Here is a 134,767-nt window from a genome sequence, read left to right as displayed (position 1 = left end):
ATCTATCTATATCTGATTTTTTATTATTAGAGTTATCTAATAATGCTCAAACATTGCTAATTTGGCGCTATATGCCCCATGTAGGGTCTACATTGGTATAAATAGCGATATTTTATGCTGCATATGTATATGTCCGAAAATCCTTATTAAAATTTCTTAAAAACTTTTTTTTGTAAAAATCTAATATTTAAATTGAATTTATTTCTAAAACAGGAAATACCAGCATCTTATCCCCGGTATAATGCATACCGTAGTAATTTAACTTCTAAACAAAATTCTATAACATTTCAATAAACCTCACCCCCACATTTTCCTTTCCCTTGTGTACATTAGCTCCGCGAGCTTTATGTACCTGTGAGCTGGCGAGCTTTTAATACCTGCGGATCGGACGGCGGGCCGCGAGATGATTAGTTGGGTTGCGACTACCCAACATTATTTTCTTCAACGGATTGTTATTAATGGCCCTTGCTGACAACTCACGCCGAGTACCCTGGAATTGAAGTGCGGAAAATGTTCATGAAATATAGAACTCCTATCTATTGTGGAAATTGAGTTCTTATGTTTCCTTTCAGAACTTTTATTAAAAATTTGAAATATGTGACGGAAAAGGAACTGAAATTACTTCGTTAGAACTATTTGATGTTAGAGAAGTTACACTTGATTTAGTATGAATGATGAAAGTGCATAAGTTGATAATTTTTAAATTAACTTTGCATATGTTGCTTAATGAAATAAATATAATTCATTGCATGCTATTCACATTAAATATCATGTATCAAAAACATGATGTTCAAATTCCAGGGTATTTTATTAAATTTAACAATATGAACGATATATTAGCCCAATATTTTGGGATTAGTATTTAAAGCTTAGACATTGAACTTCATGAGTTTTTCGGTAGAATATTTGAATAAAAAGCAACTTCACTAATATATATTTTTATTAAATAATGATAAATATAAAATTATTAGTAATTTTAGTTACATTTATTCTTTAAATAGTTTATATAGAATATTTCAATATTTTTATAAATTGACATATGTCTTTACAAGTATAAAGGTACTACTTTTATAATGGACTTTTTTAACTTCCCGTAGGGCAAGTTATAGTAATCGCAAAAAAATCGAAAATGAAAATTTTTATAGATCTTTACGTTTCAAAACCTTCTGAACATTTTGGCATACCTTAGAAAAAAATGGATGTATGTGTGTGTGTATGTATGTTTGTTCGGATACAAATTTTTGTCGACGATTTCGGGAACACGGATCAACCGATTTGAATAATTCAAAAAACATTTGATTCGTATTGATAAGGAGACGTGCTGATTAGTTTTTGGCAAAGGCAGGTCTAGTCAAAGACACGGGGCAAAACGTGCCGAAAAAGACAGAATTCCACTTACAGCTAGTTTGAAAGTTGGATATTATAACAATACTACGATAGTAAGAATGATAATAAGCTACAAAAAATTGTCATGTAAAAAGGTAGTCATCAATTGTATGTCGAGACACGGCAAATTAAAATTAAAATTCTTATGAATATGGTGTCATCACGTATATATTCTCAGGTACACGGATAATAAATACTTACTGCAATCTAAATGAGTTATTCTAAATGCAAATTGTTTTTCCATCACAATTCACAGGTTTGATTTTATAAATTTGAATGGAATAAATACACCTGTTCACAAAATAAATTTTACAAATCGTCTCAGTAATTATTTTTTACGGGAACTCTAAATTAAAATTTAGTTTTCTCACTCCAAACTACGCTCATTTCCAATCAGTCTGCATAAATTCTGATGATCAAAATAGTTATTTATGAACGCAATCTGGATCTGGTATCGCTATAAAAGCAATTTTATAATCGCGCTATTCCAGAGAATACAAATGGTGAAAAATCCCAATAAATGTATTTTGCCGCATTTCAGCTTCCCGAACAATGAATTATTTATACATTCAAAAGTTGCGCTCGATAATCGCAAATGTCAGAAGTATTTTTATAAATTGCATTGTGGTGTATAATGCGCAGATAACGTTTTAATTATTAGTATTCGAATTTATTACCGTTACGTGGTTAACTGCTTTTCAAAATCACGCGAATTGCGATCTAGATAAGAGACCAAAGTTTCTTGGTATTTGTTATAAATTATCGAAATAGAATTATCTTGTTAAAGATCTGCCCAGTTACTAATAGCGAAGTCAATAGTTTCAACTAAGTAAGCAAGGCACTAGTTTCTAATAACTTAATGACCAGGGATAATATTGGAGAACAAAGTCTGGGAGTTTTATTTTTTATTCTTATTTACTACTAAATAATTGATGCAATTGGTACATAACTGTTTCAAGAATAGTCGTACGAAAAAACTTCCAAGAATATTATATATTGAAGTAAACAAAACTAATTTTATATCAGGATTACATAAAAGTTATCAGCGGTGCTCTAAGCTCCTTCCATTTTTAGGAAAATTCATGAATGAATTTATTCACTTATAAAGGTGTTTATAAACTTTTCTAATCGTAGATGATATTCATGATGTGGCTCTTATGGAAATGTAACTTCCATAGAATCATGATGTAGAAGAATAAGTTATTTATAGTAATTGACTTCGATAAGCTCTAAATATGGCTTTGAACAAAATTATATTTCTTATATTTTTGATATGTACCATATGATGTATTTTGGAAAATTATATTTATCTATATGATATATCGACGTATTATCTTTAGCTAAGCAGTTTCCATATAATCTTTGGAAAATCATCCACGGTTTAGTGACTACGACCATAAATGCTATAATCGATATAATCTCGTACTTAATGATATAAACTTCGTTATAATCACGTACAACTTTAATGTTTGATATTTACTTATAACGTAATATCATACAGAGCTGCTTTATTAACGTGTTGATTTTAGATTTCACCTTGTTCTACCGACGAACTTCTATATCAGTATTGTTTCAGCATTATTCGGTATTATACTGGGATTAGTGCTTAACTATCCGACAGAGCTTCTTGTATGATGTGGACATAAGCCGCATTGTCAGGTAGGCATCAGATCTTCATCACGCTTTCACAAAAGATCCGGAGATATTAATTAAAAGATTTCCCGGGCTACGAAAAATTACAGATTTCCTCAAGTTAATGAAGCATAAAATATGGTAGCAATAAAGGAAAATTATTCAAACTCTATTTTGTAACTTAGAGTACATAGGGTAGGTCGAGGCATAAAGGTCAAATTTCACTTTTAGCAATTATATTGTGAAAATCAAACCAACAATATTACAAAAAATAACACGTATCAAACAACTATCTGACTATGCTCAGTAGAACTCCCAGTTAATTGTAGTCATTGCAAATATGTGTTTTTTTTTCTCTTCTTCAAAAATTTGTTATCTGGTCTTTTTTGCCCAATAGGCAGAGTTTAAATATAAATTTCATAGCCACATTTTTCCCAGAGATGACACTGTATATAACCTTGATCTGGCATTTTGTTAGAAATATTTATCAGCAGAGTTTGAGTAACTAACATCTTTTGTGCATTAAAATAGTATCATTATAATTAATTATACTATGCCTTTTTCTGAGATAATGAAATGATGGTGGTTCTGAGATCTGAGATGATGGTGGATCTTTTTACTTTCTCTCTACCTTATGTATATAATATGATCCCTTTTCTCATATTTGTTTTTTTTTAGATTTATACTCTGTCAACCATGGCTCGTTTTATATTACGTAGCATAAAATAAATTCCATTTCAGAACATATACTCATCACTTTAAACATCATACAGTTCATTTATCATATTACGCCCGTCCGATTCCCAGCGCGTCTGTTCAACGTCGTTTATATTTATTAAATTAGTCTAACCCCCCGATATACAATATTGTTTCAATGCGATGTAAGTCTTCATTCTCATCCAGTTGTTCCAAAAACAATAATATATCGTTGATATTGTTAAATTCCGTAAAATTTGAAGTGGAATTTGAATTCTGGCTTCTTCTGAAAAAATATTTCGATTATTTTATTTTAATATATATATTCTTCATATTTGACAAAATTCTCAGTAGACAATATTTGACAACGTTAGCATTACCACACTTTTGGAGAAATGAACAGAATTGATGAATCACTCATTGGAGTCTAATCACTCATTGGAGTCTAAACTATTAGATATATTAAAATTTTGCAAAAAAAAAAAATCATACTTGTATTTATAAGTGTGAGTGTATGTCGGTAGGTGAATGCATTAAGCCAAGTAGCTCATAGAATATTATATACTAATTGCTGTTAAAAATAAAAAAAATGACAAAGCAGTTTTAAAACTACTAGTGTTTAGTCGTTTCGTTTTAAAAATACGATCATTTTGTGTGAGATTTATAAAAAATGGTTGCTTATTTTACATTATTTTGTTTACATTTTTTTAATTAATATTTTCTATTCTGACAAAAATTTCATATAATTTTTTTATGTTTTCAGGATAACATGATGCTTATTATGACAGAACCTCACGAAGCTAATTAGGGAGGCGATTATTGCTTGCCTTCTTCATACAAGGTAAATTTATTAATTTACTCACTATTTATTACTAATATTACTAATATTAATTTACTTACCCAAATAATTTGCTAAAGAAAATTTATATTACTGCTTTCTACGAGTATAGAGCTCATATTTAAGAAATATCAATGATTTAATAAAATTTTTCTTTTATTGTCTTCACAACTATTTAATTGGTAGTCTTTCGTAGACTTTGTTACTTGGTTTCCCTTAATTTGTCAATTATATAATTAATATATATATATATATATATATATATATATAATGTATATATATAAATAATATATATATATATATATTTATATATATATAGATAAAAAATCTCTCTATCCCGTTCTCTCATCTAATGACGATAAAGTTTCCACAATTTTCCGCAAACACGTACACACACATTTTACATGTTACACAAACTCCAAGCTGACGACATGTTCGTTTGGAATAAGCTTTTTTATAATAAGATATATTATTTATTTTTACTTTTATTTTAATTCTACAATTATTTAAAATTTATCATATCTCGACGTTTTATCAAATTGTGGTTTCATAATTTTCTCGTGCAATTTCGTGTGTTTTTTTGTTTTTTTTTTTTCAAATTTATTTGTATGGTGAGTTTCTTTACATTTGTTTATTCTATGTGTGTTTTTCATTTTTATATACTTTCACAATATATATTAGTTATAAAACAAATTTATCAAATTGGTTAGATTTATGCTTTTTTTACAAGTTTTTATTTATATTTTTCTGTAATTATGTATTTTTTATATTGTCTTTAAATTGTAACTCTGAAATATTTAATTGTAGCATTGAAGATGGGTCAAATCAAGACCCGAAACGTATGTTTTCTTAATAAAAACATTTTCTTTCAATAAAACTGTTTTTAATTACTGGACGGATGCCCAAGAATAATTTTATCATATTTATATATATATATATATATATATATATATATATATTTCATAGTTTTTCATTTATTTTGTATCGATAAAATTATAAAAATATGAAATTATATAGACAACACACGCCCGGTTAACAGGTTAAACACCTATGTTCTAATGGATAAGTAAAACTGTAGGATTGAAAAAAAAACCAAAAATGATATCTAAACATCATTTAAATTCTAAATGATGCTATATCGTTCTAAATAATACTATATTTGAATTACATGGTTAGTATCATGCTAAAAAGCGATTTAAAAATTGAGGAATCTAAGATAATATTCGTACTACCCTTTGTTTGAGAACCTCGCTACATCTCTTCTGATTCATACCAATCTTAATATAAACATTTGAAGTTTATTAAAAAGAAACGGAAACAGTCAATAACGATTCGAGCGACCATCAACCCTAAATAGGTGCACGCTGTGACCGTTTCATGAGATTCAGCCGGTGGTCGCCCAGTGAGCAGCTCGCCATGGTAATTTATCTGAATTATCCGAGGATATACGGGTTGCTCGCGTTAGATATACGGTTGGCATTCCCGCTTTGAGTAATGTACAAAACTGGCTTTGTCCGCCGAGTGGTTCGCGTAAATCATCTTATTAAGGAGGCAAAGATTTTTTTTAATTAACAAAAGTAATCAGTCCGAGGCTAATTAACATAAGTCTTCATGTTAGAATCTGATTTATACGAGAGAGTAACGGTTGAGCGTGCGGTTTTCGACTTTCTGAAGTGAGTTGTATTGCGAGCGCGAATTGTACGAGTGCTTTTGCGGAATATGGGGTTAGTAGCAAGTTTGTTCTGATTTAAATATTAATGAATTATGATGCATTTTGCCGAATTAAATATTATTGTTATTGAATAAGGAAACATGTAACTTTTCTAAATTGATGAGACCTAGATCAGAGGTCCCGGGTTCGATACCCACTTCGAGCAGTCCGTTGTCAGGCAGCAGTGAGAACGATTTTCACTTGGGAATATAGATAGTAATATGTTTCCAAGTGAAAATAGCCCTTAACCGGCATTGCTGCACCAATAAAAATACTCGCCCTATTACAGAAATTGTAATAATAATATATCATATCGAGATGTGACAACTGATTGGGTTGCCATATGTCAAACAGACTAGTATTAAGTCAAATCAGCACAACAGCTTATAGGACTATTGGGTTCTGATTGCTGTTCAAAAATAATTAAAAAAAAATTTTCTTGTATGAAATGAGAGTGCACAATTATTTTGTGCGTTTGAATACGTTATCAAATTGTAATATTTCCCATATTGGTAAAATTGGAATTCTTGTTTGATGAAAAGTGCCTGGAAAACTGCGTCCATATCTTTTGTTAATTACTTAATATACGAGGCCATTTAGTTTTATTTTAGTATTTTATCGTAGGGGTCAACTTCTAATTTTTGTGCAGCAATGCCCACGAGATGTAATTTTCACTAATATTTGAGGTTTATAACCACAAGCAGAACTTTGATATCATACATGTTGATACCAATCCTGCTAAACAAGAGATCTAACTAGCGTATCAAGGATTGCTAGCCCCACATTCTTAACCTCTACTTTACGACGGGCTCTATTGACGTCTATAAATTAAAGAAAATTTTCTCGTCGATAAGCACCAATTTTGAATTGCATTGAAAGACCAAATATTTTCCAGCCCTGATTTGGAGAAATCATTACAAATGTTGATAGAGCCCGAAAATGTTCTCCAAATTCTCTATGTAGGTATAGTATATCGGTGATTAAAACTCTGAAATCGACATCTGAATAACATAAAATGATAATTATTTATTAAAATAATGATGATATTATTGAAAATTTAATTAACTTAGCAGTGTTTCGGAATAAAAATTTATATATTTTTACTATCAGCAAGGAAGTACTATTTAATTAAAATTTTCCCTGGATGTTTTCATTAAAATGGTGTTTTATGAGTAATAATATTATCAATACTCGTGGTTAATTGTGCTTTATATATTGATAAATATATGAATTAATTTTGTCTTATAATCAGAGTTATGTTTATTAATATATACAAATTGTATTTCACGTGTTATCAATTTTCAAAGTAAAAATATTTCTAGACTAAATACATATTTTTTACAAAATGATATCCCAAGTATCGGAATATAAATAGTTACAGCTAAACAATGAAAACAAATTTACATAATAGCGTTCGCGTTTTGAATTACATTTTTATCACTTTCAATATCTCCAGTAGGTATATTTTTTGTGGAAAAACACATTATGAGATTGAATAACTTATATGTTTGTGATACAGACTGGATTTTATTCCTAGTATAAGTGATTTTAAATGCAGAGAGGGGAAGGAATGGAGTGATATATTTGTATGTGGTTATTAACGTAAAGACAATTCTGGTCATATCATAGCCTCATCTACTACCGCACAATTTGTTTACTTATAATTGAAAAAAATATCAGCTTAGAAGACGAATGCAATACGTTTGAAATACTTAAAGCTTTTTAGTAAATTGTTGGTTTTTATGACACCCAAGTATTTTAAATATTTACGATTAGACATATGATTTTTTTTAACTTTTTTTACATTTTCAATAAATAATGAGTAGCACTGCCTTAGGGCAAGTTCATGGACTGAGTCGAACTCGAGATTTTCCATTGTTATTTCACACCGCAGTGTCCAAAATGGGCGGTATTTATATGTATATTTCCAAGTGAAAATCACTTCTGCACGATGCCAGGTTGTCTTCAATGATGCTCTAAAGCCGAATGGATTTCTTAAAAACTTGTTGCCTAATTCACCGTTCGATAAACCATTTATATAATGAAACTGAATAGCAGCTGTGTTCCACCAATTACATTTTCTTGCCATGTTTATCCTAACACCATTTATATATATATATATATATATATATATATATATATATATATAAATATATATACGTATATACCGCCTACCTTTTGCCGCATTCTTTTACTCTTATGTATTATTAAAACATCTTTTGCTGCCATTCGGTCCTTTTCTCCTACGGTTTTATAACAAAATCGCCCGGATTTCTGCTATTGATAATACTATAAATAACATCGGAGTTGGCCGTGCGAATAGGGCAGAAACATAGAAAACGAGCGACATGGATCCCATCAACAATATAAACTGTACTATTCGGTAAATTGAAGTCGAATGCTTCGAACAAAAGTTTTCTGTTGATTCAGAAACACGACTGCTTATGATATTACAATATTTACTAACTATAAGCGTTTCCGGGTGGTAAGTAGAAATTACTTTTATTTGCCTTGGATTAGGCCCTCGTAGTAATTTTGGAAGCTCAGATTAATATACATAGAAGGAGTTAGTGTTAGTGAATTTGCAAATCAAATGATTTAAATCCAACATTTTAGAAACCTTGTAAATAACAATATGTTATAGAGTAGTCCGGGGCTAAAAGCCTTGCAGGTAAAAAGATCTCAATAGCACGTAAAGTTAAGAACTTTCTAACAACAATTTTTTGAATTAGAGGGAAATAGATGTATAACCAGCCATCACCTTGATTCTAATAAAATAAATAGCTATTTGAACTTGGCTGATGAGTATTTCTGACGAAATACCAAATCAAGGCTATATACTATGTTATCTCTCTAAAAGTGTAACCATGAAATTTGTATTATTCAATAATTTGTAGTTTTACTGAACATAGTCAAACAGTTGTTTGTTTGATATGTGTTATTTGTTGTGATATAATTTATTTGTTTTTCGCAATATAATTGCTCAAAGTCAAATTGGACCTTTGTGTCTCGCTTTACCCTATTTGATTATTAACTTAGTTTCACTCATTTTTTCCAATGAAAATAAAAATTATTTTTTGGTTTAATTAAATTTTAATCAATGATCACAGTTTTGTGTTATAAATATGCGTTTTTACCATACTCTGAGCTATATTTTTATCTCTATTGAATCTATATTTTCTGCAAAATATACCCGAACCATATTTGTGGCGTGTGTACCGCGGTCAATCTTCGTGATTTATGAACACAATTATAGAAAATTACTGCCGAACAAATAACAATTCTTAAAGTATAGCATTCTTTTACAAAAGTTCAAGCGTCTAATCGGCGCCACGTCATACGCGTAACGAATTCGTACGTGAGGTACGAATACGGTTTTTCTCCATATATATTTATATGTCGATTAAATATTTACCCTCGAAGTGAGATTTAATACGCGCTCAGTGGCTGTAGGGCTGAAAAAACGACCAATAAGAAATATCGATCATGGTTGGTTACCAAGTGAATATTTCTGACATAAGTATATTTGGTGTTAAAAGATTTTGCAAAGGAACTGGTGATCTTGATCTCTTCTGCACGTTTAAAGAAAAAGGCGAAACTATTTCATGTAAATGAGAAATACTGCTCTACTTGGTTACAAATATTTTTAATTTTTGTGCAAATAAAATATTAGAAGAACAAAATGTTAATGAAATAGAAAGATTCAGATGTCAATCAATGATGAGTTTCCATCTATCATGAAAAATTGCAATGATATTGGTATATGATAATACAAAGTATTACGAGAGCAAAAAATTTGAACTGATTGTGAGTAAAATACACTAGCAGATCTCATGTTATTTTTAGTTTTATATTTTTTTACTCGAAAATATTCAATAATGGAATGTACAAGTATTTTACCATTTTACAATCCTGATTAAATGCGCCAATTTTTGATGAAATTTACCAATACGCTCTAGTACGTTATTTTCAAAATAAGGCTTCTCAAAGTTAACCGATTTAAAATTTTTAAATTAATAGTTGAACAAAAAGACTTGATGCAATTGTGGTATATTTTGACTGTGGTCCTAGAGATGTTATGGAGTGCTACTATTCGAAAGCTTAAATGAACAAAATTAATGAAATTTAACCACAATAACCGAAAACAGGTCATAATTTTATCAAAGCTCTAGGTTGCACTTAAAAGCTTATAATGTATCAAACAATATAAGATATTTCTCTTTCTAATTTTTTTCTGGACATTTAAGGACAATACTATTACTCCATTTCGGCTGGACATCTTGATTAAAAAGCTTATATGATATGAAAATAAGTAAGATAGGTAACTATAGTTTGCAAGAATTGGTATCGAGACCAAAAATGAATTTAACGAATATTTTTTTCAAATTTGCAATTTTAATTAAATTTTTGAATTTATTATTTCGATATTTTCTTTACACTCCTAGTCGTTGCTGTGTTTCGCGGCACAATTTTATTTATTGTGACTTTGCCGGCTTGACATTGATATCGACTCGCGGAGGATTTAATCATTTGTAGGGCGATTTATAACGCATTTATTATAACCCCCTGCTGTCCTGTCGTTTTGTAATATGTGGCCGCGGAAGTGATATATTTTGAACCCGGCACGGAAAACGGTTTGATTTATGCGGGGTTTCGAGAAAAATGATGTAAATTTTACCGTAAGGTGATGGTTAGGTTAAGGACTTTTAATGCAATTATTTTTGACATTGCTCAATTATATAAGTATTGTTCAAATATGTGTCAAGTTGATGTTCGAAGAAAATTCGATTCAGGAGTGAGGTTGATTCGCTTATCTTTCAAACGGCTTAATATACGAAATAGCGATATATATATAATAAAAACTAAAATTTGGTAATTAAAATTTTTATATTGATAAAATATTGAAAAAATCTATTTTCTTCATTAACAATATAGTTCTATTGTTATCTATCTATTCAAGAGTAGATATTTTAAATAAATAAACGAGTTCTTTTACATTGATAATGCTACTTAATAGAGAACTCACAATTAACTTAATAGAGAATTCACAATTAAAAGTGCTACCAGATTTTTTATGTCAAATTTAGAAGAATTTTGATATTTCAAACGCCGAAGCTTTCTGAGTTGCAATATGTATTTAATTCTGTTTGTTGTTTGCAATTGTATGAAAATTCAAATAGTATAATAAATATAACTCTCTCTGCTGAAGTATCTTTTGATAAATCTCGAGAGAGCATTTTTAAATTCAGATTTTTTTCAGAATTGTAGACATAAATGTTACAATTCAAAATTACAATTTTTGTTGAAGTATGTGCATCTTAGACATAAAGTGCGAGCAGACAATAACAGTTTAAAAATAGTTCCTCATGAGTTGGGAACTTCAAAATATTAAGCTACTTTGATTAGAAACAGATTGCACCAGTCTCTACAGCATTTTTACAGCATATTTATTTATATTAATTTAAGCAAGCCCTAAAACTCACTGAACTATCGAGACCTATTAATATTAAACACCGTACGCGTACGTATTGAGCTAGGTATATTTTTCAAAATTTTAATTTCTATAATTGAACCACTTCTCATAGCCTATGGCATTTTAAGGGCTATCAACTATCATCACGTGAAGTTTCATCAAAATCCCACATCCCAAAAATTTGACTATCAACTCTATTATCACGAGAAGTTTCATCCAAATTTTTTGTAAGTTAAATAAAACTACAAACTGTAATATACGATTACAAGAAATAAGTTTTGCTATATTTCCATAAACCGGCAGGTTATTGTAAAATTTTTATAGACGATGTTTTGAGTTTTTAAGGATGAAGATATTGAAGTTCACCTTCAAATTTATCAGAGATGTTTTAAGATTCAAATAACAAACATTATTCACTCGACACATTAGCGTGGTTTTCAGATTTTTTGACGTAAATTTTAGTCTGTTACCAAAAAATCGCAAAAATTTATCTTTCATCTCTAATTTATTTGTGTTAAAACAAAAATCTTAATGCTAAACATCTTGCGGTTTATGTACGCTCCTACCTCGAACGAGTATACCGTCGTCTGTAAGAAGTATAGGAAGTCAAAAAGAAAGCCGGGAAAGTCTTATATGAAGGGGTGTATATAAGGTGAGCGTCACCCGGGATGTGGCTGGGTGTTTTGTATTCTCATTTTCACCGAACAAGTCTCAGCGGCACCACGGGGAGGCACATAAACGGATGTCGGAACGGAGCGCTAGCATGAAAACAATATCCCGTCCCCGATTCGCGAAAAACTAGACGTACGACGTGTTTTTGTGTCACTGAAAATTTAATAATGTTTTATCATCGAAGTTCTGCATGAAACCCCTGTTATTCAATTATAACCGCTATATGGAAAATAATATTTGATACGGATCTAGGAATTTATTGAAGAAATATCTATTGCTTTGTCGAATAGAATAAATTGTGAATCTTATTAACTGCTTATATTTTACCTATTAATTAGGTAACCTATGTTAGAAAAGTATAAATTGTGAATATGTTAGAAAATTATAGAACTGTATTAAAATCTGATCGTTTTATAAATTTCAAAATAAAAATAAATTATTTTTGTTTTCTGTCTCTAACGCCAACTCCGAACAATTGGCAAAATGGTGTTACCACTTAAGCATTAACAAGATGTAGTAGAGAATAGATTAAGAAGATTAGTGAAAAGTCGTATTTATCATTTAGGACATTCGATTCAAACGAAGCAAAGTTTTATTACATTAAGCTACAGTCTGAATAGTACTTGTTTTTGTATTTTCACAACTTAAAATTAAGATATCATAAAATGAGCATATATTACAAAAATACTAAAAAATAGTTAAGCTAACAATATTGGTTTATTATACACTTTAAATGTAATCTGTAACTAGTGGGGTGTATGGCATCGTGCCTTAAGGCAAATTGCTGGAACTTCCAGTACCGTAACGAAATGTTCGAGGAATTTTGAATGTTTTCAAATAGATTATTATAAATTAATATTGTAACATTGTCTAATTTTTATAAGAATTATATAAACCGAATTGCAAAGTTGAAATTATTTGTTTAAAGTATATTAGAACTATAGTCAGAATTAAAAATAAAATCTGAATTATTTTCGATATACAAAAAAAATTTTTTCTGAACAGAAAAAGTTGATACAAAAAATTTTTTTTTTCCAAAATCAATTATTTTTGTTAAGACAAGCAAAAAGTTCTTTGAATCATTTAAATCGGACGCTTAGTTTTCTCGAAAACTGCCATTTTTTTACACATTTAGCTCCGTATCTTTGAAATGGCTGGACCTGCCTTTTCCAAAAACTAATAAGCACTTCTCCAAAGATTACTAATTGAATGTTTTTTATATCATTCAAATCGGATGCTCCATTCTCTCAAAAACTCGATTTCTATTTTCTGCATATTTTGCTCTTTATCTCCGTAACTGCTGGACCTGCCTTTGCCAAAAACTAATCAGCACATCTCCCTATCAATAGGAATCGAATGTTTTTTGAACCATTCAAATTGGTTGATTCGTGCGCCCGAAAACGTGACTGGAAATTTGTATCCATACATACACACACACACATTCATTTTTATGAGGTATGCCATAATGTTCAGAAACCTTCAAAACGTCGACAAATGTAAAAAAATTCAATTTCGATTTCGGCCCATTGCAATAACTTACCCTACAAGATGTTAATAATTACAAATGTAATCTGTTATAGAGTTAGACGGGGCACAAATATGCAATTTGAATGTTAGTAGTTACTACTACCTAAATATAAAGAAGTACATGACAACCCGTGACAAGTATGAAATAAACAACTATGTTCAGTAACATTCCCAAATCCTAATTATAGACATATGTTTTATTACTGCTTTTCTAAAATTTGCCATCTATCCCTTTCTGCCCCATGAGTCGGGTAAGAAGGGACAGCCAAAGAGCAATTTAAAATTGATTGTATAATGTTTATCCATGCTAAGTTCATGCGAATAAACTAATGTTATGTGATATAACAATGTGAACAGTAATTTTATGGCTATAACTGCTTATTATATTTGCACGGCAAGTAAACTTTCTAGGATCGATTTCTGAGGTTACATAGCGAAATGTGACATCCCACTAAGGGCTTTGTTCGAAATGGGTGCGGTGTGTGCTTACGAAAAACGGGCGGAAAATACAGAGGTAAAGAGATCGCAAAACCTTATCAACATGCGATATGTTGGATATGTAACATGTTGTGAGCTTTTGAAGCCAAGGCCAACCGTTTCGTCACTAGTGAACACGATTCATATATCATAAACTATTCTAGATCGTTAACAAAAAAAAAAGGCAAAAAAGATCTACAGAAACGCCGCAATTGCTATTTGATTAAGTGTACGGGGAGTAGAGATTTTAATTTGCGTAACACGGTGTCTATTGTTTTAAAAAGTTCGCACACGAAGGGCATTTCAGACGGAATGCCGAGCAAAACTTTTTGCTTTATCTTGTATCGCGGAGCGAGTGAACAAATGAGAATTCTTTAGAAAATAAAGAATTAGGAACGAGCTTTTAAATATACCGGGTTTAAACCGGACATTTTTCATTATGTTGATCGCGCAAAAAACGAGAGAGAACAAAACATGTACAGATTACTGCGAAGTTATCACAAATTATCGTCAAGGACGCTAATTTACAACAAACTTTAACGCACATCCCATTAAAGTCGTTTAAGCTCGTTTCGATTGCGCGCCTGTGCATTCCTATTCCGCACTTCTAATGAAAACTGCCAAGCGTTAACGAAATGTATATATCACTGTTAAATAACATAAGCTTTTTTAAAACAACCCTCTGAACAATTTCTACGGTTTTTGCACAAACTTTTGAAGCAACAAAAATAAAAGAGCAGCGATGCAACATAATAGAATGCTCGGAGAAATAGTTAGTGAATATAAACTGGGAAAAAGCTTATTGGTTACCTAAAAACAGTACACGTGTAAAGCTCCAGCTGCTCGTGTGCGTTGTTGCCGCGTGCCGCATTTAGCAGCAATCTCATATAAATCACACAAACGTGATAAACTAATAGACGACGAGCTGATGATAGATTAAATAAAAGAAAATGTATTATTACAAGCCTTTATTAGGTTAGGTTATACACTATTATTATCGTACAAAAATAACAGGTTTTTCGTGCGTTTATTGAATTTTTTCATATGTAAACAATGATTATATACATTTTAAGAATAACAGTATTAAGTACTATCTTACTTTAATGCGAAGCAATAATATCAGAAAAATAAACAAATTCAAAACTAGACTCAAAATTGTACAATTGTTACTATCATCTGTATGGCTACTCACTTTTGTTCGTGAATAATAGAAGTGTAAAATATCAGTTAAATTGCTTCGAAATCAAAAATTTATAGAGTAATTCATGAACTAAACATAACATCTAAAACTATTTACTCTATTGTAATCACCTACATTTTTAGTAGTAATTTTAATTGTACCTACCACTTATGAATTGAATATTGATTGAAATTTTTTATCTGAAATTCTTAGAAATAATGTGCACTATGCATTTTGTAAATCTACGTTATGAAATTGCTTATAATTTTTCTTTGGTTGAAAAAAAAATGTAATTCATTACACAAAAACATTATATATAATTAATAATTACAAATCTTGTGAAATGTATGGTATTGACTAAATCTTATATAATAAAGTGAAAATCTTACTAAATCTTATATAACTATTTCTTTATCTTCACTTGTATTCCAATTAAAGATTCGAACTCGAATCAATGGAAATATATTGTTTAATTCATTTACTCTGTAAAATTGATTATTTTGTGAAGAATGAGTAGAAATTGTTAACGATATATGAGAAAAAACGATAACATTATGATCTTATATTGACAGATAAGCCCTGCTAGGAGTATAATATAAAAAAAAGAACAATATAAAAGTCTCTAAATGAGATCAGTGGGAAGGGCTGGCTTTCCTAGCACTTGGCTAAAAAAATAGTAAAAATATTTTGTATAATATATTTTCTAAAACTTTCCATTGAATCAATAATTTCAATCCTTTCAACTAATTTTCCCCAATTTCCTTTGAATAAGATGTATATGAACTTGTTCTCTATTAACTACGAGACAAGCATAGCGTTCGCACCATGAGGAGCTTTTCGCTAATCCGATGTGCGGGGACTGCCACTGCTACCGGCTGTTTTATTAGAGACGGCAAAAGCGAAAACAAATAATCAGAGGTGATCCGCGAGAATCGAGATAAAAACAACATGTTTGTCTTGTTAATTTTGTGAAATACTAAAGAAAAATAGGAATGTTGAAGTTATGCGGTGGATGAACTATAACAAAGAGTCATTACGCTCTGTAGTTGATTTCACGTACCTGAATTTAAAATGATCATTCTATAAATCAAGTAAATTTAAGAACTCACTACAATATTTTATATCTAATAATGATGATGAAACATTTAGTATAAGGTAGAGCTGAGCTTAAAGGTCCGCGGATAAAATGGTCCACCATAATTGCCTCAAGAACAAGTGAATTATAGAAGTTTTTAATAATACTATTCTAAACTAGAAGAAAATAGATGTGTACCCAGCCATCAACTTAGTTCTTACAACGTCTATATCATTATTCATACGAAAACTTTTTTTCGTTAGTAGTCTATGTAAGTTTCTGAGTTTGGGCTCTTGCATTTAGGTCATGATTTCTGAATATAATTTTTAGGCATATAATACCTTTATGAGACGAATTGTTATTATTCAACTATTTTTATATAACCTCTATAAAGCTTACATATGGGTCGGTAAATAGAACCAACTAAACCTTCGCTTTGGCAAAGGTGTAAATAATAGAAAATAGTAAATGCACTTAAATAAAAGCAATTTTACATGAAAATTTAATTAATAGTTTTTCTATAATAAATAATAATAAATAATTAATTTCTTTTGAAATACAAGATCAAGGTTTATACATAACAACATTAAAATCTTTGTAAAAAAATATTCTCCAAAATTTGTTGTTCACGTTAGTTAAATAATGTAGCTATTATTTTGTAAAATCTCTTTAAAATTAAAAAATGATAGAGAATATTAGAGATTACCATTTTGTAGCGCTTTTGGCGATATTTATTATATACTCGTAACTATACAGTGCGTATATATGTTTGTGTGTTACATTTATTTGTTTCATTATCATAGATTAACAAACTATACATAACAACATTAAAATCTTGGTAAAAAAATATTCTCTAAAAATTTGTTGTTCACGTTAGTTAAATAATGTAGCTATTATTTTGTAAAATCCCTTTAAAATTAAAAATTTAAAGATTAGATTACTATTTTGTAGGGCTTTTGACAATATTTATTATATACTCGTAACTATACAGTTCGTATATATGTTTGCGTGTTACATTTATTTGTTTCATTATCATAGATTAGCAAACTAATTACCACATGACTTGTTTTGTCATCAAAAAGGCTTAAAGTGCGAAAACGTACTTACTATGCTGTAACTTTATCCTTTCGCTTATGCAAATAGCCCTCAGGCTATTATTTCTAACTCAACCCGACGAGGTGGTAATAATACCTAAATGCATTATGCTATTTCGGAATACCAGAGTTAACTCGAAATGCCACGTTCAGTTACATAGAAACAATAAAAACGATTTTCGTTGAACTGAATGTTGGTGTGCGGTTTAAGATTTCAGAACGAACGTATATCTCGAATGTACTTTTAAATTTAAAGAGAAATAATAGAAATGAACTAGAAAAATCCCTCAACGTGTTAAAGGAATCTGGAGATATCTCTGCTGGGATCAAGATGAAATAAAGTATAAATGCAATACTGGCATCAAACCATGCAGCTCACATGCTTTCGCATCCGATGCAATATAGATTATTCTATCTATCTAACCATGTCTGAAAAGCATCGGCTCAAATCGATATGTGATATACCGTAATGTCGCAGATTTAAAGCGCCAAGATATTTCGCTCGGTAATATCGCAGCTTCGAATTTTTTATTTATTAAAGCTTATTTACTTTCTGAGCCACACTATTTCTTATTGCTGTTTTAAAAACTACTTTTTTTGTTAATAACAAAGTTAATTTTGTATTCTATAATAGTTCGACCTGTATTCTACTGAACGAGCATTCCAGTGTCCATGTTTCACTTCACAGTACCGAAAATAATGAACATAGTTTCCTCGTAAAGCTCATTTGCTGAAATTTACTCGCGTTGTTTAAGTTGAGTTATGTTAATATATTTCACGGATCTTTTGTATCATTCCACTACCATTCACAATCTATATAATATACGTGAAACCGTTCTGCTATAAGTGTGAATAATGTTCCGAATCAAACTTGCCCCTGGAATTTATTTCTGCTGAACATATTTTCCGTCCGACCATTTTGCTCGTTCACCAAGAGAAAATCTAAAATCTCGCCTCTGGTGTTCGCGTTAGCGTATTACTCTTCGCCTGCTTAATGTGATTATAATTTGTAATGATAACCATCCAGCATCCATCCAGTTTCGTATTATGTACAATATTCTGCTTGTGTAATGGTGTTTGCTTGTTCATTGTTAATTTCGATAAGGTTCGTCAATGAATGCTGACACATTAGTCGGGACGAGAGGATTTGATCGCTGTGACATACTTAAAATGTTAATAATTAAAAACTGTTTCTTTCTATATGTTTTGAAACGTTTTTGAACTATATCCTTATGACCTATGCAGTATGTAGCTTATGTATAAAATATAACAATATATTACAAAACATATTTTTTTTTAACAAAGTTTACAAGAATTCTTTGTAAAATCTTTCTTGTATTATTATTTTTAGTTAAGTTAGATTTTTATCTCTTCAATCTTTACCCAAAAAGGGCAAGAAATACATGTCACAACCGTACCCAAAAAATTTGTCACAACTTTACCCAAAGCACACTTCTTAAAACAAATCATCATTATGACCGAGATAAATTATCAAGGCAAAAACTAACTACTGGTAAATAACTACTAAGGTCCAACTTACAGCATAATAACAGACAAAGCGATATATCTGTGTATACAATTAACAGTTATTATTAAAAGAATTCGAACATGAAAACTTACTTTTAACTCTTTGAAAACAATGCAGTCTCCAGATTATGTTAATGTAAGGCACTGACTAAAAGTAATAATGGAAACTTGTTTAAACAATGAAACTTTATCTCTTTCCCAAACTTGTTTGTGCCGTGGACCTCTTGCAATGATTTTTGTTTTGTTATGGACCCCTATATCAAAGTGGCCACGCGTATCGCTTTTTTAAAATCAATTTTTGATCATCAAATCAAAACGAATTTTTTAGTACGATTTGTACTTTGCCACAAAATTCATCTATCATCTCATCATTTGGTGAAAGTTTCTTCACAGAAAGCATTCTTTTGAGATCTGGGATCGGTATATGGTCGCTGAGGAGCAGATCTAGAGAATGTGGTAAAAGGGGAAGCAATTCGAAGCCCAATTCATATTTTTCTTCTTTTTACTTTTTTGTGACCAAAATTTGGAGTTAGTCATTCAATAGTTTTTCATATATGCGAGGTTGATGGTTGGCTGGATCCGCTCTCAATACTGGTATTGAAACAGATTGTATGTTTTCATAAATGCATAATTCGATTTTGATGAAACTTGACACACATTGTTACTACACTTTACTAAACATTTGACAAAAATTTAAAGTTGGAAAATTCAATAGTTTCTAAGATATGCGAGGTTGATGTGTGGCTGGCTCCGCTCTCAATACTGGTATTGAGACAGATTGTACGTTTTCAAAAATGCGTAATTCGATTTTGATGAAACTTGGCATAATACATTGTTATTATACTTTACCTAGATTGTGACCAAAGTTTAAAGTTGGAAAATTCAATAGTTTCTGATATATGCGAGGTTGATGAGTGGCTGGCTCCGCGCTCAATACTAACATTTAAAGTTTAAATCATTTCTAAATATACCATGGACCCCCAAATTTTGTTTTCCCTGCCGTGGACCCCTGGGGAACCATGTGGACCACTTTGAAAATTACTGCTTTAAATCCTATATCAAAATCCGCATAGTTTAGCTGTTATGACGACTGTCACTACCGTACCTAGTCTCTTCTACTGCCATAGACGTAGCATTTTTGAAATAACATTAACATGACTATTTATTTGAGTAACTTCTTCATATTATTTAAAGAAAAAATATAGCACAATTATTTCACGTTTCAATTATTCCGAAAACTTATGAAAATTTTTAGGTTTTCAATTATTGTGAAGGATTTTATTTTGCGACGCGTCGCGGTTGAAATCGTCCCATTCGCTTGCCTTACGAGTATCTGTGCCTCCGTCCAACTTGAATCGTTCTGATAGCGTTTTGATTCGATTTTGATGACTTGATTCATCGCGACGCCTTAGCACATACAAAATCTTACCGAAGTATTTGATGACGGGCGACGGGGTGAATTTTCATGAAACGGCGACGGTTGTAAAAACAACGCGCTGTCTCAAGTGCTTGGCTGTCATCATACAAGATTCAGCAGCAGGCAGCTAGGCGACGTCATGTTAGAGATTATAACTTCGCATTTTTACTTCAAGTGGATAATTTTGCGGTGGAAACAGTCGTAGCTTTAAGTTTGCGGTGCGGGATTAAATGAGGTGAGTTTATCATTCATGCAAAACCGCATTCATTCGATTTATTTTCATGTTCTTACTATAAAATTTTAATAATGCATTTCGATTGATCTAGTAAATTATGATAATAAAGTACCTAAGACCTAAAATTTTCATGATCTGATGTTTTTTGATATTAACCCTTGCGGTCGGACTAAATTTGGAGATGACATCGCACTACTTGCAATTAATTTCCGCCAAAAGATTTAAAAACTGTTTGTCAACATTTATTCAATACACTTATAGTTACTGTATGCCGTATAGTTTTTTGCTGTAGCGGCTGAGAGCAGACATACGACCGCAAAGGGTTAACATTATATAATCAACATTGCTTATACAAATTTTCATTTATTGTCATATAAACAGGATTGTGTAGGGTAAGGCGGGGCTAGTTGAGCATAGTGGCAAGTTGAGCAATCGAAATATCTCGAAAACTATTCACCTTCCGTTTACGCGTTATATGACGGAAAGATAGAGGTTTGGGAGAAATAAACATCCCGCGATCGCTTGTGACCGCTGGGCAAATGAGTGAGGCTCACGGGCGTTTTGTTTATTTTGAGACCAAAAAGTAAAAAAGTAATTCATCATGAGTTTTCGTCTGGTTTAGTCAAATGTTATTTATTTTTAATCAGGTAAATGTTATTCTTCCATATAATTATAATATTTTTAATATGCACATAGATTCTGGGTATAATTCTCACGGTTTTTTTATAAACTCACTTTTATTTTGAAATTCCGAGTTGAGGCTAGTTGAGCATAGTTGCCAAACTTGTTCTGTCAAGACAATTACCATTAACTTCCAGAAATTATTATTTTTAAGATTTAAGCTAAGTCTATGAGTAATAATATAAAGAAATAATTATTTTAAACAAAAATACTGAATATAATGGTAAAATAATTCCTAAGATACGATATTGTTTTGTTGATTCTACTTTTGGTTAATTATTCAAAGAAAATTACTATAAGTTTTGTTTTCGCTGTCAATAAAGACTATAAATATAGAACTGGTTATTAAAAACTTATTTTATTTCATTACTAATCGACATTAAACCTATGATTTCATTATACTTTCTTAGTGCTCAACTTGCTCCACCTATGAGTTACATTGAGCATACTTGACTTTTTGCATTTAAACAGCTGTAGCTTTTAAATTTTACTTATTACCAAAAAATGGTATTAACACTTTTGTTAAGCGATAAACAACAAATCCATTAAGACATATAGCAATTTATTGAGACTTTTTATTTGATTACTTATTAAGTAAAAATTTGTTCAACGAACCCCGCCCTACCCTAATTTAGATGTGAAAAAATATCTACGCACAATTTGATTGGTAAAAGTATATGACTTACTTTTATCAACATGTCCACGCTTTAGTGCTAATTATGTCCACTATTTTATATATTATCTCCGGTTTACAATGAAAGTTTACAAGTCGATATAAACTTGTATTGCGCTTTTAATGAACTAGACAATATCTGCAGTTGTAAACAATGTAAATGGCAGGTTAGGTTCGGTAATACTCCAAAATATGGTTTTTCATGATATATGAGAATATATTATACCCACAAGGATAGTTGCTTTATTATTTAATAATCTGAAAAATATTGATGATGCAATGCATCATGATATTTATTACATTTTTACAACGTTTCTCTCTAGCGTATTACAAGTATGGTTTGACTAAATATTACATTTTAGCTTTAGAAAAAATTCATGATTTTTCTGGAATAACACATCAACGTAAAAGAATTGTTTCTGCTTGTATAGTACTGTGTTAGCGGTTTTGCTGCTACAACTCGATTCGCAAACATCGCTTGTTCATCTGTTTTCATTCTGCCATGAAGTTCTGGCCATTATCCGATGATAAAGCCATTCCGTTTTGGCTTCAGCTAGGGATGAGAATTATTGCTCAAATATAGATAGCTGTGAAGATTTAAAGCAAGTGACCGTAAATAGTACTCAGTTGATAAATTGACGATAAATAAGTTAAATTGCACTTATAGTTTACGAAATAATTGAGGTATTTGTATAGTCAAACGTTATTCTTAAAACTATAGAGTGATGCACAGTCACAGTCTTTCTCTAGAAGATCGAGAAACATCTCAAACAACATCATATCACTGTTGATGATATTATGATTTTTTTTAAAAAATCATTTGTGCTGAAAACAAACCATTAAGGATTAATTTTTCATAATAATTTAAGAAAAAATCAAAACGGCAAAAGAATATATTAAGCATAACCATGTCAATATTTGTATTAATACTATAATTGCTATGATTTAGCAAATATAGTGAGTTTCTAATTAGTAATAATTTGATTTTTTCAAGAATATATATTATAATTAACACTGAATGCATAAAATATCGATAATTTAATAACATCAGTGAATTTGTTCCATCCCTATGTTTGTGGAATGCCGCTGCCAATGCTGGAGTAAAGATGAAGAGCAAAAAAATCTCTTGAAAAACCGAACCGAACCTAGAGCGTTAATGAAACAATGGAATTGTCAGGCGGGTATAGAATCGCCTTCATTTTTTGTTCGCATTTACCAATGACATCGCCAATAAAAAAAGTGTGTTAATAAGAAAGCCTTTTAATTGATCACCGAGGCCTACAGAAATCGATACCTTTTATCTTCCGTTGCAAAAGGGTCGTTTGATTTGTATGGTATTAATATATTATAGATACTTTATATTGTATTTTAATAAGTTTTTCGTACTTGCTTCAGATCTAATATTAACTAATAACTAAAAAAGTAAGTTTATAACTGTTATCAGAGTTCATTACAATAACAAATTATTTACTTATTTTATACTCACATAGTAAGCTTTCTTCTCTTGTCGTTATTAATCTGCTTAACAATTGTTTGGTCGCTATGAGATATCATTTACAAAGCAATTGTCCGAAACACACTTGTCTAAGATTCTTCTTTTTCCCTCGGTTTTAGGAAACGTTTACTCACTCGTCGTTACCTTTACGACTGAAACTCAATCCTCGGGGCTAGGCTTAAGTCACCCACACCGCACAGCGTGCGTTCTCCCCGGGCAATCGGCTTCGTTCGCTGACACTTTCCTTGCGGTAAGGGAAGGAACCACCTCTGCCTTACACGAGATCATAGACAATGGGGTTCCTAGTGAATTTTTCATTTTTTTCTTGTATATATATATATATATATATATATATATGTATGTGTGCGTGTGTGAGTAGTATCTTTAAGGGCGATGCATCAAACAAAGAAAAAACAAAGATTTATAAAATAATCTAATTTCAAAAGTTTCGACATACAATTTGATGTAGTCATCAGTGCATCTTACATCTAAAGATGTGTGCACAGCACAAAAGTTTGCTCTAACATTAATACATCTGACTAGTCAATAATACAAAAATATTTAATATCTTTGGATCTAACTGCGCCTCCAACATCATATAAAGAGATTTTGTAGTAGAGAGTAAAAGAAAAATTATGTTGTTTATTTCAATCGATTCGAGTTGGGGAAAAGGTATGTAAATTTTATGTTAACAATAGACTGCTTTTATTATTAAAAAATTGCAAAAACAATTTTTTTTTCAATTAACTGAAAGTTGAATCCAAAATGAGTACAATAAAAAAAATCATACTGATCTGTTCACCACAACTGGAGATACTAAGATCAATGCAGAGGAAGGTCATCAAAATTGAGCAAATTATCCAAATTTCAATCGTAAATATTTTCTTTAACACATTTTTTAAATTAAAGTCCTGAAATACGTGTCAAATGATTTTATGAATGGTATTTGTAAACAAATTTTCAGACAATTCTAAAATGTCAAGGTTAATTGGTGTTCAATTTGTAAAAGAATTACCCATATGTGTATATATGTATAGGGTAGGGCGGAGCACAAATTTGACTTTTATAAATATGTTATGAAAACCAAACAATTATATTACAACAAATAACATATATCATACAAACAACTATGTGACTATATTCAGTAAAACTCCCAACTAATTCACTATTGTAGAAATGTATTTTTTGCTGTTTTTCAAAAATTTGTCACCTGGTTACCCTATAGGCGGAGTAAAATGGTACAGCCAGAGGACAAATATATCCAATTTACCTTTATTTTTAAGAGATTTCACGAATAAATAGCAACATTATTCATTCAATGCAAAATATAAATTTAATTGGAATATTTTTTGCAAAGATAACACTGTATATAACCTAGATTTGGTATTTTGCAGGGTAGAAATAACTATTAATTTTATTTATCTATTATGAAAATTAACGTAATTTTTATTAACTTAATTTTCTTTTTATTTACTATTTTTTATTATTCACATCTTTGCCAGGGTAAAGGTTCAATAGGTCTTTTTTACCCCCAAACTGTTAAATCTATCTAATAAATAATAAAACATCTTTTAAAACCATTAAATAACATATACTTAAGTAATATATTAAGGTGTTGTGAACTAAACAATAGTGCTCACAACAAAAAAATCATCAACGAAAAAAATACTTTTGTTATGGATTTTCAAACATTGTCGTTTATCTCCTGATAACGACGTTGTAAGAATCAAGGTGATGGCTGGTTATACATCCTTTGCTCTCTACTTACAAGTATTGTTGTTAAAAAATTTCTAACTCTACTTGTTTTTGAGATATTGGTGGTAGATCTTTTTACCCAGCCGACTTTAAAACCTCGCTCTACTCAACTACATAAACCTTACGACGTAAACATATGTCTATATGTTAAACAATTCTAAGCTATAATCCGTTAAATCTGACAATAGCGTATTGATATGATTGTTTAGTAGGGTAAAGTGTGTCGAAATTGTGCACCCATACATTTGTCCCTAATAATTTACCTAATACGTTTGTATAATATATATTGAACAGCTTAAGGGGTTAGGGGTACTTGCAGACGCTAAAAAATGAGTGTTTTCAGTATTTTTTTTTGTTATTAAACGATGTTTTTCTACAAAATATTAATACAGCATTAATATACAATGTTTTGACTTGATGTAACAAAAATATCAGAAAAAAAAATCAATATTCCCAAAGTTATAGCCGTTTTTGTTGACCCTGTTTCGAAACACGGTCCTGGCGGTGACCATCATAACTCCTTAGAGATTCATCTAAAATTAATCAAATTAAAAAAATAGTTTTATGAATAGTTAATCCCGGGCCGGATCGAAGGTTTCTTTTTTTTGCAAAAATTAACAAAATGGCACCATCAGAAAGAAAAAATCTAGATTTTTGGGTAAAAAATCAACAGTTAATTGGTCTTAAAAAATTCAAATTTTTGAAAAAATAAAAATCCTTCGATCAGGCACGAGTTTATTATGTATTCTAAAAGCTGTATGAATTTCATTAAAATTTACTAAGTGGTTTTCGAGTTACAGTGGTCACCGTTTCAAAAAACATAGTTTTGAGAAAAACGCGTTTAAAGTTTCACATTGGATTTACGTACAGAAATTCGAATTATTGAATTACTTAAACCGAGTCATCTATATCTGGGCCATATAATAGTTTATCAGTCATTGTGCAAGTTTCCAAAATTTCCATTTGCTGTTGCCTACGAAGCATTCTGGCCTCCTGAGTGTTCTCGTTGGCGCGCTGATCTGCCACTTTCACACGTGCAGCATCCAATTTTTCAGCATACCAATGGGAATTATACCCACAATTAGGTTCTAGGGTATCCATAATCAATAATAATAATTATGTATTTGCATTCAGCAATTTGTACGATAGTAAAACTTGTATTCACGGTTTCTAGGTATATTTTTTACACTAGTTGGTTGAAGCTTTTAATTTTTTCTGATTATGGATTTAATCTTGAACTACACATCTTGAAAGTAAATTATCATTGCTGAGATCGTCATAAATCGGTTTAAAAGCTTTTAAAACATCAGGAGGTGAGGGAGAATAATCTTGAGTATAAGTATCGAACTCTCCACTTGCATCAACGCGCTGGTAAGAGTCCAATAACTCAAAAATTTATCATCGGATCAACTTGAAATTTTCAGAGAATATTTTCAAGATGTTACCCTTAATGAAAATGCAAAAAAATAAAAATCGATTTTTCAAAAATCCCAAGTACCCCTAACCCCTTAACTATCTGAACAGCTTATTAACATATATATTGCAAATTAATATTTGTTAAAAAACAACTGTTCTGTTATAAAACTTTTTTATAATGCAAAATAATATTTTATGCTTTATAAGTCACTATTGAATTTGACTTTTTGCTTTATTTTTCATTTGGTATAGAATGAAAATTATTTTCTTTGGTTTCAAGTGTATACATTCATGTGTAAATAGTGTGTAATAGCTGGAATTTTAAAACAAAAATAGTATCGTCAAATATTTTTTATAATACCTTCCTCCTCCTACAGAAAAGAGTACATTTTAATTCTCTATATTGTTCTATGTAAATTCTATACCCCATACGACTTCTAATATGAATAAGTTAATTTTACGGGTATTACATTTCACGCTGGAAATTATTTTCCACAAGTTCTGTTCGCATTGTTTGAGTAGAAAATTACAGTTGGAGAATCTAATAGAATACTATTTCAAAAGCGGATCATAATGTTGCATTCTATACAATAAACTCGCTTCGTTGTAATGAAATAATAAATTTTAATCAGCAAATAAATAACTAACAATAAAAATCATTAAAACGATCTACATAACGATTAATCATATAGCTTGAGAAAAAATGTCTTTTATTTAGTCAGGAAGATGAGGCTTGAAGATCTTAATAGAAAATAATGTTTATAATGTCAGCATAATTTCCAATAAACCCAGGATTTAAATTCTAATTAAATCCATATATTTTAAAATTAAAACGTTTTTGTCAAGTTGTTAAACGTCACAATACTAGATACTAAGAAACAACAAAAAAAAAATTCATTGTTTTTCAAGTGATCTTCGATAAAAGTTTAAGAATACTACTTTTGAGTTTAGAAGGTTTATGATACATATAACAAACTAGTGGGTGTATGGCATCGTGCCTTAAGGCAAATTGCTGGAACTTCCCGTACCGTAACAAAATGTTCGAGGAATACTGAATGTTTTCAAATAGATTATTATTAATATTGTAACATTGTCTAATATTTATAAGAATTATATAAACTAAATTGCAAAGTTGAAATTATTTGTTTGAAGTATGTATGAACTATAGTCAGAATTAAAAATAAAATCTGAATTATTTTCGATATACAAAAAAAATTTTTTTGAAAAAAAAAATGAAAAAAAAAAAAGTTGAAACAAAAAAATTTTTTTGAAAAAAAAATGAAAAAAAAGTTGAAACAAAAAAATTTTTTTCTCTAAAATCAATTATTTTTTTAAGACAAGCAGAAAGTTCTTTCAATCATTTAAATCGGTTCTCTCAAAAACTACCATTTTTTGCACATTTAGCTTTGTATCTTCGAAATGGTTGGTCCTGCTTTTGCCAAAAACTAATGAACACTTCTCCCAATCATTTCTAATTAAATATTTTTTAGATCATTCAAATCGGATACTCCGTTCTCTCAAAAACTCGATTTCTATTTTCTGCACTCTTTGCTCCGTATCTCCGTAACGGCTGGATCTGCTTTTGCTAAAAACTAATCAGCTCTTTTCCCTATCAATAGGAATCGAATGTTTTTTGAACCATTCAAATCGGTTGATCCGTGCGCCCGAAACGTGACTGGAAATTTGTATCCATACATACATACACACACACACATACACACCCATCCATTTTTTATGAGGTATGCCAAAATGTACAGAAACCTTCAAAACGTCGAGAAATGTAAAAATTTTCAATTTCGATTTTTGGCTCATTACAATAACTTACCCTACGGGAAGTTAATTAATAAGCTTTTAACAAATTTATTCGAGCATAATTTAAATTATCTTGATTAAACTATATCAGATATTGTATTAAGTTTAATACTAACATCATAAACAAATCTGTGTTGAACTTAAAGTTTTTTTCGAGAAAATCTTATTGTGTTACTAAAGAAATTTTAAAGTGATACAAAACACTGAGAGAAAATAACACCAAACAGTGAAATTATTATTAAATAAATTTGAGGAAGAAAATTAAGCTAATAGAATATTTTGAGGTCTTGAATGTACTGACAAACATGTTTTATACTCTTATTAATTGTTTTTATAATTAGGAGTCAAGACTGATGCTTACTATTTTCCTCATAAAATATCTCGAAGTCTTGATTTGTTGAGTATTAGAAACTTTGGTTCTATGCTATTATTATATCATTCTCATTTTTTCTATGATTATTTCTCGGAAGTTCTATATCAACAATATTACGATAATGAATTTATTTTAACGAGAGACGATTCAAATCGATCCAATACTGTAGTCCCCAATCAGTGACGTGTTAATAATGACCACACAGCATCCAATTAACTGATAAATGCCAGGTTACTCATTAAAATAATTGGCAGCATCAAACAAACGCGATGTACCATAGTTTTGTAGTATTGCATAAAATGATTTAAATAAGGCAACATAACAGTTGATTGCATTAATAGATTATTTATTTCTGTTGACCAATTAAAAACTTTCGGAAAAGAAATTTTGGTCAAAATGTGTATTATTTTATTTTTTATTATTTGAAAAACCACACATTATGAGCTTGGAGAATCAGCTAGGAGGTCCACTGAACATAGTCATATAGTTGTTTCTTTCGTTCATGTTTTCTAGCAAATCGACCGATATTATACCACAATTTTCATGATTCAAAAATCATTCTTCACCTTTCAAGCCAGCATATAAAACAAAAGTTTACGAAAACAAAACTAATTTTCTTTTTAATCTTTTCGTTAATCCGGCAGCTATGTATAAGAAATCTTAACGATTTTGAAGTAAGGCAAGAAGTAATTATTTTGTGTGTATATGCCCGGCTGTATTGTCTTCATGAATATATACAATCTTAAGCGGCATGACCGAAGTTACGCCACGGATATTAATTCGTTTTTAAATCATCGCTTAATTGAGATTTTAGTAGAGCAAACATCTATCCAACGTCTTAATTATTTTTCCGGAAATATGATACTGTAATTAAAATTTTGCAAGGGTTGTGTGAGCTTTATTTTAATGAGATATTTATACAGGTATTTTTAGAGAGAGATTGTACTGATTGTTTTGAATGATAGGAATAATGTCTATTTCAATGTTTCATAAATGGTTTTTTGCTTGTTTTTGAAGGGCGAGTTTGTTTAATTGAGTGGTTCTTAAGGTCTTACCATTCTAAATTGCTTAACTCTACTTCAAATTGAATATGAAAGCTCTTGTTTTTTACTTAATTTATGCATTACACTAATTTTTATATTAAACTACATGTTTCTGTAATAGGTAGCGTATTTTATCTATTACCACTTTTCATCTAATTAGTTGAAAGCATGTCATATGGCTTTTTTGATCTTTCACATGAAATATTTCAATTTTTTTCGGTGAATGTTTGATTGCTGACCATTATGACCATATATGGCCATATGTATATTATTTCTAGCATTTAATTTAATTAAATTTCTAGCATTTTTAATTGGCTACTATAATAATAATGTCTCTAAATTATTGAACGGATACGACACAATGCAAAAGATATAAAATCAACCAGTAAAAATATACATACTAAATAAAATTAGGAAATCTGACCATTATGACTATTTACTAAACATTTTGCCAATATGATCTTTTATGAGTTCATATTCATTTCACTTAATTACACAAATTAATTTAAGTATAGAATAAAGTCAATACCAAATATTACTCATGTAGATCTTCATCGAAAATTCGAGCAATTGAAATTAACTGTATTATGTAACTAGTTTGATATATTTATTTCATGTACTATTTTCCCTGTATCAAAATTCAAATTATCTTATCCAACGGCAGTTGTAATTCAATTGTCTCTGCTGTTTTTCTCCAGTTCAAAAATACAACAGTTACAGTGTCGCGCAAAACCGCAACACCAAACAATTGAAAATTATACATCATCGCTATTTTGCAATTTAATGCAATTTTCGTGCAATTCATAACGAATCAAAAACACTGCGTTATGGTTTTGGTAACAGAAAAAAATGCAACAATGCAGTCGTCGTCTCTGTGACGTTTTTGCAAAGCGCGCGCGACATGCGGCAATTTCATTTCGCGGTTTCAGGTGCGCACTGTCAACTGTGACTTTGTGGCAGATCGCAAAATGCAAAGTTTTATCTTTTGGATTTGCATTATTTCACGATTTCTTGTTTTCCATCAGAAGTAAAGTGATGTGTCATAACTGTGGTGAGTTTAAGTTTTTTTTTGTCATTTTAGAGGTATGTAAATTATTTTGCATAATATTTATAAGATGAAAACAATTCTTGATTAATACATCATTTCATTACTTATAATAATACTTTTTGGTTTACTCGATACATTGGTTTACTCGAAACATTGTATTGGTGTTCGTTAGAACTGCCGAAATAGCTCATTTGGGAGATCGTTAGACTAAAGATCTAAAGGTCTCTAGTTCGACTACTGGTTTTTGCATTCATTGTTTTAACTATGTATAATGACACTTTTTTCAACTCGAAACGCTGTTTAGTAACTTGTAAACTATATATGCGCCGAATTAGCATAGTTTTTCTTTATTATTTGAACAGCGATCTGATCTTATGGGTCCTATGAGCTGTTGTGATGAATTTCTTACAAACTACGTTTGTTTATTATTATAGATGGCAACCCAAACAGTTGTCTAATCTCTATGTGAAGAATTTTGTTATTACAATTATTGTAATAGTGATGACTTTTTATTGGTGCAGCAATGACGTATCAGGGCTGTTTTCACTTATTATTAGAAACATATTGCTATCTATATTTCTAAGTGAAAACCATTGTCACTACTGCTAATTAGCATAGTTAGAAGAGCGTTCGACTGAAGATTTAAATGTTCCTGGTTCCATCACTGTTTTTACTGTTTATAATGATACTATTTTCTTAACTCAAAAACGCGAAAAAGAGAACGCAACTGACGCGTTAATAGAGTCTCGACTTGCGGAAGAAAATAATAACAAAAACTATGTGGAAAGATTTGAAATGTGGAGCCTTAGACGAATGGAGAAGATGAATTGGACAGACATGGTAAAAATTGAAGAAGTCCTGAGAAGAGTAAGTGAAGAAAGGACTCTACTGAGCTCGATCCTGAAAACTGGATCGTTAGTAGTAATGCAAGAAAGTCCTCCTCAAGGATTCTTTTTGAATAGATGATGTCATATCTTAGCTTGTATTTCCACCTTTAGACAGTTTTTGCAGATAACATCAAATCTACATCCAATGCTAATTTTTAATTTCTTCATCACCTTTAGCATCATGCTCAAGAGAAAGCTTACTCAACTTTATATCTACTTCATCCATTTCATCATCCTCTTCAGATAATTTACTTGCTTCAATTGCAAGAGTCTCAATCTGCGAAAATAATGCCTCCAACACGACGTTGTCGAAAGTAAAATAGAAGGAATGGGTAGAAGAAGAATGCAGATGGTTGATTAGAAAAGAGAAAATACATATTCTTCTGATTCAGGCATTTTTCATTAAATCAAGATTTGTACTATGATATAACTTCAAAATCTTTATTTATCTATGCCGATTTCCTTGTTGATATTGGTACGCATACAACGTTGATACCGATACGCATACAACGACACATCTCTATTCACATACACGACGACTAATCACCATCGACCCGTATAGAAATGATATCATCGAGAGCGAATGACGAAGGGTGTATCGGACTTCCGTTGCATTTGTACGGATTTACACCATAGCCGCGCCTAAAGAAGTTTTACTTCAAAAATGAGGAACAGTGATGATACGAATGATAGACAAGGAATGGAAAGGGAATCATTGATTTGTGGTGGCTTTTACTTCATGAATCAGCTGACCTTCCTTCGGGCAGACTACAATTTATTCATATTTTTGTTATTTGATTTCTAATATCATAAATAGGTTCAAAGTAGTGCAACAAAATGAATGAACTCAGCTATATTTTTTCAATAACAACTTATGAAAAATCGTTTTTCGGAATGTTTTCGGGACATTGACGTCTGCACATTATATTCGCTACCCGTTGCTAGTATTTTCCTTCAAGAACACTCAACGGGCGCGCTATAATGTGCGCGACGACAATGGGGCTTGTTAGCTTGTTTATGTAATATTCCAGAATGGCTAATGCAACGGATGAGTTTTGGATGTACTAAAGTACTCATGTTCATGTCCCAAAACCTAAATATAACCCGGGTGAGATTAACGACTGGCAAAATTGAACTTTGTTTAAATTTGGAACTAGATGCTTGCGCATACAAAGGATCGCGAGTGAACGCAAATTCTCTTTGGTACTTTGTGAAGTATTTTAGAAGGGTTGTATTTGTATTGTATTTGGAACCACGGGAATGGTATAAGGATAAACTGATAACTTAGATACTTAGATACAAATAAAAGTTGATCATTAGCAAAAAAATATAAATGCTTTGGAAATATTTCTTTCATGTTTCCCCACCGAATATGCTAAAAATTAGCAATTCTTTTATTATATTTATCCAACATTGTGATCGAAGAAACATCTAAAAGTTGTTATTTTTAACATAGCTCTATTCAATTTAATAAATGTAGTTTACCATAAATCATTTATAATTTATCTGTCAGAGTCTGATACAATTTGTCACATTTTGAAAATTCGAATTATCATCCGCTTCTATGCAATAATTAATATCTTGCCGCGTTTCTCGTTTGCTATGCCGAAGTTATAATCACTTTATACAAATATTTATGTATTTTCGCTTGGGTTTCTTGTACACAGTTAACCGCTCTACCTTCCAGCATCGTATTTATTTAATTTATAATTTTGTTATTTCTCACAATAAACTTGACTCTGCAGAACTACGGCTTAGCGCATAATCCGTGGTATTACAGGGATATTATGAATATTCGCAATGAACAAACTTTTAATTTTGAATTGTGAACGATATAAGACATCAGATGGACGTCGGTTCAGATTGCAATAATTTGAACGTAAATATAATAAGCATTTATGCTTAATATATTATTATATATATATATATATATATATATATATATATATATATCAGCAGATGCCATCGATGACCTCGAACAAAACAATATCCTGAATCTTTTTAAGAATGGAATTTGTTCAATTTTCAAATCACATATGTTGGCCAGATTTTTGATTCTAGAATAATTCAATTGTTATACTTATAAACTTTTTCTCAATTGTTCTACCTTAAAATAATGTAATCTGGAAATTTGAAATGGCTGTGAATGGCTTTGTTAGTATCATACTTCAAAATGTTATTAGTATCCACTATTCAGTTCTTGATGCAATTTAACACTTTGATAACCGTAAGGAATTCTTGCATCATATGCCGCACAAGAACTAATTGAAACTGTAAATGTATATCTCCAATTTCTTGCACTTCATAAATCAATTGAAAATATATAACAAGTTGTAAATCATTGATTTAATTTATAAATCGCTACCACGAAAGCACCGACATCAGTTTTGACATTTTTGACACAATATGGTTACCATTGATGTGGTTAGACTTACATATGATGGATAATTTCATATAGATTTGATGTGAGTTTTTGTTTTGGATATTAATAATTAATCTGCAATCAATCATAATATTGTAATATTATTTTGAATAATTTAAAGTAAAAAGTTAATAATTGAAAATGACATCATATTTGTTTATAATATATTTATTCCGATTTTCAAATATTTTATATTTGAAATAGTTATTGTGTTAATTCTCAATACAGTAAAGAAGATTTGACGTTGATACACCTTTTGAACTTGAATGTTTTTGTTTTTGAAACTTGAATGGTAAGAATCATCTGTGCCATACATTAAAATAATAATAATTTACAGATTATTATGATTTTAAAGAAAGTTCACAATGATGAAGAATTAGAAATACTGAACAGGATTTTGTGAACTAAGGATAAATTGTCCTTATGTATAAATATTACATTCGAATACCCAAAAATGATATCAAACCAAAATATTGAATTCAAAAAATGTGAACTAAATCCTTTACAATGTAATCAAGTGTGCATTCATAAGCAAATGGAGAATAAAATTAAACCGTTCTCTAAATAAAAGCACGTAGGAAACAGCTTTGAAAATAAAACGCTTGTTTTGGGAGTTGGGGGTTGAAGCATCCAACTCACATTTCAGAACTTACAAAGAACATAAAAAATGTAGTAAAAATCTGCCTAACCAAGGAAAATAAATACCCGAGAGAAAACATGAAGTAATGCGAAGATGGAAAACCTTGATAAGTAGGGGCCCAGAAGAGCGTTTATTTTGGTGCGGGAATGTTAATAATGATAATGTGCAATCAACTGTAAATAAAACCGATGTTTTAATTCTAATTTAAGATAAAATAATTTTTTTTAATGAAAACAAAATGAAAATCAGTATTAGATCTATGACACTTCAAAGGTAAATTAAAATAAATTAGTGAATAATCAAATTCTTCTATATTTTGGGCGATATATGAAATAATCGTACTATTTTTTTCATAATTTAGACGAGATCAATTATAGTTTGCGTTTTATGGATAGACGATTTTAATTTATTAGTTGCGTCATCATTCATAACTTGCCTCATTAATATATCTGATTGACAACTAGTAGAACGAAAGACAAAAATATAGAAATTATTTCAAGAAACAATTGCAGATTGAATTGCAGTCGATACGTTTCTCAAAACATGAAGCATGTGAGTCGTTGTTGGCTCCGTATAAATGAAATTTCGACCATTCATTGACGAGAAAACTAACTGCACTTTAGTAGGAAAAGTCAAATCTCTAAAAAGAACTTAATATTTTGTGGTACATAAGTCAAGCCACCCTGTATGCATACTGCACAACATTATCTTAAATATAAAAAGATATATTTAGTAGTAAAATAAATACGAGTATACAAATATCACATTCAGAACTATTTGCTATGTTCATGTTTTTGTTGCTGATTATATAGAAATTTAGTGCTCACCCGCAGGTAAGCGGTTAAGAGCGACGGTACTTGTTTCAGAGGTCCCGAGTTCGATACCCACTTCGAGCAGCCTGTAAAAATAGAAAAAAAAATAGAAATTTGAGTAAAGTTTTTTTAATTTTGGCATAGCTTTGGCCAAATAAATACGCTTACGTCGATACGTTTCTCGTTATTTTATATATTTCAATTCATCTCTAAAGGGTATAAAAATTTTACGTATTTCCTCAGATCTGATTGATAGGATGTTTGGCACTCTAGTAGATGGATGCCTGTGTATTTTTGTATTTCAGTCACCTATCGCCGTCTCCGATAACCTTTCGACTTTTTTTCCATTTGCGAAACACGATCCGTTCTCTGTGCATATCTGTGAAACGCCATCACAAGGAGTACCTGAACATTCCGAATTCGCTACAATCATTTTCATATTCTTACGCTTCGTTCTCTCTACGTGTGCTACGCTATTTTGTAGAACCACTTTATAATCAAAGAGCTGGAAAATTGATATAAACATCATAAAATTGTGATTACTAATCTCCTTCTTATTAGTTTATTTGAATCTTTTAGAACACTTTATATTCAATATCAATAGGTTATCTTAGTACATGGTAAAAATTATTCAGTATCAACATTAACGGGAACGTGATAATGAACTAGTTTAAAAACAGCATTTGCAGAAAATAATTCATTGAAGGAATAACATAATTTTCTGAATAGTAGGTATTAATAACATAAAATTCTCTAAGTTTGTAAGATAGTAATTTTTTTCGATTTACTATTAATTGTACTAAAAATCTATATAATGAATAATTTTAGTTAGGTTCTAACTTTTGTTTTTTTCTCCGTTCTTCACATCAAGATTTAAAAGCGAATATTTGTTTTGTATACCAAAAGAAAATTTTGTTTGAAAAATAGTTTTTATAGTTAGCTTAATAGCTGTTCGTATTTTCTTAGTATGTGTGAATAAAAATACTGTTTTATTTATCTACAATAATTAAATATTTAATTATTTTTATAATGTCTACTGCCCTAGAGCAGTTTCGTGAGCTGAGTTAAACTCCGATTCGATTCAGGGAAGAATAGTGTCAGAGATTTCCTATTGCCATTTAACACTGCAGTGCCCGAAATAGACTATTTTCAATTAGAAATATATTTACCATATATAGTTTCAAGTGAAAATAAACATCGCTACTGCACGATGTCAGGTTGTCCAGGGCGCGGTTCGAACTCACGACCCCATCGACACGAGTTCGTGAAACATCATAGTATATAACTATTCAATCATGTAAAGTACATAATCAATTATTTATCTTTCGTTTTGAAATCACATACGTTCCATTCTCAGGTTTTTCTGTCAAAAATAATTTTTAATGAAATAATAATATTATTGATGATGATTACAGAATATTAAATAACTAATGATGGAATGGATTAAGTGCCTTTTCTCTAAAAAGAAAAAATATGTGCAAATATAAGAAATTGTAATACAAAACTTATATATAACTTATACAGTATATTCTATACCACTAACTATATACTATATATTATAGATCATTATTTTAAAACCTTGTAATTAACCATTTACAGAAATTTATTATTTTTAACTTCCCGTAGGGTAAGTTATTGTAATGGGCCGAAAATCGAAATTCTCGACGTTTTGAAGGTTTCTGAACATTTTGACATACCTCAGAAAAAATGGATGTGTGTGTGTATGTATGTATATATGGATAAAAATTTCCAGTCACGATTTCGGGCGCACGGACCAACCGATTTGAATGATTCAAAAACCATGCAATTCCTATGGATAGGAAGATGTGCTGATTAGTTTTTGGCAAAGGCAGGTCTAGCAGTTACGGAGATAAAGAGCAAAGAGTGCAGAAAATAGAAATCGAGTTTTTGAGAGAACGGAGCATCCGATTTAAATGATCTAAAAAACATTCAATTAGTAATGATTGGGAGAAGTGTTTATTAGTTTTTGGCAAAGGCAGGCCCAGCCATTTCGAAGATATGAGCTAAATGTCTAAAAATGGCAGTTTTTGAGATAACTAAGCGTCCGATTTAAATGATTCAAAAAGCTTTCTGCTTGTCTAACAAAATAAATGATTTTGGAAAAAAAATTTCTGTTTCAACTTTTTTTTTTCAAAAAAAATTTTTTTTGTATATCGAAAATAATTTAATTTAATTCTGGCTATAGTTCTAATATACTTTAAACAAATAATTTCAACTTTGCAATTCAGTTTATATAATTCTTATAAGTATTACGTTACAATATTAATAATAATCTATTTAAAACATTCAATATTCGTCGAACATTTCGTTACGGTACGGGAAGTTCCAGCAATTTGCCAAGGCACGATGCCATACACCCCACTAGTTCATTTTTAGGATTATGTTTGAAAATAACACAAATCAATTTATTGATGTAACAAATCATGTAAATATTAAAAAAATATACCTACCATTGAAACGAAATGAATTATTTGAATTACTAATATTTATTTTGGAATGTTGTATTTAGAATTATTAAACTCATTATAATAATTTCGTGTACGAAATTCTCAATATACTGAAAAATCATAATGATTATTATATTGTGCATTGGTCTATTATATGCATATATTGCATAGAATGCAAGCACTTCACAAAACTGACATCAATGGCAACCCAAACAATACACTTTAAAGTAGTAGAGCAATAAACTACCCATAAATTCACGTGAGTAATTAATGAATGAAATTTCAGTTCATATCAAGAAATTTTTGTGTATCTGTCTCGATAGATTCTTATGAAACGTGTGTGTCTACGTTCGCTCTCCGGCTAACTCGTCACACGCTAGCTCGGCGCCCGCGCTCACACCCCTTCGACGAGGGCTACGTGAACTGCTACGACGCACCCCGCGATTGAATAAATAATACACGGCACGAACGGTGGTTGTACAGTGTAGGTACCGGTGGCATATGATGGCAGGTAGACGTACGGATATACTGCAATAGTTGAATATGTTCTCGGAGAAATATCAAAATTCATATCGATAGTTGATTTTTACAAAGTGGATTGATGTAGGAGATTTTTAGTATGTTTTCTATTTGGCGCAATAAATTGCGTGAACTCATAGTAAATGGAAAAACTATATGTGTAAAAGATCTTATATTTCTTGAGAAATTAGGAATACTTTGCTGATTTTAGAATTCATAATTATTCGTGATTAATATGTTTTTGTTGTAAAATAAGTTATAATCGAACTAGTATAAAATGTGAAATAAATGTCGTCATTATTTTTTATGAACAATAACATTTTTGGGCTTCCCCGTAGGTAAGGGGTTAAGATCGATGGGACCTGAATCAGAGGTCCCGGGTTCGATACCCACTTCGAGCAGCTTGTTGTCAGGCAGTCAGGCAGCAGTGATAATTTTCACTTGGAAATATAGATAGTAATATGTTTCCAAGTGAAAACTGCCCTCACCCGGCATTGCTCAGGCAGCAGTGACAATTTTCACTTGGAAATATAGATAGTAATATGTTTCCAAGTGAAAATTGCCCTCACCCGGCATTGCTGCACCAATTAAAATACTCGCCCTATTATAGAAATTGTAATAATAATATATCATATATAGAGATGTGACAACTGATTGGGTTGCCATCTGTCAAACAGACTAGTATTAAGTCAAATCAGCACAACAGCTTATAGGACTATTGGATTCTGATCGCTGTTCAAAAATAATAATAAAAAAAACATTTTTATTGATATTATAGGTTTATATATTATTAAAAATATTTGTATCTTGCCTCATAGGACATAGGATATAATTAGATTTTGGTTTCAATTATTGGCTGTGTCATTTTTCTTATTAAAGTTTAAACTCATTTACTCATTAGTGTTACGATTTTAATTTTATCCTGGTTTGTATTGTTAACACCATGTTAACCCATAAGTATCTTTTTGCTTATTAGGCTTAATGTCTTTTATTTTAGATTTTGGCTTTAATTATTGCTTGTGGTATTTTTCGTGGTATTAGTGGTTGTTAAGGTATTAAAATTGTCCTGGTTTGATTTGTTAAATGATGAAACACATCAAGTTTTGAAACGTATATTAAATCAAGTTTTTTTTTTTATTTTTTTAACTATGTTTCGACGTCGAAGAAAATCAAGATGTATACACGTATCCCAAACGCGGTGATAGTATCGAAATTAACCGTCCTGAAAAAAATTAGCAAAAAAATTATCTCTCACGTTCTTTGGAAATTATGAGCTTTTAGATGCAACCTAGAGTTTTGGTGAAATTAGGACCATTTTTCAGTTATTGCAGTTAACTTTTATAAATTTTGTTCATTTAAACTTAGGAACCGAAACAATGTATAACATTTTTAGGACCACAGTAAAAGAAATAATTCAATAGCCCCAAATTTTGAAGAATCAAAACTTTTTGTTGAACTATGAATTAATTATTGTTTATCTTGACTTTAAGAGTCCCACCTATAAAAAAATGTACTGAAGTATGTTGGCATTTTTTATCAAAAGTACTTGATAACTTCACTTTTAAAAAATTTGGAGTAAAAAAAGTTTATACTTACGTGCAATCTTGCCATTAGCAATGAGCAAAATGCCATTATTGTTATTTTTAAATTCCCACCTATAAAAAAGTCCCACCTTTAAAAAAATGTACTGAAGTGTGTTGGCAATTTTTATCAAAAGTACTTGATAATTTCACTTTTGAAAAATTTTGAGTAAAAAAATAAAAACCTAGAAATCACATGATTTTAGCTAGTGCGTTTTACTAACAATTAGTTCAAATGTTTATTATCCGTGCAAACTTCAATGTGCGAGAAAGAATCATTTCGACTGAGTATGAGCAAAATGCGTTAGCCATTATAGTGTTATTTTTAGGTTTTTATTTTGAATGAAAACTGTGATAAATATATGTAGCTTTACTCTATATTATCACAAAATTAAAATTTAATATATCAAAATTGAAAAGGCTTACTACTGGGTAACCTTTTAGATCTAATGTTAAATATTTCATATATCATCAAAATTACTGAATATCTTCCTTTTTGTAAAGACAGATTGTAATTCAATAAAGAGAATAGAAAAAATATATGTAGCTAGTTGTTAATATTGCATAATTATTTTTGCAAGTTGGTAAACAATTTTTCAAATTATTAAAATTTTTAAGTGAAATATAAATAATGTATTTAATTTTTATTTAGGCAGATGAATTTGAATTTGTTTCGGATTTCTTTGTGATATAGCTTATTTTCAGAAATAGAACTTGTTCTTACAGGTATATAGGCGGGTATATAACAATGAATGACGTAATAAGATACATAAGAAATTTCTTATTTTATTTTTTCAATTTTGCAATATTAAAAACTAAAATCGGACGCTCCGGTGATCGTCTAAAAATAAAATCCGTTCCGGCGGCGTAGAAGCGAAGGTTCGGCGTTGTATCGCGCGAATCGCGTCAACCTGACGCACTCACTGCTGTGTGCGTTCGGCTCGAGTCACCCCTCAATAATGAGAGCGGGGCGAAAACGTATCGCGCGCTTGCGTTCTGCGACCGTCAACGTACAACCACATATATACTGGGAACGAACCAACGAACGAACGAACGTCCGAACGGCCAAAATGCGCCCGAACAACTGACGCGCCCTTAGTCAAGATCCGGCAGGCGAATCGAAGACACATTTTCCCGTCTTTCGTTCCCGTTTTTGTACAGTACTCGCATAACCTCACAGTTTTCTAGCAACCCCCCCTCCGACACTCAGTTGACAGCTTTTTCTTCTTTTGGAAAATTTAACTACCGGTTCGCGGTTTCATGACACGGCTGTCAATGTGCTAAATATTTAACTGTGTGTCAAAAATTTTTATAAAATAGTATATTCACCACGCCCTTGAAGAAAACGAAATTGTGATTGCTACAAGTGCCGTTATTAAATGTTGGTGCACAGGTGCGTTATTAACCAAAGTTTTGTGTCAAGTGTCATTTGTGTATTGTTACCAACAATCTGATTAAAAAATTTCTTATGTGAATTATTCATATTACGTGACCTTAATGCGGTCCCAAAAATTTGACCCAGTGGCCTTACTCACTGACACGTCCAGCGTCTCTCAAACTTTAGGGTGAGCAAGGCGGGGCACGGCACGCGGAACTGCTACTGAATCGATATACACTAGAAGAGTGCGAGAGGGCTTACGGTTTGTTCATACGTTTGACTCGTGCGAAATTGCTTCAGACGACAGCTTTGTGAATTTATTGCTACTTTGCAAGTTCATGTTACAATGAAACACGGAATATAAATTTAAAGTTTTTAGAAAAATAAAAAAAAAAATTTAGGTTTTAACTCTAAATGCATGTAAGCTTTATTGAACTTTGATCTTTATATCGCAAATATTTAACCTCTATGGTATAACTTGTGTACTCACTGATATTGGAATAATTCTGAACTTTGAACTTTAGATCGGTTATGCGAGCAATACTCATTCTATAGTTTGATTAAAAACTAAAGTTTTTTTTATTTAATTTATTTTGCAATCTGTTTTACATATTCATTAACATTAAGCAGAGATTGCTACAATAATATCATAATATATATACAAGAAGATAGTAGCAACACTCAGCGGCGTATCTACTAGGTATATAACAAACAAGTTGAATATTCAAATGTATCTTTTATTATTATTTTTATCCTCTTTATATTTTAAGGCACATAAATCTTTCAAGAATATTATTAAGTTCACAAAATAATCTCCGTGATATCTCCATCTTAGCATTTCTATTCTGACTTTGTTAGCCCTGGTATTATGTAACCCATTGTCAAAAGCAAATCGCGACTTGACGTCGGTTAATATACACATTGCATATTTAAAATCCAGCATTAATCTGCCCCTATGAAATCATTCTTCATGGGCTAATATGCTAATTATATTGTTGCGTTTAGATGGAAACGACTTTTATTTAAAATCATTTATTATCAGAATTTGTTTTGGCCAGAATTCGTTTTACTAAACTAAATTAATTGCACATGATTATACATTTTTTTACTGTAATAATGTTTGCTATCATTATAACATAAATATCTTGAATAAAACTAATTGTAAGTTATATATAAAAATAAAATGAAGCAACTAAATATATTACATATTTAAACAATGAATCCAACGAATCTCAAAAGGTTTTTTATACATGAATGAATTTTATGATCATTCGCACTTTGTTTTTACTTAAAAATTTTGAACTATTTGTGAAAAAAATAGTTATATTTGAGTTTCACCTAACCTCATATACATACGTTTTTAGTATATTTGAACTTCCATTAGGTTCGTCGTATTCTTTAATTTATATTCCTAATATTGAAATTTTATTTAGATATTATTCAAGAAAAGTCAATAATTGATCTCTTCGAATAAATATTTTATTTAATTTGGTAATTTTTGGATATCGATGCGCAGTCAGTAGAATAGAATTCTGACATATTGTGGAGAACGATTATATGATTTTTTCATACTCACAAAACCATTTTCAATATTTATCATATTTATACCAGCAATATTAAACACTTCCTTAACATTTAGAGTTATTCTAAGTATTCTTTTAAATTGATTTGTTGACGTAAACGTATATATTTTATTTTACATACTTGTAGTGATTCAAACTCTTAGCGCATCTCTATTTGATGCACTGTATATGTTTACATTTCAAATAGTTCAACAAAACTCACAACTGTTGTGATATAATGTAAGTTTAATTGGGATATGCACTAAATTTTATACATCCAAGTCTGTGATTGTTACTAGGAATTTTATACATTCAAGTCTGTTCGCATAAACTTCAAGTAGAAACTTATAATATATTAACTCGTATATTTCCAGTAAACTGGGAAATTAGAACGTTTAACTCTATACTTCGGAAGCGCAAGGAAACCGCCCGTCTATTTCTGTTAAATAACCAAATTATTATCTAAAGTTATTTGTAATCGAATTGAACACAATCTTGGTAGTTTAACTGTCATTTAAATTTTAGCCTTGAATGTTTATGTTACTTATTATAATAACGAAATATCTTTGAAGCTATGGAGTACCAAAGCAATAGGCAATAAAATAGAATTTTTCTTATACAGTTTCTATGGGATATAATTCCTTTTTTTTTTTAAATACATTTTTAATATTTTAAAGAATTGCAAAACGATTAGGAAAATTATAACAATATTGAGTCAAATTGAGACTCAATAATAACAATATTGAGTATAAAAATAAATCAGATGTTATATCTAAGTTTTTCGCTAAAAAAGAATTTGCGTAAAAATGTAATTGGGTGTTAATATTGGGAACAAATAATGGTATATATAATATGTTATTACGCGACTATCGAAATATTCTTATAAAAATATTTATATGATTCCTGAAAATGACCGGGTTTGAAAAATTTTGGAATATTTTTTTTGTTTTTAAATATATATCCTGCATAAGAAGATTTTATTCCATAAACCGTATTATAGTACAATGTGTTTTATATGTTGAAAGTTTTTAAAGATTTTTGAAAACAAACATTAATATATTTTTGATGCTTAGCATTTGATGTATTTAGCATAATTGTTTTGCATTATATTCGAAATATAAAATTGAAAAAACTCGTTTCACTGTGGAACATGTTATTAATTTTTTTACTTTGTTAATATTTGCACTTAATAGTAAAATATAGACGAAACGTTGAATTAGATATAATTTATACTCTTACATTATTTATTTTCAATTTCTATACAATTTCATATTAGTGAAATAATTTGTTTCTCTCCTATTATAGTCAATTGATTTTGGCAATATTTAAACTCCAAGATTAAATTATCATTTAAATTTACTGTTTTTTATAATTGTACCATACCTAGTTTTGATAACCTTTTTTGAAATTGCCACAGTATACTAAATATAGAGAACCATTTCTAATAATTGTCAAATTAAAACAATACTTGAAAACAATTCACTTAATATTTATTAAAACACAAATTTTGTCATGGCAATTAAATTATTGGATAGTTAATAGATAAATCATGTAAATTTTGCTGTAAGCTTTGATTTTATGGGGTTCACAATATTCACATTATGAAATATAATGCTAGGAAATTCTAAATATTAGTGAGTTAGGTTTAAAAACCTAATAGAACTAAAATCGTATTACAATTAATTAATTTTGAAAGGTCCGCTCTAATAATCTAGTCTTCAAACTGAAAGTATTTGCATCAGATATGATTGGTTGTATTTTTTCCTAGCTCTTATTTGTTAAATTTTATTGTTTTATTTTTATATTTGTATTTTGATTCACTTGTTTAACTTAACGATATGTTTCAAAATAATGTTTTTGTTAATTTTGTACAGCATCAGAGTTCTATAAGCTGTTGTGTTGTGACTTAACACTAGTTCTAATTTTTTTTTATTGAAAATATAAATTTTATACATCTCAGACAGACGTAATATATATGTATATAAAATGATCATTACAAACATTTTATATCATTTATTCTATACATACATCCCAAACAGGTGTATTTCTGTATGATGAGTTTTAATTACATCACACAGCAAAAAATATTATTACAATTTCTATAGTTTGGCGAATATTCATTGATGCTGTATCAGAGCTATTTTACTTGAAGATCTCAGATTCAGTCGTTCTAGCTTAGCTTTTTTATATATTATAGCCATTTTGCGAACGAAACTTTAAAAATAACACTTATTAAAATCACTAGTTCTGATGCTTAATTGTCATTTGATACATTTTTATATTTCTCCCCAATATTGTTAATGCCTTTTATTTAATTTTGCACTAAATTCTCTCTCATATACTTCAAACTGTCAATAACTTCTAGTACATAAATGTAGGTTCCACAACCCTCGCAACATGGAAATTAGGATATGAAATTCATATGTTTTTTATCATACTCTTCGTGCATGGGCATCGGTTTATGATCGATGAAATATCGTTTTTGTACTGAATTACCTCGGTGGCGTTTTGAAACGGGGTCGAACGTTTTAATATCAATATGCATGCATCGCGAATTGCCGCAAACTCGTACTATTTCAGATCAATAAGTTTGCCTTACAACAAACGTGCTGCCTGTATGAATAAATTATTTCAAGGTCTCCATTTGCTATTTTAGTACATTAGAAATCATGCAGGACCTGCCCGGAATGTTACTTATTTTATGTTGTTGTGTTCAATCATATCGAACATATGCTAATATTTATTTGGCTTATTCATTACAAAGCGAATGGTTTTTCATTTAACTTTGAAGTTTAATTTAAATTATGAGAACATCTAGTAGGTGCAAAATGATCAAAGAATGTTAGTTTTGAGAACATTGCTACAAGGTTGTTTCTGACGATACAATTTTAAGATTTGTAGTTATAAACTCATAAAATATTGCTCTGAAAATATCGGATCAAAGATAGCACAATTTATGAATATAAATTGCTCACATCGATAAATTAATATCACTTTTATAATAGTGAATATTAAGTAGGGGAGACTGGGAATGGTTGTGCCAGGGTACGTTAGTGACAGTCATCATAACAACTAAAATCTACTGATTTTGAGATAGGGTCTATAGGGAGAAAGATGAAGTATGTTTGTTAGAACAAGTTTACATCATTGTATTGAGTCAGCGCCCTACATGATATGCATACCGCATTGCCAAAATTAAGTTTTTTTGTTCGATTTCGTTCGACTTTTATAAATGTTGTTATAAACCATGGATTGTTTTTTTTTGTTTTTGATATTAGATAAGCAAATTGTATGTTCTTTCTATTTTACTTCTCGTTTTACTTTAGAAAATGAGTACTTTACAAATTTGTACTATTCAAAAAGAATTTTATATTCTTATTGGCTTTGCAAATATCCTATACTTACACTATAGATTATAAATTATTCAATGCAGTTCTCCAGCATTTTGGATTTTTTTAATATTATTTTATCAAGAATGTTAGTTTCGACAAAAGTAAAACATAAAACTTGAGTGTAAATTAAAAATTCTCTTCAAAACTATAATATTACTGAAGTTTACATTATTCTCATCACGAGAATTTCAGAATCTTTATTAAAGAAATAATTAACAATTTCTGCAGAATAAGTAAAGTGTAAGTTAGTAAAAAGTGAGTCATGAAAAGTTTTTTCTCTGTTAGTTGGAGTGTAAATTTTTGAAGTGTGCGGATTAATTAGAACTTTTTAAAAGTTTTTATGCCGTTTCATGACATTTGTATAATGAAATATTATACTCTCTTAAAAAACTTATGATAAAAAACTTGTGAAAATATTTTGTCAGTATCGAATTATAGAGTGCAATGCAACAAATTGTATTTTTGATCTATTAGGCTTACATTTACAACGCAAATATATTAGGCAAATTCAAAATGATTAGAGTAAAATCCGGACTGGCTAGATAATTATGAATAGAAAATAATTGTTATCGCAAAAAACTTTTGAGTTTGATATTAATCATATGTGCACATTCAAAGTTTCTATTAATCCCATTTTTATTGTTCTTGAGTCCTTATTGTCGAGTTCAATCCTGTATAAAAAAGAGTTTGCAATTATAAAACTTTCTTAAAAGAACGATCTTTAAAAGAATAATACGTGCAATTCCTTTTTGATTTTGAATGTTGGTTCGAATTTAGAAAATAACTAAATGATTATATATATATATATATATATATATATATAAACATATATATATATATATATATAAATATATATATATATATATATAAATATATATATATATATATATATATATCATAACATGCTGTAATTATATCCAGTCCGCACTATTTTTAATTAGTAATGCGATCCTATTTATTTTTTGTTTGATATGTATATGTACATGTGTGTTATAGATATACATGTTCATACAATTCAAATTCGTGTAATGATAGGAATATGGTTGTATTTCGATGCGGATATGATTCTCACACCTAAAATTTTAATGAAAATTTGTAAAAATAATGAGCTTGGGCTGTATGAGGAGAGCATCTAATTAATTTTGTGTGTCATATAGGGTATTAAAAATATTAATATTATTTTGACACAAATGCTCTCTCATATTTAATAAATGGAATCAGGGTGGTAAATGAAAATATAACTAGTGGGGTGGGTGGCATCGTGCCTTAAGGCAAATTGCTGGAACTTCCCGTACCGTAACGAAATGTTCGAGGAATACTGAATGTTTTCAAATAGATTATTATAAATATTGTAAAATTGTCTAATATTTATAAGAATTATATAAACTGAATTGCAGAGTTGAAATTATTTGTTTAAAGTGTATTAGAACTATAGTCAGAATTAAAAATAAAATCTGAATTATTTTCGGTATACAAAATTAAAAAAAAAAAAAAAAAAAAAAGGGAAAAAAATTTTTTTTTTCCGAAATCAATTATTTTGTTAAGACAAGCAGAAAGTTCTTTGAATCATTCAAATCGGACGCTTAGTTCTCTCAAAAACTGCTATTTTTTACATATTTAGCTCCGTATCTTCGAAATGGCTGGGCCTGTCTTTGCCAAAAACTAACAAACACTTCTCCCAATCATTACTAATAGAATGTTTTTTAGATCATTCAAATCGGATACTCCGTTCTCTCAAAAATTCGATTTCTATTTTCTGCACTCTTTGCTCCGTATCTCCGAACGGCTGGACCTGCCTTTGCCAAAACTAATCAGCTCTTTCCCTATCAATAGGAATCGAATGCTTTTTGAACCATTCAAATCGGTTGATCCGTGCGCCCTAAAACGTGACTGGAAATTTGTATCCATACATACATACACACACACACACATACACACACACATACACACACACATACACACACACACATCCATTTTTTCTGAGGTATGCCAAAACGTTCAGAAACCTTCAAAACGTCGAGAAATGTTAAAATTTTCAATTCCGATTTTCGGCCCATTACAATAACTTACCCTACGGGAAGTTAATAATCTCTTAAGGATATGTTTTTTTCGATACAGTTCAATTTTCCAATACAATTTCATTTGTGCAACAATAATATTATAATTTTTGGCGTCACTTGATGAAATTTTTAACAACAAAATGAATTTATTTTTCGAAAACCTCATATTTTGCTATTAATGTTTTTATCGATCGTAGTGATTTGTAGAGTAATTTCTCATTCAATCGTCTATATATGAACACGAATATATTGTCCATCTACCTTCCGGTCCGCTTTCGATTTCCTTCGTTACTTTGCTCAAAATAAATCCCAGATTTCTCAGATTATCTTCGTATATTCCGCCGAATCCGGAGCGGTTGACATACGGCGCGGCGGCGGCTAAGAAATCCGCGACTTCCCGGCGACAAAGCAAACAAAATTAATGCAAAAAGCGTCGCATTGTGATGGGTGGCGAGAGCGTCCTCCACACGGGGCCAAATGCAAACACTTCACAATGCGAAGGAATCCGGAATATGTAAATAGATATAAAAAATCATAAGGATTTTGACAACGACGGAACACCCAAGTGGTGGTGACGACGTGTCCACGGATATAAGAATAGCTATTCGCGATAGCTCTAATACTATATAATATAATATATTTGATAATATTATTAGATCTTAGGTATGTTTTTTAATATTATCTAACTACGCCTAAACGAAACCTTGTTTCTGGTCCTGTTAATCTAATAGGCAGTTTTCAATTTTGTACATTCGAAGTATGTAATTTTGCCAGATTTTTTTGGATTAAAATAGTGGTATAAATACCAATATTATGTCATACTCTGATAGATATGTTATTATCATCCAAGAAAAACATTATATATTTGTATTGATTCGCAATTACATACCTGCATCTAATTTGATCTTGGCATTTTACATGGTATTTTTCTCATGAAACGAACCTTAAATATTTAATTCATACCTGGATATCGATCTACGGGCATTCTGCTTCCTGCAGGATACCTTTCTCTATCCAAAGGATACCTATCACCTGAATAATAGGCAGGATAACTTCCCTTGTCTCTGTCTAGCGGGTATCTGTCACTGCCTAAAGGATACCTGTCTCTGTCTAAAGGATACTTTTCTCTGTCTAAAGGATACCTGTCTCTGTATAAAGGATACTTGTCTCTGTCTATAGGATACCTGTTCTTGTCTATAGGATATCTGTCTCTGTTTCAAATTAGATTAGATTTAGCAATATTTATGGGGGCTCGCCCGTAGGAAAGCGGTTAAGAACGACGGGACTTGATTCAGAGGTCCCGGGTTCGATACTCACTTCGAGCACCATGTTGTCAGGCAGCAAGGACAACGATTTTTACTTGGAAATATTGATAGCAATGTTTTTCCAAGTGTTAGTAGCCCTCACCCGGCATTTCTGCACCAATAAAAATATTCTTTCTATTACAGAAATTGTAATAATAATATATCAAACAGAGAACAAATGTTTGGGTTGCCATCTGTCAAACAGAGTAGTATTAAGTCAAAATCAGAACAACAGTTTATAGGACTATTAGGTTCTGATTGCTGTTCAAAAAAAAACAAAAAAAAAATTAGTGTATAAACGGAAACCAGAACCTTACTAATTTTTTTATACTTTTGTCAGCCACCGATTACAGATACTACTATTGAATACTAAAGCTGTCAACAAATAGTGTATACACTAAAAATATGTAAACTTACAAACAGTTACATTATTAGCATCATAGATAGATGAAACGTCAATGGCCTTTAGATTTAGTCTTAGATTAGCTTCAATATAACATTATCTTTTCAATTGTTAAAATAAGAAGATCTCACTGTTAAGTTCTTCTTAGACATCGCTCTCAAATTTTGTCAATTTAGCTTATAAGAATCCTTATGTATTTCTGATTGTTGAATGAAAAAGAGTTAAAAAAAAATTGATAGATCTCTATGCTATGAAAACGTTGGCAAAATTATTAGTAACGAAAATTTAGGTAACAATGAATTAGCACACAATTGCAAAATATGATATTTCAATATTATTTGTATTGGGACATGCATATATCAATGATAATTTAGCAAAGCAATCTAAATTATTATTTTGAAGAAGTAAAATGCAGAAGATAAAATAGTGAAAATATAAATATTTTATGGATTTTAAACAAATAATTTAGGGGTTAAGCAGTGTACCTTAATGGTGATAATTATGATTAAATTTAATTTGGTTAAAATTTAAATATAATTCCCAGATGTAAATATATTGTAATGTAAAGTATATTAGAATTGAAGGGTTAGTAGCCTTCCTGATGTACGAGATATATGTATGACCCATGCCCATGGGTACATATCTTGTGGGGTTAATGTACGTCTAAGTATTATTATTGAAGTCAGTTTTGTTATTGGTGCAAAACGTGGAGTACGTTGAAAATTTTTGACGTTGGTGTGTAAGAAATACAGTCTGAGTTTTATGAACGCCAGAATATAACATCATTTCGACTTCAAAAGTGACAGGAAATTAGTGCACTTTGATAACATATACGTGAAGTCGAACTAATGATATATTTGACAATGTTACATTTTGAGGTTATGTTTCAGAGGTTAATATTATGTGTATCTATCGAAAGATTTTTTGAAGGTTTGTAACTACCGACTCATGCGGTTCCTCAACCGATACCATAACATAGCAAATTTGTCTATCCCACATAATACGCTTTCTCTCATACGGCGTGTTTTTGATCCGATTCCTGAAAAAACGTGTTAGCGGAATTTTAGTGTATGTAATATATTTCCATTATGAGCAAAATGTCATAAATAATGTATCTTTTCCAGGTGACCGACCTGTGCCATGCGGAAGCGCTGATGTCGGTGACTATGGGAGCAGAGGATGGGCGAGCTCGCGGGCCAACTGGTCGCATGCAGCAGTAGCAGAAGCAGAAGCAGAAGTAGAACTGGAGCAGAAGTTAACAGGACGCCGAAGTTCTGTGAACCGAAGCAAACCTATTGTTACTCTAAAAGTTTCATTAAAGAAAGATCGACAGATCACAAAGAGCAGCTGACAAGCAGGAAGACGCTTTCCACTTTCTTTTGCAGCGCCGTGTTTTTCGCGGCGTTATTCACAGCGGTTTCAGCAAACGAACGTGAGTAAAATAAATTGTTAATAAATTTTGATTATTATTGTATTAAATGTGAAATTTTGACTTCCTGTATTGCTCGAATAAAATAACAGCAATAAGCTTTTAGCCAATACATGATATTGTAAGTTACTCAAACAACTATATTGATATAATTAAACTAAAAGCATCGAAACGAAGCTTTAGAAACGTCGTACATATATTTTTCATATATTTCATATATTTTTTTAAATATATGATAGATTTTCTGTACACTTAAAGATTACATTATTATGTCAAGTCTTTAAAATCAATAGATTTTGTGTCGTAAATTAAAATAATTATAACATTTTTTATTATGCTAGTTATGAATCATATCATAAAATATAAAGTACGTCAAATTGATTTCTCAAATTTAATTTTATAAATTTTTTTAGCCTATTGTCCCTTATTTATTTATTGGCATATAAATGGATTTAAAATAAATCCGTGACTCTTCCATTTTCTCACAACATCTATCACTTGGAAAAATCCTTGATAGAATCGTATATTGAAAGGTTATTGATAACCTTTTCTTTTGAGCTTATGGTGGTCCTTCATGTTGGCCCAAAATCCTTTATCAAATGAAAACTCAAGATCATCTTTTATTATCAACCCACGCTTGAGAGTTTTACGTACACTTGAGTAAAATTGATTGTGATGGAGATTGTTTATGAAATGAATAAAAATGGTTAGATAACTGGCATTTTTTGGAAGTAAAAATAGTTAATAATTTTTCATGAATTTAAATAACTTACTTTATAATTTAAGAGGCACAACTAGTGTGAAATTTTCAAAAAATCTAATTTTCAATTTTTCCATATTTCGATAGGTTATACCTTTAAAAATAATATACCAAAATTTTAATTCGATAATTTAAATAGTTTTTGAGTTACAGCCATTTAAAGAGTATATATATATACATAGTATATAGTATAGCGATCATTTAATCTTTAAACGCGTTTTTCTCGAATCAGCATTTTCCGAATTTGCTGCAGCGATTACTCAAAAACAAATGATCCGATCACTATCAAATTTTTTTTACATCTTCTGTATATAGTTCTCCGTAAAATGAACTATCGATTTTTTGATCGGATCAAAAATCGAATTTTGGCAGTCCAAAAACGACCAAAATTTTGGGTAAAATTCGACTTTTTTGAAAAAACGCCGTCATTTTGTCAATTTTTGATTATTTTTGTTTATCGTAGTTCATTTTACAGACAATATTATCTAGTTTAACTAGATTTTTTTTTTAATTTCATCCACGTAGAAGGCCGGAATTTTTATATAAATTCCCAAAAATCACCTTTTTTTTAGGCGGTTACACTAGTTGTGCCCTTTAACATAAAATAAAATAATAAATTAAAATCTACTGTCATCGTATAACATATTCAAATGCAATTTAATAGTGGGTACGTATATTAAAAATCCCATTTTTTCCCATCCAATTTTATTTGTTTCTTTTTTTGGAACAACAATTTGAGCTTAAGGGTCCTAAAAGCTGTTTGGGCCAATTTGATCCAATACTACTAACTACTAATATACGTCGGGTTTTCAAGTTTATTATTACAATTTCTGTAAAAAGGTAAATATTTTATTGATGCATACCGCATGAGGGTTATTTTCACTTGAAAATATTGCTATCTATACTTCCAAGTAATGCCACTACTGCTTGACATCAGGCTTCTCGAAGCGGGATCGAACCTGGTACCACTGATTCAGGTCCAGTCGCTCTAGGCACATACCGACGAGTGAGACTAACTTGTTTTCTTAAATAGAAAATCAGAATTTACAAGTTAAATCTTAAGATGTATTAGGAAACTATTTTGTTACTATCGACCAACCCTTTGACTACAATTCGTGGATTTCTAAACGTCCATAAATCCTGTCAAATACCATTACATAATTTCTAGTCCAGGGTTGATATCCAGAACGTTGACTAAACCCCGTGTCATTACATTAACGTTGTACATGCCTGCGATGCAAATTAATCCGCCGGGCTCGGTCTGTTATCGCTTCGATTTCATCAATGCGGACAAATCCCGTCTTTGATCCGGCACGACCTTGCGTAAGGATCTCCAATTGCTAGGGACTCCTGAGAGTTGTTTCTGTAATTGTTTGGAAATATATGAAATGGACATGTTGAATATTATCGAGGAGAGATGATATAGTAGTATAACGTCTTAATATTGTATCGTTTTTAACACTTTGCATGTACGAGCTGCTGATCTTCAACTTTATTGTATAATGTTTTACCTTATTTTTGAAGGAGAGTTTATGTTTTTGCCAGAAAATTTGACTTATGTTCCCTTGACGTTTCTTTTTTTTGTTTATTTTTCATAGCAAACTATACACAGTACATTCAGCTATATATTATTATAGGTATATATTATTTGACTGCGTGAGAAGGATCGCTATCCTACGTTTCATTTGACGGCAAAGTCTTTCTGAATCGTTTAAAACCCAAATTCGTTAAAATTTTGATGTATGTATTTTACAATATTGGCCAAAATTTAACCTTATGTTGATGATTTCTCATAAACGGCTGCACCGATTCAAAAAAATCAAAAGGCATTTCGCGACGCATAATTTTTTAGAAAATTGCAGTAAGCAATACACCCATAATTAGTTGTTTTATCCAAAAATTATGAATCCATAGTTAAGAATTCTGCTGATTAGTTTATGGTAAAGATCGTAGAATCTCTCTAATCCGACAGAATTAAAAATCAGGGGGTGTCGGTTGATTGGAATCTCTATATTGCTGGAATATAGTGAAACAATCATAACTTTTATTATATGACATTGGAAATTTCGTTAACATTTCCCAAAAATTTCAAAAATTGTTCAGCACTTCGGTCGCGAGGGTGTCGGATTACTGGATGTCTAAGTGTTGGTTTAGTGAGATTTTACTATATTATAATATTTGAGCTTATTTGAACGGAAATTCATGAAAAACCAACTTAATGATAAATTTAACGATAACTATTATCGCATAAGCGTTAGTTAGTATTTACTGTCAAAATCAATGGTTTAATTTATAGATATATTGATTTATATATTTTTGAGATTTTCTAATAATAGTAATTCAGCTTTTTTTATGCATTTTTTCATGAACTCATTTCTATATTTGTATTTTTATCTTTGTGAAATCTATCGAACATGAAAATGGTTTTATAGAGCATTTCATTTTTAAGTAATTAGCATGAATCAACTTGTAGCTTTAAAAAATACATGTTCGCAATGCATTAACAATTTTGTATTATCGAAAAATATTTGTCAATAATTTTATTAATCCAGAAGAAATATCTTACACAAGATTATATTATAATTAAAAATAATGAACACAAGAAAACCTCCCTTTTTCCAAGAGATATCGTTCAAGACCATCGTAGTAAGTGCTCCTTTGTGAATCGTTGTGAGCGTCGATAGAACTCTAATTAATTACGAATTTTACTTACTTTGATATTTCTCCTTTTCAATATTTATGATTTTATATTTACATATTCAAGATGTTCCTCTTTTATTTCTGAAGTTTTATATTACGACGGTTTTTATGATTGAGCGGCTCTTCAAGAAAATGTCTTATAGAAAAAAGTTCGAGTTATTGCCTCGGCGGTAAAGTACCATTTTATTATTTATAGATGCATCTGCATTAATTAAAGTTTTGTTTTCGAGTTGTTATGCAGGGTAATAAATTGATAAATTTGTTAATTCAGTATAGTTTATTGTAAAATAAAGATAATAATCGATAATGGTATTTCTTCAGGAATTGGTTCAACAATTTGCATAAAGGTTTTGTTCATGTTTTTGTTTAAATTTATGTTATTGTATAACAATATTACTAGATGTTAATTATTTAACAGTTGTAATAATTATTGAAATTAAAAAAAAAATGTTTTTGTGAAAATATTTTATTTAGAGCATATTTTATACAACGTATAAAACATTTTATTTATTGAAGTTTTTTTTTTCAAATACATTTTTCAAGTTTCTTCATAAAAGTGAAATTATGATCGAACTAAATTACTTATGATATGAATTTCTTCAAATTCTTGGGCAAAAGCGTCCTGAGCCAAAGTGGTTTTGATATGCTAAATGTTGTTTTTAGACATAAATTTTTATTGCGTAGTTTTATATGAATTTTTTGAATTAATATTGATAAATAAGATTTTTTAGAATTTCAAAATATGACGTTTTAAAAGAATACAGATTACAGAACAGACACGAATTGATTTTTGAGCATTCACATCTTGCCAAATTGCTGTTATTGTTGAATGATTGATAAATGTTATTATGATACCATTCATATTGGTTTATTTGCAAATTATATTTGACCCAATATATATTAGAGTGATATTAACCATGTGAAATTAGTTTCATTTAATATTAACATTCAGGAGCGAGCTGGTTAAATTGAAGTATTTTAAGCCCTTTAGTAATTCATGTAATCGTAACATATTCGGCCAAATCGGTAACTGAATATTGAAAGCATACTACAAACTTTATCGTTAACTATCCTGTTCCTATATTTCGATGTATAAATTGAATTTCATACATATATATTTCTCTAAGGAGCGAATTGTGTACATTGTTTGTTTGTTTTCTATTCGACTGCAACTACACAATTGTCTTTAGTTTTGAACTGCGTACGATAGCAGGCTGCTTTGTATCGTGGTACATTATTGCAATTTGTTCATTAAATATTGTTCAACTTTTGTGATGCAAAATTTTATAAATGAGTTTGTTATAAAAGCATTTACATTTTAAACTCTCTTTTGTCTCGCTATATATAAATTTTTAATGTAAAGCTTATTACTTTGTAGATAAATGGTTATGAATATTTGTGTAACTAACTTATAATAACTTTATAAATTTAGACTTTGTAAATAAAAGGTGAAATCTAACTAAAATTGATTTATTGTTGTTGAGTGAGATGCTGACGTATCAGTAAGTTGTTGGTCGAATCTCAACAAACGAAAACTCGAGATTACAAGAATAATTAGAGTTATTTCTTTTCTCATTATTAAGAATATAGAGATATTCGAAAAATACTTATCTTAGATAATATTACTTCAATCTATTACAAGCTAAGGAATTTGAATAAAAATATTACTATTAATTAATTAATTAAATTAATTAATTATTTAAATATTATTATTAATTATTTTAAAATATGATCTATTATAATTTTATTATATCAATAAGCTTTCCAAATATCACCCTTTCCAAAATATTTATATTATTACAAGAAGTTTTGATGAAAACCATTTTAACATATTACCTATACATGTAACATAATTACATGTCATAGAGATAATGCCGTAGATAATAACATAAACCATAGTTATTTGTTGAATATTTCACAATAATTTCATATATATTAATTTTGTGTTTGAAGTATTAAAGTCAAGTGAAAGCAATACACATATCAAAATCATTGTTGCCGCAGAAAAATATAAAGTTCTCGACAAATATCACGTATTCGCCACGTTTTATTTTATTGCTGCATTATGGCAGAGATGGAGGGTGTGCATTGCTTCTGATATGTTTTCCACTTGATCGAACACCACGCCAAGTGTGAAAACGGAAAATATTGCACATTCTGCATCTGAATCTATAAACCAAAACTTTTAAAGGTTATTATATATATGGAATATATAGAAATGTGTAGGTAGACCGATCTGTAGGTGTTCGAATGTGAAAACGTTCAATTCACTTCAAAACTTTCAGATATATTAAAGCTTTGCCTAAATAACCGTGACTAAGAAATATTGAACGATGCGCGGCATGAATTTTTCATATGAAAATATTTTAGGAGATATACAACCGGAATAACGATTGCTGGGAAATGTATATTTCTAAACACACACATTCCCTTATATATAAGTACATATATATGTAATATATATATATATATATATATATATATATATATATATTAGGGTGGTCCTTAATATGGACATTTTCGAATTTCTTTGCTCCCAAGGGCTCAAATGGTTTCAAATTGATAAAGTTTTAGCTCTTAATATTGTCTTTTAGATAGAGCGCAATTCAATCAAAGTTTTGTATGGAAATAGCATAAAAAAAATTTCAAAAATTTTGCACAGCGTCGAATTTTCAATAAAAAATGACACGTGTTTTCACTTTTAACACAATTGTCACTAAGTTATACCTAAAAATTTTTTTTTTAATTTTCAACTTTTTTTCCATGCTATTTCCATACGAAGTTTGATTGAATTGCGCTCTATCTAAAAGTTAATATTAAGAGCTAAAACTTTCAGAGAAATGTTTTTTATCAATTTAGAACCAGTTGAGCTCTTGGAGGCAAGGAAATTTGAAAATGTCCATATTAAGGACCACTCTAATTTATATGTATATATGGAGGGTGTTCCGCCTGACGATCTTGACGTCAAGCCGAAACGGGGTGACAGTATTGACCTTAACTGCAAGATTTTTTTTTTTAAGTTGTCTCACGAAAATAAGCTTTTAAATACAACCTAAATATGAGTTTTAAGTACAACCTAGAGCTATAATTATTAAAATTGGCGGTTGAATTGTTCAAATTCATTTAGCACATATAACACTCATTTGAAGCGATGTATAATAGTAACACGAGCACACAAAGCATTGATGAAATATTAAACAAAAGTGTAAATACAGAATATATCTCACTCAGCGTATTCGCTAACTGATGAATTTCGACGTTCATTATTCATGCGGAATCATATTTTTTAACATTTTTTGTTTACGCTCGGATCGAAATCATGAACCATATGCGAACAAGTAAAACGGGCACGTATTTTATCCATGAAATTGATCTCTAAATAGGAATCCGCCATGCGTCGGTTGTATCAATCATGTAGTGGCTATTATCCCGTTGCCCATGCGAATATTTATCAAATAGTCAATGTATGAATGTCCCAACTGATGAATTTGCGCGCATCGAATAGTAAATATACGAGAACGTTAATAAAACGGCCCGCGGATCTGATAGCATATTTGCTAGAATTACATCAATATTTTAGTTTATGCTTTTACCCTTTTAATATATTTTATTTCATATTGCTGCAAGGCTGCAACATAATAATCATCTCATCCCACACAAATACAATTTTTATAAAAAACTGATAAAAAGAGTTATTTTAACTTATCATAGCTTTAAATTATCAAGTTATTGAAATCGCAAATAGAGATTTAGTCTTTTCAAGTGAAAATCTTCATGCCTTCAGACCTTCCAATTATTATATCGGCATATCTTAGAAATTAAGGATACTCCTTGTGCAATCAATTTATGTACCTAGTTTCGACACATTTCCTGGTATATCGACCTAAGATATAATAAAATATATTTTTAAGTCCTAATTTGTATTGACTACTCGCACCCTCTTTCAAATATGAATAATTGACTGGATATATTGAATTTTAATTATATTCAAAGAGTAAAAACAAAAAAATCTGTTATCTACATAAGCCTTAGAATAATATGATATATTTAGCCAGTGAAATCGTTTGTAAAATAAAATAATGATAAATAATTTTATTATTAGTAAACATTATTTCTTTTGTGAATAATATTTGCACACCACCTTGAAACTTCTTGTAGATTCCATATTTCAATTGTACTACAAAAGATCAAACACTAAAATTTATATATTCTTGCTACATACTAATAAGTTAAATATTACAAAAATAAATACAGTTTTAATAGTACAGCGCAGAGAACTTTTTGCAAATTTGGAATATTTTTTACATTTTATATAGGACTATATTGAATTTGAGTACAAATATAACATTGTGAAAACCAAAACTTAAGTGGTATCGAGTTTAAAATAAAGTCAAAAAAGTTCGTTGAAATTACGAAGTTTATAAGCATAATATGAGAATATTAGTTGATTAGATATAAATTATTAGCCTATCAATAAAAGTTTAGTAAAAAATAACTACTTCATATATTTTTTTATTTTATTAAAATATTTCATTAGTTTTATTAAAAATTCAATTTAAATATAATTAAATGACTGCAATTATTACCTGCACATTTTTAGCTTTGTGTTTTATCAATATATCGCCGGTTTGTATTTTTTCATTACATTTTAATTACTAGTAATTACTACATGTAATATGAACTTTTGAAAAATGATTACTTTAATCATTGTTTCTATATGAAATGCAACACGTTCAATTGATCAAATCATTTTGATCAATTTCGACATATATACATATACATTGAATTCCAGTAACATTCAATAATAATTTCTTTGTGAAATATTTGTTTAGTGTAATTATTTATGTATAATTATTTGAGTTGCGTCTGTAACTTTTAACGAGTTTGAACTGTGTTGTTTCTATCACAGACTTTGCGCCTCCATCTCAGCTTTTCAAGACGAGCTTTCGAAAGCTCTAGCGCGCAACATGCAATTGTTGCATTGGAAAATTAGATAAAGCATTGATAAACGGAGCCAATGAGAGAGCGTGCATTTCCACTGAAACTGAAGTTCACGTAGACACTGAAAGCTTTCACACTGTTAGCTATAAATTACTGTAACTGGTTGATTTATATACAAAGTTGTGCTGATTAAATCGAGTACGCTAAGTGCTTCAAATTATACACATTGTTTCTATCGCCACCTAAAACATTAGCCAGTTCTGAATACGTGAGAGGCATGTTTTGTGTCTTTTTCGAATAAATTGAGTTCCGCTAATTCACCAATATAAATAACGTACTTTGCAAAGAGTAATTGTCTCGGAAAATTGGGGGAGATGTTGCTATTTAATGTAGTCAGGTGTAAGTTTGTTGAAATCGAAGAAAATAGTATATTGTAGTATTTGAACATTTTACAATCTTTATTCGTATAATTAATATTTATATGTATTATTAACTTTTTACCAATAATTGACTTTACTTTTAAAGTATTGGCGTCTCCACCATATTGTTAATAAAAATGGCTTCCCATTTTGTTGAAGTTGTAATACCATATGATGCTTTTTTCTTCCTAAGTAATCATAGTATATATATATATATATATATATATATATATATCACCTTATATGAAAATAAGAAACGCGACAATAATTTATAATACATATTTTCCTTACAGTGCAATTTTCATAACACGAAAATTACTGTAATCTAACGCCGTAGTCGTGCTTGAAATTTTCCATCGACATTTTTCTCCTTCATTAAAAATATCATCGCGCTCTTTTTACTCTTTGCTATATATTTTCCTAGGTAAAATGTAATTACATCTAAATTCATAATGCAAAATGCTATTACTACCTTATACCTCTAGCTCACCTGAAGCGGCATCGCCTCTTAGATATTTATAACGTCGAGACATTTATATCATGTGATGTAATAACATTTCAAAATATGAATAAAATGCAATTTAAACGTTTCCCGTTAGATTTTGCAATTTCCTCGATGTTTATACAGCGCGAGAACGGCGCCATATTATGAAAATGTCGGTCGAATAAATAAACATAGTATGTGATGTGTATACGACGATAGATATATTCAAATATGTATCTAGACAAACGACTAGTTTCGCAGTTCATATTTGAATGAGCTTTTCGAATATATACGTATGCTGTATCAGTGGCATTTAATTTGAAATTTAAAGTTCTCTCATGCGCTGCTTTATGTGTTACATACAGTTTTCGTATATTATATTGATATTTAGGTTGCTTTTCATTTAGTCAGTATTGTTTAATTAATTAATGTTTATTTATTTATTACTGTTTTATTAATTTTATTCTTATGTGAACCAGAAAATATACAGTTTTGATTATGATTCAATGAACAACTCACAAATCTGTGGTTTGAAAACAAAATTTCACGTGATAGAATCTTACAGATTTGTTACGATTGGATAATAATTTTCTTAATCCAGAACTTGTTTTAGCAACAACTAGTTTATTAAAGTGGTGATGATAACCAACATTTTGTACAACCCGTTAACACTACATTTTTTTTTACTTTTTGGATATTTCATTTATTTTATGTAAGATACATTGATCATATGCCTCGAAGAAAAAAGCCTTTAGTCATAACAAAAACAAATTTATTGTAAAACTGAACTACTGGCATCATGATATTAATAAACTAATCTACTATCATATTTTTTTCCAGCTCACGGTTTCCAAGATGCGGTCCACATCACGGCGATCCTCGGCGAAAGCGTCGTGTTCAATTGCCACGTCGAGTTCCCGGGCGACCATCCAGTGCCCTACGTGCTGCAGTGGGAGAAGAAGGTAGGCGAAACGGTACGAAATACTAAATCCGATACACAATGCTGATACTAACCGTAAACACAGATGTTTCTCTCTCTCCTTTATTTTTGTTTTTGGTTTTTGACTATTTGTTTTGAATTTTTTGTTCCTATTGCTCGCTGAGCTTATCGAGATTCTGTTATGGAAAAACTGCTCTATTGGGGTACGTAAGCGTATAGGTATTTTCTGCGAGTGGATTAAACGTTTTTGTTTTTCTATAATAATTAGTAGCGATTATAGACATATTTTTAGTACTTCTAGGTGAAAATAAACCAGAATAACGAAATAAACTAAACATAAATAAATATATGAACTTATTCACCTGCGTGGCTATTCTAGTCTAGAAGTTTCAAGACATCGATTTTTTTATATTTGCAAAGTTTAACTCTTCAAGAATATGTGTATGTGTATGAAGATTTTTCAAAATTTACATCATTTTTGGAGATATAGTTGTTTGACCATTCTCTATTTCATGCATTCGCGAAACTTCATTTTCCTGAAAACTCTCTTTTGCCATACTATACTCACGATTTCTCAACTTATACAGTACCGATTTACATGTATTTCATAGTCTTTTTTATAGACTTTTCATCAATATGAACACACCCCCAAGTTCTGGTTTTTACTATTTTTTTTAAATAGAGAATATCAAAAAATGCTGTAAATTTATATTTTAAGCAGTCTCACACCTCCTTAAATCTTTAAAATCTTGAAATTTTTTTTTGTAGTCCTAAATATTTTATACAAATTGTTATGATCTAAAATCAATTGTTATACATACTTCAATATGTATGTTCTAAATAAATTAATTAAAAATGAAATATTAAGTTGTATCAAACAATGAATTCTTGATATTACATAGAAAAATGTATTAAGGGGGTATTCCAGTGTAGAAATTCAAAAAAATCGTTTTTTTTTTATTTCATATTTTCAAAGTATAACAATCTAAGAATATAGGTACGAGAGTGTTTTTGAAAATTTGAATTATTTTTGGAGATATAGGCATTTTACTGTCTCGGTCTCCATACTGGTTTGGCTTCACGCAAAACTTTAAATGCGTTTTTCTCAGAAGAGACTTTTTCAGTACTGTTGACACGATTTCTCGAGTTTTAATCGACCGATTCATTTGAAATATTTGAGTGTCTTGTTTATAGACTTATCTATAGCCCGAACTAGGATTATCCCCAAATTCCAAGTTTTACTATTTTTAAAAAATTTGAACAACTCAAAAAAACAGTAAAAAAAACACTTTTGTTCAAACAGTCGCCAATTTGTAAAAGAAAAAATTTCACTCATTGATAGTTCGGGCGATTGCGACATCATTGTAGATTAATAATCTTTTTATTTTTTGCATTGCCGATGGCTAGGAGGGCTGAAATCATGTCAAGACTGAGGTGCTAATTTTTTGAGACCACCCACTTTATAAGCTGCCAGTTTTTACAATTTTCAACTTTTTTATTTTTTAATTTTTGTTTTGTATTTTAATAATGTTAATAATCAAGTGATAAAAAAAATGATAGTAAAAACATTCATTGCTTTCTTTTACGACACTTCAAAAATGACCTAAAATTCATCGTTCTACACTAGGATACCCCCTTAAATGTGCTTTTCTAGTCGGTTTTCTTAATTTATTTATTATTCTGGAGCTGATCTAATTTCATTTGCAAGAAGCATAATTAAATATGTGAAACAAATGCATTTTTCCCGTTGGATTAATATATAATCCCAAAATCATACACCATCGAATTTCTTTCCTATAACTCATAACCCCGTCAGAGTACTACTATCGCACCATTTGTGAGCGATTTTCCCGGCGATCATTACCGCTGGCGGTCCACTCGTAGTAAAATATAACACCCAAGACGTACCTAGATCGCGGGAAGGAAAAACAAGCGTTTTTCTCCATAACAGTCTCGGAAGCTCGTTATAAGCGCCGCCGCGTTCTATACGTAGCACATCGCAAAAGGAAATAATGACAGGAAAGAGTGTATTATTCCGCAGAGAAAAATGATGATGGAGTTATACTAGCACACATTACTTTTCTTCAACAGTCTGTTTAGAGACGAACGATAGCGGCTGCTGATGTTATCAGGGCTGCAGATAGTACTTAGGGTCTAAAGTCGAGATACAAATATTAACATGTTAGCGAACGTGAATGCTATAGCATACATTTTTATTGCGATGCAAAATGTCATGAGTGTTATAGCATTCAAATTTTAAAGTCAATTATTTTATATTTAACTTGATATAACCTTACGTTTTTATAATTATTGTACCTATCAAGATTATAGCTGATTTTTTTGGTATTTTTGTATTCTTATATATCTTATATTTTCCCGGCTTAGGCAAGCACATTGTGTAAAAGAGAAGCGTAGTACTTTACGTGGATGCTATAGATTTCATCCTATATTACGATTAAAGTATGATCATTTGACTACCTTTATGGACGTGATTTAATAAAATTTCGGATATCACAACCAATTTAAAAATAAAATCACTGTTAATTTTTGCACCTTGCTGAAACTTACACTGAATGTTACATTGACTTTTGTAAATATTGTACTAAAACCAAATAATAATTTTATTTTAAATGTGGAAGCAGTCAAAACGTGGCTTCTATTAACATGATAATAAAAATATTTTAAGTGGATTAACCTTTTCTTTAAGAGCGTCGTCTATAGACGACATCCGTATGACAACCTGTTTGTAGGGATGTCGTCTATAAACTACATTTAGTGAGTCAACCCATGATTCAATATTTATCGCTTCGAGGTAAATTATTCAGAATTCCAACATTTTATTGTAATTATTATAATTTTCATATTTTTTGGGAGTACAATTTTTAACTTTTAAATACATTTTTATTGGTAATGATAGGAAAATATTAAGATATGCTGTTGCGCCTGGTCCGTTCAGTATTGCTACTAGGCAGCTCCGTGGCCCTTACAGCAGTGTCTATACTGCGGAAAACACTAATAAAATTTTCATATTGTTAAATTTTTGTAATTATATTCAATTATTAGTTTTATAAAAGAATTTTACATTACTATAAAAAGTTGAGCTGAATTCGCTCAACTTCTCGCATTCTCATTTTTTGGACATGTTTCTCCCCGTCTATAGACGTCAGACGACTATGAGTATTATTATTTCATTTTCAATTTTATGATTTTACTGTAAAATATTTATACACCCATATTACTAGCCGCTCACAACGGTTTTATGATTCGCAACATTGCGATATACGTGCCGGTTTTACTGTTTCATAAATTACATTTTATAATGCAATGGCCGTAAAGAATAATAAAAATAGAGATCGTAGATGGAGCTTTTTTGAGTTATTGTTATATATAAATATATACATATATAATACTCATATTTATATGGTAGCTTTATGAATTGTTTGAATTATAAAATAAGCAAATTAAATAAGATAAGAAATAACCAGCCAGAACGAAAATTAAAAGCATCTAGTAACAAACGGTAACGTATTTCTTCGAATTTATTTTATAGGTTTACCATTAATAAGTAAAATAATGCGAAACATTTAAATATCAATACCATCATTACATTTGTGAACCAGCATTCCAAAATTAATAAAAATAAAACATAAATAGAGACTAACTAACTGAGCGGTATTTAGATATATACGGAATACAGATGTCAGGATATAATTTTCATTGAAATATGAAATGTGGCTCTGTTTGGCTATAATATTCTGATAATATTAATTGATAAAACTAATTTCTTGTTTAAACTACAAGTTTTATTCACTTCCGCCGTATTCAACTATAAAATTGACACAAAGTATCTTATAGAGTTTATTAAAATTATGTACGAATTTCAAAACTTTTACCGATAATCGTAAAGAGTAGTTAAAATTTACTTAAGGATAGAGCGAAGTGTTGTCTTTTCAATCATCCACCTAACTTACTAAGAGTTACTTTAACTTTTTGTTTGCTTTTCTCTTTTACGATAGTAGATTTGTACGTGAGATACAATATTTTCATACATTAACTTTAGCTTTTTATTTTACTTGCAAGTATTATAATTCTATAAGTTTATATAATGGAGAACAAGGTCTTCAATATTGAATTTAATCACATATTATAGGTACATAATTAGTATAAATTTAAACATCTAGAGAAAATTATAGCGACAGTTCTTTATTAACCATATTCTTGTATCTGAATTAATAATATGATGATAATATTTTTGAGAATACTTTTTCACGGTTATTAGGTATATTATTTTTTTAAGCGTTACAATTAAAAATTATAGCCATAAATTTAAAGGATGATTATTTCTTTGAATTTGCAATCTTTATATGTTAAGCTCATATGCTCATAAATGTACATGTTTCATATGTTGTATGTATCTTTAGTATATTGAAAACCCATAAATTATTAGGTATTGAAATCTATATATTTACATGAATTGCAAATCAAAATTGCAAGCGAATGTTATGAAGACCGTAAATATTTCTTCTCTTCGTTCCGTGTAAATCAACAGAGTTCAATTACGGAATAAGATATTTTTAAAAGTTCACAATTGAATGCCGATTGAAAATCACGGTACGGAATAAATTGCAAACTTCAACGTTAGTTGTGAGTAGGTGGATTGTATAAAGAAAACTAAAGGTTCGGGAGGCATTAATTATAGAACACTTTCAAGACTTCGAGGAGTTCTAAATCAACAGAACGAGAATTGTTCCACTTACACTCGAAAAGAAGGCATTAAAAACTTTTCGACGCCGAGCATTATCAATTGTGAAAATCGTTTGTAATGTTCGGAATCGTGATTGTAATTTCAACAATGAACCATTTTTTTCTCGTCTATATTTTGTTTTGTATTAAAAAAAATCTTTAATATATTAAGTTTTGTTGACACATTTTTAACTTATTAACACTTACGGGACGGCACCGATTTCAAAACAATCTACTGTACCGGCTGTAAACTTGATATCATTGTGTATGTTATGCAATTTGTTTGATAAAAATTTGTGATCATTGAAGGACATACATTTTTAATATTAATTTTTGATCATTTTATAAAGAATGGTGACGTTCAAAACAATTTGTCTGTAAGAATGTCTATTTGAAACTCATCTTCAATACTGTACTATCGTAAATATTAATAAAATTTACCAGTCGTTTTGCCATATGTAAAAGCGCTCGGTCGTTTTAAATATCAAAAAAAAACGATAAAGGCGATTAACGAGTTAATACATATATTCTCCCATTTTTTTCATTTGATCGTTTAGATTTCAATTCAACCAATCAATCACTAATAATTATAATAACAATTCAATCAATATACATTTACAATTATAAGTGAACTTTGGTAAAATTAACGTAAGTAAACTTTAAGAATTGGACACAGTACAATACATACAATAAGCTGAAAATTAGGGAGTTACATTGAAAATTCTCTAATATTTAATAAATTTCTATAGCTTTAGTAACCAACAACTAAAGTCATCATGTTTATCTTATTTAAGATCATGTTCTTAAAAGACATCCCGAAGATGGAACGCACATAGTATCGAAACGTTGGCAGTAAATAATAATCATGAGGATAAGGAAAATAAGGATTTCTTGTTTGAAGCTCAACACAATACATATGTATAAAACATTTATCTTAATAATAACATAATAAGAGAGTGAAAATTCTGAAAAATTAATTTCAGAATGGTGGGTGTATTTCGATGAAATTAATACCGCGTTCGCAACTCAAATAAATATTTATTTCAAAATTGTTATATTAATAGGAACAATAAATATTTTTTGATTGAAAAATCATGAAAACAAACATCCTGTGTGTATGCAAACTCCATCATCGTTTGAGCGGAAGATTATTTATTTTCATGCATAATATTCTGCTCGTCTGTGTAGTAGATATTTTCGCATATATACATATTTTGAATTTTGTCTTGCGTTCTTGTCGTTATTTTGATTAATTTCATATTGTTGTTTTTTTTATATTCAGATCGTTGAACTTATTTTGTATAATGATATTTTGGAACGATTATATATGTTTTCTGGAAATGTACGCGTACCTTTATACGTACTTAATTCATGAAATAAAATGGAAATTATTTGATATGTTGAAGCACACTTGACGTACTAAAGTTATTTTTGCTTTATGAATTCGTCTCAATTGATTCTTGTCGAGGAGCATTTGCAAATTTTTGAAACGTATATTTTTTCTGTATATAGAAATTAATTGGCTGAATAACCTCAATTGCGTACTTCTAAATGTGAACACACTTTTGACATTTATATTATTAACTTTTCAAAAAATTATATACTATTCATATTAAAATGTGTTGTTCAAAATCTTTTATAAGTGCTATTGACTAAACACCTGTAAATATTTATTCAATGTACATGCATCTCTTCTAAATCAAGATTTTTAAGCGCACCTTTTTCTGATATTTATCTAGCACCATCTCGTTTTGTATAAATACATAATATATCTTCTAGTTAAAGTCGATCTATCTTGTTACCGATGTATGCAAGTGGCACTTTGTAATGTAAACCAAAACCCCACATCACAAATCATCCTTGACGCATTATTAACCTGTTTGTGTCTGTGTATTTGTACAAATCAACCCTTTTTTCCGACATTTTCACTAAGGGGGTATACTCTCCAGATGTAACGGTATATAATGGCAAATAGCAATACTATGAATATAGTAGGTGTTATAGGCGAATCAACGTCACGGAAAAGAGGTCGGGAGAAAATTGCGAAATGATTCCGAAAAATAGCAAAAGTATAGTAGTTAATTTCTTCTGTTTCCTTCTCCTTTGTCTGTTTGATTTGCCTTGTGATACTTTGTGCCAGTGTGCTTTTTACAACTTCATATGCAGTTCCAGACTTTCCTCTCGGCTATCGACTACAGATGCTTTTTCTCAACTTCCTTCAACATGAAAAGATTTCTCAACACGATTACTTGTTATCGTCAGTTTCTTTGAGCTTCAAGTTTAGGTTAGGTAAAAAATAGTGAATCTATGTTGACAACATTTCTGCATTGCAGGTTGAGATATTTGAAAAAAAATTGAACTACTGCAGTAATTAATCAATAATAATGTTTCAGAATAATTGATAATATTTGCCATAAAAGTATATAATTTTTTACCTAATCGTTGGTTACTCTTCTAATTGGATATGGCAGTTGTTGCAATAATCGATGGTTACTCTCGTAACTTGATATCGCATTGATTTTGTATACGAGTTTTTCATACAATATAATCCATATGGTACAGTGACACAATATTTAAGTGTTGGAAAGTCATGAATATCTGAACTAATTAATCGCTAAAAGTGTATCGGAACAATCTATAATATTCGCTATAAGGGTAGATAATTTGATTGGTTACTCTACTAATTTGGTATTGCAGTGATATCAAATATTGATTTTATAAATTGAGTTCCTAATCAATCTTAGTCAATATAAGCTGCGTAGTACAGCGACATAACATTTTTCTCGATGTTGGAAAGTTAGAAGTTGACACCTCAAATTCGTATAAATATATGTGTACATGTTTAGATTATGTATATTCTTAAAACGCGTAATAAAGCTCTTATCTTTATATTATTATTATTTATATCTTTTTATTTGTATTTAATCTGTAAGATTATAATCCTTACACCGGCCCTTTAGATTTTAGAGGAAAAAAATTCTCACGCACGGTTGAATTATGATTTCTATATCAACTATGCTAACATTGATATCAATTTTAGAAATATGAGAAATCACAAACGACGAAATGCGGTAAATTGTATCTGAAAAATGTGTTAAATTAAAAAAAAAAAGTTATTCTTATTAGACATTTTTTGCACTATTTAAAAGCGATATATTTTTTATTTACTAGTTTTTTACACTACTTTATTTTAAACATCTAAAATAAACATATTTGCTTCGCTCACAAAATTACGATGCAGGCTGTTTCCCTGCGCCTCCTTTGGGAAATATCCGACTTGGAGCATCTAGAGTATTAGAAAAACTACTATAGAGTTACCAGACTATTTATTCATTGTTTGCTCGTAGTATACAAACTATTCTCTATATCTCGGATAATAGTGTTCCAACAACAAATTGTCGGTTGCTCCTAAACCGCGTTTAAATTGATCGGTTTAACGTCCATAACACCTGCGTTTGGCACCTAATTGGCCGTTTTCTTGAATTTATTTTATGCCGTCCCATTTTTATGTGGAGAAGACTCGTGGAAAGCCGTTTATATGGACAACGCGTCAAGTATAAACATTTTGTTTTATTACGCATGTAACCCTTATATAACACGATAGACATACATTATACTTATGTATTCAATCGACGTATTATGATATTGCGTGCTCGGAATATGGGCGAAAAGTATCCGATAGGGTTATAAGTCACGACGAAGTTTTTTTCTTACAGAACCTTTTTGAATGCGTAATATGATTTATCAGCACTATTAAAGATGAGACTATTAATCTTTGAAAGAAATGAGTAGGCTCTATAAAACCAGCCATTTATTATTCAGGCTTTGCTTAGAGTAGATATACAAATATTCGAATTTACTAGAGTCATACAAATCAAGAGACAAATTAGTTAATTATATTTTATATTTGTTAGAAGAGCAATTAAAGGTCATGCACGCATGAAAACAATTATCATTTTCTTGCATCTATAATGCAATTCAATTGTAAGGTTAAATTTCTTTAAAAGCAGTTATCGATTTTTGAAATCATTTATTTCTTTTAAGTTCTTCTGTCACACTTGTTCAAATTGGTATAATGTAATATAAAAATAATTATGCCAAATTTAATATTAATATAACTCTTTCTATTGGTATTATATTCATCTTTCACTGATACCTTTTACTACTTGCGATTCTCTCATTTCATTTCGACGAAGCTTTTATGAGATAAATAAAGGTAGAGAAATCTTTCTCGTGAAAATATAGAAAACAATTCCATCACAGACTACAAATCAATTCGAAAAAAAAACAGAACACTTTAGCCCGTGCACGAGCATTATATAAGAGCGCTGTTGTATCCTATTCTGGTATTCTGTGGCATACATCAAATACCAATATCTTCGGCAGAACTTCTCCATAGAGCGAACCCAAAAGAAACATAATAAATAGTTCAACGGATATATCTCGCAAATCTTTCATTTTTAAAGTCCGCGGTTGATTTTCTTCTCTTCTGCTTTTCTGCGTGTCTGATTTTCTCCATTCATTCTTTGCAGAGGCGGTACAAAATATATTATTTTAAAAAGTTTGTCAATTTTTAATAAAATATTTTAAAATTTATTTATTAGTTTATGTTTTAGAAGAGAAGGTTTGAAATTTATGTATTGAAGACTTAATATGTGAATAAATCGTTAAAATTGCAATTAGCGACCATTGAACGCAAATTTCCATGGGTGGTATTTACAGCTTAAAATATGATAAGCAATTCCATAATCTGTTTTAAACTTATTCAAGATTCACTAAAACCCTCACTAAATTCAAGTACGGATAAAAGTAATATTTTTGATCTATTTGTGTGTGCTATATTCAATACTTACTTGTTAGAAATGTATACAGCCGCTTTTGTCAAAGGTTTTAATGAGTTGAACTACTTTTGAGAAGTAGATTTTGTTTGAAATTTTATTATGATAACATTCAGTATACAGTTTGATCTTGTAATTTGCTTATCGTAACGATCTCTAATTAAAAATTATACTCTGATTACTCTTATGGCACCCACCAACTGGATGTTTGCAACTTTTTGAGATGTTCTAATCTTTCTGATAATTATAATTTTGCGCCTAAGATAGATTTATTAATTAATACATTTTTAACTTCCCGTAGGGTAAGTTATAGTAATCGCAAAAAAATCGAAAATGAAGATTTTTATATATCTTTACGTTTCAAAGGTTTCTGAATATTTTGGCATACCTTAGAAAAAGTGGGTGTATGTGTATGTGTGTATTTGTGTGCGGATACAAATTTTCGTCGACGATTTCGGGAACACCGATCAACCGATTTAAATAATTCAAAAAACATTCGATTCGTTCTGATAAGGAGACGTGCTGATTAGTTTTTGGCGAAGGCAGGTCCAGCCGTTTCGAAGATACGGGGCAAAAAGTGCCAAAAATGGTAACATAGTTTTTAAGAGAACGGAGCGTCCGAAAACATTTTACTTGTATTGACAAGATGAAGAATTGATCAAATTTTTGGTTTCGGAGATCTAGTAGAAAAAGTAAAAAATAATACCATTTGGCGGCCCAAAATGATCATTAGACATATGCACATTAAATTATCAGATATTTTATAGAGATTTTGTACCAATGTTTATCCGTTAGACGGCGACGCGGCGCTTACGCGTTTTGACAGTTCGTCTCTATGCAGTTAAATCAGTACGATTGCTTTGAAAAAAGTTCAGAATTTCCAAAATATGTTGGAAGTTTGGAGTAATATTTTACCCGGATGAATTGGATGAATGTGATATTCAATTTATAATTGCATGTTACTTATTATTTAAATACGGTCATATTCAAACTCAAATTTTCTGGATATAATATAATATATACAAACTATGACTTGAGACAAATTGTATATTTGAAAATTGTATATTTTGATGTATGGCTTTGCAGTATATTATGCTTCTTCGACGGCTGTACGTTTAGCTAGAAAACATATTACATTAATGGATTGTTCTACCTTAACTGTAGTTAAACTCCAACTTAATCCAGGGAAGAATATTGTGAGTGATTTTTCATTACCGTTTCACACCGCAGTCCCCGTAATGGAAACATTTTTAAGTGAAAATGGACATCGCTATGCACAATGTCACGTTGTCCCGAGCGGGGTTCGAAGTCACGACCCCGTCCACACGAGTGTGTAAGCTCGACCATTACACCCTATTACTACAGTTTCATATAAGCCTTGTAAAATTACAAACCTTCTATATTAGTTTTCTTAAATTCATTTCTGTACTGAAAATAATTGCCACTGTCGATAGAGAAGAAGTAATAAAGTCGTACGTCCCTGGCCGCGCCGTGCTGTGGCCGGCACGCGCGGGCCGTATACAATCCCAGAGCAATGTGTCTGTGTGTCGTCTTCTCGCTTCGACTTTTCTGCGGTTGATTTGTCGATTCCATTTTCCACGGGAACTAATGTCCGTCCGGTACAGCGGAGCGCGGCGGAAAAGTTTCTTTTTTATATTTATTTCTGCTCTCCCGCCATTTCATCCCGATGCGATTACCGCTGATGATAAATATTATATGATTGTATTACGCCATCGTCACAAGGGGCCGGAAGGTAGGCCTATACGAGATTCTGTGGATGGGAAAGGTTGCGAAAGAAAAAAAGTCGTGTTTTTGTGCTTTTAGTCACAGATCGATTGCCGTAATAGCCCGAATGACCACTGAGATTTTTCGCAGTGGGCTTTTAAACGAATGTAATCGATTACTATTTATATTTGTTTGCGATTATTTACACAGACATATATACATGCCATTTATTTAACTTGCTTAAATATTATGTAAATGTAAAAGATATTTCTCTATTATTAGCAATTTCAAAAAATATACAGTGGTGAGAATTTTTTTATCTAATCGTAAGTTTGAAACATGAGTAAGAAAACCGCCAGCGAAAGGGAATATTTTTCCGTATATATTATAAGGTACTTCATAGTTATTGAAAATTTTGTAGGTTGTTTCGAAATTACTTCAAAATTAATAATAATTAGGCCACATAAAAACAAAAAAGCAGCAAATAATGATCAAAATGAAAGAATTTGATTGGCTACTGCGTAAAAAGTCTAAGCTCTCTGTTGAAATTAAGTTGCTACTATATAAATCAATTATTAAACCAATCTGGACCTACGGAATTGAGCTCTGGGGATGTGCTTACAAATCAAATGAAGCTATAATGCTGAGAACTCCGTCAAAAATTTTACGTACAATTCTTAATTTTCCGTGGTACGTGACAAATGAAACCATTAACGGCAACCTCAACATGAAAACAGTGCAATTAACGTACAAAGAATTCAAGGAAAAATACAAACTCAAACTGGACTCACATTCGAACCCATCAATATTTGACATTACTCAATCTTTTTATGTGGATAAGGAGATTGAAACGACAATGGCCTTTAGACTTAGTCTTAGATTAGGTCTAATATAATATTATCATATTAATTGTAAAACTGAGAAGATCTCAATGGAGTTCTTCTTAGGCATCGCTCTTAAATATTGTCATTTTAGCTCATAGGAATCTTTATGTATTGCTGATTGCTAAACAAAACAGAGTTAAAAAAAATATACCATAATTTTAAAGTGATCATTTTTGGCGCGTTTTTTTTACATATATATTATAACAGGTATTGTAAGGGAATGGAAAAATGTCATCCTTGACCACACATTAAAGTATGCAGAATCCTAAAACATCATAGTATCATAGTTGGAAGATTTTCCTCCTCTGTAGTCAAACTTGTTGTTGTGGTGGGCTTCCCAGAGTTCACAGAATAGTTGTTGTACACTCCTGCTCTAAATGCAATAACTTGGTAACTGCAAACCCGATAATAAAGAACAAACAGTTCATTTTAATTAAATTCTTAATTATTGAAATTACACTGTAATCTTTATTGATTCTTCTGGTAACTGATACTTATTAACTTTGTGCTATTGGCTTTGTTACACATATATCGAGTAAGTGTTTATAAATAATGTCTACGGATTCCAGTATTACGTAGAAGGGATACTGCTTCTATATATTAAGAGTGTTAATGTAACGTATATGTAATAAAATATTGAATTCAATACGTGGAGAATTATAGCAATTCCCTACTTTTTTTCAAGAATAGTATTCACATACAGTTGCATTTCATATCACCTAGCGTCATATTTAGTGGAAAATAATGAAATATTAACAAAATTATTGATAACATACTGGTTATTCAAGAAATATTAGAATTAGATTTGTGTATCATTTATACTTAAATTGTTTTCACAAGTTCCACAAAAATTAAGCACTCTCACCTTGTCACTTCTTTTACCCTTTATTACTTCACATTATTTATTTCTTTAATATTCATTATCTTAATTTTCCTATCGCATGTCGAGGCACATTTTATGTGGATTTTCCGAATGTCTGGTAACTATAATGACGTCTGAATACTTAATTTTTTATTTAGAATGGGCGAAATAAATAAATTTAATTTAGAATCGAATAACAAACATGTAGTAAAAACGCGATCAAAGGCTTAAAGAAATAAATTGACACGAAAGAAAATATTCAAAAAATAAATTGTTGTGTTTAATCAATATTTGTATAATTTATATTTAAGTGTATATATATATATATATATATATATATATATATATATTGGTTATCATTCTATCGAATACTTTCAAATAAAGAAATGATTACATGTTTCCCTTGTTATCAAACATTTACTAGATACTTCTATTTGCAAGAAATTTTCTCTTTCAACTATCTTCTAAAAGCTTAAGTTTCGTCTGAGAATAATTCAGCTTCGAGAACAATCAGTTTGCCGTATAACACTTTAACGAACAAGAACTGTCAAATTAGTCCAATTCGATTTAATCACATAATAGAAGCACGTTGAACAATATATAGGATCGAATTAAGATTATTATGTACTAGGGGTTCTCAACATTTATGCATATGTATATATATATATATATATATATATATATATCACAGGTTTTATAAATATAGCACAGCAATTTTATGTATTAAGTTTTTAAAAATTTGCAACTTCCTATCGATTGCTGCATTAATTGACGATAAAAATCAATGAAAAATATCTACATTACTTTTGGTCTTCTTTCTGTAAGGAATATTTTCTAAATCTGGGTGGTTTTTCTATATTTACATTTGCTGCAAATTCACTTTTGCTGCATGGGGTTGAATATATTTTCACTGTGTATTTTTTCTTTCAATTCTAAATTGTTCTGGAGTCTACAACTTCTATAAACATACCTTTATTATTATTAAGAAATTGAAGCAGCTCAACACATAATAGTGTTATTATGCTTTTATTTTGGCAAATAAATGAACTTTATCATATTTTTGCTTAATATACTATTTTGATAGATGTGGATCTGTTTGATATTGATTAGGAAATGCGGACAAAATCATTCCAAATAGTCCTTATGTGCACTAAATTAGCAAAATACTGATCAAATTTCTATCGGCTCTCTACTAGTTTGAGCAGCTACTATAATGTAAATTAAAAACCCATATTGGTATTTTTAAAAAAATCATATTTTGAACATTTTTAATTTCAATTAGTGGCATAATCTACATTTTGTTTGATTATTTTATTCTATCTTAAAATGTTTTACTGCCTCTACCATATATTAAATCGCTACATATTTAATATGCTAGTATGTCCGGATGGCTATGATCGATTACAAATTGCTTTTTTATCGATTGGTCGATACAATATCACTGTTGGCAAAATCTGATATAAGCGATTACGTCTTCATTTTGCATGAGTGCAGGCCAAAGTGGCGCAGCAAACTTTCTACCTTTATGTTCATATTGTAACTTATTCTGCTCCACTGCTCCGTCGCACTAGTGGTAATTACTTGCAGGTATTTCAGACGGATGATACGTTTTATGAGTGTTGTATTTCTTGAAGTACTATTACTGCAACTTTAAGATGTAGTCTTGATAGAATTACTATGAAACTCTTATAAATTTGGCGAAGATACTATTGTGAGTTACTATCGTTCTATCATGCGATGCGATGCGATCGCGCTTTTGGGAATTTGGTTATACTGATTTACTCATACTTTTCCCAATACATAGTGAGACAATACATCGCTTTATTATATATATGAAAAGACTAGCGAACCCGACGAACTCCGTTTCGCCAACAGATGATTTGGTGAGTAGATGAAGAAATTTTTTGTTTGTTTTATATTTGAAAAGGAAAAAAATGAATTCATTACACAATAGTAATGAATTTATTTCGATTACAAAAATGAAGTGTTTTTAGATGAACTTCTCTAAGTAAATGGAAGTGAATCCGCAAATTATCCGTTTCATTGAAGTGCTCTTTGGTAAACCACATTTTTTGTTTTTTGGTCTAACAAAGCGGATGGTTTTCCAACTGGTGAACAGGCAACGTATAACTGCCCATGTGAAAAACAATGATTTTTTAAATAATCTATTTGAAATTTATTTCGCAAACACTAAGCGATTGGCCTTGCGACTTGTTATTGCGAACGCAAGGCGAACTGGAAATTGCAATCGTTTGAAGTCAAACGGAAGACCAGTCGGAATCATTGATATGCCATCAAATCGCCAGCAATTTTCGATTGAATGGTGTAATTTAGTGCGTGTACATCATTATTCTTTGCGGCAAGAATTGCTCGTTGACTTAACCAAGCATAATTCTGATAATTTTCACTAATGTCATTACTCGAATTTTCAATTACGGTGCGTGAAGTTCCAGCAATTAAGTGCAATAAGGCATGATGCCATGCACCCCAAATTTCTTAGCTATAAACCTTGCGGAGCCCGAGTCCTTTCCAACGAATGCAAAATTGTCGAAATCGGTTCGTGCGTTCTGGAGTTATATCGTCAGGAAGGAAAACCTGACTTATTTTTATATATATGTAGACAATAAAATGTATAAAATCTAGAAAAGAAATATTTCCTAATAACAAAATTTGTTGATCATGTTTTTGACTAAATATTTGTGAGTGATGTGTGCCTTTAATAACGCATAAATACAGAATAATAGAAATTCACAACCCATTCGAATTTTTCCAAAACATTTTTGAGGTAAGGTAGAGATCAATATTCCAATGACTATCAGAGGTTCATTTCAAAAAGGTATGAAATGCTTTTTTACTTCTCACCATGAACTAGCTACCAGCTCTCTGTCTATTACCCGCAGTGATTTGGTATTCATGATCGAAAGTTCCCCGCTTGCCTGGCTGCAATTCTCCTACATTATGTATAATATATCAGGTGATATTACTTGCCGCAGTTCATACGCTGTCACACTAATGAAGCCGAGCCGAAATGTATGCACATGCATCCAATAGCGACTCCGTCGCATCTTAACCGCCTTCGCTTCACTCTGATGGCGTCAGATGCTGCAAACGCGTAATTGTCAGATAATTGATATCGGAGAAATTGAAATTTAATCATATGTGAAGCCATGCGAATTTCAAACGTTTAGAATTTACCTAAAGATAAATTCGGATACATGCAGTTACGTATTATTATAGTTCAACAGCATTTTACATTTTATCAACAACTTCCTGGAAGAGTAATTTGTTTCTGCCAATTTGCTAATTTTCTGTTTTCTTGATGTTCTTGATTTTCTTAATATTTCATGTCTCTAATGAAATGAAATACAAGCTATCTATCATGCAAATTACTCTCCTATATATTTTTTTCTGATTCATATACAATTCTGAAAAAAAATTGATGTTTTTATCTTTTTTGAATCTGCATTGGATAAACGAATTTTACTATATGAAGAATTTAATTATATGTTACAAATGATGATATTAAAGAAGCAAAACATTGTTTTTAAGTGCATTTTTATATTTTTAACTTCCCGTAGGGTAAGTTATTGTAATGGGCCGAAAATCGGAATTGAAAATTTTTACATTTCTCGACGTTTTGAAGGTTTCTGAACGTTTTGGCATACCTCAGAAAAAATGGATGTGTGTGTGTGTGTGTGTGTGTGTATGTATGTGTGGATACAAATTTCCAGTCACGTTTTAGGGCGCACGGATCAACCGATTTGAATGGTTCAAAAAACATTCGATTCCTATTGATAGGGAAAAGAGCTGATTAGTTTTTGGCAAAGGCAGGTCCAGTCGTTTCGGAGATACGGAGCAAAGAGTGCAGAAAATAGAAATCGAATTTTTGAGAGAACGGAGTATCCGATTTGAATGATCTAAAAAACATTCAATTAGTAATGATTGGGAGAAGGGGTTATTAGTTTTTCGCAAAGGCAGGCCCAGCCATTTCGGAGATACAGAGCTAAATGTACAAAAAATGGCAGTTTTTGAGAGAACTAAGCGTCCGATTCAATTGATTCAAAGAACTTTCTGCTTGTCTTAACAAAATAATTGATTTTGGAAAAAAAAATTTGTCCCATTTTTTTTTTTTTTTTTTTTTTTTTTTTTAATTTTTTGTATATCGAAAATAATTCAGATTTTATTTTTAATTCTGACTATAGTTCTAATATACTTTAAACAATTAATTTCAACTCTGCAATTCAGTTTATATAATTCTTATAAATATTAGACAATGTTACAATATTTATAATAATCTATTTGAAAACATTCAATATTCCTCGAACATTTCGTTACGGTACGGGAAGTTCCAGCAATTTGCCTTAAGGCACGATGCCACCCACCCCACTAGTTCCCTTATTACTTGGGTCATGAACAAAGTTATATAATATTCTTAATATCACAGATATACTCATAAAATATTCTGTTGTTTCATGATATATTTACTTCTATGCGCTCAAGTAGGCTATATTATTTATCTCGTAAACAAATGTTTTTCTCCTAGTTACGTTTGAATTGTAGTCTTCCTAATTTATAGCCGCCTGAAAGTTGATTTCTTATATATTGTATGTAACGTATTGCTTTACCATCAAGAATATCATTTATGGACAAATATTATCTTTTTGAGGGAAAATATACTGTTTTTTTAAATTTTATTGGTAGTTTTAGCCACCTACATTATTCATATTATTTTTCATCATATTCTATACAATTTTTATATATATATATTTCTTATACATTCATCATATATATATTATCTCTTCTTATATCCTAATCTTCCATTCAATTTTTTTCTACTGATTTTCATTCTTCTGTTTACTGTTTCTCTATATTCATTATTCTGTTGATTGTTTCTCTATATGTTCTTCTCATCTTCTAAACTAAATTTCTTTTTTATGCTTACTTCTAATACATTTTTTGTATTCTACAAATTAACAATTCTTAATCTTAAAATATTTTATATTTTAATTTTGGTAATTCTGGAGATTCGAACCGAATTCCTCTAATAACGCTACAGAGTGAGCTATTCCCGCCACAAAAATACTGTTAAAATCATTGTTTGCATTTTTTAATATACATTATTGGTCTTACACTGTGCAATCCTGTAAAGTTTTTGTTTTAATCATTACTCGCTCACATGCACACACAAACACATGCAATTTCTATCTGGTGTGGTTATTTTCAAGTCAACATATTTATTCTCGAACTATGTGCTATGAATGTACCAACGATAGCACAATAATAATACACATGGTCATGTGGGGATATGAACAAAACAAGACATGGGTTCGGAATTCAAATTCCCAAGCTGCATCACGTCGGCGTCGTATCTATGGATACAGAATCGTGCACTTAGCAAAGCACTATCATGCAGACTGAAATGTATTTGCAAACATTATTGATTCTGTTCCAATTTATTTTTCTGACATAATTGAGTCAGATTTAGAAAGCAGAAATGCAATGGTTAAATTCATATTACAAATCAAAGAAGGTAATTATTTCGAAACTTATTGATCTACTCCCAACTTTTTACTACTTTTTTTAAGCCATACATTATTATGATTACAAAATCTTATGTAATAATTTTTTTTACAAATATGCACTTTTTGATATTCATATACTGACTCTTATTGGTTTACAATTATTCAAAACACCGTATATTTATCTAAAAATGTTTTATTACTATGCCAAATAGTAGAAAAGATGTTACCTCTAATTAACTTCCCGTAGGGTAAGTTATTGTAATGGGCCGAAAATCGAAATTGGAAATTTTTACATTTCTCGACGTTTTGAAGGTTTCTGAACATTTTGGCATACCTCATCAGCCGATCAACCGATTTGAATGGTTCAAAAAACATTCGATTCCTATTGATAGGAAGATGTGCTGATTAGTTTTTGGCGAAGGCAGGTTCAGCAGTTCCGGAGATAAAGAGCAAAGAGTGCAGAAAATAGAAATCGAGATTTTGAGAGAACGGAGCATCCGAATTGAATGATCTAAAAAACAGTCAAATAGTAATGATTGGGAGAAGTGTTTATTTGTTTTTGGCAGTCATTTCGAAGATACGGAGCTAAATGTGTAAAAAATGGCAGTTTTTGAGAGAACTAAGCGTCCGATTTAAATGATTCAAAGAACTTTCTGCTTGTCTTAACAAAATAATTGATTTAGAAAAAAAATTGTTTAACTTTTTTTTCAAAAAACATATTTTTGTATAACGAAAATAATTCAGATTTTATTTTTAATTCTGACTATAGTTCTAATATACTTTAAACAAATAATTTCAACTTTGCAATTCAGTTTATATAATTCTTATAAATATTAGACAATGTTACAATACTTATTTATGATAATCTATTTGAAAACATCCGAAATTCCTCGAATATTTCGTTACGGTACGAAAAGTCCCAGCAATTTGCTTTAAGGTACGATGCCATAAACCCCACTAGTTTTTGTACTTTATTTATGAAATAGTTCAGGTTCTACTATTCATCATCTTATTCTTCAATCAGGGAAATCAATGGGAATTTTATGAGAATAACTGCAATAAGATTTTTAAACAAGACTTGGAACTTTATGAAATATTCCAAATATTAATTGTGATTGAAATTCTTCAATAAGTTATTTTTAGCTTTCTCGTATATTACTTCGCTTTTGGGTTAATATTTGTTGTCCTACCTGTTCGGCCAAATTGGTTAAATTCATTGAGCTCCATTTATGGATGAAAAATGCTATTTTGGACTATCTGGATAATATTTCGACAAAATATGTATACTTCGCGTTATTGGGGTGTCATACTGGATAAATAATCTCTTGCAACTCAACACTTTATAAACGATGTGTAAGATTCTCTAATGCTTCACAATATATTACTTGGCATTTGGATGTCAATGTTTGTGATTCCTGATTTTCGATAAAGTTGCCGACTATGGATCGCATAACATGCTAAATGTATTATATTATTTCAAACACAATTCACTAAAACTGGACCTTCTTTGTAAGAAATTGATCAATCAAACCATCCCAACGCAAGTATTTTTTGCTGCCGATAGGTAGCCAATCGCTTACTTAGACCATCCCTGATAGGATTTGCTAGAACCTTAGCATACGCTTCAATTCCCTGCCGAGCGATCATATATCAACTCCTTTGCCGAGGTCGCTCGCTGACGGTTTTCGAGCGCATCCGGGCATCTTGCTTCCGGGTTCGTTGTTTCCGGGGAAATGGCGTCCGCTCGTGAACCGACTCGTGTCCGGCGGTTCGCGGGATGCCATCATCTAGATGGAAAACAGAATCAGTAGGTTACTGAAAACGCTGAACAAAACTTTTGGTTTCTACCACGATCAAAAAAAAGTTATTAAACTATTTGATGCAGAACAACTCGCCGCAAAAAATATTGAAGTCTTTAAGTAAATGACGTTGCCATATTTTAAAGTTTAAGACTATTATGGTATTTGAACTATGAAGGAATCCGTGATAAAATGTACTTACATGTATTAGCATTCGACTACAATTTTTGATACATTTAAGGGGGTATTCTAGTGTAGAAATTCAAAAAAAACTTTTTTTTTTATTTCATATTTTCAAAGTTTAATTATCTAAGAATATGGGTACGAGAAGGTTTTTGAAAATTTGTATTATTTTCGGAGATATAGGCATCTTACTGACTCGGTCTCCATACTGGTTTGGCTTCACGCAAAACTTTAAATGCGTTTTTCTCAGAAGAGACTTTTTCAGTACTCTTGACAAGTTTTCTCGAGTTTTAATCGACCGATTTACTTGAAATGTTCAGAGAGTCTTGTTTGTAACCTATCTATAGCCCGAACTAGGATTATTTCCAAATTCCAATTTTTACTATTTTTAAAAAAATCGAGAAACTCAAAAAAACAGTAAAAAACACTTTTTTTCAAGCAGTCGCCAACTTGTAAAAAAAATTTTTTTTACTCATCGCTAGTTCAGGCGATTGCGACATCATTGTAGATTGAAAATCCTTTTATTTTTTGCATTTCCGATGGCTAGGAGGGCTGAAATCATATCAAGACTAAGGTGCCAATTTTTTGAGACCACCCACTTCATCAGCTGCCAGTTTATAATTTTCAACTTTTTAATTTCTTAATTTTTGTATTGTATTTTAATAATATTAATAAACAAGTGGTAAAAAAATGGATAGTATAAACATTCATTGCTTTCTTTTACGACACTTTAAAAATGACCTAAAATTCATCGCTTTACGCTAGAATACCCCTTAAGAACACATCAATTGATTATGTTTTTTATTAAAACACCGTTTTAAATTTACTTATTTTTTTCGAATTTTCACTGATTACTGTATTTATAATTAATGTTATGCAAATATTAATTTTTTTAAAGGTGTGCTGTTCAATATTATTTTTCATATTTGTGTTATTTCTTATATAGTGTATCAATTCGAACAGGGTATGTGAAGCAACGCCGAACTTCTTGAATAAATCAATATTTATATTCTTAATTACATTCTATTTTTTATGTATATTTGCCATTTAGATCCAAAATTATATACGTAGTTCTATATTTTGTAATTTTTCATTCTCAATTTATTGCTCGTGCGAGTTTGTTCGTGCATGATTCCTAGTACATATATCGCATGTTTGTGGACAATATACGCTTAATGTACTTATATCAGGCTGATACATTGCTAAAATAATATGTTTCGCATAAAGCTATTCAACTAATAGAAATTTCTAAGTGCACAATATACTATCCAGCACAATATTGCACAACTTTCTAACAGGCTAATACAAAATCTATAAATAATATGTTAGATAAGAAAGAATTATTATAATACAGAAAGAAATGCGAACATATAATTCAAGTCAATAGATATAATATGATCTATATATTTAAGTAAGACGATGCATGACTATTTTTATATATTGAATATGTATATATATATATATATATATATATATTTATATATATATACAATACGAAAGTTTTCAAATGCATGAAATTATAAGCATTGAAATGATAATGATTTTTACAATATTTTATGACATATATTTTTCATGAATTGGTCACTTATTTTTAAAATTTGTCTTGTTTGTAATAGTTTATCAATTCGAGCAAATGTACTTACTTTTCAATTTATAATTGTTGAATAATTCTTATATTTCATTTGAGAATAAAAGTGACTAATTTAAGAAACCTTTAATAAGACATGAGTGATGAGTTTGAAAAAAATGTTTTTAAACCAATATTTGAATTTTTAACAATTTTAACTGGTTTTGACCGTAGCTAATTTTAATGGTTTGGCATAAATTACTGAATATCTCGATAATTGAGTTATTAAGTTTTCGACATGTTAAGAATTACTTTATATTCATGCTGAATTTATTAAATTTTGAAGGTAGAAAGAATCCTTAGTACCAGTTAAATATACATATGTATTAGATATAAGCGTTTTTCTATCTTATGTTGAGGGGCACAACTAGTGTGAAATTTTCAAAAAATCGAATTTTCAATTTTTCCATATTTCGATAGATTATACCTTAAAAAATAACATACCAAAATTTTAAATCGATATCTTAAATAGTTTTTGAGGCACAGCCATTTAAAGAGTATATATATATATATATATATATATATATATATATATATATATATAGTATATAGTATACCGATCATTTAATATTTAAAAGCGTTTTTCTCGAAACAGCATTTACCGAATTTGCTGCAGCGATTACTCAAAAACAAATGTTCCAATCACTATCAAATTTTTTTACATGTTCTATATATAGTTCTTCGTAAAATGAACTATCGATACGTTTAAGAATTGAGCCGTACATACTTGTACTATTACATTACACAAAATAATATTTCTTAATGATATGGAATAAAATCTACTTAAAAATAGATAGAAATACATACAATCATTTGCTAAGGAAAATTGTAGAAAAAATACAGAATGTAAAATACAGAATTTATTGTTTCAAAATGATAAATATCACTTACAGTAACTTAAATTTTAATTATTTTAAAAAATATATAATCGATGTCGTAAGACTTTATAAGCAGACAGAATAACATACGTATTTCTAATGTGTTTTATTAATTCATTTACTATTAATTGATCATAGTGCAAGTTTTTAGAAAAAAATTACTTCGTACTGTAATCATAGAAGCAAGTTCACAAACAAAAGCTCATTACTCATCCAGTTTCCGTTTCCTATATCCAATGTTATAACTCATTTACTCCATGTACTAATAGTGTTTTTCTTTTCCGAACCGTCATCATCGAAACACAAACACATACGAAAAACGAAAAACGAAAAACGAAAAAACGAAAATAAAAACACACTCACCCAACACAACACAATACAATCACCCGATGGCAACAACAGGGTCAGGAGATACCGATCTACATCTGGTACGAGAGCTATCCGACACACAGCGGAGAAGGTTATGAGGGACGCGTGTCTCGGGTCGCCCACGACTCCAACTACGGAGCGGCATCGCTCAACCTCACGAACATCCAGGAGAGCGACCAGGGATGGTACGAGTGCAAGGTGAGATCAGAGAGAAAACAATAGAACTTTTTGGTTAATCGTACAATTGTCTATTGAAATAATTCAGTTATACATATAATTTAATTAGCGATAATTTAGTTATACATATTACTTGTATTTATTCGTTCGCCAAAATAGGTATTGAAATTTATTATAAATTTGGAATAGAATGTGGATCAATAAAATCATTGGCTATTACAATACTATTTCAGTTTTAAAGATTCAAAAAGAATTAGTCAATATTTAACACAATTCATATAGAGTAGGGGAACTAGGGGCTTGTTGTAACAAGTTTTTTTTAAGTAAAACTTTTTTAGGCGCGACTAGGGTGTAAATCCGTACAAATGCAACGGAAGTCCATTACGGCAGAACTGTACGTCATGCGCTTTCGATGACATCATTTCAATACGGGTCGATTGTGATTAGTCGTCGTGTATGTGAATGGAGATCTGTCGTTGTATGCGTACCGGCATCAATGTTGTATGCGTTCCGATATCAACAAGGAAATCGTCATAGATGTATAAACATTTTAAAGTTACATCGTAGTACAAATCTTGATTTAATGAAAAATACCTGAATCAGAAGAATATTTTACCTCGTTTCTTGAAAATATTGATTAATAAGATTAATGATTAGTAAGTTTATTGATAAGAAATCTATATTATTCGTAGTTTTTATAAATCTTTGAAGTTATTAAAATGGAAAATATTTTTTAGACAAGACAGATATTACAGCTGTTCAAAGAATGAGATTATATTGCCAGCGAAAAAGTAAAAAAAATACAAGCCGTCAATGAATGTATGTTCAAACACAATTACATGATGAGTGAAGTTGCGAAAACAATATTTATTTAGGCGTTGTTTAACATAATCCACTGTGTGAATGAATATTATAAAATTTATTAATCGGCAATTATTTCAATTCTCTAATGAAGGTTCATTTCTAAATGCTAATTACAATGACAAACCAATCATGTCATGTTTGAAGTATGACTTTATTTACATTATTGTTTTTAATATTTATATATACATATTTTTAATGCTATTATAAATATACAATTTATAATTTATCATTATATAAATGTGTATAATGGTTGACATTAATAAATGTGTGCATGATGAGTGTTACCATATTGCTGATAAACATTATTCAAAATTGTTATATGATGTATTTATTTTTACTTAAATACCATTTTGTACAGTAGCAAATAAGTTTTACTTCAATCGCGTGTGAACCTTACGTGCACTCATTTTTTTAATTAATATATCTTGAGATCCACTCAGTATATTTCTATAAAATACAAATGATTAGATGCTATAAGTTTAGAGGAATACACTGCCGAGTCCAATACAAATAAATCCATACTATATATAACTAATTATTTCACAATTGATCATTTTCTAGAAAAGTCCGGCGTTACAACTTACCCCGTGTTTGGGTCTTATTGTAACACCTTTACGAGCAAAAAATTTATTTAGCAAATTATAGATCAATAGATTAGTAAATTTAAGAATTTAACACTAATTATTTACGTTTAAAAGTTCAAATTTTTGAGAATTCTGACCAAGTTTTAGTTATTGCCAGTTTGGAAAATTGATTCTCTACAGATATAAGGCTACTCAAATTTTGCAGTTCTTGGTTAGTAAATTCATTTTTATTCTGCACCTGTATAACGGTCAATTAATTATCTGATTTAACGCATTTTTCATAAGAATCTGCCTATGGATTTCTGAATGCATTAAATTCATGATTCTCTAAAGTCTAAACCATAATTTTTAGTTTATTATGCATTTTGCAACAAATCATAACAGTTACGGTTTAGTTCATTACAATTTTTTTATTAAACCAGGCAATGAAGATTTGATTTTTTTTAGTTTTAATGTCTTATACCTATAGTTGTTTGTTATTGTAAGCTGATAAACGTTTATATTTTTGATTTTTGTGTTGATAGATTTATATAATATTTGGACCATGTATGATTTTACGTCTCAAGTGATAATATAATTGAAATTGAGTTGATCTTACCAACGTGTAAAACTTATTTCGTAATACTATCACTCTTCAGACTAACCTTGTTTTTCTATTCATATATATTCAAAAATTTTCCAAGTGTAGTAAATGATACGAAAGTGATAGCGGTGTTCGGCCAAGTGAATAGATCTTTTTCTTCGGTCTGTGATCTGTCCTGTGACAGATATCAACGTGACATTTTATCCACCGGGAGTTGAGTTGATATAAGTAGCAAAAGAACTTTGTACGGGATACTATCGTTCGCTATTCAACTTTCCATTCTATTTTTGACCCGAACAAGAAATGTTATGAATTTATTATGCGACCGGAAAACGTGCGAGAAGGGAAAACCCACATCAAAGTTCTTCTCTATATATTAAACGTGTAGTTCATTTGCCTATCACATTTTCTTTTATTTGAAATATATATATATATATATATATATATATATATATATTAATTTTTAATTTTAAAATTTTTCAATTATTGTTGGCAATACGTAAAATTGATCTCGACTAGACTAGATTTATGCTATTGACGTAGAATTATGAATTTAACTTGCTTTACTTAATTACTATGTACAATTTTAATTTAGGTGGTGTTCCTCAATCGTTCACCGAACTCTCACAAGAACGGCACATGGTTCCACCTCGACGTCCATGCACCACCGAGGTTCAGTGTCACGCCCGAAGAGATAATCTACGTTAACATCGGTGAGTTCACATAATTAAATTTATCTAAGTAAATGATTGATTTTGATTTGTTCATACTATTTTGATGTGGCCTTTTAATTTATGCCTGGCCGTAAATTTCATTGATCAAATATTTGTTTATTTAATAGAAAGCTTCTGCGTTTCACCTAAAATCGCAATGCAATTGGTTGACAGTTGGACAAGCTTTATTGCGAGGATGTTCGAATTTAGGTTTAGAACATATTGCCTTTGTAATTGCCGAAACATTTGTGATAATAAATAAATGATGATCATAATTAAAATAATAAAATAGTTTGGATATTATATAGCACAAGAAATTTTTTGCAATAAAATGTAATCTTACATTATTGTACATTATACAACCACATATTTTTTTAATACAAAAAGATTACTATCAATATTTAAACAAATGTTTTAAAATAAATGCGAGAGTTAGATGATTTTTAGACGATTCCTACTCCATTATTATTAAATAATGTTATCACACAAAATTTATTCTATTTCCAGGAGATGCGATCATTCTCAACTGCCAAGCAGAGGGAACACCGTCCCCGGAGATTCTGTGGTATAAGGACGCCAATCCGGTAGAACCGTCGGCAACTGTTGGAATATTTAACGATGGAACCGAATTGCGAATCAGCAACATTCGGTCCGAAGACATTGGAGACTACACTTGTATCGCCCGGAATGGCGAAGGTCAAGTGTCGCATACGGCGCGGGTCATCATAGCCGGTGGTGCTGTTATAATGGTTAGTTATAAATATTCATGTACCCACTTGCTCTAAGATAGATCTAGATTGAATTTTTGTTACGTTAATAATACATACCTACTTAATTATATAATCGTTATTGCTTGGATTACAAGTACAGGATGGACCCTGAGTTAATTAACCCTCCATGGGAGAGCGTAACTTTTGGTTCACACTACATATTTTTCGACCATTTTTTATCTAATAATTGAGATTTTTTTAAAAGACGACGCATAAATCTTAACTTTATAATATTGTCAAGACAACCAATATCAATTATTATGACCTTACTAGGCTTTTCACCCTGAAATAACATTTTTATACACAGAAGTGCGAACACTTATGGGTCACTGTGACTAACATCACCTAATTTGTAAATACCAAACAAATTGTTTTAACATAATTTTTTGCTTTTCATTATATTTACATCATACATTTTGTTTTTTATTATACGGCTTATAATTTCTGTTTTTCGAAGTTTTTTTTTTAATTTTACATTCGGCTCATGGAGACTTAATATTTGAAGAAATATTGAAGCAGTTTGAATTTACTACAAAAATCATATAAATAATTTTACTCTTAATAAAGTATCTTTTTATTACAATTAATGGTCGTTTTTCAAGATATCCATATGAAGCGAAATTAGCTATTGACAAATCTAGACTTTTGATTAACAGAATTTAGCCTCTTTGAAAAGTCAGATTTTTGGGTACAGAGGCTCGTGTGAAAAATGATAAGAAGGCTCCGACTTTGGGAACTACTTACCTATATCAATTCTAAGTTGATAAAATTTATCTTTAAAATTTTGTAGTTATTAAATTAATTGGTCCAATTTCTATAATGTGAAGGCATTGGTATATATTACCATTACTAAATTTGATATATTAACCAAAATTTTATCGTTGTTCTAATGTAGTACATAACTTACTCATAGGGTAATAATTAGTAAAAAATTGATTTTATAGAATAAGATTTCAGATGTATGTATATGTATTTTATTGCGATCGCAATATTCCATGATATACGATATTTTCATCCCAAGAATTTGATCAATGAAGTATATAATTGACATATTGACAAGAACTGAAAATTCATTGATCTTTAGATTCTTGGAATGATGTAATTTTAGAGAAATTTAATGCTTGAATGTAAATCCATATATGATGCAAAAAACGATAATATGTGCAAAATGTTATTAAAATCAGCTTAACGTTGTTTAAGATTAAATTTATAACCGTAGCATTAGGTACGATCACGTATGTATGAAAATGTGATTTTATTTATAAAAAAATGCGATTGTTTCAGGAAAGACTTAAAACAAAAGACTCGTACAAGAGATTATTTAAGAAAAGATTAAAATTGAGTGAATTCACTATTTATAATATCTGATCCTTTTCTTCTATATTTTATTTTTTTATTTAATTATCTACATTCAGTAGGTTACATCTATATAACTTATCAATTATCACATGTTTATACCCAAACTGCTGATTAATTAGGAACACCTTATTATGCATACAAATGCATAATTAATGGCGCATATAATATTATTACAATAAGCGACGTTAATTATATACATATCAAATTAATGCAAAACCCGAAAGCGAATCAAAGGCTTCCACTTAAATCCTTGCATATTTCGGCCTAATAACATATAAATTGATAAATAATTATCACGATTACTCATACAACAAAGCTTCAAACTCGTTGAATATGGGCTCAATACTCGTTTCATCGTAATATGCATAATGCACGAATGACAATGCAATTACACAGGAAAATTAAGGTATTACAAACTTATGCCTGGGGAAGTGAATCGCATTTGTGTACCAGACAAAAACTAATTAGTACAGATATCGAGGGAAACGACGAATAATACAATACAGGTGATATAATGGTATAATGCATTCGGTACACGCGGCGCAGCGTGCGCGCACTATAAATTCACTATATAAAGTTTTGTATTATGTTGGAGCAGTTTAGAGTTTGCTGCTTTACTGTTTTCTTTGATTATACAAATTCACTTTTCGTTCGACATTGTGCTCAAATGAGAACGCCGGTGATTATAGGAAATTGTGCTTTTATTCCTATTTCGTAAAGTTTAGTTTAAAATGGATTATGATAAGGCTAGCAGGCAATTATGAGACTAGCATGAAATAGTTTTTATTAGTTTGTTATTATGATTATGCAAAACATTATGCCATTTAGAAACTACAGGAGACATCAATGAGAAACTAGATAATAGAAAATGTAAATCATTTTAATTCAGAGATCAACACATGGATAGACACACTATTGAATAGAATGGAGACCAATATACAAAACGAAACCGTGAAATGATGCAAATGAATAATCTTTCACAACTGAATCTGAGACAAGAAGTAAACCGCTGAAAACCTTCTTGTAAACTTAAATCTAAAGTACAAAACGCAAAAACCTCGATAAAAATGAAGAAAGTACAATTAGTAAAAAGTATCTAAATATCGTCGTTGTTCCATGGCGTCCCAAAGCTCAACTGCTACCCATATCCAAAGCTTGATATGGATAGCAGTAGTGATATCGATTTTCACTTGAAAATATAGATGAAAAATATGTTTCCAATTCAAAATAGCCCATTTCAGGCACTGCGGTGTGAAATGGCAATGGAAAATCTCTCACACTATTTCTTCCTTAATCGTGTTGGAATTTACCTCATCTCACGGACCTGCCCTAGGACAGTGTTACGGATTATAACTATTATGTATCTAAATATAAACAATGTTGCCCTTTGTGCTTGGGGATTTAATAAGTTTAGTTTATATTACATTGTAACATGGATATAAATTATTAATTATTACATTGCCATAACTTTAACGTTTGCGTAATTAATTTCCCTTATAATTACATCCTAATCTCACTTTATCTATAATGTAGCTAATTTTCGTAAAGTCTGAGGAATAAAATAAGAGCAATATTCTTTATGGAATATGAATCAATCATATTGAATTCTAAATAATTATTATCAAAACGCTAATACAAAGAAATATATGTGAATAGATAGAATAGAATATTTTATTTTTAGCTCATTTTATTTATTTATTCAATGAATTATTTATTAACTTCCCATAGGGCAAGTAATAGTAATCGCAAAAAAACGAAAATGAAAATTTTTATATATCTCTACGTTTCAAAGGTTTCTGAATATTTTGGCATACCTTAGAAAATGGATGTATGTGGGTGTGTGTGTGTGCGGATACCAATTTTTGTCGACGATTTCGGGAACACGGATGAAGCGATTTGAATAATTCAAAAAACATTCGATTCGTATTGATAAGGAGACGTGCTGATTAGTTTTTGGCAAAGGCAAAAAGTGCTAAAAATGGTAACTCAGTTTTTAAGAGAACGGAGCGTCCGATTTTAATAATTCAAAAAACAGTTTACTTGTATTGACAAGATGAAGAATTGATCAAATTTTAATGAAGGCAGGTCTAGCGGTTTCGGAGATCTAATGAAAAAAGTAAAAAAAAATGCCATTCGGCGGTTAAAAATGATCATTAGACATATGCACATCAAATTATAAGATATTTTTTAGGGATTTTAACATTAAGTACATTTTTTTACATTTCTATGGGTTCTGTACCAATGCTTATGCGTTAGACGGCCGCGAGGCACTTGCGCGCTTTGACATTTCGTCACTATGCAGTTCAAGCAGTACGATTGCTTTGAAAAAAAGTTCAGAATTTTCAAAATATGTCAAAATGAAGAAAAAGTTTTTTTTTTCAAAAAAAAGTATTTTTCTTTCAAATTTATAGTTTCTAAAAAATCTAATTTTTTCGAAGTAAAATTTTTTCAAAAATGTTAATCGTTTTTAAAAAAATAATGATTTTTGATATGAGAAGTTCCAGCAATTTGCCTTAAGGCACGATGCCTTAAATGCCTTAAGACAGAATTCCACTTACAGCTAGTTTTACAGTGGTAAATACACAACATTAACAATGATATTATATAGACAGTGTGAAAGTATTTAGTTTATTTTAATATAGTTTGATTTATTTATATATTGTTACTTATTGTTTAATCAAATGTTGTAACTTTGGCAATAAAATATTATAGAAATTATCATTTTTAATTATTGTGAAATAAAATAAAAAAAAAACAATATAACAAAATCAGATTAAAATATGAAACAATACTTACTGAAGTCATAAATGTTTCTACACTTGTACGTATTTAGTTTATTAGGACATAAAATAAAAACAAATCAAACCTTACTTTGAAAAAATCAATTTAAAATATGAAAAACTACCCACTCATGTCTTAAGTATTATTTTCCATAAATAATTATACATTTAAATGTATTTATTTCCTTCCAGGTACCGCCGACAAATCAGACAAAGCTCGAAGGTGAGAAAGCTCAGTTCACATGCGAAGCGAAAGCTCTTCCGGGAAACGTAACCGTGCGATGGTTCCGCGAGGGATCGCCCGTACGCGAGGTGGCGGCGCTCGAGACGAGAGTGTCGGTCAAACGGGATGGGACGCTGATCGTAAACCCGGTCAGCGCAGACGATTCCGGCCAGTATTTATGTGAAGTAACAAATGGCATTGGAGAGCCACAAAGCGCATCTGCTTACCTGAATGTGGAATGTAAGTAAACAAATGGGTCTTAAAAACTAGATTGCAGATATATATATATATATATATATATATATATATATATATATATATATAAAAGTGGATCGCTCGATCAAATGATTCGGCAAAACTCGAAAACGGCTAAACCGATTTGACCAGTCTTAGTCTTGAAAAATTCATACCAATCCAGAGAAGGTCGGAAAGATGAGATATTATTTTAAAATCGCGTAGAAACTTTACATTTTTAATTTGAATTTTTTTTGTAGAAGCGTAATTTGAATAAAACAATGGGCGGTGGCTAACAAGTCAAATGTCAAACGTTTTTGACAGATAATGTTCAATTACGTTTAATAGGATGTTTTACGTGAATATTATTTAATTATGATTAAATTGTAGTAAGTAGTTTTGTTTGTAGTTTTATTTATATACAAAATCTTTATTAAACGGGCCGCAAGTGTTACTAGAGACTCAAATTATCAACTTTTTTGAAATGTTAATATGAAAATGCACTTTTTGGTATATTTTTCTCAAACACAGTGCTCTGAAAGATCTCATTTGTATAATTATATACTCATTGGTATTTATAGAACATTTTCTGAGTTATATTATTTTTATTTATGTTATTCAAATTCAGAACCTAAATTGGGTATCGATCAAATAGACATTTTGTCGAATAACATTTTCCCAGTTATAATTTCCTAGAATTTATCGAAGAATAGATAGAAATATATGAAGGTCCGGGGTTAAAAAGGTCGACCACCTATGTGTCAAAATCAGTAAAGTTTAGCATCGTTCAACAACTATATTTGAAAGTAGAGGGAAATAAATGTATAACCAGCTATAACCTTGATTTTCATGAGGGCCCTGCTATCGGGAGATAAACGGTAATCTTTGAAAATCCATAATAGAAGTATTTTCTTCCGTTGGTAGCTTTTTAGCATTAATTAAAAATGTAATAATTTTGTAAAATACCTTTAAAATGAAAATAAGATATTTAACCTGTTTGCCACCTGGCTGTTCCAAGTTGTTACGCCTATAGGATAAAAGGTCTAGATAACAAATTTTTGAAAGACATCAAAAAAGCACATTTCTACAATAATGAAGTAGCTGGCAGTTTACTGAATGTAGTCAGATAATTGTTCGTTTGATATGTGTTATTTGTTGTGATATAATTGTTATGGTTTTCACAATATTGTTTATATTTGCTCAGAGTCAAATTGGATTTTTGTGCTTCGCCCAGCTCCACATATTAATTTACTTTAATTCATCAAATGTTACTTGAAACTTTTCAAAAACCAGGTCAAAGAAAAAATACTAATTCTATCTCTTCTCGCAAAAATTTGAAAATTTTGTATAAGCTCAGTAGTATTATTTACAATATACACAAAATCCAGAATCCAAAAATAATCTGGAAAACTTGAAACGTAAACAATAAGTCGAAAGACCAAGTAAGACTTGGATTGGATTATACCATGTTTTCTATAGAAAGTGTATAAATCTTCGAGTTTGATTGTATTCAAAAAATATAGACAAACTAATGGGGTTTATTGTTTTTATAATACTTCATTGTATATAGCATTCAAACAACACATCCTTATACACTAAAAGTATTAATATTTTTGATTCTCTAGAAATTGTTTAGAATATACATTACTTAGTAAAACAACGTTTGTCGGTTGAGCTAGTATATATATATTTGTATATATAATAAATTATATATGTAATGTGAATATATATGTATTATTATAAATTATAGTATTTAATTACGAATATTTCAAGTACTAAATAACGTATTACTTAAAAAGTTTTTTAATTTAATTTGTTTTTTATACTAGAATGTTTTAAGCATTTTAAATTTTACCACCAGTTGATACTCAAACATTTTTATGCTAATTTTAAAGTGTTCAATATAATGAATCATATAGAATAAATTACGTTACAAGTATCAAAATATTCTTTGCCAAGCTTTAATCATTTACCTATTAATTAGGAAAATGCACATTCTTTATAACCTCTTGATCTATTTCTATATTTAAAACTGTTTCAAAGGTTTTAGTTCCACCACTAATTAATCACTTGAACATTTCCATTCCCAGATCCAGCTAAGGTCACGTTCACCCCAACTGTGCAGTATCTCCCGTTCCGTCTCGCGGGCGTAGTGCAGTGCTACATAAAAGCGAATCCTCCTCTACAGTACGTTACGTGGACAAAAGACAAACGTTTGCTGGAGCCTTACCAAACGAAAGATATTGTGATAATGAACAATGGATCGCTATTATTCACAAGAGTCAACCAGAACCATCAAGGAAGGTACACTTGCACTCCGTACAATGCTCAGGGCACGCAGGGGTCTTCTGGTAAGTTTGATTGTGGTAAATTTACTTGATTTGCAGTAGGTGATATACGAAATAGTTTGTCTCTTTTGACCATATAAATAAATTTATAATCTGTATGAACCCTTTACTTACCGTTACTTTATGAACCCTTAGGTACATACTATATAATGATTTTTATATATAGCGAAGGAAATACTTCTGCATATCCCAGGCTTACATTTTTGGCCTGGATATGTGGAGCTCAATGCCGCCTGGGTATAACACAAACTCCGGTTTTGTTTTGCCTCATCCTCCTGCCATTCCTTCATGGAGGGAGGATCTAGAATGCAATTATGCTCTATCTTAAATATACTTTTCTCCTGATTAATGATATTGGTGGTTGCTCTCCTTATTTCTATGTAGCGCAAGTCTCTGAGTACTGAGTTAACATATTATCTTCTATATATATAAAAATAAGTCGGGTTTTCCTTCCTGATGAAATAACTCCAGAACGCACGAACCGATTACGATAATTTTGCATTCGTTGGAAAGGTCTCGGGCTCCGCAAGGTTTATAGCTAAGAAAATCAGCGGTGCATGGCATCGTGCCCTAATGCAAATTGCTAGAACTTCATGCACCTTAATTAAATATTCGAGTAATGACATTAGTGAGAATTATCAGAAATATGCTTGGTTAAGTCAACGAGCAATTCTTGCCGCAAAAAATAATGATGTCATCGAACTGAATTTCACCATTCAATCAAAAATTGCTGGCGATTTGGTGACATACCAATAATTCCGACTGGTCTTCCGTTTGACTTCAAACGATTGCAATTTCCAGTTCGCCTGGCGTTCGCAATAACAAATCGCAAGGCCAGTCGCTTATTGTTTGCGGGATAAATTTCAAATAGATTATTCAGAAAATCATTGTTCTTTACATGGGCAGTTATACGTTGCCTGTTCACGAGTTGGAAAACCATCCGCTTTGTTTGTGTTAACGTCAGACCAAAAAACAAAAAATGTGGTTTACCAAAGAGCACTTCAATGAAACGGATAATTTGCGGATTCACTTTCATTTACTTAGAGAAGTTCAACTAAAAAACACTTCATTTTTGTAATCGAAATAAATTCATCACTGTTGTATAATAAAATCAAATTTTTCCTTTTCAAATATAAAACAAACAAAGAATTTCTTTATCTTTCTCACGAAACCATCTGGTGGCGAAACGGAGTTCGTCGGGTTTGCTAGTATCATATAGAATCACTTAATCTTCTGAATATTATATTTGGTAGTATTTATGTATTTAGAGAATTTCTCCTTTCTGAAATATTTATTTTGCTCTTTTATATTACTAGGTCCTATGGAAGTGTTAGTTCGTAAGCCTCCAGTATTCACATTAGAACCAGAACCCCTATATCAACGAAAAGTCGGGGAATCGGTTGAAATGCATTGCGATGCTTTAGAATCTGAAGGCACTCAACGGCCTAATATTCAATGGCAGAGGCGTGATGGAGCACCTCTTCAGAGAGCACGTGTTAGAACTTCCGGAGGAAATATCACAATCGAGGGTTTACGAAGATCTGATTTTGGATTCTATCAATGTGTAGCTACTAACGAAGTAGCTACTATAGTGACAGCAACCCAACTTGTGGTGGAAGGTACGCAGCCCCATGCACCTTATAATGTCTCTGGGACGGCTACAGAATTTTCGGTGACATTGAGCTGGTTGCCAGGGTATAGCGGTGGACCAGATTATAAGCAGGTACGGATATCGATGAAACATTGTTTTTTATTAATAATAAAATGTCTGAATATCATTATAATTTTTATTAAAACGAGAACTTCATATTCTGAAATTTTTATTTCAATTCATGTTTTATTTGCGACATTTGGCACTAATCACTTAGTGCCATCATGTTTTATTATGCTTTTTTGTCGATAGGCATGTATTAGAAGCAACCATTTAAGTGCTATAAAACTGACAGCATTTCATAAAACAACTTTTTGCCTCAATCTCATCATTATTATAACATGATCGAAACTGAATAACTTTGGTATGTTACTTTTCATGAACTACGTAACTGCTGCAACTACTTCTATGGGCGGCTAACTCACATATTATTGATCTTATTTATATAAGCCGATAGATTTGGTAATTAATTTGTTTTACAAAAATAATTACGTCCAGTCGGTGGAAAGTTTTTAAAGCAGATCATAATTTTTTTTTTTTTTTTTCCTCAGGACTATACAATTTGGTATCGCGAAGCCGGAATATCCGATTGGACTACAATGCCAGTGACGCCTTCAGGAAGCACATCAGCAACTCTTAATGGTTTATCACCTTCAACAACTTATGAATTTCAAGTTATGGGCAAAAATGCTCTGGGAGATGGCATGTCTAGCAAAGTTATGACCATCCGCACACTCGGTAAGTTGTTAAATTTATAAGGAATATTGCATGACTTGAGTAGATAACTGATAATTAATAAATCTTAGTTAGTTAATCTGGTACGATTTTTTTAGGCTGGATAAATGTATAATATTAAACATTAATATCAAATTATCTGTTTGAAATAATTGTAGTAATTGTAACAGAATTTTATTATGGTATTCTATTATATTATGTGCAGCTCTAAGTTAATCGATAAAATTTTGTTGGTGATTGTTTCATTTTTATTGATACAATGGTTATAATGTTATTGAACCCCATCTTTCATCTAATTCGGAAAATGTATTAATTGCATTTGTTATATTGTGTTACCGAATTTCATTTCTATAAGGTTTAATATGATGTGTTTCATTATAACTGGCGTAATGATCGCAAGATCCACAGCCATGTAAAATAAATAAAAAAAAAAAAAAAAAATGATGTGTTTCCAAGCAACACAAGTTTGTAACCACGGTTGTAATAACTTTTATTAAATTTTAAAACTATAATATTATACATTTATTTTTATCGAATAACGAAGCAGATATTGTGGTTTAAGCTGTAATGTATATTGTAAATAGACATATTATAATTCGAATCACTATGACATTTATCGACTCTCATATACATGGTAAAAAATATCCTCACAAGGAGAATCTCAGGCTTACTCGTCTGGGATTTTGATAAAACTTTGCATAGTAATAGAATTGATAGTCAAACTGAACAGTTTACAAAATTAATCGCCTATGAGAAGTGGTAAATTGTAATATATTTTGTTTATAGAACCGACACCTATATAATCATAAATTCAATATTGCTTCATAGATTTTCTCTGATATTTTTGATAGAATTTCAGATTGTGCAATTGTTCTTACCTCTAAAGGTCAATATAAAATCATGGCTATATTCAAAATTAGTCAAAGTGTTATTAGTTACCATACGTATCTTTATAATTTTGCGAGAATATGAAAATGCAAGTAATTACTTTAAACTGAAGCTTACGTTTTACAGTAACACTTTATTACGTGATACTTTTCCTAAGGATTATCTGCTTTTCATAGATAATACATTTCCGCATGAATTAATAATCCGAGCGAAATTATTTTGGTAACTTTATATTGCACACCATGCTATAATCCGATCTCCATCAAAAGTTCTCCATAGACGCGTTAATTAATGACGTCATACATAAAGCATTATATGTTATGTTATAACGCAAGTCTTATTTAACATTCAGCAATTACTCACAGTAATTTTAGAGCTGATCTAAAGTTAAGTAAATATAGAAATTAAGTGGAGATTACTTGAAAAGTTACATAAGCATATGTAGTACCCGCTTTCTTGCGGAAAACGCAATTTAATTATGTTTCACCCGTTAGTATTCAATTACGATCCGGAGGATTGTTAACGAAGTATTTCATTGTGGGTTTTGATTTAATTATATTCCATATATGTATTTTAGTTTATATAATTATTGAATCGAGTTGCGGTTGAATCGAGCTTACTAGCATAAGCATTATGATTGTAATATTAAAAATGTTTCGTTGAGTTCATTGTATATATCACAATATTATAATAGGCTTTTGCTGTATTATCAATATGGTCAATTGTACATATTCAAAATTGATAACTAAAAATTTAATTCACCCTACCACTTTATCCGTAATCATTTGAATCCAAGTACATTAAATTAAGCTTAATCGAATTTCAAAAATATGACCATCATAATAATTAAGGGTACGATGAGGAAAGTTTATTGAGAGGAGATTTTCTGCTATCATTTGCATTTCTAAGTTTAAACAATTTATAATGAAATAATAAAATTTTATTTGAATTTTAAAACAAAAATATGTAACATTTTCCATACTGTGTGGATGGTCAATTACACCTCACACATTCGTATATTTAAGTGCATGTGAACGACAATTTCTGTAACTAAATACATCTATGTACTAAACTTTACAGCCATGAATATTTTACGACGCACCTAACCAGTATCATAGTTAAATTCAACATAAATAATATGATATAGTAATAATTTCTCTATTCCATTTCTCGTAGCTATGCTAACCATTCATATAATTTGCATGATAATACTAATAACTAACAATAATTAACATTTTCCTCATCTAATAACATACGAATTTATGTTGGACGCTACTAATCAGATGTTGGTAGAGCTCCAAAACTACCCCAACCAACTCCCACTCCAAACGAGAAAATATTCCAGTTAGCGCCGGATGACGCAGGTAAGGCGACGGGGGTTGTATTTTGATGCTGAGATTTTTTTAAATCAAGATTTTGAGTTTGTTTTTTTTTATCAAAGATAAAACTGCCTTTTATTATATAAGTCGCTGGTTTTATTAAACTAAACTTGCTCTTACTTAAATCGCTTCAAAATTTGTCACCAGAACTCTGGTAAAGACAGTGTTGATCGTTTATTGAATATTTTAAAATTTTTTTTTGTTAAATTTTTATTATTTTTAAGTATAGTTTAATTATTTATTTCAATTTATTATTTTAAATATTAGAATTGTATCTAATAAATAACACTACAACAAAAGGAGTATATACACATTGTGTAAAGTATCACAATAAATTTAAATTATTTCAATTAAAATTTAATAATTTAATCTTAATACATAGCAACTTATTTTTTTATTTATTACACGTTCAATTAAATAGTTTTATTAATTTTTGGTTAAATTAACTAATTTAGATCAATTAATTGAGAAGACTTTATATGAGTATCTATCGAATCAATTTAACCATATTTATTTTATAATTCCTTTCCCCAAATCCTGTATTATAATGAACCATCGAATTAATTGAGTAGCCTGTGATGAACATTCGCCATAGCAATACAATTCAGCTTTCTACATCTGGATCAAATTTCATACGATTTCATTGGAAATTGGCACGCTATCCAAATCTTCTTCACTGTAATCATCAACTGTTGTAAATACACTATTATCAAGCACGATCATCCGTATTATAATTTTTGGTGTCGAAGAAGATTTATTTCAATATTTTTGCATTTTTTATAATTTTATTTCCAGACATAGTTGATTACAGATTTGTTATGTATCCCACTGAATCTACTGGCGCTACAATATTTCCACCTATTTTTAGACCAACAGGTACTGAATTAATTCGTTTTATTTTACTTTGCAGCTAACCTAATCAATAACACTTCCATGTTCTTTCATCCTGCACCTATTTTATTATTTATTAATTTATATTATTATTTACTCATATAATTTAAAGTTTCAATATTTTTATTTTAGTTTTATATAGTTTAATAGACTTTGTTATTACTTTGTGTATGATCAATTTAATTTTCTTTCTCCACAAAATGGACGCCTTTTGACAATGATGTTTTTTGTATCTGTATCAGAGTATATAGAATTAATTGTAGGAGTGTTTGAAGGTACTAATGTAAAATACGTAATTATTTAATTTTGATTGCTTTTATACTCTATAAAAATTAAATAAAATAACTAATTTTTTTGATAAAAAAGTGGTATCATTAAATTCACAAGCACAGAAAAGTATACGTTTTTTTTTTGAAGAATATAGCATACATGTTTACAATAATCTTTATTTTAATAAGTAGTTTTTTAAATTCAATACAGGTTCTAATATATGTACTTAAATCTTTGTAGTTTGTATAGTAGAAAATAATTATTATGGTTAAAAGGAAACCCTAAACATTTTTATCATCCCATGATTTTAACATATGCATTAGTTTCCAATAAAATTCACATAAAGTCTTTCATTAACATTGGTTACCTGTTTTTTTTTAATATAAACAAATGAAACATTAATCGATTAAATATTAGGTCCGAAACCTGGTCCTCCACGAAATTTGACTGTAACCGAAATTAGCAACGGATTCCTGATAACCTGGCAAGTGCCTCTGGAGAGAGCACATCTCATCCAGTTTTACACCATCAAATATCGTACCGATGCTCAGTGGAAAACTTTGAACAAAGGACAAATTCGACCAGAAGAGACATCGTATTTGGGTACGTATTATCTATGCTCATTATTATTAGTACACAACTTCGACTACTCTCATCTCGTTAAACTTTATTGTGCTGAGGGGATAGAGTGAGCAAACTTTGCGTGAATTTGTCATTTTTGAAAGTAATCAGCTCAACATAAAGTTAAATGAAATATTTTATCGTTACGGAAACTAAATTTAAAAATAATTAATTATAATGTTTCTAATGTCAAGCTTTTGAAATGTGAAGTTCATATAATTATTTCATATACAAAGTCTACGTGGTCAATTCTCGAATAAAATAGAAATGTTATGGTAATGATATGTTACTAGTATATCTTTGCATGATTTGGTAGTAACGAACAAAAAGCTACATATTTTTTATGCGATTAAGCACTTAAAACATAGTTTTACGTATGCTTTTAACCCTTTCACTGCGAGAGGGTTTAGACTCTGTTATTACGAGAGAGTTTTCCACAGAACTACTGAATATTTTATGATATTTCTATCAGTGTCAATAAAAAATATGTTGAAAATTTAAGCTTGCTCTTCTAATAAACTAAAAATTACAATAAAAATTAGAATTACAAATAGTTTAACTCTTAGTGATAAATCTTAAAGCAAACACCGACTCAGAACTAGTCACACGTAGATGTCGTCCATGGACGACACTTATTGCGAAAGATTAGATCTATGTGAATCTGCTCGCAGTCTTTACATATAACTTTAATCAATATTTCTAGCTTAATCAATATTTCTTATTATAGTCAAGAACCTGGTCGGAGGTCGAACGTACTATTTCCGGGTACTAGCAAATTCTCCCAAAAGCTACGAGAGCAGCGACGAGGTCAAATTCCCGGTTCCAGCTCGGGTGAAGCACAAGGCCATCACCGCAGGTGTCGTGGGCGGAATTCTATTTTTCATAGTGGCTATCATTCTGTCTGTATGCGCTGTCAAAATCTGCAACAAGCGCAAGAGGCGGAAGCAAGAAAAAGGTGAGGAGTTCCCATTTCGACGGCTGTGTTTGCATCGGTGTCTCTGTTTATAGAAAATTTTGCGGGTGTTGGACGATTTTTTCGATGTTTGAAGTTCATGATTGATTTGATTTGTACTAAAAATTGTTTCTCGCATTGCGATGCAACTTTGGTTATAGTATTTTTGACCACTTGGTCACAATCTGGTATACAGAGTAAACGGCGCGAAGATCAATTTACATTGAGCAATTAATCTATATAGAGTTTGGGGTTTTATAGCTTCAATGCGAATGAATTTTGTCCGCAATTTCAATCCGAATACAAAATTTTATATATTAGTTACTATTGGTTATTTTAAAAATTGGTTACCTGATCAGTTTTATCCCATAGGCATGGTAAAAAAGGACATCCAGGGGGCAAAAATGATCCATTATTTTATTTTAGAAAAGGTTTTATAGCATAATAGCTTCATTATTTAATTTATGCGATGCAGTTTAATTATTAAGTTGAACAACAACACTTACATCATAAATCTTAATATATATTTTTAAACATAATAAACTATAAAAATGATATACTCTTATTACTTTATAAATCTTGTTTTGCTAGTTATTTATGTTAAATTTTATTATAATCAGACCTATCAGACCTTCTATTTGAAATACATATTTTATGGGCACAATTTTTTTAAAGTTCGCACTGGATACAACAATGGTATGAAATTTTGTCAGAAGTATACATCATCAGAGTTGAAATAACTATTAATTTAATTTATCTCTTATAAAATTCTTTTCTTTATTTTGTTTTTTTATCGCCAGTGTAAAGGTTAAGGTGTAAAAGTTAAGGTCCTTTTCAAGCTATTTTAGAGGTCATATAAAAAAAGTGTTCAATATAACTTAAGAATGACAACGCATCTTATACTCAAATAGTACAAATCAAATCTTGAACTTTGAGAGTTTTAAAGCATTCAATGTTTATAAATAATTTTTTAACGAGTATTTGTGTATAACTGCTTATATAACTTATATTTTATTCGCATTACCCTTTAGATACCAAGATCAGATATTAATGTTAACGAGACACAAACATGTGGATGCGATAGAATGTTCAAAATTGAATTTAATTTATTATCATTATTTTTCAATATATGTTCATAATTTAGTTTCATTTCATTTCCATTCAGTCATAACTTTCATTCCAGAATTTCTAACTGTATTCAAGAATTTTAATTAGCATGAAAAATTTATTTTATAAACCACTTCTGTTTTTATCTCATTCATTCAATTGTGTCTCAGCATTTGTTTTATTATTTGCAAACGTATTGTGTATATAATTATATTTATTTTCATAAGTTGTAGTGAATTATAGCCAGTAGAAAATATTATTAGATTATTATGCATAACTTTTTCCTTTGAAACAACATATTTGCTCAAACGAAAAAGTTTTTATTTATCTGTAGATAACCTTATTTCTTCTATTTCATTTTTAAAGCTTTATATAATATTCAGCATCGAGTGGAAAACGTTGCTTCTACTAATTCTCAGCAGAATAAATTTAAATGCCATTATTTGTTCAATTCATTCATTTTTCCACATTTATTCATTATTTTTATTAATTCCATTAATATTTTATTTCCATTCTGTAACATCCACTTGTGTTTGTCTCTAATTAAACTTTGCTAAGAGACACAGGTGCGCACAGCTATTTTATTAACTTAACCCTTGATCCACAATCCTCAACTGATTTTTTTATTGTATTGCTTAGAATTAGTGAGCAATTAAATAATTAAAGTAAACTATAAGATTCAGTTTCTGACTAATACTTCTATTTATAAAAATATTAGTAACTATAATACTTCATCATTATGGTGATTGGTAATTTTATATAACAGTATTTATTCATTTAGCTCTTCACATAGATCTAATTAATTAATTTTGGTTTAGGTGTATGTACTTATTTGTAGTTATCATTATATATATATATATATATATATATATATATATTACGTGTTCGTGGAATGTTTCGCGTAGAAAATATCATTTTAACAAAAATTTATGGTATTTCTATAAAGAATTCCTTTCAGGTTTCAGTATTAGAAAATGCGATAAATTATTATTTATTTATTTTTATATAATAATTCAATTTGTCAATATTTCGTCGTATGAATGATTACATAAATATTTCTCATTTATAACATAAAAATGAAACCAATCAAAATGTGCATTTATAATAGCAATGAGATCATTCTGTAAACTTAAAATTAGAATTTTACTTCACTATACACTGAAACAGTTGTCAAATAGTATGTTGACGTGCACTGTAGTTTTATTTATTTTTGTCATGTAATAACTTGTATTTAGTTTTGGTGTAGAATGACTTATATCACAGACTAAAATGCATAGCACTTTAACTAAAGTAATAATAATAATGGGTAGTACTGCCTTAAGGCAAGTCTCTGAGCTAAGTTAAACTCCAACTTGATAAGCTACAGTATAAAATATTAATTTGACTGATTAATTAATGATTATTTGTAGATAATTTATTATTAATTCTATTATCTTTTGCACATTTAATCTCCTCGGGCGGCGTAGTTCCAGTGTATCTGACAGATACAGATTATAAGTATATTGACAGGAGGCTTATAGTTTTATATCTTTTTATTTAATTTGCGTCTTTACAATGCTGTATATGTATATTATGTGCAAACAAAAATAAAATATATATTAGATCAATATTATTTTTATAATATAGCAAAATATGAAAATCTGTACATGCGCTCAAATTGCTAGACGCACAAACCTTACTTTTTCTGAAAGGAATAATTTAATTAATTATATTAAAAAAATTGTCAGATTATGTTGGAATGTTTATATAAAGACTATATAAACAATTAGGATAGTAAAAACTTAGTGTTTTTTGTCATTTTGTACGTCAAATAGAATTTGGCTTAGTGCGTTTTTTTAAACAAAATTGCTACTAGTGAAATATGCGAAGTTCAAAAACAATGTAATATGGACGCATAAATAGTAGACATAAAATAGGAGACATAAAATAACGATGGAGGTCTCGATGACATCAAATTATGGAGAAACATGCTAAAATGCTGGCCCTGTATCTGTCAGATCGGCTGCGCCCGACGGAGGGTTAAACTGTAAAATTTTGTATAATCTTTGAGTCCGACTCAGAAGAATATAAAAAGAAGACTTAGTGGTATAAAAAACTGCGCCTTTCTCATATATTTTCAATGTATAAATTAACAGAAAAATATGTCAAGTTTTTTTGGCTTTTAGTTCATCCTTTATATTCGATAACAGGTAGTATATATTTTAGTATCTTTCTCTTCCACTTTTGGAATATATACTTTTAGGCGGACGCAATAATTTTCATAAGATGTAGATCGAAGCTCCAATAAAGAATAATATTTATTATATAGTTGTATAGAATTAGTTAAAAATATATAACTTATAAAATTCAGTTCCTGTCCAAATTCCTCCCCCCCTTTATCGTTATTATGCCAGTGCTAACGGTTAATGTTCAGAGATCATTCGTTTGCAGCGTACAACATGGTAGCCTGCCGCATAACGGACGCGCGCAACGGCCAGGCCATGCTTGGCGTGACCGCTACGGGCTACGGCTACGGCGGTAGCGTCATTAGTGGCCCGTCCGCTGGCGGGACGCTAGTCACGTGTCTGCCCACCAACACCTGCGCGGGTCAAGGCGGCCAAGTGCCTTTGAAAAAGTAAGTAGACGAGTTTCAGTGTAATCGTACTGGCAGATTCAAAGATTCATATGGAGCTTTAAGGGGCTCAACTAGTGTAACCGCCTAAAAAAAGATGATTTTTGGGAATTTATATTAAAAAAACTACTTTATCAATCATTTCAAAATTTTAGGAATATATTTATACATGATTTAAAAATACATAGTAAAATTTTTGAAGAAAAAAATTAAATATTTTTTAAGTTATCGTCGATCTCCAACGGCGCGACAAAAAGAAGGCCCTTCACTGCTGCAGTGATTCCGGCCTTCTACGTGGATGAAATTAAAAAAAAATCTCGTTAAACTAGATAATATTGTCTGTAAAATGAACTACGATAAAGAAAAAAAATCAAAAATTGACAAAATGACGGCGTTTTTTAAAAAAAAAGTCGAATTTTACCCAAAATTTTGGTCGTGTTTGGACTGCCAAAATTCGATTTTTGATCCGATCAAAATATCGATAGTTCATTTTACGGAGAACTATATCTAGAACATGTGCAAAAAATTTGATAGTGATCGGATCATTTGTTTTTTGAGATAAAATAAAGATAAAATGATCGTTATACTATATACTATATATATATATACTCTTTAAATGGCTGTGACTCAAAAACTATTCAAGATATTGATTTTAAATTTTGGCATGTTATTTTTAAAGTTATAACCTATCGAAATATGGAAAAATTGAAAATTCGATTTTTTGAAAATTGCACACTAGTTGTGCCCCTTAATTTGTTTTATTCAAGATTAATATTTGCGGAAATTTTTTATAATTTCATGTTCTGATAGCGGCGATGCTAATAGTTTTTTAATGATGACATATTGATAGAATATGCATACAATACAATGTGCAAAATGACTTTTTGCTGAAGTATGTGTGTATTGATAATACTGAGAAAAGAAATCTAGAATATTGCACCGTTGCATTATATTTATTCGATGCTTATTCACAATTTTTTTTAATTATTTAACTTTTTTAACAGTTTTTAAAAATACAAAGACCCTTAAATGTCCGAAAAATAAATAATGTCTTATCAATTTAACATTTTGGATTTTGGATTTTGGATTATGCTTTGAATTTTAATATGTGTAAAATCATTTAGGCGATTAAGGAACCAATACGTCTGATAAAATAGACAGTAACATAACATTGTTATTGCAATGCTATGTTATGCTTCCTTCTTCATATAAATTTGTAACAAAAACTATCAAAATGTTATGTATTTTCTGTGCAGTCAGATGTTTTAGATATAAAACCTAACTTAGAAAATGCACACACACATCACAAAAAGAATGTTATCATAGCTGCATCTTTCCGATGTGTCATGATAATACAAACGTGATGTTAGATTTTATCTAACATCACGTTTATACATCTAAAAACGCATTATACATCTAAAAAGATGTATAATGCCTGATCGCACAGCAAATACATAGCATTTTGACAGTTTTTACTACCAATTTATATGATTCATGGAGCGTAACATAGCGCTGTATCGGAGTTGTTAATTAAAATGTGTAAAATCTAATATTTAATAATTTAGTAGCTTTAAAATGAATTAGCATTTTCTACAAATTATGATATAAATTTAAATCATAAAGTGAATGTAATTATCAGTTATGGTTACTAATATTTTCGATTATAGAAAAAATATCATTCACATAAAATTAGATGTATCAGCATACTTTTATTTTTTTCCTCTAGGAAAGATTCCGATACATACAGAGATTACGAGAGTGTTTTTATAATACCTGGCACAAGTTACACCCAGAGCCGTAAGGGTTAGCGTTTTTTTTTTGAGTTGAAACCCTTTTATTAATTGTTGGAAGCATATTACGACTCCTTTTCAAATGATTATTGAATTTTCAAGTCGTTATGTGCTTTCTGATCCCTTGTGTTAGACTTATTAAAACTCATTTGCTTGAATTTATTCATATAACCTAATTAGCTGCTCCTATGAATGAAATTTTTATAGGTTTTTGATTTTAGTGAATGCCTCTAATCCTTTCGTCTAGGATCTTAGATCGCAACCCTACCTTTAAATATTAATATTGCTATTTTCAGTGAACTACATTACGTTGCTTGGTTTGAATATTCAAATATGGTATACATGAAATATTTCAAACACAACTAAGTGTTTAAGTTATTTAAATCATTTTTTTCGCGCTTGAACTACCTACTTATTTAACTTACTACCTCTATGTGTGAAACTATTCTAATATATTTTAACGATCGCAAGCAATGCAATATAATATATAAAAATATTAACAAACAACATGTTTTTTACGTTTATTGCTCAGATTTTTATTAAATTACTTCTTAAACTGCAGTTTTAATTATGTTATATAAACATCTATATTTGATATTTGATATGACTATACTTTGTAATAATTTATGGAAATCCGAGCAATATCATCAATCACTTTTGTTACTTGATATTTATATCTAGACTTCATATTTTTTTTGTTATAATCATGATCATTAAATGTTTATATTTTCTTTCCGTCTTAATCTTCTGACTTCGCAAACTTTGGAATTGTCTTCAAACCTCTTCAGGACAAAAGGTGAAAAATTATTGCATGGATAATAGTGCATTTTTCTTCATCTTTTAGTTTTTATAATTTTTTATAATTCACTATTTGTGTACGGCACTTGTTAGTTAAGCGAAAAGAATGACGTGTTTTATTTTTAGCACTATTTTTCTGTTTTCTCAAATAACGATGATATTAGTACCTATGTAATTTATTTTTGTTTCAAAATTTAGCATGTATCAAAGAATGATAAGTACTAAAGAATTAACTTACATTTATGTTTTGATACTTTGAATGTTGTTTTGGATGGTTTATTTGCATTGATGAATATAATAACTGAGAATATACAAGGAACATATACAACTTTTTTTCAAAAAAGGAATAGAGTATATATATTTTTAGCAGTTTAATATAATTCATAATAAAATAGCTAGAAAAATATTATCTTGAAATCAACCGGTTTATAAAAGTTTTCACACCGCTTCTTGGAGTAGCAATTTTCCAATTCATAATAATATGTATATTCTCAGTTCAATTAATTTTAATTTTTGGTTCAATTTCAATAATGTCCAACGTATACGTTTATTTATTCAGATATAACAAAAGCAGAATACCAGGTTTAAGTCTTTTGCGTTCCATTAAGAATTGGGTTTGGCCATCTGACAGTGTACTTGGCTCAACATCGAGGCTGTCACCCCGGGATCTCAGCCGCATCCAGCGCACTCCAGATGGCAAATTTGTTCTCAACGGTGAATCCGAAATGGAAGAATGTGAATTGGATATCAGCAGCAGCGACGATGGCGGTTTTCTACCAAGGCAGAGATCACCTTCAGTTCATGTGATGCAACCGCCAGCTTGGACATCTCCTTGGTATTTTAGCGATATCAGCTCTGTAAGACCGGATGCAAGCGCGCAGTTAAGAACCGTGCATGCGAGATATTCACAGGAATTGCCTTCATTAAGGGCAATGCATCAACAAGCATTATTACTCCGGCCTGGTTTTGTACCTGTTCATCCCTTGGCTACTAGCTCCCCTCCGAGAGGCGTGACAAACAACACAATGCCGAGGCCGAAAAGATCAACTATGCCTTTGCATATAGATCCGGATAGCAGATCGAGTAGTAGCGGTTTTGGGAGCAAAAACACGTCGGGGACTTCGCACCATTTACTGCATCCGCTGCCACCGTACCGACCACCGCCTCCTGCACCGTTGCCACCTCCGCCGCCAAATTTTATTGCGCCGTGGCTCGAACTAGCGGCTTCGAGACTCGGCATGGATCACACGGGTGTGAAAGCTGATAGTGTAGACGGTCATTACGAATTTGACCGGGCTACACCTGCTACATCAACTCCTACTGGTGAGCCGATACCCGCCAGAAAGCCGCGATTGACAGTATCAACGGCGTCAATGAGATGCGACGAGATCGAGGCGCGCGTGCAAGCCATGCTACAAGAGTTCCAGGCGTTTCGAAGGCGACAAGCGATGCGCAGGGCCGCAGCCCTGGAGACCGTTTGCTGACACGAAACCAAAATAAAAAGGCTCTCGTTAAAACTTTTGTGTATAAAACTTTGATACCAGTGCTCTATGTGACATTTTTACGGTGTTTGTAGATTGTATAGTTTAATTAGTCTCGCTCGAGTTGTAAAAATTAATATATTAAGCAACATATGTTCTAAAGGAAAAAGCAAGAACCAAAAACAAACACAAAATGATGTTTTTAATAAAAGGAAATATATGTCGCAACCTTTAAGCGTTTAAGAGCGTTTAATAAATAGATATATTTGAAAATTCAATTACTATAAATTACAAGCATTTATTCATACCTCTGTTTTCACAGTTTAAATCGCGATATTGCAAAAAAAGAAATAATAAATATAATTAGATATAATATGTATAGACTGATTTTGTAAATTGTGAAATAAACAATTGCGTATATTTCATTTCATGCTCATTGAAAGCAGAAGTGACAATTTTGAATATAATAATGACTATATAATAACAAATTATTCATATGAGAGGACAACATGAACCAGTGATTAAAAAAGTGAGCCCGCGCCTAGTGTTTCGTTAAAGTAAAATATAATGAAATCTAAATTAATTATAATATAATTATATTAAATTTAATCTCCGCGATGAAAGGGACAATTTGTGAATCTGTAATAATTCCTAACGCTTTATCGACGCAAAAATGAAATTTATTAAACGTCGACTTTTTCTCACACGTAATTTAATGAAAATGTTAAAACGTAAAGAAGAGCACAGTTGCGTGAATTATCTTAGTCTTAGAAGTTATGACATAAGTTTTTTATTTATGATATTTAATAGTATCGACGCTTTTAGATAAATCCATGATTTGTTGGCAATTTGTGATCAATAAGTAAACACAACATCGCTGATTTATACATTGAATGTCAGAGTGCTGTGAAATTTTGCAAATAATTTTTATATGAACTCTTTTTCTAAAAGTCTCTGGGAGACGAAATTGCGAGAATAAAATAATTAGGAGGTGAAGTTCTGGTAAATTTTTGACGCACTGTGCAATACAAAATGATTTTTTTTCAAATCGATTATTTTTATTAACAGTGAGTTTAGAATTCATATAATCGATTATTTTTATTGACAGTGAATTTAGAATCCATATAATACTTTTTATTTGGTATGAAAATTTTTTTTTTTTTTTGTAAATCTTAAGCATATGGTTAAAAAATATATATATTTTTGAACAGTAATTCATTAATACCCGATTATACGCTACCTCAATTAATTGCTTTGGTTAAATTCATTGTTTTATGTTATAGTATTGCTCTGAGAAAATTTCATGGCGAATTGCATGGTTTTGTAAAAATGTACTTGGATTTGAAATATAGAAATTGATATGCTATTATTAAGAATTTTGCAATTCAATATTTATTACCATGCGTTTTGAACTTTGTTTGTCATTAAAACGCACAATATACACATTTACAAAAAATAATTGTCTAGAATACATTTCATTGTAGGTTACATTTAGATAAGAAATAATTCATATAGAAACAAGTGCAATTCTATGATCTGATCTCACATTAATTATCAAAATGCAAAATAATATTCAAGCGATGTTTTTTTCTACTCGTGTGTCGTATTTTATGTGTTTTTGTTACATATGTTTTGTACCTATTTATTTATATTTAAGTAGTTGATAGTGTTAATTACTCACGTTGATGTTATTAAATAAGAATCGTTTGAGGGATTTTTATGAATGTTACGTACCTGTTTCGTTTTATACGCAATTCGTATCTAATTTTAGAAAGGTCTTCATTGCCAACACATCATGAATTTTATTTTATATATAATTAATTTTTCAAGTACAAAATTGATTTAATTACCTTATAGCTATAGTAGACTGTTATAAATTATTTCATTAGATATTATGATAATTTTATTCTTGTTATATTAATACGTTTCTTATTGTTTGATAATAGTGATTGTATTGTAATAATTATATACGTGAAACTATGCAACGACACATATTGTTACTTTAAGTAGTTTAAAAATAACTTTTAATTATATGTCTAATGTCGCGCTAATTTTTACATAACTGAATAATTAAGATTGTAAATTATGTAGTGATTATTTTTTAACGAGGATAAGGAAATATTTATTAGTTGAATGATGCATTAATTTTGTTTAAAACGACTTGTCTTTGCTCTGTTGAGATAAAATCGTGGCTCATGAGTGATTTCTTCAGAATATTTTATTTAATTCTAAACAACAAATTAAGTATATAGCCGATTAAAGAATACCGTTTAATTTTGAGGGATGTACAATAGAAATATTATTCTCAAAATTTAAATCTAACCACATACTTTATAAATGATATATAACCATTAGCGAGATCGATGGTGCATGTTCTTTTTTATTATTATAAAATTCATAACTTGTCTATAACAAAAACTATAAGTTATAATGTAAAATATTTTCCAAACATGGAGAATTCAAATTCCAGAAATTAAAAAACCTAATTAACTAATTACAGTAGCTGATACTGTCATCGAGGCACTTCATCAGTATTTATAAATTATACATAAGTCGATTCAAAGAAGTTTTTTATAAAATTTATTTATTAAATTGATAGGATTAATAATTCTAGCAAAAATTGAATAATTAAGTATTTTGAATTAGACTGCGTTTAAGAGGTCTGGCAGCCTTGTGGAACTTTTTATATTACTTTAATAATTACTAAAATTACTTTGGGGGCCTGAATATATTCGTTAACGCTCTTAATATTACAGAGTTTGAAGTAGTTGGAATAAATCACGAATAAGCTATCATTTTAACAAGATAAACATATTTTTAAAAAGCATGTAAGTTAGTCACATGATTACTTTAAATGCGGGTGTGAATATGACATAGGTGCCAATTCTCTTGTAAAATAGACCGTAACATAGCGTTGTTATGGCATTGCTATCTTACGCTCTTTTCTTGGTACTAAAAACTGCCAAAATTCTATATAATTGTTGTGCGATCAGGCGTGTTACACTTAAAAGCTACAAAAATTAGCAAGATGCACTTATAATAACATTGGTGTTTAATATTTGAGGGTCTATACCTAAATCGTTGCCATAACAACGCTATGTTACGGTCTATTTTATCGGAGAATTGTCAGCATAGTTGACATAACTATATTAACAAAATTAATGCATCCTTTCAAAGTGTGTTTTTCCAGAGAACCTATATCACAAAATAATTAAAATATAATGTCACTTCCGTATGGTAACAGATACTAGACACTGCATATGATATCTATAATAGAGTATCTAGGAAATAATATATTTACTACACGAACTTGATACTAATTTCTATTTATTCCTGTTAGTACACGCTGTCCGCATTCTTGCCAGTTCTATGTACTCTTTGAAAAAGTATGTACTATTATGAAAAAAGCATTTGTCTAGTTAGATATCACCTTGCCGATGAGAGTTGTAAAATAAAATTAATTGACTCATTAAACTCTGTGCATAATTGATACTCAACAAATTGATTAAGCTATATAGTTCTATTTTATTTAATCGTGTAAAAAGTTATTTAATTTTGAGCTTACGTTTTACAACTGTACAGTTTTTTTAATAATTATTTGTTATTTAAAGTATTAAAAAATTGTAGCCCAACGAGATTATTATATTTATTGAATTTCGATAGAGAAATAAAATTAAGAATGCAAATATATGATATTTCTAATACGTTATTTTTTAATATTTCTTTCGATATTATCATTATGTACATATAACTCTAATTATTCTGTGAAGTTCCACTGTATCCTCCAGCATGAAAAAAATAATTTTTACATCTAACTTTCAACTAATTTTTTCTATTTCTATTACACACAAGCGCATTTCCATTTCTTCAGCACAACAAAACTACTTATTACAACAAAAATTAAACATAATGATAATTGAAAATGAACATTTTAGAAATAATTAGAGTTTTTAGTTTTAAGTGTTGAAATAATAGAATGAGAAGAACTAATATTGCAGTCGTTACTGTGTAACTGATCTGTCGTAAAGCATCGATGCCGACACAAAAAATACAATATGTTGCCAGAACTTTAAACTTGGGATTTTTTTGGTGATGTTATTTTTGTATTTTTGTTTTACAGCTACTTAATACCATTGATCAAATACTTCAAAAATTAGAAGTTATTTTTTTCTGACATACGTAAGTAACAGATAGTTAGTAGTTAGGTGTACCTACTAATACCATTACCAATGAGTTTTATCAAAACGGTATATGGGGCGAAACTACTCATTTAGTCTACTTTACCTTCTTTGAATATAATTTATTTTTTATCTATTTTCCTCATTTGTAAATTGGATGGTTCATTTTATACTCACAATTATTTTCCATCATCACATTTTGAAACTATTAATATTTTCTGTTTTTTTTCCTAGTCTTTGATCTACTCAGAGCCGTCAATTTAATTTATTTTTCTTAGTCATTCTTTTAACTCGCTCCTATTAAATTCATCATGGAGATATGTGTATTAGTCAATTTGAAATATGATCTTTATATAAAGTAAGTTTATTTAGCAGATGTTCGTATACATTGCATAAGCGCCCAAATAGTCCAACTGTTCAAAAAAAGTACTTATCTACATTATTTCATAATGATGTAATGCAAGTATAACATATTTTACTATTCTAGCCTTCTACGTTGAATTTGATTTTGGTAAAGTATTTTTTCTACAATGGCAACACTTTCTTTCATATTTCGTATGAATTTTTACCAGAACACGTTTATTGATAACGACATTATGAAAAACTTGCTTTCAGTGTTACGTGCAAATCTTATGAATTGTTACATTTTCGTTCTATTATTCAATATTATATTTATTTATAAAACTAGAGGGGTGCATGGCATCGTGCCTTAAGGCAAATTGCTGGAACTTCCCGTACCGTAATTAAAAATCTTGGTACGGAACCCAAAAAATTTACACAAAATGTGTACAAATTATTAAAATCTCTATAAAATATCTGATAATTTGATTTGAATATGTCTAATGAATATTCTTGACCGCCAAATGGATTTGTTTTAACTTAATCTTATTGAGAGTCCATAACCGCTGGACCTACCTATCCAAAACTTTAATCAGTTTTTCATCTAGTCAATACAAGTAAAAATTTTTTTGAATTATTAAAATCGGAACGGCTAGACCTGCCTTTGCCAAAAACTAATCAGCACGTCTCATTATCAATACGAATCGAATGTTCTTTAAATTATTGAAATCGGTTGATCGTTGTTCCCGAAATCGTCGACGAAAATTTGTATCCACACACCCACACACGCACACACATACACACACACATACATCCATTTTTTCTAAGGTGTGCCAAAATATTCAGGAAGTTAAAAAATCATCTAGATCTAGATTTTTACCGCAAAACTTATGAAATAATAAATTGACATTCTTTTTCTTTCCATGATGTTACGCTCTTCATGAATTTATTCATACACTCCAACATCTTTTTTGCGATAATATGCATTTACAGAATTCGGCCGTGATTAAAATTCATACCTGAACAATAATAAGTACCGTTACCTGGAGCCGTATATGTATAAATACCGGACATCCAAGGCTCAGGAGTATTATTCACAACTAATCGGCCAAAGGAGAACACTGCCAATATATGGAAACTAAGTAAAAATACACTTAAATTTTGTATTTCGGGCAGGCCTTAGGCCGACCGCCGGACCCTAGTACGAGTACCTGTTCAACCAGTGGACAGATCAGAGTCCGACCGCCGGACGCTAATCCGAGTACCTGTACGACCCGAGGACAGGTCATAGATCAATCGACGAACAATAATCCGACTACCTGTGGTGTTATCGGTAATACAGTTGCTACCGCGATGAATATATTGTACGGTGATAGTGACAATACAAATGCAAGTGAAATGAATCATACAGTAATGGATAGTGAATGTTTGTCAGAAAAATCTTACGAATCAACAAGTACGCTGGAAAATTTAAACAACATATCAAGCGAGACTAATATGAGTATCAACGACAGTTTTGACAGTTCATACAATGACATTCTGGTCAATCCTAACAAGTGGCAAGTAGTAGTTTCACCATCAAACAATAAGAAGCGTAAAGTTAACGCCGATAATACTGGTTACACCGAGATACAACTATCAAATAGATACAGTATATTATCAAATAATACTCCCGAAAGATCACGCAATACCACTAACGACAATACGGGTTTACCTGACAGCTCGGTTGCTAAAACTGTGAGGCCTCCACCAATCTACATTTATAACGTCGTCGACTATCCGGACATGATGAGATCACTCAGTGTTGTATTAAAATCAGACCAATATATTTCAAAAACCTTAGCCAACAATATGATCAAGATTAATGTGTTCAAACCGGATGTATATAAGGATGCAGTAAAGTTTATGCAGGAAAGTAAAGTCGTATTTCACACATACCAACTTAGTACTGAGAGGTCGTACCGAGTAGTGCTCAAATATATTCATTTTACGACAGATGTCAATGACATTAAAGTTGCTATCGAAAAATATGGACATAAAGTCAGAAGCATTAATAACCTGAAGCATCGTATAACAAAAAAACCCTTAAACATTTTCTTTGTTGATTTAGAACCTGCACCCAGCAACTCCACTATTTATAAGATCAACAAATTGATGAATCAGATAGTAAACTTCGAACCTCCAAGGAGATCAAGAGATATCATCCAGTGTCATAGATGTCAGCTCTATGGCCACTCAAGGACGTATTGCAATCGCCCTTACGCCTGCGTAAAATGTGGTGACCCTCATCCTACATCGAAGTGTAAAAAAACCAAGGACACCCCAGCGTGCTGCTTCTTGTGTGGCGGAGCACATCCTGCAAACTATAAAGGTTGCGAATTTTTTCACAACCTTGACAAAAACAGAAGAAAATCCAACCATCAAACCATACAAAACCAGCCAACTACCGCCACTACGAGAATCCAATATCCAAAACACCATGAGAACATTAATTCGTTACCGTCATCCCAGGGTACGTACATCACCAACAACTTATAATCCACAGAACATGAGCTATTCCCAAGTATTAAAACCTCAAGTAAATAATAACCAGTCTCAAGAGCTTTCAGCACTAACTTCTATAATTAATGAATTCAAAGATGTAATGAAGCAAATGACCCAACAAAACATTATGATGATGAACATGCTTTCATTAATTGTAAATAAACTTAAATAATGGCCAACACACTCACAATAGCAATATGGAATGCTAATGGCATTCACCAACACAAGTATGAACTCACATATTTTCTGAAAGAGAGAAATATCGACATTTTACTAGTTAGCGAATCACATCTTCCGGATAACGCAAAATTTAAAATACTTAACTATACAACTTATCACACACCACACCCCGATGGTTCCTGCCACGCTGGAAGCGCAATTCTAATTAAGTCTAATATAAAACATTATGAATCGACTAAATTCAATACTGCTTACTTACAGGCTACCACAATTGTAGTAAGTGCATTACCATTTGATATTTGTATCTCCGCCACTTATTGTCCTCCAAGACACAACATAAAGTTTGAACATCTGCAAGAATTTTTCAAAACTCTTGGCCCCAGATTTCTCGTCGGTGGCGATTTCAATTGTAAAAATACGTTATGGGGTTCCAGAATCACAACAACGAAAGGTCGAGAGCTTGAAAAGGTAATAAAAGCTAACAAATATGCATTTATTTCACCATGGTCACCAACGTACTGGCCATCAGATCCAAATAAGCGTCCGGACTTGTTGGACTTTGCCATAATTAAAGGTATTAGCATTTCTAATATCTCAATAACAAACTGCCATGATCTATCCTCAGATCATTCTCCATTGTTATTAACTCTTGGATCTACTGCCATCAAATATTCTTCAACGACTCAATTACACAACAGTTATACAAACTGGGAACTGTATAGAGACTATTTATCACAGAAAATCGACTTGGGTATAAGGCTGAAAACATCTACAGAAATAGAGAAAACTTTAGACAATTTGACAAACATTCTTAAAGATGCAGCTAGATTTTCAACTCCTATCATTGAGCGTAAAAATAATTTTTCCTACAGCTTTGAGATCAGAAATCTCATAGCTGAAAAAAGGAGAATTAGAAGGCTTTGGCAGAAATATCATGATCCTCATACTAAAACTTTATTAAATAATTTAAGTAACAAGCTCAAGTACAAGTTAAGAGAATTTAACCAAGAAAACTTCGACAGGTATGTTTCAAACTTAAACACTAGCGATAATTCTATCTGGCGCCCTATAAGGAGCAACAAAAGGAAGAATATAATAAACAACCCCATAAAAGTATCAACTTCAGACGGATTCACTTGGGCCAGAAGTAACAAGGAGAAAGCTGATTGCTTCGCGGACTACCTAGAAACAGTATTTAAACCAAACATTAACAGTTGCAATAGCCCTGACGTACTCAACCCTCAACCTTCATATTCGACAACTGAATCCCGTGTGCCTAGGTTTACACCGGGTCAACTACACTCTTGCTGTCAAACTTTGCGGAACAGAAAGGCTCCAGGCATAGATTTAGTTACAACAAAGATGCTGAAAGAACTACCAAAAAAGGGATACGTTCTTTTAACTTACATCATTAACGCTATTATTCGTCTGAACTATTGGCCAATGTCGCTCAAACAGTGTGAAATAATATTAATTCCTAAGCCAGAGAAAAATCCTGATTTAGTAGATTCTTACAGACCGATCTCGCTTCTGTCCAATATAGCCAAAGTTTTTGAAAAACTAATACTATCTGATATTTCTAACCGCTACAATCTATTTCCAGACCATCAGTATGGATTTAGGCCGATGCATTCAACAATACAGCAGTGTCATAGGTTAGTAAACAAAATCCACAAATCTTTCGAAGATGGAGAATACTGCACAGCAGCTTTTTTGGACGTGAAACAGGCCTTCGACAAGGTGTGGCATGAAGGATTGCTTATTAAAATCAAGAATATAGTTCCCGATTATCACAAATTCTTTCAATCCTACTTGGAGAAAAGACAGTTCAGAACCAAAGTTGGTACAGATTTATCCAGTTATCGATTCATAAAAGCCGGCGTCCCACAAGGTAGTTGCTTGGGTCCAATCCTTTATATTATTTTTACACATGATTTACCACAATCAGAAAATGCAATGTTAGGTACATTTGCTGATGACACAGTAATAGCAACATCCCATATTAATCCTGTTATAGCTAGCACAAAACTACAGCACCATTTAAACAAAATAGAAGCATGGGCCCAGAAGTGGAGAATTAAAATTAATGAATCAAAGTCTTGCCAAGTCACCTTCACCCTAAAGAGAGACAAGTGTCCGGCAGTTATTATCAATGATAAAACGATACCTCAATCAGATACTGTAAAGTATCTAGGCTTGCACCTAGACAAAAAATTGAATTGGATTCCACATATCAGCAACAAATGTAAACAATTAGAGAGAAAAGTAAAATCCCTATATTGGATGTTAGGCCCAAAATCTAAATTGTCCCTTGATAATAAGGTGCTAATATACAGAACGGTGATCAAACCCATATGGTTCTACGGGGTTGAACTCTGGGGATGCGCCAGCAAAACGCGTATATCTGCCATTCAAAGGAAACAGAGCAAAATTCTTAGACTAATCACCAATGCACCATGGTTCGTTTCTAACGAGATAATTCATAATGATTTAAATATAGAAAAGGTCCAAGAAGTTGTAAAAGCTAGAAGTACATCCCACTTTGCCAGACTTCACAAGCACAAGAACGCTACTATTTCTCCACTGCTCGTCACCGCGGATGTGAGAAGACTAAAGAAAAAGCAACCAGCTGACTTAATTTGAATGATCACTTTAGAAACTCCCACTGGGGAGTTTTCTAAATAACTTTATTTTTACATATCATTATTTATATTTTGTTTTGAACTCAAATACTGTATTTGAGTTACATATATCCCAATAGCTTATAGAATTGTAACCCGTTCTGATTGCTATTTTTGAAAGTTAATAAAAAAAAAAAAAAAAAAAAAAAAAATTTTGTATTTATATTACATAATGAAATAAATAGTGAAATGGTAAACCGTTCTTTATCAACAACAGACCTAGGACTGTATTGCGCTTCATATTTATACCTTTTAATACGGTGAGCTGTAGTTAAAATTGTTTATGGATTTAAACCAAATTCACTTTGAAACGTAATTATTTTGATATTTTGACAATTAAAGCAATGAATATTACGATTGATAAATTTATAATATATTACAATTTACTGAAAAATGTTATATGTATATTATTTTTCAACAGCACAATACTCTAACATAACGGTTAGCATTTAGGGAACATTGTAATGTAAATATACTTCGATTTTTTCAGTTAACTGTGGTTGACGAATTTAGTAGTCTTAGAAATTTTGTGTATCAACGTAATATTCGTCATGCGTTTAAATCGTTGATCATTGGATATTTAAATTGCAATTTGTGAAAATAAAAACATAACATATTCTCAAATTCTCAGTCAAATATTCTATCTTGATTCTGACGCCACAAAACTTCGTGCACAGCACATTTTAATGAGTGCGCACAATTAACTGGTTAATAAACTAATAATAATATTAAAAATCTTCTAGCATAATCATCTTTCATTATAATGTATATAGTCCTTCAGGATGATAAAATGCTGTTGACCCATATCGCGATGTAACGATTATTAGTCATAGAATTAGAGAGTTTGTGGCGTAGGTTTTCTTCGTTTAAAAATTGTATTGTAGCATTTGAACTAATTGAATGTAATAATTATCTGGTCCACATGCCATGGTGACAGATCACATTACTACCAATAAGCAAATTCATTTGCATAAGCCGGAATGACACACGTGCGAGGCATCCATGGTCGAAACATATGATCGCAACATTTCATAAATCTCATTTAACTCAACTCATTTTTAGATTAAGTATTTCTACAAATGAGTAATGAGATATTTTTACTTTAAACTGAAATTTCAACTTAACTTATATATTTTTGATTTGATACATGCAACGTTTAATAAGAAAAAAAATGCAGTATACAATGAATGATATTATTTTGAAGAAATACAAGATAGAAATGACGAGTACCTAACGAAATAATATATGAAAAGTAAATTGTAAATGGTTTAAAAATAACTTGAAATTGATTAAAAATATTACAGTAAAATATTCTATTATATTTGAGAAAATGCAGTGAGTGTAATAAGAATGATTTCTTCTAGGTACAATTATGAAAAGAATGTGGTAGGACCCATGTTTTGGGGTCATAGGATCTATATTTTGGGGGTAGCTACTGTTGCAATGTGTCATTTCAGGTGAAAATGGAAACGAAAGAAGCATTGTGATGAAAATGATACATTATGAGGACTATAAAATATATATCGTGCATGGAAACAGTTGTTTGGAAAGGTGCAAGTAAAAAGGTATAGAATTTGAGTTTTTTGCACACACGTACATACTATGTATATATATATATATATATATATATATATTATTCATTTATTCACTTATACATTCCTCATTGACAAGCAAACTGTACGAGCAGCGTATTAATTTAAGAACACTAAAATAGTCACGAAATAAATGCTAAGTAAAATTGTAAATTAAGAGTTTGGCAATAATACAATATTGCTTTTAAGTTTTCCTACCTAAAATTAGATGACATTTTGATACAATCACTTGCTGCTTACTGTTTGATATCAGTTTGTAATATAATAATTCTATAAACATCAATACACAAATATAATCGTTATCAATTATCATGTATGTATTCTCAGGGTGAACTGAGAGTTTTCAAACTTTTACTCATGGGCCTATTTATCCGATATCGATCTTTTTTTATAAATTTCTAATAATATTAAAGTGTATTATTGAATATTTAAAGTAGAAATACTTGTTTACATTTATTAATTGACTTCAAAATAATCATAAAAAAGTAAAGTAAACAAAAAGTTATTGTTTAGTTATCAACATTGGGCAGCAATTTTGTAAGGTTTAATGTTACATCTCCTGGCTAATGATATTCAGTCCACATCAGATTCTGAATTAAAAAATTCACACTTTCATCCAATACAACCACATACGGTTAAAATTAATAATTAGTGTTTTCCACTACCATACTTGTATACCATTGATTTAATATTTGACAAAATCTTTTTAACTATCTCAAATAGCTTTTATATTTTATTGATACTAGTTGTCTCAGAGTAATTTCATCAACAATTCATTAAAATAATAGATAGTATAACTAAATAACACATCTATCTATTCATCCTTATTGCAAAACTGATCTGTCGCAAAGAGTGGGAAGTGTGCGCGAACATTATTTAAAAATCTACAACTTCCTTTAGGCGAATCAAACGCGCTCTCAAAACGTGAGTAGGAACTACACACATAAATTATTGTTAAATAACGTGACAAACGACATGCAAACGACTGGACACTCTAACGCATGTCCAAGATAAAGTTAATTTAGCATTCATGAGGTCTATGATGTTATACTACGATTTTCGAACCAAAACATTGTATCGTATATTGTGGCTTCCAACCCTCAACAATTCATCTAAACAAAATAAAATAGTTTATACATTTTAGGCAATTGATTTTGGTAATAAATTTTATGAACCCTGAAAAAATCTTAAAAATTTAAAATCTTTTGGATTGGAATTTGTGTTACCTAATTTGTGTAAAGTCAAGTTTTGGCAAATGAAATATCTAAGCCGATCGTGGCGTAACACAAACTAATTTCGAGATCGATCTTAATCTTGATAGCACGATATCAAGCAGAATGATATCAAACTTTTTTGTGGCAGTTACTGCAACATCTATACGACAACGATATTCTGCCATAAAATAGAGCAACGTTATGGCAAGGCTATGTTTACGCTGCGTTTTTCATATAAAATAGGTCTAAATTCTGTCAAAAAGCTATGTATTTGTTGTTCGATCAGGATTTTCAGATATAAAACATAACCTAGAAAACAAACAGTCAACAAAGTTACATCATAAGTGCATCTATATGATGTGCCATAATAACACGTGCGAAATGTTAGTTTTTAGAAAATTTAGCAAATACTTAGCATTTTGTCAGTGTACCATTTTATATTAAAAAAAGCAGTGTAATATAACATTGCCAAATTATTGATCTATTTTACGTCAGAAATGGACCCATAGTTCATACATAAGATGGAAGAGTGGTTGACCACTGGGTTGCCTTTTCGAGAAAAATCACTAGATTAGGATGTCTGATGGCAAATACAACTTATAAAACACATTATTCCGATCAATAATAAAATTTACAAAATATACTACCTACTTATTTTATAAGCATGGCAAAATTTGATTATTTAAGTGTAAAGATCACAGTCTGCATCGAGCATTCGTGCGATACACATCGGTAAATAAATTTACATAATCTGATAAGAGCGAGTGAGTCAGTAAGTGAACAATGGAGTCTGGCCAGTACGGCCAGGAAAGTGACGACGATGACAGTGGTCATCATGATTTTGAGGATTGTGAATTGAATCCAGTTGATAACAGAATTACGTCAATAGAAGAGTTTGAATACGAAATGGATGACATTAGTGATTATGAAATAAATGATTTGGATAATAATATTAATGAAACAAAAGTTAGTGAAATTAATTTAGTTAAAAATTGTGAATATAAAAAAAGTAATAAGAAAAGTATTAAAAAGGGAGTAATAGATTTTAGAAAGAAAAGAAGATTGTTAAGTAATAAAATATTTGATAAGAATCGCGAAAAGTTAAGTGTGATAAGGAAAAAAGGTGAAATTGAAGTACAAGTTAACAAAACACATTTAGAGAAAACTAATAATGATGGAATTAATGAAAACGATGTAAATATCGATTGGGCAAGTGAAGTAAATGAAGAAATGGATAGTAATTTAAATAAAAAAACCTATGAAGAGGAGTTTTTCTATTATGATGAAAGGAGCGAAGGTCCATTTGTTATATATGCAGAATCAAAAGATAAAAATTTGGGTAGACTACATCCAATGGCGTTAGGAAGAATTTTACATACAAAAGTGTCAAGTGTTAGTAATAAGATAAGTAATGTTGCAGCTATAGGTATAAATAAAATAAAAATATGTTTTAATGATTGGAAGAGTGCTAATACAGTGGTGAAACAGAAATTACTGGACGAGTATAATATTAAAACTTATATTCCGAAGCATAAAACTACGAGAATAGGTATTATATTTAATGTAGACCCAGAGATTGAAGAAGATGAAATCATGAGTTGCATTAAAACGGATGTTGAAATTATTAAAGTGAAGTGTATTAAAAATAAAAAGGCATATAATAGCAGTTATAAAACACAAAGAGTGAAGATTTGGTTCAGGGGCAGTTATCTTCCAGAAAATGTATTTATTCATTCAGTAGCTTGCGAGGTTCAACCTTTTATTGAAAATGTTATACAGTGCCACAAATGCTGGAGGTTCGGCCATATTCGTCTTCAGTGCCAGGGCAGGCAAAGATGTAGAAAATGTTCGGATGAACATGATGTAAAAGAATGTGTGAGCCAAATAGAAATATGTGCTTTATGCCGAAATAATCATCAAGCGAATGATAGAAATTGTCAAACGTATTTATATAATAAAAAATTAAAGGAGTTGAAAGCATATCAGAATATTTCTATAAGTGAAGCTAAGCAAATATTGCGTAAGAGAACATATGCAGATATAGTACAGACCAAATTTTATAACAGAGATTATCAAAATGTATTTCCTTCATTAATTAAACAATCAGATAATCAATTAAACAGATTTAATAATAACAAGTTTGAAATGTTAAATCATATTAAAGAAAAAGAAGTAGAAATTAATGAAGAAAATATATTGAAAATTAGAAAACCTAAGCACACGACATTAAGAATTGAAGGAAGACAAAAAAGAATAAATGCAGAAGAATACAAGGAAAGGAGAAAGGAAGTAACGAAATACAATAGTGAAGAAAATAACCCAAATAAAAATGAAGATGAAAAAGAAAAAAAAAGAAGATGAAGCAACAATTCAAAGAAATTTTTAACAAAATAAGGCTAAGATTAAGTTTTAAAACAGAGATAAACACACAGAATATATGGACAGCCCTGGAAGAAGAAATAGAATCATTGTGTACTGAAAAAGCAGTGATGGAAACTAATAAAATAGGCAATGTTATTGAAGATACAGGTACGGAATAATAGTTTAAAATATAATAAATTCAACAACAAAACAATTATGGCAAGTAGAGTTATTATGGAAAAAAATAAAACTAATATTTTAAATATGAAAAAATTTAAAAATAAAAATATTAAAATTATGCAATGGAATGCAAGATCTTTACCGTCAAATAGAGAAAGTTTAGAAAATTTTATTTATGAAGAAAACATTGATGTTATTTTGATATCTGAGACTTGGTTTAAAATAACTCAGGAATACAAGTTTAAAAATTTTATTATAATTAGAGAAGACAGATTAGATGGAAAAGGAGGAACTGCTATATTGATTAATAAAAATATGAAGTTTAAAGAATATAAAATTAATAGGGAATACATTAATATGGATTTATGTCAAATGTGTGCTGCAGAAATATTATTAGGAAGTAAGAAAATAGTATGTGTATCATTATATGTTTCACCAAAGGCTAATATTTCAGAAGGGCAATGGAATAGGTTACTGAATGGAATTAAAAAACCCTGTATAATTGGAGGAGATTTTAATGTCCATAGTCAAGCTTGGGGTTGTGACTATGAAGATACAAAAGGACGTAGACTACTGGAAGCGATAGAGGAGAACCAACTTTTTATATTAAACGATAATAATAAAGTAATTAGTAATAGAATATGTAAATCAATAGTTGATATTACTATCTGCTCTTCAGACATAGCACATAAAATAGTATGGGATATGTATAATGATGATCTAGGCTCAGATCATTATCCAATAATAATGGAATTAAATGAAAAAAAGATCTTTGATGAAACTACATCTAATAGAAAATGGAGGTGTAGTAAGGCTAATTGGGAGCAATATAGAAAAGAAATTGAAGAGAAAATTGAAACAATTAAGATTTCAAAAAAAGAAATAAATTATGACACTTTTGTGGATATTGTTAATGAAGCAGCAATGAAAGTATCCCAAAAACTGAAGGAATAGGAAAAAAAAGGATAATAAAACAAATTTGGTGGGATGAAGAATGTAACACCTTAATTAAAAAAAGGAGAGAAGCAGAAAAAAAATATAGGAAAAATATGAACTTAGAAAACTATTTACAATGTAATCTTGTTAAAAATGAGGTAAGAGCAAAGTTAAAGCAAAAGAAAAAAGAAAGCTGGGATAACTACATTAAAACTCTGAACCCAAACACACCAACCAAGCAAATATATAGTATGATTAAAAGATTGAAAAATATTGGAGAAGATACTGAAAAAGAAAATAAAAGATGCGACAACAATTGGATAGATATGTTATTGAATAAAATAGCCCCAATGGGAGTAAAGGATAGTTGTATGAGATTGCAATACTTGAAAGATAAAAACTATATCAAAGAAGTCATGAAACCGTTTAATATATGGGAGATGGACGTCGCAATGAATAGGAGAAAAGACACTGCACCAGGAATAGATAATATTCATTACGTTATGTTATCTGAATTACCAAATATAGGTAAGGAAGTGCTATTAAGATTAATCAATAAGTACTGGTTGGATACACAAATAGTTAGAGACTGGAATAAATATAATATAATTCTCTTTAAAAAGACAAATGGAAATGCAGATAATACAGATAATTACAGACCTATATCACTAGCATCGTGTGTTGCTAAAACCAAAGATTTAATGATAAAAAGAAGATTGGAGTGGTTTGTAGAGAAAAATAAAATATTATCTAAAAGTCAATACGGATTCAGAAGAGGGCTGAGTACGAAGGATAATTTATGTAAATTAATGGTTGATATTAATTTGGCATTTTCAAGAAATAATTATGTGGTGGCACTCTTTTGCGATATTAAAGGGGCATATGATAATGTCGTTCCAAGTATAATGTTCCAAGAATTAATTAAAATAGGATTACCATTCCGATTGGTGTCAGCCTTAACATTTAATATATATGAAAGGAATATAATAGTGAAGAAAGATAACAAAATAATTGGTGAAAGAGTAGTGAATAAAGGACTACCACAAGGAGGTATACTTAGCCCATTATTGTATGCTATATATGTAAGAGATATAGATAATATTTGGGTAAGAGGTACTAATATTATACAATATGCCGATGACATACTCATTTATGTAGAACAAAGGGATTTAAATCTAGCGTTTAATATTATGAAGGAAAATATTAAAAAACTTCATGGATGGTTGAGGGATAAAGGCTTGGAACTTTCGGATGAGAAAAGCTCGATAGGGGTATTCACAAGACATAGGTTGAATGATTTACCAACTCATATTAGTACGGAAGAGCATTCAATAGCGGTTAAAAATAGTAATAAATTTTTAGGAGTCAAGTTGGATCAAAAATTGAAATTTAAAGAATGTATACAAGATATTAAAAAGAAAATAGAAAAAAGGATAAACCTATTAAGAGTGGTGAACAAAACATGGTGGGGTGCTCATCCACAAACGAGTTTAGAGCTATATAAAACTTTGATTAGACCAATTTTAGATTATGGTAGCATTGCTTATCACAGTAGTCCACATGTAAAGGTGTTGGATAAAGTACAATATAGATGTATCAGAATATGTATTGGCGCAATGAAATCCACGCCAATAAATGCAATGTTAGTTGAAAGTGGAGAATTACCTCTAAAACTAAGATGGAAATATTTAATCCATAAATATATTTATAAGAAGATATTAAGAAGAGAGCCAAATATTATTAGTGGATTAGAAGAATTGGAAAAATTAATGGAGAATAATAAATTTTGGGATAATAAGCAAAATATTATGGTAGACAGTTTGAATTTCATGAAGAAAACTAATGTCTATAAGATATATGAAAACAACGTTAATCTTAAAAAATTATGGTTTGATGAAGGTAAACAATTTTTTGTCAATATTAATAATGAAGAGACAAATATTATAAACAGTAGAGGATATGAGGAAATCTACACAGATGGCTCTAAAGTAAATAATGAAGTAGGGTGTGCCATGATCCATGAGAATAAAGAATTTCAAAAATTGATAAAACTACCAGATTTTGTTTCAGTATATACTGCGGAATTAGTAGCTATAGGAGAAGCGGTAAAATATATTAAAAACTTGAACATAAGAAGAGCAATTGTATATACCGATTGTAAAAGTTGTGTAGAAAAATTAATAAGCATAAACAAAAAAATCTTTTTGAGGAAGCAATTTATACAGAAATTCGAAGCGAGTTAGAAAATATAAAATTGATAGGAAATGAGATAAAAATTACGTGGATCAGAGGACATAATGGAATAGAGGGAAATGAAAAGGTGGATAAATTAGCAAAAATAGCAACGAAACAAGGAGAAAAAATGGACATTATGCTGAAAAGTGATGTCGAAAACATAAGTAAAAGAAATGTGGAAGAGGAATGGCAAAAAATTTGGGATGACACGGTAAAGGGAAAAACATATAAGACTATAGAGAATAAAATTAGAAAAAAAACTTGGTTTAAAAGTCTTAAAAATGAAGATAGAAAATTTGTAACTACGTTAAGTAGAATCAGATTAAACCATGGCAATTTTCCAAGTCACTTATATAAAATTGGTATTAGGTCTTCAGCTATCTGTGAATGTGGAGAAGAAGACGGAAATATAGAACATATTATTATGAAATGTAGCAGGTATATAAAACAACGAGAAGAAATGCTGGACAAATATTATGACGACAAAAGTATAATAAAACCAATTGCATGGATTTGCATAATAAGAAATGAAAGAAATTATAAAATATTATATGAATTTATTGTAAAATCTAAATTAGTTATATAATTTAATTTAGTAATAAGATGTTATGTATTTATCCTTAATGTATATTCATTATGTTTGTATATGACCAAATGTTATATAACGAAGTCAAATAAAAAAAAAAAAAAAAAAAAAAAAAAAAAAAAAAAAAAAAAAAAAGTGTAAGATTAAAGAAGCGATAAGAAGAACTGAAATTATTTATTGTGACATTCGTGAAGAAGAGTTACACTTTCGTTAATTTAAAATTAATCGATGGTTTTAACTTTTCTTTATTGATTTAAAGGATTCATAAATTATTCTCAAATAATTTAGCGATTTTATATAAGCCACGATATCTGTTTTTCATTTTTCATAATAAAGACTAGTAGGCGTTTCTATAATATCCTGATCAATTATTTTAAATATTCACTTGTAAAAATAGGTATTCATATATAAACTTTAAAAGGCTTGTAGTACTAAAATTGATTTTAAAAATACTTAGATAACATATGAGTCCATAGTAATAGTAAACTAACTAACTTGATCCTAACAGTTTGAAAGATTTTACAAAAAAATTGCCGAGAAATTTATATCATGTTACATGATTTGAACTTTGAATAAAACGAGAAAGTCTATAACCAAAACAAAGCAAATTTTTTAAAAAATACAAAGATTTTTTATTAATTTTCATAGATGGCAATCAAGACACAGTTCGATTTCATACGCTTATTTGTAAAATGAACAAAAAAATTGAAAAATATAGATATCAATCCAGAAATCAAGTCTATGATGTTACCATAGCAAGATCAAATTATTATTTGTCAAAATATCCACGCCTTCAGTATTAATCTTTTTAATTCGTTACATCCCAGTTTACGTCATTTTTTACATTGAAAATGTATCGCGAAATCTGTTAATTAAGTTACTAAACGATACGTCAGAAATCATATTTTGTGTAAAATGCTAATGAGTACCGTAAAATACAAATGTTAACATTGACGTCTATGGGTGTCAGTTCGATTTTAGATTTTCCGTGATTAAGTCGATTACTAGGACATGGTGACACGATTGCTATAATGTTTCAGTGCCTAATGTATTTGTATACATTCAATTTTAATCAGTACTTTGATGGTTTGGAGCCAAATATTATCAGATGATCATAAGATACAGGTGATAAGTAATGCATTTTGCTTAGACGTTTAGGTCAATCTGTCATGCCAATATTTATTCCTAATTTTGCTCCTAGCTGTGAATATTTTATTAATGCTTACAATTTACTAGAGGCTAATGTTTATTATGAAGTGATTGGAAAATTTCGGAAAATTTAATAATTTTTAAATTGGATATCTTAAAATTTAATTTAACATAATCTTTTTACAAAATATTAAACAACTCTAGTGCCTGTGTTCATTTATGTTTATGTATATCTTTGTATGTGGTTATCTATTTATTTTATTCTCGTGCAAAGGTAATTCAACAAGAATTATATAACATTGTTACATTGCGCTGACATCGAGTCAAGTTTAAAAATGTGCTTGCGATTGCAAATAGTCCATTTCGGGCAATATGAGATGGCAATGAGAAATTTTTCACAATATACTTTCTTGAATATAGTTGGGGTTTAACTCAGTTCACGGACCTGCCCTAGGGCAATACTTCGCCGAGAGTATATTTCTAACGTATATAATTTTTACATAAAAAATCATTTTTATTGATATTTAACTACTGTGTGTAATGATTTTCAGGGCCAGTCGCTATGTCAACTTTGTTAAATTTCTTTTTGTGTTTGTTTTAATTTAGTTTCAATTAGTGTATAAATTAACAAAGATGTAAATAATCTGAATTTCAACAAGTTTAAATTATTTACAAGGTTAAGGATATAACGGTAAAATAATATTTAATATGTACTAGATTCAATGATAGAAAAATAGGTTATCAATCATATATTACCTAATACTTTTTTCAAATTGAAATTAATTTTAAATTCAACTAGGACATAAATATTTATAGTTTGTATGAGAGAAATAGTTTTAATTGATAATTAATCATATAAAATTAGGTTTGATAGTATCCAATTATCCCAATTTAGATAATATTTTTAATCCATGGTGTAAGAATAAACATCGCAACTCATTCGAAAAAATCTTAAAATTATTGTGAATGAGACAATATTTTCTAAGCAAACTTTGATTTCACTGAAGCCTTCGGATATTATACATGATAATTCATTACTTACTATAAAATAAATTTTTTGAAATGATTATTAAATTACTTATTTGGCCAATTTTGATAAATTATTATTTACACATTATCCCCTCCTTATTTTATTATTTTTGAAAAAAAAATTTGCTAATGCAATGCAATACTAATGCAATGCAATACAATTTTACATTTAATATAAAAGACATTTATTATAGATTAAATAAATATTTACAAAATTACTTCGTGAGCCCCATGTCCCTTTTACTCATAAATCTCTTCCTTTAGCACTTGAATAAGTTAGTTTTTTGCTACACTAAATATTCCGAAGAATATATATATATATAGAAAAATATTACAGTTCCACTTGTAATTGCTGTTTTTCTATTTATTTTTCTTAACTTATATTTTTTTTTAATATACGTGCTACTAAAACTATTTTTGCAGAATTTATATTTGTATACAAAAGTTTTAATTTTGATGGTTTATAGTAGAAATTAACATATTTCCCGGATAATGAAAGTTTCGGCAAGGTACACAATTGATATTCAATTTATTTTGAAATTGGCTGTGACATTCGAAATTTGATTGATTACTACTTACAAGGGTAGTCAGATTATCATATTTTAATCGTTATATAGTATGAATGCTATAGCATCCACGTCAAGTATTACGCATTGTGCTTGCCCGAGCTAATTAGTGCCTACGGAAAAAGATAAGATAATATGAAAATAACTAAAGAATCAATTAGTCATTACCTTGGGAGGTGTAATAATTACAAAAACGTGAGATCATATCAATTAAATTGAAATTCATTCACTTTTAAATTTGGATGCTATAGCATTCATGTCACTCTGCATCACAATAAAAATGCAAACATTTTGATAAATATTTGACAACGTTCTATAATTGGATTATGCATAGATATATACAACTATTATTAGTTATAAAGAAATAAGGGGTTATAAAATAATATTAGGTTATAAAATTCGGTTAGAGGAGTTCAATAATTTTTAATATATTATAATATTGGAAGTGATCTTAACTAAAAAAAATAATCCATTCAACAATTTATCTGTAAAATCTACCGATACTAAAGTCAAACCGTCAAGATTTTAGTATCGGTGGGTTTTACAGATAAATTGTGGAATGAATAATTTTTTTTATCCTATTTCGTACTATCAAATATAAAATTCCGCGCCAAGGTATTTGCCGACATGGTTAATTCATCAGGACACCGATACACTCACAATCAGTGAAGAAATAAAAATAGTGCCCTTATCTTCAAGAGTAAAATTGACCATCATCCAAACGAACTGATAGCAAGTCTTGACAACACCACATACGAGTACTCGTATAATATAAGACTAAAAAGAATGCAATTATTAGACCTAACACTTTAACCAATAATAAGTTGTTCTACCATATTATCTATGATAGGTGTGTGTATGTATGTGTAAATGTAGTCTGTGTAATGTACTTTGTTTATAATTGTATGTATATATATGAGTTTATTTTTCCTTTATAATACCAAAATTTAATTAATGTATAATTTAGTACATCAATAAAGGTGAACCACTGGTTTTTTTTTTAATATTATTTGTTAAACTAATTACTCAATGTCTTTCTATTTCGACACGTTGTAATTTATAAAAAGTTTATATATATATATAAATAATATATATATATATATATATATAATATATATATAACAACATATGACTATCGTCTCAAGATCGTTGTTTCCCATTTTACATAATTCTAGAAAAGTGCGCGTTTGAAAAAATCATCTTTCTTGGCATCAAAGTATCTACAAATAAAGTACAAATCTTCCAAATTTTGGCATTTCTTTCCATATAGAATGCATGCAAATCTAGCCTCCCACTCCTCTGTTTTGGTTTGACCGGCAGTCGCACTCCATAATCCTACGCCGTCATTATTCCAAAGTTAACTTTATTACGTTGCTGATAGGGTCCAGTGGAATCTTTTGCATAGTGGCCGACATAATGTGC

General features: G+C 30.1%; 1 protein-coding gene across 1 annotated transcript; it reads left to right on the top strand.

The window, feature by feature from the left end:
• The first annotated feature begins 51,795 nt into the window (after positions 1–51,795).
• On the top strand, positions 51,796–111,720 carry LOC113385907 (protein turtle-like). Its single transcript, XM_026623729.1, has 16 exons — positions 51,796–52,095; positions 62,237–62,370; positions 85,800–85,964; positions 88,570–88,687; positions 89,195–89,436; positions 93,789–94,059; positions 96,144–96,404; positions 97,718–98,124; positions 98,604–98,790; positions 101,850–101,930; positions 102,633–102,818; positions 103,564–103,791; positions 105,842–105,853; positions 107,326–107,367; positions 107,476–107,509; positions 110,654–111,720. Exons 1-16 carry the CDS (start codon positions 51,843–51,845, stop codon positions 111,576–111,578), a joined length of 3,546 nt encoding a protein of 1,181 aa, XP_026479514.1. The 5' UTR covers positions 51,796–51,842; the 3' UTR covers positions 111,579–111,720.
• Positions 111,721–134,767: the final 23,047 nt, after the last annotated feature.

This window comes from Ctenocephalides felis, unplaced genomic scaffold (assembly GCF_003426905.1).
Source record: "Ctenocephalides felis isolate EL2017-DRISC unplaced genomic scaffold, ASM342690v1 CF-g0.4_SCAFFOLD_03571, whole genome shotgun sequence".
Taxonomy (NCBI): Eukaryota; Metazoa; Arthropoda; class Insecta; order Siphonaptera; family Pulicidae; genus Ctenocephalides; species Ctenocephalides felis.
The sequence above is the reverse complement of the archived record's forward strand: the minus strand, read 5'-3'. Positions and strand labels throughout refer to the sequence as shown.

Bases quoted from the DNA above. Each gene is read 5' to 3' on its own strand.
- LOC113385907 (XM_026623729.1), top strand. From the start codon at position 51,843: ATGGGCGAGCTCGCGGGCCAACTGGTCGCATGCAGCAGTAGCAGAAGC. The intron at 98,125-98,603 runs GTACGGATATCG...TTTTTTCCTCAG, and splicing joins GTGGACCAGATTATAAGCAG to GACTATACAATTTGGTATCG. The intron at 107,368-107,475 runs GCCAGGCCATGC...CCACCAACACCT, and splicing joins CATAACGGACGCGCGCAACG to GCGCGGGTCAAGGCGGCCAA.